This window comes from Alosa alosa, chromosome 22 (genome assembly GCF_017589495.1).
Source record: "Alosa alosa isolate M-15738 ecotype Scorff River chromosome 22, AALO_Geno_1.1, whole genome shotgun sequence".
Taxonomy (NCBI): Eukaryota; Metazoa; Chordata; class Actinopteri; order Clupeiformes; family Clupeidae; genus Alosa; species Alosa alosa.
This window is the reverse complement of record NC_063210.1, coordinates 16,426,172-16,570,350: the sequence shown is the minus strand read 5'-3', so window position 1 is coordinate 16,570,350 and position 144,179 is coordinate 16,426,172. Positions and strand designations below refer to the sequence as shown.

General features: G+C 41.8%; 7 protein-coding genes across 12 annotated transcripts in view; 3 read left to right on the top strand and 4 right to left on the bottom strand.

The window, feature by feature from the left end:
- The window catches only part of hectd2 (HECT domain containing 2), a gene marked incomplete in the record, with an annotated part of 48,617 nt that extends 31,507 nt beyond the window's left edge, over positions 1-17,110 (bottom strand). The window contains 10 exon segments of the mRNA XM_048233708.1: positions 1-60; positions 1,880-2,028; positions 6,552-6,661; positions 9,573-9,618; positions 9,859-9,923; positions 10,056-10,145; positions 11,738-11,840; positions 12,157-12,295; positions 15,819-15,945; positions 16,644-17,110. The exon segment at positions 1-60 is cut by the window's left edge and continues 64 nt beyond it. Of these exon segments, the coding sequence (XP_048089665.1) occupies positions 1-60; positions 1,880-2,028; positions 6,552-6,661; positions 9,573-9,618; positions 9,859-9,923; positions 10,056-10,145; positions 11,738-11,840; positions 12,157-12,295; positions 15,819-15,945; positions 16,644-16,721 (967 nt within the window).
- A 20,099-nt stretch (positions 17,111-37,209) lies between these two features.
- Positions 37,210-64,095, bottom strand: pcgf5b (polycomb group ring finger 5b). 3 transcript variants are annotated; one of them, XM_048233842.1, is made up of 9 exons: positions 63,940-64,095; positions 61,854-62,189; positions 58,930-59,026; positions 56,800-56,855; positions 56,403-56,462; positions 50,235-50,386; positions 46,142-46,240; positions 43,743-43,832; positions 37,210-39,447 (listed from the first exon to the last, which is right to left on the bottom strand). In XM_048233842.1, the coding sequence occupies exons 2-9, from the start codon at positions 61,966-61,968 to the stop codon at positions 39,400-39,402; spliced, it is 717 nt and encodes a 238-aa protein (XP_048089799.1). In that variant the 5' UTR covers positions 61,969-62,189; positions 63,940-64,095; the 3' UTR covers positions 37,210-39,399. The 3 variants fall into 3 exon arrangements, with proteins under 3 accessions (XP_048089799.1, XP_048089800.1, XP_048089797.1); XM_048233843.1 differs by having other exon boundaries at positions 43,743-43,828; XM_048233840.1 differs by lacking the exon at positions 37,210-39,447 and having other exon boundaries at positions 43,361-43,832.
- A 3,285-nt stretch (positions 64,096-67,380) lies between these two features.
- ankrd1b (ankyrin repeat domain 1b (cardiac muscle)) lies at positions 67,381-82,841 on the top strand. Of its 3 annotated transcripts, XM_048233534.1 has the most exons (10): positions 67,381-67,499; positions 69,465-69,546; positions 78,841-78,981; positions 79,147-79,272; positions 79,391-79,498; positions 79,604-79,702; positions 80,077-80,175; positions 80,468-80,566; positions 80,705-80,803; positions 82,149-82,841. In XM_048233534.1, the coding sequence occupies exons 1-10, from the start codon at positions 67,486-67,488 to the stop codon at positions 82,245-82,247; spliced, it is 966 nt and encodes a 321-aa protein (XP_048089491.1). In that variant the 5' UTR covers positions 67,381-67,485; the 3' UTR covers positions 82,248-82,841. The 3 variants fall into 3 exon arrangements, with proteins under 3 accessions (XP_048089491.1, XP_048089494.1, XP_048089493.1); XM_048233537.1 differs by lacking the exons at positions 67,381-67,499; positions 69,465-69,546 and adding an exon at positions 75,965-76,036; XM_048233536.1 differs by lacking the exons at positions 67,381-67,499; positions 69,465-69,546 and adding an exon at positions 78,208-78,334.
- On the bottom strand, positions 82,763-86,413 carry rpp30 (ribonuclease P/MRP 30 subunit). The gene is made up of 11 exons (XM_048233538.1): positions 86,285-86,413; positions 85,895-85,950; positions 85,753-85,809; positions 85,581-85,646; positions 85,383-85,451; positions 85,105-85,194; positions 84,824-84,940; positions 84,695-84,724; positions 84,260-84,297; positions 83,879-83,958; positions 82,763-83,301 (listed from the first exon to the last, which is right to left on the bottom strand). Exons 1-11 carry the CDS (start codon positions 86,376-86,378, stop codon positions 83,174-83,176), a joined length of 825 nt encoding a protein of 274 aa, XP_048089495.1. The 5' UTR covers positions 86,379-86,413; the 3' UTR covers positions 82,763-83,173.
- A 32-nt stretch (positions 86,414-86,445) lies between these two features.
- On the top strand, positions 86,446-113,406 carry kif20bb (kinesin family member 20Bb). The gene is made up of 33 exons (XM_048234042.1): positions 86,446-86,606; positions 86,977-87,099; positions 87,254-87,340; positions 87,466-87,582; positions 87,808-87,946; positions 88,272-88,456; positions 88,653-88,695; positions 88,838-89,047; positions 89,226-89,337; positions 89,542-89,613; positions 89,881-90,030; positions 90,498-90,660; positions 91,005-91,289; positions 92,233-92,372; positions 92,486-92,612; positions 92,948-93,140; positions 93,956-94,017; positions 94,535-94,654; positions 94,982-95,147; positions 97,586-97,885; positions 97,925-98,750; positions 99,236-99,374; positions 99,476-99,598; positions 99,717-99,777; positions 100,022-100,144; positions 100,519-100,646; positions 101,974-102,114; positions 102,943-103,122; positions 106,535-106,741; positions 107,258-107,347; positions 112,190-112,334; positions 112,536-112,663; positions 113,196-113,406. The coding sequence occupies exons 2-33, from the start codon at positions 86,989-86,991 to the stop codon at positions 113,277-113,279; spliced, it is 5,157 nt and encodes a 1,718-aa protein (XP_048089999.1). The 5' UTR covers positions 86,446-86,606; positions 86,977-86,988; the 3' UTR covers positions 113,280-113,406.
- A 26,740-nt stretch (positions 113,407-140,146) lies between these two features.
- LOC125287956 (5-hydroxytryptamine receptor 7) lies at positions 140,147-141,977 on the bottom strand. Its single transcript, XM_048234041.1, has 2 exons — positions 141,538-141,977; positions 140,147-141,035 (listed from the first exon to the last, which is right to left on the bottom strand). The coding sequence occupies exons 1-2, from the start codon at positions 141,975-141,977 to the stop codon at positions 140,147-140,149; spliced, it is 1,329 nt and encodes a 442-aa protein (XP_048089998.1).
- A 1,263-nt stretch (positions 141,978-143,240) lies between these two features.
- The window catches only part of pank1b (pantothenate kinase 1b), a 13,615-nt gene continuing 12,676 nt past the window's right edge, over positions 143,241-144,179 (top strand). The window contains exons 1-2 of one of the 2 annotated variants that reach the window (XM_048233318.1): positions 143,702-143,792; positions 144,177-144,179. The exon at positions 144,177-144,179 is cut by the window's right edge and continues 634 nt beyond it. Coding sequence is in view for 1 of the 2 variants with exons in the window: in XM_048233317.1 (XP_048089274.1) it covers positions 143,519-143,792 (274 nt within the window). In the remaining variant the exon portion in view is untranslated. Of the gene's footprint in view, positions 143,793-144,176 lie in introns of both variants that reach the window. The other variant, XM_048233317.1, reaches the window with a different exon arrangement.

Below are 144,179 nucleotides of genomic sequence, written 5' to 3'. Positions count from 1 at the left end.
TGAGGTTGTAAAAGTCGGTAAAAGGGAGGATGGGGGGAGTGGCGATGCTGTTGGCAGCGTCTAATAACAGGAAGAGAAAGGGGTCAAAGGTCAGTCAGGCAGGAGGATTATATGATGCTTGTTGTGATTTAGATAACATATTTTTCTGAGGTTGTCTCCTTTTTAGATAGTCGTTATTTATAGTTTCCCGCACGATTTAACTAAAAAAGTTAGTTGTTGTTTGGGACGTATTTCTGTGGTGGAATTGAAATATGAACAGATGACAGCATAATGCCTTCAATGTCAGTCTGAAGAAAGAACTGGGATACATTTGTCTCAAATGTCTGGCTAGTCCCTCTCTGGTTTTGAATCGCACTGAAACAGAGAGACTCCTGACGAGCCAAAGGATCTTCATCATTTGATGGATCTTTTGTGCTATAAAGTTTCGTCTCCGTTTAGTCAGATCTGTCACAGACATTAAATATCTCTGCAGAACCAAACCAGACAAAAGGAGACACAGAGGTAGAAGGAAAAACTTCAAGGTAACAGAAGCTTCCGAGAAAAGAGAACTACAGGACTACTGTTCACAGAACTACAGGACTACTGTTCACAGAACTACAGGACTACTGTTGGACTACTTTTTGCACCTTCACTATGACACTCACTCTCTTGAGCACCTCACCATGCACACAGAACTACAGGCTGTCCCGGCGGTCACTGCAAGCGTCTCATACTTGATCACCCTCAAGCACACTGTGGATTTTTTTATTTAATTCATATAGTATATTTAGTATTTAGTTTTGTTATTTTTCTTATCTTCTACTCTCTCTATTGTTCAGTAGAGTTTGGTTATATGTTTATACTTATACTTATATTATATATCTATCGAATCTAACTATGAGCCTACAATGAGTATTTTGGGTGGGTTGCACCAACAAGGATTAAATTAATCTTAGTTTTGGCCTAATCAAGGATCTACATGTAGGTTTAAATTTAATTTGTGATTAAAACCTTGACTGGTGGGTTATACAAATAATGATTAAGTTTCAACCTGGATTATATCAAGGTTTATCCATTATAAACCTAGCCTAAAGATAATCAGGTCACTTCCATGTTTAATTGTGTACATTATCTTAATCAGATTCCTTGTTGAATCGGTACCTCCATCAAAATTCCTCATCATCATAAAACTCCACAGGGTTGAGATTGTCTGGGGCTCGATTTTCTTCAATCCATCTAATATATGCAGCCATTTCAGAAATTTAAACCACCTCAGCAGGTTTAAAATGAATCCCTAACTGAAATTTAAATCTAAGTTTAAAGCAGTTGAGCAACAGGATTAAAATTAATCCAGATTTATTATTACCTAATCCTTGTTGGTGCAACCCACCCAATAACTTGTTCTTTAAAACACCTGCAATTCTACACCAAGAACTTAAAGGAAAGACTCAACAGTACTAAGCATTTCTAAAATGATGGCAACTCATCATTAAATGGCAAAGTACAATGAAGAATAGTTTTTCTGTTCCATAATTTCATAATAAAAATAACAGTGATGAATAGCGATAATAAATGATTCATGAAAAAAACATACAACATACATTCTATAGACCCTTTCAACAATAAAAACAAAAACAATGCTTGAACGTTCTATTTGGGCCCCAATCTACTTCCTCTGCATTAAGATAACATATGGAATGTTAAAACGGAAGTCTTGTGGGGCCAACTATGATGCTGATAATGGAACTCTCTTGAAAGGGTCCATAACATCTATATAACCTAGTCTTCTACAATAATACATAAATATATAAAATAACCACAGGTTTCTAAAAACTGGACTTCTGCTGGCAGAGAGGAAACAGGTCTGTTGCTGAGAGGCAATCCATGAGGGGAGACTCACTGAGCAGGGAGAGGACCTTGGTGGCGGCGGGGATCCACCACGAGCACTTGGTCATGGGCGGCAGCTCCTCGGGCCGGGCGGGGAAGAGCCGCGTGCTGATGAAGAGCTGCAGCCGCTCCACCAGCTGCTTGAAGCGCTTCGGAGAGAGCCTGAGGAAGAGGAGGAGCATGGACAGTCCACTTTACATATTATCTACAGCCCTCTGTCCACTAGTGCTCCGGAGAGAGCCTGAGGAAGGAGGGGGACCAACGACAGTCCACTTTATGTACATGTCTAAAGTGCTTACGGCAAGGATCATTTCTGTGCCTGAAGTTATCAGAAATATTTGAATCTGTTATATAAAATACTATCTTATTTTCAAATATGAATAGTCCCAGCCTATGCTTAAGCTCTGGCACAGTGTCTGAGAACTTATAGCCCTGCATCTAATAGTCCACTATCCACATAACATACATGTATAGCCCACTATACACTACACATCGATAGATAGTTACGCAAGGTTTAGATACAGTAGACACAATGTAGCCCTCTGTGGCTACTGCATGTTAAGTTTAACCCTTAACCCTTAAAGGAGTACCATCACACTGGTGTGTTGAGAAATGAACGTTCTAAAGAATATCTGGGTTCATTGAATTTAAAGGTGCGATTTGTAGGATTGTTACCGAACGTTCTGCAGGCCAATATCAAAACACTGGTGAACGTTCTCAAGACTACCAGACGCCCTCTTCTGGGTTGCCAGATGTAATGAAGACTTAGCTAACGTTAGTTGACCTGCAGCTGCTTTAACGTTTCTCCAACCATGACCCAGCTACACATTACGGAAACAGTGAAAACAAAAAATACCTCTCTAACCAACGTAACATATTTAGCTGAAGTTAGCGATGCAGATGAAGTTTAGCCTAGGCTAGGCCTACCTGTTGTGGAGAAATATGGCCAGCTCCTCCCCATGTCCACACTTGATATTCTTCGTTTGATCTAAGACGCCACCATCTCAGGAAGCTCCTCCCATGTCCACTTAATTTGTTTATTGTTTTAATTTTGGAAATTTGCCTGCCTCTCGTGAGGATGCTCATGACTACAACTGACAGCTGTTGACAGTTGGCCTTTGCTAATTTGGCAACCCAAATAGGAGGACGCTAGCCCATTATTAATACGCTTATTCTAGAATTAATCGCTCAAAACATAAACGAAAATTTAAGACATTCCTACCAGAACTCATTTTTTCCATGGGTTTTACGGGGTTTTACAGGTTAGAGTAATGTTGTCAAATAAGCCATTACTTCAATTCATCGTGTTTCCTTACTCTCTGACAACATATGGTGATCATTTTTGGAATGGTTACAGTTTATTTTCCATTATTTCCTACATACTGGACCTTTAATTAACATAGAATTTTAGAACCTTCAATTGTTGCGGAACTTAGAATGTTCAAAAATCTACACCTTTAAGGGTTAAGCCCAATTCACACCAAAGGTTTGGGACTAGACATGGTGAATGCTTTGCGACGGTTTGCAACGGCGTGCAACATCTAATTCACACCGCTACAACTCCTTTCTGCAACGGTTTTGTCTCGTTGTGAATCTTTGGTGTGAATTGGGCTTTAAAGGCGTGGGTTTTTGAACATTCTAACTTAAGATTCCGTTCCGCAACAAATCAAGGTTCTAAAATTCTATGTTGAATTCAATGAACATATAGTAGCCTAGATATTCTTTGGAACGTTCATTTTCCAACATTCCTGTACACCTTTAAGGGTTGGTACAGGTGCATCGCTGTTCTATGTACGGATATCTGAAAATCTGTAAAGGAAAAAAAACAACAACTCTGGCTTAACCTATGTGACAGCATTGTGCATGTGCAAAGGGAATAATAGTTAGCTTCGGATGCAGGACAAACACACGCATACACACACACACACACACAGCTGCTTTCAATGGTGCTGAGTGCTCCTGTGGGAATGACAGTCTCCCCAGACACACCAGTAAAGACAACACAAACACACACACACACACACACACACACACACACACACCTTATACTCTCTTCTCTCTCTCTCTTTTCTCTCTCACATCTTTTTTCATGCTTTCCATCCAGTTTCCCTCTCTTTCTATCCCTCTCTCTCTCTCCCTCTCACACACAAACACATCAGACATATTTGTCATAGACACAAACACAGAAAGACAGCCACACAAACACAGATAGATAAGGACAAACACTCACACTCCCCCTCCAACCACACACACACACACACACACACACACACACACACACACACACACACACACACACACACACACACACACACAGAGAAACGCCAGCTGGGCCTGCTCTGTCTAGCCCGCCTGACAGCCATCCATTTACAGTGTGGGCTATTCAAGTATTTCTTTGAGTGTGTGTGTGTGTGTGTGTGTGTGTGTGTGTGTGTGTGTGTGTGCATGTGTGTGTCTAAGCTATGTTCTTCACACAGCGAGACAGACATAGCTTTGCACAGATGTAATGGAGATGTTTAAACAATGCGTGTGTAGTGTCGAGATCACGTCATCCTAAGCCTCAGCCCAACCTCATACAAAACACACACACACACACACACACACACACACACACACATACACACACACACACACAACCGCGCCCCACCATCCACCCGTCCCACCCATCCATCCATCTCTGTCCACACAGTCACACTCACACCAATACACATATACACTCTCTCACACACACACACTACACACAAACACTACACACACACACCACATACATACTCACCACATACCACACACACACACACACACACACACACACACACACTCGTTGTTGGTTTGGCTGGAAAGCATGCAGAGGGCGGCTTGTGTCGTGACGGCGACGCCTCCCATGAAACCCTCCACCACGTCCAGGCTCTCTGGGGGACAATCAGGAACGGAGTCATCCGTTCGGGCTTAAGTGTCATCGGGACCGTATGTTTGGGAGGAAGGCGCTCCACTCCCGAGTGGCTGTCCCGGGTTTGAAGTGGGATTAACAGGGCTCCAGACTCTTCCTTTTCCTCTAAGAGTGTGTGTGTGTGTGTGTGTGTGTGTGTGTGTGTGTGTGTGTGTGTGTGTGTGTGCGTGCGGAAATCGACATAGAGCGAGAGAGCACACTGGCCTTTGCTGTGACAACAAGACGATCTCTTGTGTTCCATCATGTCACACGTGCCAAAGGAGACACTCAGAGCCACCATAACGTCACTTTACATCTCCAGACACAACTGGTCCACTTCAACAAACAGAGCCAATGACAGAACCAGAAGGAATCAAAAAAAACCAAGTGAACAGTGACAGGCACAATAAAGAACGAATACAAAAACCAAGTGAACGAATGACAGCGCCAATAAGGAACAAATACAACAACCATTTATAAGTGAACAGGAGTGAGGGAGAGACAATGTTGAGGTTACAGAATAACTTAGAACGTAAATCTGTGAAAAGGATGTACATGTAACAACAAGTGAGACACGGAGGTTAGAGTAGCCCTTATTGTGAGCCCTATTTAAACTGCAAGAGACAAGCAATGAGAGACCATGGAATGTAAATATAATTCAATGATTACACACAAGATGTCACCTGAAAACGCTGAGGCGACAAGTCATGGGCGAATCACCAGCTATGTGTATGTTGCTTTAGAACAGATAATATATGAGTAATATATGAGTGAGCAGGGCATTAGAATGTGAGAATGAGCGAACAAGATAGTGAGTGAGTGAATGGGTAGGTGAATGAATGAATGAATGAATGAATGAATGAATGAATGAATGGACAAACAAGTGGGTGAGTAAATCAGTGAGTGAGTGAGTGAGTGTCTGAGTGAGTCGATAAACTTAATTTTATGGTGACCCTCATGGCTGTAGAGGGTAGGGGATGATACAGTGTTGCACTTTGGAATGCCCGACAGAAAAAAGAACTTAACGTCAGAGTCGTTTTCAAAAATAACAAACAAAATAAATACTTAAAACAAATAGAGAATGTTGTCCCCCTTTCCTCCTTTCATTATTAGGTGTGTGGAGCTGCATGTCATGTTTTTATATATGGTAGGTTTTAAATACGCTATAATATGTCGACCAACCCATGTTTACATTACAAAGGTCTACTTCTTTCCAATCTTCCATGTTCTGTTTCAGTCTTCATGTCTTTGAGGTATGATGTTTTAATTACATCATAAGCTGAAGAGGGTAGGGAGAGGGAGCAGGTAGTTTCAAAAAGACCCTGTGAGTTAGTGCCTGCATGAATGAGTGAGAGTGAGTAAGTGGGTGAGTGAGTGAATGAGTGAGTGAGTGAATGAGTGATTGGATAAGTGGGTGAGTGAGTGAGTGAGTGAGTGAGTGAGTGATTGAGTGAGGAGGAGTGAGGAGCGAGTGAGTGAGCGAGTGAGCGAATGAGTGAGTGAGTGAGTGATTGTTGGGAGTGAGTGAGCGATGAGGTAAGTGAGTGAGTGAGTGGAGTGGAGTGAGTGAGTGAGTGAATGAGCAAGTGAAGCGAGCGTGGAGTGAGTGAGGAGTGAGCAAGGAGGAGTGGGAGTGATTGAGTGAGTGAGTGAGTGAGTGGGTGAGTGGAGGTTTCAAAATGAGAGGAGAGTCACATTTAACACAGAGGAGGAGAGGGAATAAGGGAGGCAGGGAGGAGCGTAGCCCTGCCAGACTTACTTCTTAAACCAGTGCAGAAGGAAATGGTGGTCGGCTTCTGCAAGGCTGCTGATCTTTCTCAGTAAGTGTGCGAAGATGACGTACGTAGCTGTGCTGGTGTACTGTGGGTTCTGTGGAAAAAGAACCGACCGAGAGAGAGACAGACTTGTGTCATTAAACACAACTGGCCAAAACAAATGTAAGAAAAAAAAGATGAAAGCAATCATTATTCTGTTGTGCCTCAGTAAGTGTGCAGCGTTAACAAGTTTGATGTGGCTGTCTGGATATCCTGTGGGTTCTGCCACAAAAATCAGAAGCCAGGTCATCTTTACATGCGCTACGGGACAGATGAAATAGAGTTTCTGTGATTGCCTTTGATCTGCTTTAAAAATAATGTGTGGCACTGCCATAATGATATAGTATATCGTGCTCTAACAAAGACAGAAGTAAAATTGTATTTATATATATATATACCACAGCACCATACCATATCATATACCATTAAGAGAGAAAAAGTAGGTTGAAATGAGGAAATAATATTAGCCTACTTCTAGGGCTTTTCTGCCCTGCCTGTCTAAGTGTGTGAGTGTGCAGAGATGACATGTATGGCTGTGCTGGTACTGAGACACAGGCCATTACAAACACATCACTGAGACGAGGGAAGAAAAACAGACGAGGAGAGGAAAAGAGAGAAAAAGAGGGAGAGGGGGGGAGGAGAGAGAGGGATGAGAGTGAGAGGAAAAGGGAAGGATTGAGAGGGAGCAAGAGAGAGAGAGAGAGAAAGAGAGGGATTGAGAGGAGCAAGAGAGAGAGAGCGAGAAAGAGAGGGATTGAGAGAGAGGGAAAAGGAAATATAATGTTTGGTCAGGAGAGCGAGAGCACACGACGTCTGACTTCTAATAAAGGCTGGCATCACCACGGAAACCAGCGTTACCACTCCAGCATGACCTCATCCATTCCCGCTGCTGCCTTGTGTGTATCTGTGTGTAGCTGTGTTTTAGTGAGTGTGTGTGTGTGTTTTAGTGAGTGTGTGTGTGTGTGTGTTTTAGTGAGTGTGTATGTGTATGTGTATGTGTGTCTATGTCTGTGTATACGTGTGTGCATGTGTGTGTGTGTGTGTGTGTGTGTGTGTATGCGTAGACACGCTAGTGCAGTGGCGCAGGTTTGTGTGTGTGTGTGTGTGTGTGTATGTGTATGTGTCAGTGTTTGTCCTGCGAGTGTGTACGTCTGTGAATGTGTGTGTGTTTTAAAAGGCAAACAACCCAAGGCTCTAGGGCTGACTGACACTGTCGGGGCAGCAGATAATTGCCCCTGGACTCTCTCATCGGCTGCGTCTGTCTGTCGCTCCAGAAAAATGTAGGTCACAAAACCCACCAGCAGGAGCCTGGGGATGGAGGCGGTCTGAACGTGAACCCCAACAGTGAAAACACACAGGCCAAAACCACAGCGCTTGGAGTGTCTAAGCCACTTAAGCACCTTAAGCCTCCTTCACAGACAGACAAGAGGAGCACCAATATGACTGGGGAGGAGAGAGAGGGGGATAGAGAGGGAGAGAAGGAGGACAGAGAGAGAGGGGGAAGAGAGGGAGAGAAGGAGGGATGAATCTGGTGCTGGCCATGATCTGAGAGTGAGATAAGAGAGAGAGAGAATATTCAGAAATTCACAACCAATAGAAGAAAGTCACATGCAAGAGAAGACAGACAGACATGGTGAGGGTAGATGAAAAAGTAAAAGAAAGAGAAAAAGAAAGCTCTCTTTCACCCTCCATCTCTCCTTCCCTCTCTCTCCTTCTCCACATCTCTCCCTCTCTCTCCTCCTCCTCCAACTCTCTCTCCCTCTCTCATTCTCCACATCTCTCTCTCCTCCCCTCCTCCAACTCTCTCTCCACCTCTCCTTCTCCAACTCTCTCTCTCTCTCTTTTCTCTCTCTCTCTCTCTCTCTCTCTCTCTCTCTCTCTCTCTCTCTCTCTCTTTTCAGGCCCTCCCAGACTCCAGCATGGTGGCCCGTCCATATTTGGCCGGCGGTGTTGCCAGGTCTTTGGTTGGTCATGTATGAAGTAAACAGAGGGGTGGTGTTACATCGGCCTCAACGACAGAGCGCTGCCGCCGGCAACCACCCAGACGGGAGTCAATGGGCCATGTGTGAATAAGGGGAGGGTGTGTGTGTGTGTGTTGGGGGGGGATTTGGGGGTAAAAAAATCTTCTACTCATTTGGATTGGATTACTTCTACTTTTTCAGTCTCAAATTTAAAGTTGCTTCATTAGCATGACTGTATGAGAACAGAGTTGCCAAAGTCTCTCTCTCTTAGTCCCTCTCTCTCTCTCTCTCTCTCTCTCTGTCTCTCTCTCATATTTCTCTTTCACACACTGAGCACACATCTGCCTTTCTACATTCACTCCCAACTCCCACAAACATAACAGGAACATCTTCTTCTTATTCTCTTCTCCCTCTCTCTCTCTCTCTCTCTCTCTCTCTCTCTCTCTCTATCTCTCTGTATTTCACTGCCTGTCCACTTCCCTCCTCTTCACCTCTACTCCAACCCCCCACCCCCATCTTCGTCCACAAAGGGGACCTTTCTGGGGCAGATTAGTAAGACTGTTTCACATGTACTGCTGTTTACTCCACGGCACCACCCCTGAGCCCTTGCATAATGATAAGCAACCCCACCTCCACCACCTCTATTCTGACCTCTCCTCTCCTCTCCTCCCTTCCCCTTCTTCTCCTCTCCTCCCCTTCTCCTCTCCTCCCCTTCTCTTCTCACAGAGGAAATTGCCGCCTATTACTGAAACGTTCCATATGTTGGCATGGTTACGCAACAGGGTTATTTGGAGCATTAAGGTGGCTATCTGGTGAAGTCAGGAGACTACTATACTTCTCAGGGGAAAGAGAAAAAGCAGGGGGGGGGGGGGGGGTTGTTAAGGAGGTTGCTTGTAGGAGTAATCACTGGGGTAAATAATGAAAGGGTAAACAAACAAACAAGACATTACGTGTCCTGAACACAAAGGTGGGCTTTGTATAAATGAATGAGATGCAGCTGCTTACCTGAATAAGTACAAAATAGGCCCGCAGGTCGTCTTTTGTCCGCGGCCTGGTGAGACAACAGTCAAACTTATGCAACTTTCACAAACAAAGAAACAACATTCAAGAAAAAATCCTACACAGTGGTGTTCCCTATATGCACAATGCCAGGGCCTGAAAGAGAGAGAGAGAGAGAGACCATTCTGGGCACTAATTGGTGTTCTCTTCCATTTTTGTTTAAACCAAGACAACACATTGATGAGGATCAAAACACGGACACGTGTCTCCAAAGTCAAAAAGAGTCACTCACCCTTTCCATTCCTTCAATAAGCTATTAATGATGCCTTTTAATACGGCCTTCTGCGTTTCTGGAGGCTGTAAAATAAAATAAAAAACAGAAACAACTTTATCGGGAAGTTGTGGCAATTACTGGCACTATAAAAGAAAACAAGTCGACTTGGAGCCATGAAATATGTCCGCGTGAGAGAAATTGCTTTGGGAACGTACTGTATGGAGTATGGCGTCGTAAACAGCGTTGACAAATTTGGTGTTAATTCCTGAGTCTTCGGTTGTGTTAAATGGAGCGTTCGCCTCTTTCTGAAAAACAGGAAAGAGAGAGAGAGAGAGAGAGAGAGAGAGAGAGTTTATGAGAGAAAGTGGGAGAAAGAGTGAATAAGAGAAAGTGGGAGAGAGAGAGAGAGAGAGAGAGAGAAAAGGGAGCATGTGTTTCAACCTTCTTTTTTACTGACAAGACTGTATAATGAGTCCAATTCATAACAATTCCCTATTGTGCTTCCTAGTATATGCTGGGCCACCAAAGAAACCACTGCAGGCGCTAGAGAGAGAGAGAGAGAAAGAAAGAGAGAGAGAAAGAGAGAGAGAGAGAGAGAGAGAGAGAGGGAGAGAGAGATGATTGAAACAGATGAGACGGATATTGGCCAAACGCTCAGCCAATCATCATTGCCTGGTAGAAAAGAAGCCATATTAATATCTGGACCAGGTAGCGGCAGCAGAGGCTCCAGTTTCTTTATTGTGCAATGGCAAAAACAGCCTTTGAAAATGACTCATTCCCCCCCCCCAAGCCCTTCTAAGCCCTTACACAGCAGTGACTGTGTGAGGTGAGTAAGTAACTTCTCTGAATGTCAAGTCAGAGAAAAGTGTTCATTACTTCACTGAAATGACACTCGCTACGATGTATGTGCAATGTGCTCTCTGTCTACTCCAGCTACAGCTAAGGAGGGGGGGTGGAAGGAGTGAGGAGGGGAGGGGAGAGTGGGAAAGAAAAATCAACCAACCAGACCCCGAAAGGTCTGCTGCCCCTGTGTCTTCTGAATAGCACCTTCTATAGGGCATGGTCGGGCACAGGTGCTCTTATTTGCAGCATACTGAAAGAGGCCATTCATTCATTTGGGAACTTGCAAGTGCCCGTCGGTTTCCCCCTCTCTCCAGCTCCACAAACCATGGCTCTCTTTTCTTTTCTTTTTGTATTTTTTTCCCTCAGGTATAAAAAGGTAAACACACGAACACAGCAGCCCAAGTCCACTGCTTCTGAATGACCATTGTTGTGACTTCTGTGTGTGTGTGTGTGTGTGTGTGTGTGTGTGTGTGTGTGTGTGTGTGTGTGAACATACTATGTGTGTCTCTCTATACTATATTTTCTGTGTGTGTGATCATAAATCATAGTTATTGGCATTTTTTAAAAATATACTTTTTGCCTTTTATTATACTGTATAGTGAAGAGGCTGACAGGAAGCGAGTGGGAGAGAGAGATGGGGTGGGTTGATGACCCGTGAGGAAATGACCCATGGTTGGACTCGAACCTGGATACAACATACAGAGACACACACACACACACACACACACACACACACACACATACTGAATGTTCATTCATACACACACACACACACACACACACACACACATACTGAATGTTCGTTCATACATTACACACACACACACACACACACACACACACACACACACACACACACACACACACACACACACACACACTGAATGTTCATACATTACACAGACATACACACACACACACACACACACACACACACACACACACACACACACACACACACACACACACACACACACACACACACTTGGTGCTGGTGTTGGCTCTGCCCTATCAGGTGAATCTGCAGAATGGAAACACAGATGTGATGCCAAACCTTAAAGGCTGCGTTGAGTTCCAAAAAGGAGTCGAACGTGGTCAAGTAAAAATCATGGATGTGCCTCCAGTCACCTGAGAGGGTGGCCTTCTCTATGTCTTCCCTGCAACGACAGCAGAAAAAGGACATGAGCATCGCTGAGTCTTCAGGGACTCTTAATGTGACAAAGAGTGTCACCGAACACACTGAAAAGTAAATGAATCAATTAAAAAAGAAATCCGATATGGGTGCAATATCAATTTCAACACAATCCTACTCTTACAGAAAGGCAGAAACAAAACATTTGTGAAGTTTAAGTTCAAAACTTCTACACTTCTACACGTAGAAATGTTGACCATGAAGCAGGCTACACATGACATGAACAGTATATCTACAGGCTGCTCAATAGCAACAACAGATCATCGATGGTCATCACTCACTGAAAGTCTTTGGTAGTTTTGGTGCGCAGGGGGATGATGGGGTCGCAGGCGAAGCGGGCTTTAACTTCAGGGGGCAGAATGTCCAGGGAGATGCGGTGCTTCTGTTTGACGCCCGTACAGATCGGAGGGAGTTCTCTCACTGTCCCCCCGTAACAAGACAAAAAACACACACACACACACACACACACACACACACACACAAACACACACACACAAACAGAAAATGTGTCAATATATTACAGCGCTGGGCAATCAGTGGCCATATCAATATCTATGGTGAGTCATCATATATGGTGAGTCAGCAGACACCTTTGGCCAAAGTGACTCACATATGCGCTTTAATAAGCACGTGTGCTCCGGTGGGAACTGAACCCATGACGTTGGTGTAGAGCAAGGATAGTAAAACAACAATGGAAAGCCTGGGCCCATGCACTTACGTCCTGCAGAAACGAAGCCAAAATAGGTCTGCTCTACTGGCAAGGTTGCAGCCAGAGTCTGCCCAGTGAGGTTTTTTGTGGTATGTGTGGTAAACAGAAAGTCAGACCAGCCATAATTGACCAAAATTGGTTAAATCTTGGTGAAATTGGTTTAAAATTGGCCCCACTTTTGACTGAGTGTACACCATCCATCATCTATTCCAGGCACCGGTGTTAGCACCTTGCTCTGTCAGGTGAGCTACAGGAACATATGGAGATGTACAGTAGATGCTGTTGTACACATTGAAAATGCATTCAGAACTTTCCTTTAATTTCACAGAACGCCAGTTCCAACATCACCAATTCCAACATCATTTACCACTGTTATGCAAACCCACTGTGGCAGCCGTGGCCTACTGGTTAGCGCTTCGGACTTGTAACCGGAGGGTTGCCGGTTCGAACCCCGACCAGTAGGCACGGCTGAAGTGCCCTTGAGCAAGGCACCTAACCCCTCCCCGAGCGCCGCTGTTGTTGCAGGCAGCTCACTGCGCCGGGTTTAGTGTGTTCTTCACCTCACTGTGTGCTGAGTGTGTTTCACTAATTCATGGATTGGGATAAATGCAGAGACCAAATTTCCCTCACGGGATCAAAAGAGTATATACACTTGGGCCTCCTTTTAAACAGGCATAATGAAAGTTTCACTAGAAATTAACTATGACCGGCATGATGTCATATGGCCCATGACAACAAAAGAGAACAACTTCAAAGCAACATCAAAAGCTTTTTAGAGGTCAATCTGAAAACTTGTGTTTACATGGCGTAATCCAAGGGGAAGGGGGCGTATTTAGGTAAGCCCAGACGAAACCGTACATTAACTACACATAATTGGGAGGAAAATCTTTCAAGTGACCTTGTGTCTGGGCACAATTGGGGACAATTATCATCATCCCAATAACAACTTTGCTTCTTTAAAAAAAAGAAAAAATGTCACGAGGCCCACCAATGATTCTTGTAATCTGCGAACAACTGCTAGTACCCAGTAATCACCAGTAACTGCCAATCAGGCTGACTGTGTGTGGGGGCAGAGTTCAGGGAGAGAACAATATTCATCACTGCTAGGCAAGTTAAGAAACCACTTTTTTAGCTTGCAACTTCATCAACTGAGAATTATTGTAACAAGGTCCACTTGTACATTTGAGAAAAACGTGGTTGAAAATTACGAATCAAATAACTATAACAAATATAATATTATTTTTGCACCAAATCATATTAAATTATATTATTTGATGCAGTAATTCACGTTGACGTTGAGCTGCGCCAAGGGTTATAAAACAGTTCTGGGTCTTCTCTGGTGCGGCAGTCAACAAAAACAGTCCAGTGGAGCAAGAATAACCAGTCCCGCATGCAGGAGAAAACAACAAAACAGAATTCAAGCCATTTGCGTATTAATTGGATTCACCTGTAAAATCTGCACATGAAGGGTGACCCAGTGTGCTTTACAAGTTGCACTAAGGAAAGTCAAACGTGGACTGAAATGACAATCAACACAACCAGAAGTGTGGAATTTAAGAAACCTAAACCATAAAATAAATAGACCACACAACAAACCATTTAAGAACATTTCTGATTGACTACTGGTTGGATACAATGAAAGCAGCTGGATGTCCTTGGACAAGGTGGTGATCTGGTGGTTCTATTGTTGTTCCTCAGATTTGGCCCAGATCTGGCATCACACCAGGACCACATCCGTTCCAGTCAGCTGTCATAATAGCATGCATGACTTCGAGCTCTGTTGTTCGGTTACTGCTTAATTTCTAATGTATTTATTGATCCAAGTTGTATCTGTTTGTATTTATTGATCCAAGGCACTGAAGTTCTGCAGCAGCATAATCTTTGAGATTAGAGGCAAGCTGATTTTTGAAAGTAATTAAAAATAATTTGTTTCGCTTATGAGGCATTGATATTTTAGCCATGAGGCAATGGAAACCACACTAGTTAGGATGTGTTTGAATCCCAGCTGGATCGCACACAACCTATTCAGCTTCTAATCCTTTCAGTGACATCGTGACAGCAGGAACAATGTCCTTTGCTTGAGGAGAGGCTGGTACTGATCAGCACTCTGTTCTACAACACATCTGTAGAAGCCATTGCTGCTTAAGTGTCTGACTACATCTTTTGATGTCGACGCACCCGAAAAGGCAGAGCACATCTTGAAGTGTTCATTAATTCAAAGCAGAGTGTAAGGCCTTCCTTTGAAATTCAATGACATTCAGCAATACATAATTTCTAGAGGAAAAGGTCGGTGCCTACGTCTATTTTGTATTTAAGGATTATACAAGCATGACTGATTTTTTTTCACTAATTTCCAAACATTGATAGAGATTATACGCTGTCCTAGAAATGTATACTCTTCTAGCCTATCAAGATATCAGCATCACTGAGCATTTATTCATCAAAGCAAACTGAGTTCAACATCCCAATCTCCATCTAATTGACTTTTCTTAAAAAGTCTTCCAGGGTTTGAATTGAGGATTCCACAAAGCACACTAAACGGAGCGATGAATTTGCGTTCTGAATGCATTTCCCCCCAAAGAGAAATATTTAACAGTGAAAATAAGAAAACAAATCAATAGGTTACATATTGATTGTGCTTAATATAAGTGTCACTAATTCAAAGAGGCACCTTAGCAAACGTGCATATTCGAAGGTTAAACGAAAACTCTGACATCATTATTCTAATGTATTTTTTATTGTTGTTGCTGGTCTGTCATTATGTTATAGCAGAGTTATGAACATTGACAGTTTAATTTCATGATTACAACTTGAAGCTGAAATGTGGACTGACCAGGCCATACAACCCCAAAGAATGTAGTTTAGTCTAAAAATACCAACCTGAGTCATCAGTATGATCTCATTTCAGAATGTGTCATTTTATATAAATCACTAGGTCTGGATGCAATAATGAACCCGTTAATTTGTCTGCTCTCTCTCTTTCTCTCTCTCCCTCTCTCTCTCTCTCTGTTTGTGTGTGTGTGTGGGGGGGATAATATGGTGGTCTGTGTGTTTGCTCAAATGTGATTTTGTCATTACAGCTAATAACACAGAGGCTACAACACCCAAACCCCTTTTGAGAACAGTTTGAGAACTCAGTCCAGGCCGACTCTTCCAACAACATCAGAGCAATATCAGTGTATGCCCAGACTACCTTCCAAAGAGTGGACTGAAGATCTTTGCACTGGAGCTTACCGTGTCTAATGGCAGGTAGGATGATCGGCAGAGACAGCCCGTGGCCGGCTGCTTCTCTCCTTTGACTCACGGAGGAGAAGAAGTTTCCATAAGAGGCACACGGCTGCTTGGATCCACGCTCCAAACCCTGTCATTGAAAACACAAATCACTACGATGGCAAGCCATAAGGATTTTCCACTTGGCTAGTTTCTCTCTTCTGCTATCAGTTTGCGCGATTCTGTGATGTTCTGAGGAGTTGCCTTAAGGTTGCAGGTAATAGGCTACAACACTCAGAGAACTGCTAAACCTCAAGCCAAGATTAACCACATCAGTAAGATGCAACTGACCAAAGAGACTGCATCAATGAGGATGCTCTGTCAACCCACTGGAAGTCATCTTCACATAATAGGCAACAGCTTTGGTAAAGCAAACTAATGAACGACACTGCTTGGCTTCAATACTGGCAGTGCAGTGCTACATGTCAACCTGTTTATGTTCCATTTCCATTTATTTTTGTAATCCTTTATTACCGTTACTAAAACTTTAAGTTTTTGTACTAAGTTAACAATAAATAAATTAAAATGTTAATGCATATAAAATTAAAAAAGAAAATTTGGTGACCCTAACCATTATGTTCAAATAGCCTAGCCTATATGATTATTTTTTAAACTTATGGAAATTACATGGAAATTAAGTAAGGTTTGACAGATGAAAAAAAAAATACTTTGATGTTTTGTTATACAGGGACAATATAATGAAGTAATAAAAACAACGTGTTGTCCATCTTTATGTACTGCGATTACGCACTGCATAAAACAAATAAGGCCTTCTATTTTTGTACTTACATGATTAAAAATAGGCGGAAGCCTGTCTCGTTCCCTGTCGTCCACTGGGGAGTTGTTCTCACTCATGTTTAGATGCATTTCGTCCTTTCAAATGTCTTATTCCGAAAGCAGTCACTTGGCATTTTCTTTCCTAAAAAGTATACGAGTACGCGTTACAGAGAACGAAATAGTCTCACTTCACTTGAACTTCACCAAGGCACTGCTTGGGTGATGCATAACGGTCCAAGAAACGCAAATTCAGAACGATGTGTTCTTTATAGAAGCTTAAGCAGGTGAGTCAAAGTAGCCCTTCTTGAAAGTTAATATGGATGCTGTGTGCTCAAAGGAGAAATCCGTCGTCGTTCAACAAGAAGGAAAAACGTTCGTGTAGTCTACGCGATGCTGCGTTACAATAGTTACTTGTCCGCTAATGTTCTATAGAAAAAAGTGCTCTGGCGTTCGTATGTGCAGGCCAGCTGCATGCTGGCGCCATGTTGTTTGATGAGGTTTGTAGTTACGGACTTGGATACGGAGACTTCGACTACGTAAGAGAGGGGTTGGTGCTCGCCTTCTCTGCGCTGAGTCAGATTTATAGTATCTTTCCTGGAATTCAACCTATCCCCAGCAAAAAAAAAGACCTGGCTACTTCACGCTTTATCCCAAGATGAATGTGAAATGTATTTAGTAGAAAGAAAATGTACACAAAGTGGGTTTTGAACTATAGGATCGATTACAATAAGATTTAATATTTGAGTGAGTCTGAGCCCGTAATTCAAAGTTAATCAAAGGCTGTCAAAAAGCCTACTGGAAAATCTACAATGAGTTCACTGGTGCATCCAACCCCCACATTATGTAACTGTCTTCTCTTCTGTTCTGTATGTTCATGATATTCCAAGAAAAGAAGTCACCCCTGGCGGGGTCAGGTCATCTAATGAACCATAAAATGTAAGGCCAGACCAGTCTTCTTTTCTTCACTGTGTTTACAATTGATGTTGGTGAGAGTGAACTGCTCTCTCTCTCTCTCCCACTCACTCACTCAGTTACTCACTCTCTCTCTCACACACATACACACACACACACATGTAAATCATACATTTGCAAACATCACTAGACAGTATAAATGTAGGCTTTAACTACATAACAAATATGTCATCCTTACATAACAAAAAATAACAACAACAAGATTTGCACATAATAAACAGGGAAATACAGATAGAGTCCAGAAATAATATTTGTTTAGCATTCAAAAAACAGAAATACCCAGTTTTTTTGAGACTTACAAAAAGGCATTATCATCAGAAGTGCCTTTTTACAGTAAAGCAAGGACATTATATCCCCACCTAATTCCCTAACATAAATAAATGTCTCTTCTGTTGCATAACCCCTGTTGCATGAGCCAACTTTAAAACTGATTTGAAAAGTCTATGTGTGAAGAATATTCTGAGGTTAGCTATTATTTAGTAAAAAGGGATTGTCATAGTTCATGGTCCATTTGACGCTATGAGATTATTATACTGTGGATTGGCAAACTGCAAAAACAATATTATATTTATTAGGGCTGTCAATCGATTAAAAAAATTAATCGAATTAATTACATACTCTGTGATTAATTAATCTAAATTAATCACATATATAATTTTTGCTGTGAAAGTATTTTAAATATTTAAATTTAAATGAATCATTGAATAATCAGCATTAGTGACATTAAAGTTCAAAAACTCTTTTAATATTACTTTCACGGTTCATATAATGGCCATAATATGCTGAGGAAATCAATTCAAAAGTGCTTCCGGAAGAAGCTTTTTTTTCACATGTAAGGCATTTCAGGCCACAGATATAACCTAAGGGACACAATGAAACTAAATTAACACTCCCCTCAATGTCAACACTATTTCTTTGCATTGATGTGGAACTTTAGAGTTGACAAACTCCAGTGATATGCTAATTCCTTGTTGCAGACATTGCAGAGGACTTTATTTTAATCAACATTTTATTTTTATCAACACCATCAGGCCGTTTTTTAAAAGTAAATGTTCCAATCAATGATCTAGGCAGCACATTTTCTTCTCTCTCCTTCATTTAACAGTCTAATGGTTACTGACTAGAACAGCTCGAGGTCAAAGATCATACGGAATCGATTAATCTGCACTATTTTTTTTAATCAGTTATTTTTTCTCAAATTAATTAATCGAAATTAATCAGTTATTTTGACAGCCCTAATATTTATGAACTTAAACATCTTGGAGTTGAAACCTTTTGTTAGTGTAGGCCTACATTCTTCCAGAAGAGGGCGTAAGAGACCTGTTATAGTAAAGTGAGCAATGAACAGATAATAGATGGAATTCTCTCACATCAAACGTTTGGGGATCTTAACACATTTGATTCCTGCCATTACAAGGGGAGTTTCAGTGATATGTTCTTTAAGGTGATCACAGTCAACAGTAACTGGGTATCTCTGCGGAGTCATTCACTAACATATATCAATTGTGCTGCAGGATCCTCCTGCAATGGTAATCTTCTCAAAATTTCCTGAAAAAAACCCTGCATTGAGTAGGCTGTCCCTATTGAGAGTGAAGAGAGAGAGAGAGAGAGAGAGAGAGAGGGAGAAAAATAGGGCTGTGGTAGACAGTGTGGCAGACAGTGTTATATGACCAAAATCTCATGCCATGATATTGGTAATCTCATATTGTGATAGCGATACATATCACAATGCAGGATATTTTCTGCAAACGCAGTGAAAAAAAAGTTAACATAGCCTTACTAAGCAAAATGCTGTGTCCTATTACATTCTGATTACACTTGACACCTAAAATGAAAAGTAAAGTAACCTATCAATGAAACTTGACCTCATTTATTTTATTTATTAAAATAGATTTCTCTCACATTTGTTGAGTGCAGGATACTTTTGGAACTTATATTCAAAAACTTCATCATGCATCTATATCATCAATATAACACACACAATGAACATTATAGTTCAAATTCGTACCATACAGACAGTACAATGGTGCACAACCTTGAAAATGAGTCTCTATCATTTAATAATGGTAGTTATTTAATCCACGTTTTTGGCTCTCAGCATTAAAATGCTGTTAGTTCTCTAAAACAGGCATGTTCTGCTTATCGAGAGTGTTAGTGATGAGAATCGAACCTGTGAGATGGAGAACACATGGATGATATAAAAGAAGGTCTGAAGCACAGTGTACAGGTTCTTTTAAAATGTTGCCCAAATTTAGGAGAGCTATTACTATGAAACAATGGTCAGTTTGATTCAATTCCATTTATTTCAATAGCATAGTTAAAATTGGACATGGTCTCAAAGCGTTCTGTAGAGTCCACAGATGAAGCGCCTGAGATCAAGTGCATGACCAACAGTGGCAGTAGGTAAGGTGAACAAATAGACTACACACAAAGGCTGAATCTTTAAAAGTTAGTGTATTGGACTGTATTGAATTTCTGTCCAATACACCTTCTTTTTTTAGCGTCAGCCATTGTGTGCGGAGTCCGTTCTTTCACTTTATCTGCTGATTTGGATTTTAAGCACCAGCTGAAACATCTAGCAACATACACAGTCTTAACTACAAGGTGCACTGGCAATGGGCAGTGTGAGCAATTAAGAAGAGACTTAACTCAGGGAGGAAACGGCAGGAGAGAAGGGGAGGAAGAGAGTTATTTTGAAAAACGACAAAGTGACATTGCACAATAGAACGCCAATGTAATTATTTCTCAATGAGATTTCAAATTTGTTAAAAGGTCTGACAGAATGAACGTTAGCCAGGCTAATAATAGTATATTGATAAGAAAAAAACAATCCAATTTCAGTTCAATATATTGTTATTCTTCTCCTTATTTATGAATGACAAACAATGATGACAATATTGTTGGGATTACTTTCAGAACAATTCTGAGAACGAAGACAGCAACAGGTGAGATCTCAACCGCGAGGAGAGACTTCCTTATATAGTTACAATTATCTTTATAGTTATCTTTCCTGGTGGATTTATTTTCCTTAGGCTTCTGTGAATCAAAGAAAAGACATTTTTGATACAAGAAATTTTCCTTTGGGTAGTCACTCCTCTGACTGGAGCACACATGAGTTCCTGGCTCTTGTCTGGACCCTTAACCATATTGGGCTGCCTGTCTCAATCCAGTCAGGGCAACTAAAATTCCCTGCCGAAACCTGAGTGTCCATGGACGAGAGCAGTAGCAGGAGCCAAGTCCTGGACCGGGAGCCCACGGCTCAGATAACGCTGGCACTTTCTGCCTAGGGAGGGATCTGATCCTTGCCAAATGACTCACACTGTCACCATTGGTATTAAGGTGTTGGAACGGAGGCTAATGCTATCGTACTTTACAGTTTGATATGTTTATGAGCCGGGATTAGCAGTGAAGCGTTGTGCGTTCGCTAGCACTCCTGGTTCTGAAACCAGAGCGCAAACGGTCTGAACATTTTAATTAACAAGCCTGTCTTTAACACGATTTCCACGAAGACGCTTAAATGAGATATGGTGACCGCAGCCATGTTTGGGACTGGACGTGTTTATGTTTTTTTTTAAATATAGGTCCAATTTTAACAGGAGGGCTAAAAGCACATGCCAGTATTGACTCAAGACCAAGTCAGCATGTCTTGGACTTTTACAAGCTGGGAAGAGGTTTGAATGTTCCTGCCCCGAGTTTCAAATAATTTCTTAGAACTATCCCCGATTGACCCTTGGGTCAAAGGGTTGGGATTGCATGTGTTCTAGGGTCCTAAACATCAGCTCCTGAGGTCCTAAAATCACCCAAGCCACACTTTTGCCCAACTTAATTAAATATGACCTGGCCTGAAAGTGACTGGGTGAGTAACCACATCCACTGCCAGACTCAGTCACTTAAATCAAAGGGAAAGTCCCACACTACTAATGTAGTATTCCATATCTTCTGTGACTCTTTGTACTTCTGAGAACTAATGTTATACAGAATTATTGATAGCATATCAGATTTGTTTGGAGGAGCAAATGCACACTGTGTACTTCTCAATGAGGAGCTAGAGAATTGATTAAGTAAAAAAGGGTCTCTGTTTCTAGATGCAGTGGACGTTTTTAATTTGGCAACGCTTCAACTGTGCCGCCTTTTTCAAGCATATCAGATTTAACACATTCAGTGGGCCATTCTGAGAATGCCCTTGGCCTGTTATTCTGTAACTCTTTTAAGGGGAAAAGTTAGATACACCGTTTTATGTTGCTGTATGCAAGCAAGAATCAGGTCACGATGAGATGAAATCCCTAAATAATAGCCAAGCCATTGTTATGTCCCCTCACTGTTTAAGCATGAGTAAAGACTATAATATTGGGATATTAGAAACTAAAATGATGAATCGAACATAATGTGACCATAGTTGGGAAGCAAACATCTGAACGTAATTGGTCCTTGAAGATCTGCTTTGTAAGGAAAACATCAAAAACAATTGTTGACTAAGAAGCAAGTCAGTGGTACATCCAAAAATCGAACAAGTGCTTTCTGACATTTACTCATCACCTTGGCTGAGACTGAGCCTACCTCAGCGTCTGTGCACTTGAGTGGGTGGCGGTGAACTTGCCTGGAGGATGTGTGATGTCACATGATCTATTTAGCGGTTATCTGGAATTAGAGAGAGAGCGAGAGAGAGAGCTGGAGTTTTACTGCAGGATAGTGCTGCGGTGGAGTTGAACAGGGGAAGGGATATTACCCTCACAGGTCTGGTCCAAACCAGCTCTCCCATGTCTAAACATACTCCCTGTTTGATCCAAAGCTACTCTTTGTGGTTTTGATGATAAAGCCCATTTGGCAGTCAATAGATGCTAAGCTGAAATTTCTTTTGAATACTTACAGAGGATCTTTATAAGTAAATTTATCTGAAGGTTAGATAGATGTAGAAACGGAGGATGGCCAAACTACCATGCTGTATGCCAGCTAGGAAACAAACACATGCAAAGAGAGCCTCTTTCAGGGTAAATACAGCTAGCCTGGAAAAATCCAAACTCATTCACGAAGTGAATAGAGTCTGGTGACTCTGCACTAACTTCAACTTTAATCATTGGTCCAGTCTTACTAATCACATTGATCAGAGATTCCTGACATTACTTCCTACTTTGCCTAAACTTTACAAACTGACAATAAACAGCATCAACAGTCAGTATGTATATGGGTCTACTTTTGATGTAAATAAGTTTCTGCATTTTTTGATGTTTACAGGTTTTGCTTCTGTTTATCACAATAGGTTTCGGTTTCGTCTTCCCCTCTCGTCGCTGATTGGCCTGATATTTTTCTTGTCTGAGGGAAACGGTTATGAACTATGGTGTTCCAGACTAGATCTCCCTGAAAGAAGATCTAGTTGGGTGAGGCCAGGCTTAAATACAGAAGCAAACGTTGTTGAGTGTATGTGTTTATGTCTTTAATCTGTTTTACCTTAAGTCAAACACAGTGGATTGTGACTACAATGCACTACCAATTTCAGCAATTTTAGCGACTGTAGTGAAATGTGTTCTTAAATTATCTGGATGTATCATTGTTAAGACTTACAAGTGGCAAATAGAAATTAATTGAGTATTTTTCGGGTCCAGTGTGCCTTTGTGCTTGAAACTTTTTCCACACCTGGCATAGGGTGCTGGTCCCTATCTTTGATGGTGGACCCCTCAGATCATTGGCTCCACAGGAATGTGCCACAACTGCAGAAAAAAAAAGAATAGAGCTGAAAAAAGAGAAAATTCTGTTCCGATTCCAAATTCTGTGACAATGGGCGCACCATCAGCGCCCAAGCCAAAGAGAGGAACGCCTTGAGGCTTTCCATTGTTCCTCACATACCAGATAAGCACTCTCAGCCTGGCCTGTCAAAAAGCCTTTCAGTACAGCCTCTGCCCCGTCCACCCCTGTCATTATTTCAGCCACTATAAATAACTCAACAGTGCCAAAAAAGTCAAAATGTACCGCCAATCTGCCATAGCTGGAGTAAGCTCTCAATAACTAAAACTAACTTTTAATAGTAATGTGGTTTATTATGAATTAATTCAGTTCAAATTTGCTTCATTAGCATGACTGTAGGTACAGTGTTTTCAGCCAAAGCACAAACACAAAACAGCATAACAATTTCTATAATAACATTGCAACATTCAGAGCATTAAGGGAGAAAAAATAATAAGTCATACTGTAGGATGAATAGTAACATCTTTAGCATCTTTTTAGTCTTTCCTGTGACTTATTGTTATTCTGTGGTCTTGTGTTTATTGCAGGTGTCAGTGTCAGAAGGCAGTGTGCTTCAGTGTGATGATTTAATAACAGCAGTAGAGAATAATGACCTTTATAAAGGGGCTTAAGTACCAAAGTGCTTTACAAACTCCCCCACACACACACACACACACACACACACACACACACACACACACACACACACACACACACACACATACACACACTCACACAGCCACCTAGAATACAAAGACTAAAAATAATAAAAGTGTCTATCATGGTATTTTCCACATTTCAAGTCTACGCTTGGAGATGGTGGTGGAGAAGGTCAGACTGTTTTGCCTTCTCTGTCATTCTACAGTCTGACTGCAGTGTGTAGGAAGGACTGCTGGTGGTGCTTGGTCCTGGCAGGGGATATGGAGAGAGTAGCACTGTTTCTCATTTGCCGACTGGTGCAGTGTAGTCTGGTTGGTGGGGGAAGGTCATGTAGTGAATGTGATGGGCTCATCATCTCTTTGAGCAAGGAGATTGCTGCTTCCTTTCTTCGTTCTTTCAGAGATGGGAGGTAGACCTAAGGGACCTTGATGGATTGTATGGACGCAACATATCAACGGCATATGTGGGAGCAAACCATTAAAGGCTTTAAAAACAAGCAGTGTCTCTTTTTACTAGATTCTGTGATGCACAGGGAGCCAGCACACAACTCCTAACACCTCTTTTCAGTCCCAGTCAGTAGTCTGGCTGCAGCATTTTGGATTAATTGTAAACGAGCAAAAGATGATTCTTTAACTCCAGTGTACAGTGCAGTAGTTCATGTAAGCATGTATGACCTTCTGGAATTAAAAATGACTTTAGTCTGGTGATTGTTGTGAGATGGAAAAAATCTGAGTCTAAGGTTATTCCCAGATGTTTAATCTGGGGTGAGAAAGCCCAGGTTATCCTTCAAACTCTTAGGTAGAGTGGGAGGGCCAAACAAAACTTCTATCATCTAGCGGAAGGAAACTATGGGACATCCAATTGTTTGTGATGTGACACTCATTGAGCCTTTGATTCCCATGATTAAAGCTGCAGTTGGCAAGATTTTATTGATCATATTCACTGAAACCGACACTATGCTCCGACAGAACAACATAAATCAGCTGGTTTTAGGGGAAAAAAAACACTTCTACCTCCACCTAGAGCCTGTTATTTGTTTGGCAAAAATCCACAGCTCCCGGTTCTTCTGGTCCAATCAGAGCAGGGCTGTGTGAGATCTGACTGTCAGTCACAGTCTGGTGCGCACTGACGAGCACAAACTCGATGAGAGGGTGTTCGGTGGTAGTAGGGAAAAGGGATGAGAGTTGTAAACATTCAAAATTTTGGCTAAATCCCCTCAATCTGTCAGACTTGCCAACTGCAGCTCTGAAAGGTAAATACAGTAGTAGATCATCTGCATAACAATGAAATGAGGTGATGGTCACCTAACTTTTTTTTTTCTAGGAGGGGGGTCACCCATCTTTTGTATTAATGAAAACAGCAAAAAATCAAAGTGGCTTGTTTGATTGTTGATTTCTGTCGCCATATAACGTTCTCTTTCGTTCCATAGCTCTGTCAACATTGAACAATGAAAATAAGAGAGATTTCCCGGGTTTCTCACGCAAAATACGGAAAATGTCAACATCCGTCCCCACGTTAGAAGGGTTTGAGCAACAAAGTAGCCTACTTTATTCACGCCTAACAGCCTATATCCATTTGGTCAACTTTATCCAGCCCTAAAAACAGCTAAATTTAACTTTGGTTTACTTATTTACCGTGTAGCCTAGCCTAACTTTAAACAGTGTGCATGCTTATAAAGCATACTTGTGCTTCATTCATCCACACATCCAGCTCCTAACGTTTTGACAAGCATTTCTACCAATTGACCTTGTTCCTGCCCATCTCTAGCTTTGCTGTCTCCATCCTTTCTGTTTTGTTGTTTGCAAAAAATATATAGTAGGCCCTATTTATTGGTAACCAGCAACAAGTGCAATTTGTTAATCGCTGTCATTCTCTCTCGTGCCAAAAAAAATGTGTTACGTTCCAAGTAGTGCGTAATTCTGCTTCATACAGTTGAACAAATACATTGGTCATATAAATAACCAGTTTATGGTCTACAGTGTAGAGTTGGTAAGTTATGGTAGGCCAACTTGGAGTGAATATACAGGGGATTTCTTTGGCTCTTGCCTGGCAGGTGCGACATAGACATAGCCTCACGGCCGAACACTGCAAGCGCCAATGAATCGTGCTCTCCACGACAAACCACGTCGTTAACTTAAATAGGCCTACTGTAGGTTAACATCACTCTGAGTTCAGATTTAAGCAAGCAAAACGATGATTTGAATACATCTGTTTCTCTGGAAGGGCAAGGGGTAACAACAGGACAACACACAGGCCAGAATGCAGGACTAATGTTATGAGAGTATTACAGTAATATGGGATATTCTAACGGGAAAATATTAAAACGGCAAGACAGCGGGGAAAAGTTAAAATGATAGGCCTAAACCCGAAAAATTTGGCATGTTAGGTATTTTTCGGTCCCTGTGATTATTTTATGAAAATTGTGCAAACGGCCTTTTCAAGACATTTGAGAAAGAAGGAGTGTAGTCAAGCTCCCAAATTGACGCCGTCTGAGAAATTGAGTTTTGGACAATGTTCAGCTTTGGCAGCTTTACAATGACTGAGGAAGCCTAGAGACGAGTCCATAGCAACAAGTTCATGTGTTGAATTTGTTATTACCCAGTGTGCTTTGTTGAATGGTCTCAATGTTTTATTGTTTTATTTCATGTGAATACTTACTAGAGGAGTAACTTATTTCAAGTAGGTATGCAGTTGCAGGAAGTGTGCATTTAGTTTCCATGCTTATTGTGTTTCCACAACAATGTTAGTGAGTAAATCTACTATCTTAGTGAAGTGTGATGTATAAGATCAGAAAGCAGAGGGTAAGTTTAGAAAGATTGCTTAAGTCGATGTCTTTTCATAGTGCTTTACAGCGTGGGCGGAAGATATCGACAATTGGCCGGGGAGGGTCATGTCTTTTTTAAAAAGACTGCTGGAGGGTCGTTGAAAATTTTCTTGCAGGCTGGGGAGGGTCATGCAACTTTTGATTGAAGCACTCAAAATCCCTCCGGTGACCCCGTTTATAAATAACGAACGGTCCCTAATTAGGCTAGGTCATGAAAATGTGGAGGAATCAGTACAACCGATAGGCCTGTGCCACCATTTCATCAACACTCAGCAATATTTCATCATTAAATCATTACCATCATTAAATTAACTCTATGCAGAATTAGACTACGAAATCCACGCACAAATGTATGGGCGTACAAATAGCAGTCGCTTTCAAAATAAAAACAACGATATTGATTTGCATGCATTATCTCTATGCTAGGCTCTTGACTATTGTTCTTTCACGGACCTTACGCGGGCCGGTCAGGGAAAGCCCACAGGCCGGATGTGGCCCGCGGGCCGTATGTTGCCCATGTATGTTCTAGAGGTAGCATACATAAAGACAAAAATACAGGTCCCGAAATATACCCTTGTGGAAGATGTCATAATGGCATAAAAGAGTGATGTATTTCATGTGTCTGTGGGAAAGGTTAGAGCTATCAAAACTGTGAGTGTGCGTGCGTGCGTCATAGACTGAGAACTTACCGCATACCACTGTGGCGGCACCACGGATCTGAACTGCTGACCAAATGACACAACGTGACCTCTTTAGGGCCAGAGGTGTCACGTGAGAATTCCCTCCGCATGTCTGGCTCCATTGACCACACATGTCGCTCTCCTTAGCAGTGAAGCTGAGGCCTGGCAGGCAGGCCGACTGTGGAATGAGTCCTGTACGGATGAGGCTCCAGTGTTCCTTAGAACAGTGATGTCATTGCCTCTGCACATTTGGTGGCATGGTGACCTTGCAAGTCTAGAGAGTGAGGGCAAAAGAACACACGCCCATACACACACACACACATTTTAAAAGCTTTTATTTGGATGTTAACACTAGGAAAGAATCACAGATCCAAACATTGATGTTACAAGTTTAGACAGGTCTGAACCTGAATGCTTTGTACTAGGCTTGCTATTTTAAGCTTGCCCTTTCTGCACTAGTGATTATGGGTAGACATGGCATTGCCATCTCCAAAAGCTACAACTTTTACTTGTTTTACTTTTTCTCTGTGTTTTTGCCAGCAGTTCCGACAGATGTGGATGCGTCTTAGATTGGCGTTTGCTCCTTCCACCATAGACACACACACACACACACACACAGAGAAACATGCAGGCACACACATACACACACACACACACACACACACACACACATGTCCTGCTATCAAAGACAGTTGCACATACAGAGAAAGACAAACCGATTTGCTATGTTCACATTGCTTCCCATCAGTGTTGCAGAGCAAGCCAACTGTGGAACGTCCCGGCACATACTGTCTTCCAAGCCCTTCCCAATCCCCTTACCTAATGACATCCCAATGCCCTGCACCAGCCTCACACACTCAGAAACACATGACACTGACTGGATCTACTCTTCATTCTGAATTTACTGTATCCTGTCAGAGCGTACGTAACGGGATCTATTCGGCTAAATGCTTTTGGCTGAACGCTCAGATTTACGTTTGGTTAGAAAGGTGAGATGTCACGCGCGTCACCAAATACTCCATATCATGACGGGAACTCATAAGCATTTTCATCTGCGCTGTGAGACGGCGATGAGAGATGGCAGTTGTCGATCGAGCAAGTGACAGGTACTTTGATTTATGGGAGAGGCGGTTGCCTTTACAGAAACATGGGAAGTCAGTGCCAACACAGATCAAATGTATGGGCATGGCATAAAATATAGTGTAATTACTTCAATAAGGTCATTTGGTTGTAATGGATGTCAAGATAGAATACGTGGAAGTATGAATAAATGTCTGAGGATGAGAAAGAGAATGCACTGACACTTTTATCACCAGTACATACGCAAAGATTAACACATATAGATGCTTGAAAGTTCTAAATATCAGAGGGCTGGATCAGATTTAAGTTCAAATTCCAATATCACCTCACATCAAAAGTGTTTACTAACGATGAGGAACATCTCACTCAAGCTAATTTTGAAACCAGAAAAAGACTTCTGGATTACATCTTGCAGATACAAATTGTAAGTCTTGTAAACAATATCTTTGACTAAGTGTGTTTTTAGATGCCCACCTTTTCATCCCATTCATACTGTATATGTAAACGTGGAACACAAACACAAGATCCAATATTCTGAAATGCGTCTGTGAGGTATCTGCAATAAAGCATATACTGCTCCCCCTCCAGCAGAGTTTGCTTAAGGATCTTAATCTAATCTTGAATACACACAGTTCTGACCTCTGCATCATTACTGATTGTGTGTGTGTGTGTGTCTGTGTGACAATATAAATGGCCCTTTGACTCACTTCCTCACACAAGAGCAAACTTGCGTCTGCATGTGTGTGTCTGTGTTTGTGTGTGAATGTGAGAGAGATATGTGTGTATGTTTACATGTGAAATAAAAGTGTGTGTGACACTGAGCGTATAATGTGAGAGTGTGGGCAGATGAGGGGTGCATGTGTGTGTGTGCTTCTGGGCATGTGATAATGTGTCAGAATGCAAGAAATGTGTGTGTGTGTGTGTGTGTGTTTGTGCAGTGCAGTGCAGTGTACACAGGCACGTGTTTCTGTTTCTGTATGTGTTTCTCTAACACTCTGTCTCTCTCTCTTCTCTCTCTCTTTCTCTGTGAGTGTGTGTGTGTGTGTGTGTGTGCTTGAGCATGCAGTGCAGTGTACACAGGCACGTGTTTCTGTTTCAAATCTTTTGTGTTTGTTTGCATGTGTCTCTTTCTTTGGGCATGAAAAAGCAACCGAGAAGCCTGCAGAGAGGAACTCTGGGAAATGAAAGAGAGAAAATGAATGACAAGGAAAAGAGCACAAAAACTGAGAGAAGGAAGAAAAGGCAGGAAACGAAGAAAAAGAGAGGAATGAAAACTGCAGAAAGTAATGGAAGGCACAGAGGAGAGGGAATGAAGGAGAGGAGTGAGAGAACTTCAGAGTGCAAGAGGGAGAAAAGGGCAAAATCCCAGAGCTTTACTTAGGCACAGTATGTCCTTTACCCGTTGGTGTGTGTGTGTGTGTGTGTGAGAGAGAGTGTTACCTTCTGTGTATTCTCTTTCATCTCTATAACTATCTATCTGTGTGTGTGTGTGTGTATGTCTGTCTCCTGCACATACACAGAGAGAGAGAGAGAGAGAGGGAATAGAGAATATCTCTCTCTGGACTAGAGCTGTGTAATGCTTGGGTTGACAGGGTGTGCAATAATGATGTTTTTCTTTAAAGGGACACCAGGCAAGCCTGATGCTTTTTCTCTACGAAACTCCCCCTCGCTCGGTCTGAAGCTCTTTTCCTTTTCTTTGCGTCTTCTGTCAAGGGTTTTCGCTGCTTCTTCGCCGGCTCTGCTATTACAGTATACCCACGTTTGCAACAATCTCTAGCGTTTCGTTAGCCTGCCTGCTTCGGTCGGCGGGTAGGATACACTGAACTTGCAAGCTATTCTTCCTACAGGCAGTAGGGGCGGGCGGGCGAGGTCTTCATTCGCCCTGTAACAAGTCATTTAACCATATACTGACTTACGAAGATGAGTAATTAACACGAAAACGTTGCCTGGTGTCCCTTTAATGCCATTTGGTATGGTACGTTTTTAGATAAAGGATGTGTATGCTATCTTTTGTACAGTATATGCAGTTATCGCTGCAACAATGAGGCCAAGCAAAATTCAGCCTACAGTAACAATACAGTAAAACTTATCTTATCTTACCAGAGTCGAGAACAGTTACAATAGTCTTGCATTGCTCTGTCACATTCATATATTTCTGTTGGCTACAATGAGCTGAAAACGTTATTACTTAATGTGAGCACATAAGTATCGACTCTTTATTTTCTCAATGAAATTCAGTCTGGGCCAACTAAGCAGGTCCACTCAATTAAGCTGAGGAAATAAACAAAAATATAACTAGACTGAGGCAGCGACACACACAGAAAAAAGAGGAACTTGCTCTTAATAACTGTATGGTATGTGTAAAACTCATTAGTTCTGTTCTCGAGAACATTTTCATATACTTCAAGAAATGTTATCTCTGAAATATTCCAAGGGTATTTCTAAGTGCATTTGCTGTCAGACTGGTTCTACTATGGATCTGCAGGGGTATCACAAGGTGGGGGAAAGTTAGGACAATTCCGCGGACCACATATGAGAAAGGGCCACCCTCATAGAACATAACTACCAATATTATCATTATTATTATTATTATAATTATGGCAATATTGTATCCCTTCATTGGGCCCAAAATTCAATTGAGTGGGACTGCTACCAATTTGGTTGTATCCTGTGCAATGACAATTAAAGGAATTCTGATTCTGATATCACTGCTTCCTCCACAAGGAAGCGCGCACATACTGTAGTAATTAATGCAGTACCATGACCCCTGTAGTAAGACGGCCATAACCATGTCATAAACATGTCATAGCAGATATCGTACCACTACTGGCATGTACCATAGACGCTCATGGCGTCAAACTCACCATAAGATTGATAATGGATAAAGACACTGTGATATTGTCAAAATAGTTGTGAATATGTGTTGTAGAGTTCTTACACACTGAATAATATATTACATGGTACTTAACCCTTAAAGGTGTAGGTTTTTGAACGTTCTAAGTTCCGCAACAATTGAAGGTTCTAAAATTCTATGTTGAATTCAATGAACCCAGATATTCTTTAGAATGTTAATTTCCCAACATTACTCCTTTAAGGGTTAATGGTGACAATACAATGAAAGAAAAGCTCTGAACCACTCATGATTTCTAATTGATTTTTCATCATTAATATTTAAATTACTTGAGATTTAGCTGCTTGTCATTCTACCCAATTGTGCTGCTTGAAAGTGGATCACATGTGTAAAGGACTTGAAAACACATGTAACAAACTCACCAACTGGGACAAAAAGTCAAAAATCAAATGTGACTTAATTTCTTAATTTGAAAAGAAACGAGAAAAGCATTTCCTGAAGGAAATACAGTGCATGAAAATGCTAAAATATGATGTAAAATATCATACAGAGTAAAAACAATTGGTTGCTACTAGATGATTGACTGAACAGTTAAATAGGTGGATATTTATATGGTTAAATTATTTGCTATAGATGAGGTTTAATGACTTGGAATGACTGAACAGTTAAATTGGTGGATAGTTTAAATGGTTAAATTATTTAGGTAGATAGTTGACGATAACTGACTGTTGGAATGGCTCTAATGTTTGCTAGCAGTATGTTAACTATGTTAACAAAGATAATAATGCTAACCAAGTTACTTAACTTAGTTAACTTAGCTAATGTTTTCTAGCAGGTTTAAAAAAATGCTAATAATGTTAATGCTGTTAACTATGCTAACAATGCTAACCATGTGACTTAGTTAACTTAGCTAATAATTTATAGCAGTTATGCTATAATGTTAAGAATGTTAACATGCTACCTATGCTAACCATGTGACTTAGTTAACTTAGCTATTTATTTTTAGCATTTATTCTAACTATGCTAACATGCTAACTATGCTAACCAAGTTACTTAGCTAACTCAGCTAATGTTTTCTAGTAGTTTTGTCAAAAATGATAACTATGCTAACAATGCTAACTAACATGCTAACGATGCTAACCATGGGACTTAGCTGGGCTAACTTAGCTTATAATTTTTAATAGTTATGCTAACTATGCTAATTAGCATGCTAACAATATTAAAATGCTAACAATGCTTACCATGTTACTTAGCTAACTTAGCCAACCCTTTTTAGTAGTTATACTAACTATGCTAACTAACATGCTAACAATGCTAAATGCTAACTATGCTAACCATGTTACTTAGCTAACTTAGCTAATAATTTTTAGCAGTTTTGCTAAAAATGCTAATAATGTTAGCAATGCTAACATGCTAACTATGCTAACCATACTAACTAGCTACAGTGGGTAGGAGTCATAGTTGATGATAAGTAACAGTTACAATGGCTGAACAGTTAAAAAATCCAGTAGTTTAAATGGTTAAATTGTTTAACAGTGAAATATTGTAGTGAGGACTTTTATTTTGAAACAGTTTTTGGCAGAGGAAGCAATTGAACAGGATGTGTAGTCTTAATAGCAGCCAGTTTGTATGCTTAAAGCCTGAGACTGGCAGTTGATCCAGGTGGCCTGACCACCTGGCATAGGATTCTAATTGCTTAACGGCTCTATTGTGATGTCGTCAGCCCATGTTAAGTCTATGGGGAAATTTGGAGTAGTTTTTAATTAATAGTTTAAAAAGTATAAAAAGTTACAAAGTTGAAAAAAATACATTGCCGAAGTGTCCTAAGATCTACGTGACAAAGTTTGAATGAAGTTTCTACGTTAAACGGTTGAAGCTGCATTAACTGCGTTAGAAGGAAGAAGAAGAAGCCTAGGAAGAACAGTACAGTGCATTTTAATGCACTGTAATAAACAAAACAACAACAAACTTACACTTGAGAGAGTCTTCTCACCTCGGGGTCTGTGTGGTACTTGGGTTGCATGTGGGAACGTGGCCTTGCAGTAAATCGTGCAGTGGACAGGGAGTGATAACTGACCGCAGCAGCCAGTGGAAATATCAGGAGATGGCCTGTGAACGACCTGTTCCCTCTTGCTCTCTCTCGCTTTTCTCTCTCTCTCTCTCTCCCATTCTTTTTACTCTTGGGTCTTACACTTTCGAGATCAGAGAGTTATTTCAACTGGTGACATTTCTGTTGGGCAACCCGTGGGACGCTATGATAAATGCCTTGGACACTTGGTCTCAGTTGGTGTAATACTGGTGCAATTTGTGGGCAACAAATAAACACAAAATGGTCACACAGACTTTGTGATCAAAACGCATGTATTCCCCAGACCCAAAAATGTAAAAGCCTATCGAATATAAAACAGGTTGGAAAGAGCTGAATGAAGCTGTTTACACCCATGTTGCAGACCCAGCTACACACCTCTGCATGCAGGAAGATACTCTGGCCGTGAGGTATGAGGTATTTCAACGTCTTTATGTATCGCAGACAGCACAATGAAATAAAACACAACACTGTCAAATGTGCTTTATTAACTGAAGAACATTAATACAATTTTATCCTCAACTGGAGCTTTTAAAACCCAAGTTGCTGTGTGGTTCATTTAGTTCACTTTGACGCACGAAACTCGTCATTGTCCCCGTTCAGTATGGTCAGAATGGAGTGAATGGGTTCGAAATGTCAACAGGTTAAAGGAGCCTGAACTGCAGGAGCACATGGCATTTGGGCCTGGCGATGTTGGGACTGAAGACATACAGCCACGATGACAGTCTCACGACAGGCCACCATGACTGAGTGAGATACCGAGGAAGATGGATTCATGTGGTCCCAGCGGTAGTCGCATTCTTCACCTCCATTTCAAAGCCGCTCTGACTGAGTCACACTCAAGCGGAAAAAAAACAACCTCTTCCAGAGCACTGCCCTCGCTTACATGATCTTGAGAGCATTTTTTTTTTTGGCCTCGACGCCATATTTTATCTGGACGCAAGACATGTGAAACATTCAGCAGGCGAACGTCATGCCGCATCGGCTTAGGTATGTGCGAGGCTTGACCACGAACACTAATGAGGCACACTGAAGCTCACAGCAGGCCTAGAATGACTGATTACACAGCAACTACATTCAAGAGACAAGGCCTTACATAACAAGCCTGAAGCAGATCTATGTGGATTTGTTTTGTCTCTTGTCTTCAATTCTTGATGTTGATTTTCTGCGATAGCTTCAAAATAAACATGTACATCTATCATGTACATGGGTATGACAGAAGATCGATTGTGTAATGCCTTGAAAGGCTCACCAAACTGAGCTGACGAGGCCATGAGGTCTAAGCTCGTACAGTACTGGGTTGCATAACTACTCTAATTAAAGTAAATGAATAAAAAAGGGAACATGCCATGGATCAGAGCATCTTACTCAAAGACTTTGAGTGATTTATATTTTGTTTTGTCTGGACACTGCACGCTCCCCAGAACTATAAATCCCCTAACTCGTCCCAGAGAAGTGGAATGGAGAAATGCGTTCAGGGGAAAGTTGGGATGCAGACACTTTGCAGTGTCCAGAATGAGAATGGATTTGGCAGACTGAATCAGCAGACTCTTTTTTTCTCTCTCTGTCTCTCTCTCTCTCTCCACTTATCCCTCTCTCTGTCTCGCTCTCTCTCTCTCTCTCTCTCTCTCTCTTTCTCCACTCCTCTCTTCTGCCCAGACAGAGGGGGAAAAAATGACTATCGGCGTACTGCTCAGTAAAGAGAAGCCAGATGCATTCTCCTTCCTTTTTTTTGAACGCAAATCAGTTTTCCCCCACTCCGAGTGCTACTGAGTTATAGGCTGCTGTGGGACACAGGATAAAAGTCTTATAGGCCTCTTTGTGGTACTGGTGAGTGCAGGATTCTGATAGCAAATAAGCAATTTTGAGTCAGAAGTTAGTTTTGCACTGCTGAGGCAGATGACAAAAAACTGTTAAAACTTCAAACATCAACACAGTTGAAAACCAAGATACAAGTGTGACAAAGAAACATGTATAGACACAACACACACACACACACTCTCTCTGTCTTTCTGTTTTTCGAGTTGATTTTGTCTCCTGACCAAAGTGTGGTCAAAGCATTTGAAATTTAGATGAATGCTTAGTGCAGAGGAAACCCAATCCTTGGCAGATGGATCGCTCCAGTGAAATCACAGAGAAAATATGACTCTGTTGTGTCGGGCCCAAACTTCTAACTCTCTCTCTCCAGTTCTGCAATTCAGCAAGATTTCCTTCCCCCGCGCAAAAGCGGATGATTTAGGTGTGACTGTCATCCAAGAGATGCTATCTCATTTCTGGGAGATGGTGCACTGAAGTGCCATCCGCTCAGATCATTGTCTATGCCGGTGCTCTATTCCTACCTATGTTTGTATGTTCTCAGACAAATCTGATGAATCTCTTACTATTACTCAAGATGAAAGGAACTAAATTAATTTCAACCCATTAAGAAATATACACAAAGACAATTCTGTGGACTTCACAGAAAATACATACATACAAACAGTATATACTTACATAAATTATTATACATACATACATACATACATACTGTACATACACAGATAGACAGACACACACACACAGACACAATACAGTATACATGATTTTTTTGTCATGGCTTCTTTCACAAAGCCAATGAGAAAGAATTACAAGAACCCGACAAAAGAACTGCAATTTCTTGAGTCTGCAAGATACGGTAGACTTCAAACACAACTGTGTTTATTCTTAATATTCTGTAACATAAAGAACACCTCTTGTGTGTAAATACAGGTCTAACCTCTATAGGACTCATTTCAGGCACAGTTACATTGAAAAATAGAATACATGATCTCTAAGCAGCATTTTATATGTTAAACATACCACATTTTTAGATAAAATATCTACAAGTGTTTTTGTTACAAAAATACATATAGGTCATTGCAACACAAGGACTATTCAAAGATTAAGGACTCTACACACATGTTCAAATGTTGTACCATGTCAGACAATTGATGATGGTCTTGTTCAAAATACTTTTTTTCTGGTCTGAGAGTACTAGAGACACAGAGTAAATGCAATATTGAGAGTATTCAGGCTGTTTCGACATTTTTTTTCCATATATTTTCATTTACTGGTTGCTTTAAGACACTAAGAAAACATAAAACTGTGTAAATGTCTTAAGTGTACATCTGAATGTCTAAATAGAAGTGCTCTGTTGTTTTGGTTTGTGTGTATATATATGGGAACGGAATGAACTTTAGGTGACTTCAAGTATTATTAGGCATTATATTTTTTGCCCAGGCTTTTTTCATTTACAACCTTTTTGTCATTCAAATCAGTGCAAAAAATAAATAAACAATACCAGCAGTCCAATTATGCATCTTTGGTGTTGTTTTTGGGGAGGGGGTAGTGGTGGGGGTTACACTGTACTTTAGATTAAATTAGCCTTAAAAAAAGTAATATGTTGTAATTATCTAACCACATTATGAGCCATTTTTGTAGCTATTTGGCACAAACAACTAACAGCATTTCAACCATGGTACATCTTAAGGCCTATTCACACCAAGAATGATAACGATAACTATAACTTTAACCATAACGATAAAAGTGTTCACACTCAACAACAATAAACAAAGTCTCTCCTTGTGTTAATGAATGTGACGGCTAAAATTCGATAGGTTCTGATTGGCTATTAGCCTTTTATCGTTCTCAAAATCGCTCTGAAAGTGATCCCCAACGATATTGTTCTTCATATCGTTATCGTTATAGTTTATGTGTGAACATCGTCATTCATATTAACAATATTTATCGTTATCGTTATTGTTCTTGGTGTGAATGGGCCTTTAGAATGTACATATAAATCCTGTTCGGAAAGTGATAATGAATTTCAGAAGAATCATCTGGATCTTTCCATAATTCCTTTAGACATGATTAGTACTTCTAAGATGACATGAACTTGACATGACATGCATGACACTGGTTATCAAAGCTTAACAAGGTGGAAATGTCAGTCATGCCACACGTGAATGAAGTATTACTGAAACTGATGTTGAATCCTGTTTGTCTTTGAGTACCTTGAGCACTTCTCAACAAAGTCAAATAAATCCTATTTCAGCAATGTATTGCTAAGAACTTCAGTATCTGGGAGACCTATAGGCATTAAATCAAGGTAGGACAGTTCTTCACACCTCTTGAATACTAACGAGGCATTTCAAGTTAATTTGACCAAAATGCCCATTACAGTGAAAACAGAAATAAAATGGAAAAAAAAAAAAAAAGTCTTCAGAAGCTAAACAGTAGAAACATAGGCGCTTGGGGGTAAAGACAAACATTTCAAACCACTACTACAGCATTTTCAACAAAAAACATCTTCTGCAGTAGTGTAACACAACGGTATCAACCACTAGGACATCAGAGCATGCCTCTTTGTAGATCACCTATATATACAAACAGTACAAATCCAAGGTCATAGTGCAGACGGAGTGTCAGACATCCCAGTATTTTACAAACAAACTCAAAACGGCTTCCATTTGCCACATAGTATTGGTTCCTATCAAGTCCTCTATGTGTTACTGATTTAATGGTGGAATGGAGTGCTATGGAATAGGCAATTACATGTAGCAAGGGTTTGGTGTTGGGTGTTTTTTCTGCTTAACCCACGGGCAGATGTTGCCCAGCATTCAAGCAATTGTTCTACTGTATGTAGAGAAGAGATTATTGACATTTTGTGAGTTAATGTCTTTGTTGGAAGTCATGAATGCTGTAGTTATAATTAAGGCCAAAGATGGTGGCAACTGACTCCTCTGGGTCTGACAACAATGCAAAAGATCGACAAGAGGCAACACAAACACAAAATAGATCATGGGTTGTTGGACCGAAAAGGGGTAACCCTTTGAACACCTAGAAGCATTTTCAGCATCTCAAATGATGCAAAATAGGCACAAAAGCAGTACTTCATAACATACATAAACATGGATTTCAGGCTTACACATGCTGTCAGGCATGTGTTTAAAATTAACACACAATGCTTTTTACTGCATTCTTCCCTGTATAGTACTGCTTACCATAACATTATGCTGCCTGTATATAGCTATTACTACTTGAAAGGATTAACCTTTGGATACAGTATGCACCTTTCTATGAAGTGTTACACTGATAGAATATGGCACTTGTAATGGTAAGGTCATGAGACATATGGTGTCATTGCACTTTGTCTGAGTGCACTTGAGATAATGCAGATGTGGGTGAATACACACTGGATATATGTACTGTAGTAGGCTATATACCATAACACAGTCATTGTGACTAACAAGCTGGGAATTACTTGAGATACATTGAAGGTATCCATAGGAAAAGTTACCAGAAGAGAAAGGCACTGTGATCACAGACAGAACGCTGAGCAGACGCATCTGGACATGATACTTGAGCGCTATGCTAGCGGCATCGATGCTAATCTCAGACCAAACACATAACCTGCCACCACTGGCTCTGGTTGGTGATGAACAACTCTGGCCATGTAATGATAACATTATCTTGTGAGGCCATTCCATCTCTCTTTCTCTCGTGTTGTGTGCTGCATGGAGCAAAAAGATAAACAAATGTAAAAAAATAAAACAGTGAAAAATTAAAAACAAAATCAAACCATTCCATTGTGATGTGAGATGGGTTTCTTCTCCCAAATTCCATTATCAGTTCTTCTGTTCCCTCTGTCCAACTGAGATGGATTTTAAAAAAAAAAACTGCTGGAATTCGACATACTGGAAATCCAAAAATATACATAAAAAAACATTAAAGAGAAAAGTCTCAGGTCAAGGCCTCAGGAAGTAAAACATGTGTGAGAATATGTTCTGATTCCACTTGGTGGGTGTGTCCATTCATTGTGCTGTCGACCAATGGGCTGAAGTTAGTGCAGAAGTGGCCTCCAGGCTTATTTTCATTGGCTAACCGAAGTCGATCCGTGGCCTGTACTCCAGTACCATGGGGTAGGCCTATGGAAAGAGATAGATAAATGGCATTGAAAACAATCAATCTTATAAATCTGCATTACCATAAATAATATAATAACAGGCAATGGCATCACAATAACGTCAATAACGATACCTATAACGCTAACAACAAAGAAGTATCGTTCTAGCCAATATGAATGATGACGTCCACACATTAACTATAATGATAATGATATGAAGAACGATATCTTTGCGGATCATTTTTAGAGCAATTTTGAGAACAACAAAAAGCTGAGAGCCAATCAGAATCCATCAAATAACATCAGCCAATTCTGTTCAAAGAAGTAGCAAAACAGATCACACATTCAGACATTGACCCTGAAGTAGCCAGGAGAGTATCACTAATTTTACTGTGTCTTAATCACTAAAAGATACATACTCTGCCACAGTCATGGGGTTAAGAACTAGAACACTGATAGAGCAGTTCCAGATAAAAATGTCACTAAATACTGAAATGTATATTACTGGTGTTTAAATTATATATAACCACAACATAAAATGATGCCCATACACCATGTTTAATGTTTAAAAATGATTTGATATTGGTCAATAAATCACTACTAATAAAGCCCCAGGGGTTAAGTTTGAGGTTGCTCTCTGCTGACTCCTGTTTCGCCTATTTTTAGACCTACGGAGAACACGTGTCACCTGTAAATCGAAGCGCAAGCGGAGCGGAGTAACCGGAGGAGTCCGTCAGGACATCAGAAATATGTATATATATATAAGTATATATACTTTTTTGATCCCGTGAGGGAAATTTTGTCTCTGCATTTAACCCAATCGGTGAATTAGTGAAACACAAACAGCACACAGTGAACATAAGCACACACTAATCCCGGCGCAGTGAGCTGCCTGCTACAACGGCAGCGATCGGGGAGCAGTGAGGGGTTAGGTGCCTTGCTCAAGGGCACTTCAGCCACGCCCAGTAGTTGGGCTCGAACCGACAACCCTCCGGTTACAAGACCAGAGTGCTAACCAGTGGGCCACAGCTGCCCACAATATGCAACAAGCTAATCCCCACACCTTCATCCGGTCCCGAGAAAAACTCAAAATGCGTCTTCTCCCTTGACCGATGCGCACGAGATCGGGTCATGCAAAGAAGAGCTATACCCTGTCAACAAAAGTTCTGTGTTCATGTTTGTGTGTGTGTGTGTGTGTGTGTGAGAGAGAGAGAGAGAGAGAGAGAGAGAGAGAGAGAGAGAGAGAGAGAGAGAGACCATGTGTGACCGTGTGAGAAAATGTCAGTAAGTCTATCGCACAAGAGTTTGCGAGTGTGTTAGTGTGTGTATGTGGTCTGTTTTTTAGTTTATATGTTTTGTGCACATGAATGAGAGAGAGAGAGAGTTAAGGCAAGGCAAAGCAAGGCAATGCTTCCAAGTGTGCCGAGGAGATCAGGCAGGTATGTGTGTGTTCAGAAATGTAATAGAGGGGGAACATGTGTACCTGTGTGTTCAGATTTGAGAGAGTGGGAACGATATGTGTATGTGGGAGAAGTATGTGTCAGTGTGTGTGTGTGTGTGTGTGTGTGTGTGTGTGTGTGTGTGTGTGTGTGTGTGTGTGTGTGTGTGTGTGTGAGCGAATGTGTGTGTGTGTGCAGGTGAGTCACACCAAGCCCAGACTGGGCCCTATTTTTAGAGTTCTAGAGGAAGGACATTTCAGCACTTCACCTGAAGAGAGAGGAAATGAGGTGGCGACAATGAACGATACTGGCCCACTTTCCTGTGCCGTTTCGCCCCGAAAGGGAATTCATTACCAACCTCAGATAGCCTTCATTCCTTTTTCAGCTTTATTTGTACCAAGAAAAGAAAGAGACAGAGAGAAAAAGAGAAAGAGAGAAAAAGAGAAACCTTCCCCCTCTTTGCAGGTCTTTCTTTTCTCGCTGGACACTAAAGCCATAGGGATCTCTCCACTTAGGGAGCTAAGTGTCTAACACAGAGCCTCCTGCCTTCACCTTTTTAAATAGCATGGTGGATCTGTCACACTGATGTGAATATTTCATTTACTTGCCTCAGCAGGAATGTAGACCAATATCCACATTAATTTATGACAAGATACGGATGTTAAAATAACGCCATAGTAGAGTTTTGCACTGAAAACACAAAGAGATGTGCAGGGGATGTGGGAATAGATGAAGTCCTCGAGAGGTTCTAAGAAACATGCTAGAAGTTAATATCAGTTGTTTAACACTAGTTTTGCTTCAGCGTTTCTCAGTATACAGTGGAAAATCAAATCTTTAATACATTCTCATCTTTTTTGAAATTATATTGTCCTTGCCTGTATTTACACAATAAACATGTCTCGCTTCACGGTGTAGACATAACATATATGTTGTGTTTTGAGGAGAAAAAAAAAACACGAAAATCAGGTCAGTGTTCCGTCGTGCTGGTCAAACTAGGACACACCAGCCTGGGCGCTAACAAACTGGATCTGTTACCACCACGATAAGCATGCGATGAGATACTTTACACAGTCTTTTCATCAACACACATCGCTGTAAGCGAGTGTGAGATTCTCAGGGCAGAGAGGCAGCAGCACCTCGTGAGAGAGATACCCCCTGTGGGGTCAGCTGTTTGGCCTCCTCACGGCCCTCTCGACGGCTGTTTCTATAGCATCGATACAGTCGTTACCCCCCTTTGTGACCTTTCACAACAACATTCCCCCATCGGCTTGTCTAAAAGTGACCGTCACCAGCACTGCAATTAATTCCCTCGGCGCCAGGGCTGCAGCAAAACCCATCATAGTGTGTCGGCTTCTATGTTGTATTTATCATTGTCAGCAATTCTGCTGAAAAGTTGTTGATATTTGAACTCGACAGCCATGCAAATTACCCCCCCACACACACACACACACGCACAACCAACAAGCTGATTGGCTGGAACTGTTTATGACTTACGACTTGACTTTATGTGGTCCGAACCACTATGTGTGTTTGTTTCCATTTACCGAACCAGGACTGTGTTTAGTGCACATTCTGTCTGTCCATCTATCCATCTATCCATCAGTGTCATCCGCATTTATTAGTAAAGATGAGTAAATCATAAAATCATAAATGGAATCATCTTTTGGTGTTTATCTTAGTTTTAAAAATATATTTTCCCTTGGGGATCAATAAAGTATCTATCTATCTATCTATCTATCTATCTATATTTTTTTCTCAGAATAAATTTGTTTTACTTCAAGCTTCAAGATTTTTCCTTATTGTTTTCTTCGTAAACACAAGATAAAATACCAAAAGTAGATTTTTATAGCTGATTTTATTCATCTTTACCAGGGGTGCCAAAAATGTGGAGGGCGCTGGATCTAATAATTTATTACACAGCTCTTCACAAGACAAGTAGAACGCTCCATTGATCTAATAATGTAATTCATGACCTGGAGGGGTAAAGTGATGCTGAGGTCCATATTTAAAGCTAGCAGAACACTCTGTGACTGTGTGTTCTGAAAGCTAAACATTATCTGTATGCTCTCCACCCCTCTTCACCTTTAATGCAGTGAGCAGCTACAGATCACTGGCGGTTTGGAGGCTTGCCATGGCCTAAACCACTGCAGATATGGAAATATCAATATCCTCGAACGCTGTATATGACCTTTGACACTGTGGGCATGGGCGAACAGGAAGTAATCACTTCAGACCCAGAGTACAGTATGGTCTGCTGGTTTGTTTTCTTCCTTTTAGTGAAAGAAAACCACAGTATCTGTTCCCGTATAGTCTGCATAAACTGTACGCTTTCATATTGATAAATGTTCTTTGTAATGTCAATAGCTCTTTCCTACATTATTATTATTATTATTATTATTATTATTATGATTATTATTATTATTATTATAAGTAGTAGTAGTAGTAGTAGTATGAAGTGTAACTAGACAATTGAACTTATAATGCTGCAAATAAGAATTAAGCGCAAGCCAAATATTATAGACCAAAACTGCTGCGTGTTATTTGCTTTTGTTAACAGGTTTGTCTTGACATAAACAAATCTTAATTTCTATGTCCAGTGACAGCTTCAATGCCAGTGTCTCCAATCAGCACCAGTTTCGAACAGTTAAAAAGACATTTAGAAGCAAATGTTTCCTAACAGTCCCTAACCTCCTCGTACCGTAACAAATAAAAAGCAACAGTAAAGTCTAAGCTGATCGGCTTAAAATGATGTCACAGTTCTGGAGCAGTCGGGGGGCCAACCACCTCCCCACCCATGAGATGATGGCAGCAGGGATTAGACAGGCAAACAGGAGAGAAGGAGCAGAGAGCGTTCACTCCTTGTTGGCGGACAGCTTACATTCTCCCCGTGCAGTCGCCACCGAGTCATGTAGATGAACTCCATGGTGTGGTCCTTTCCCATGATCTCACCGTTGCATAGAACGTCTAGCTGTGGAGATGAGGAGATCATCGATGTATATTTGTCCAGCATACACAAGGATATATGGACAGGAGTAAACATGTAGATATTGGCATAACTATAGATATATTAATACATAGATTACATATCTTTCTAGAACAGATAGTTCCATTCCTCGATTATGATTGGTGAACCCTTCACATTGACTGAATTGCATTATATATTACTGCGCCACAAATTGATACAAATGTTAGGGTTACTGTGTCTCTGCGTTGCTTGGCAACCATTCTGTTAGAAGTAATATATTTCTTGGCGGAAGAATGAAGATCTATGAATAAATCATAAAATGTCTTGTTGCTGTGCCTTTATTTTATGAAATCTTGCCAGGAATATTAGTAACCGTTTTAGAAAAGCAATAAGAACCGCGAGGCCATAGGTTCTAGTTTGTGTCTGGCTTAACAACGCCCCTTAGCTGTCCTAAAATCATTAGAACCTACAGCCTCTCGGGGCTTGTTGCTTAAATAATTTTGGATATCATCACAACCACAGATTATGCTCATTACTGGGCAACGAATGCAGAAGTGCAGTGCATATCCTAAGGCCTCTGTGCTTTTTATAACACTCTCATGCAGTAAAGTGAAGTAAGAGAGACAGGGCCACACACTCTTTCCCCTGGCCTGCCTGATGAGAGAGGAGAGCTTCAACTGCTATAACTGTATGTGTCTCAGCGGGAAGGGAAGTAGAGGAGGCTTTAACAGAGCCTTGGGCAAAACAATGCTATAGGAATTAGCACCTCTGCAGGAGAATAGCTCAACAAGACAGGATACCTCAACAGCAATAGCACTCTCTTGAGATTGATATCAGTTAGGAGGTTCTTGAAGCTTAACTGACACATGGTGATGCTTACACCAACTGGGTCAAAGGTTCAGTTTCCTATTTAGGAATAAGAAGATGTATTCACTGTTCAGAGGGATACTTATGATTCATAAAAAATCAGTGTTAGTATAAAGATTAACTTCAAACTTATAAGTATTAGTATATATACTCTTTTGATCCTGTGAGGGAAATTTGGTATTTATCCCAATTCGTGAATTAGTGAAACACAAACAGCACACAGTGAACACACAGTTAGGTGAAGCACACAAGATGTGGGCATGGGAGAGCGGTGCTCAACCACTTCACATTTTTCCCACTGGTCGGGGAACGAACCGGCAACCCTTTGGTTACAAGCCCGAAGCCCTAACCTGTAGGCCACGGCTGCCCCTCATACAGTACATGTAATATGCTACAATACTGAATGGCTGTAACCCTATTACCTCAACCTGTTCTTGCACTGACATAGTTTTTTTTATAGTTTTTTATATTACCTTGTCTACATTATACTTTACTCCCCTATTTGTCCATATTATTTATGCTGGCTACTTTTTGCACCTTCACCATGACACTCACTCTCTTGAGCACCTTACCATGCACACATAACTAAAGGACTACTGTTGGACTACTTTTTGCACCTTCACCATGACACTCACTCTCTTGAGCACCTTACCATACACACAGAACTAAAGGACTACTGTTGGACTACTTTTGCACCTTCACCATGACACTCACTCTCTTGAGTACTACTTTTTGCACCTTCACCATGACACTCACTCTCTTGAGCACCTTACCATACACACAGAACTACAGGACTACTGTTGGACTACTTTTGCACCTTCACCATGACACTCACTCTCTTGAGCACCTCACTATGCACACAGAACTACAGGCCCTGTCACTACAAGCGTCTCATGCTTGATCACCCTCAAGCACACTGGATTTTTTAGATTTAATTTATATAGTATATTTAGTATTTAGTTTTGTTAGTTTTTCTATCTATCTATCTATCTATCTATCTATCTATCTATCTATCTATCTATTGTGTACCAGTGAAATGGCTGTGTGAAGCATTTGGTCCTGTGATCTTTGTTGCTGTGGCTGTCTTAAGTGTAATTGGGAATTAGGTGTAATCGCGGCACAAAATTCATAATCCATAACTTGCAATCAGAACTGTTTTTTCTTTTTTGGGGGGGTGGGGGGTTGTTAAAGTGATATACCACAAAATCGCGGTCATTTCTTGCTTTTCAACCACATAAGAAAAAATCCCAGCCCCTCAGAATCTATGTAAATTCACTAAAAGTATCCATATCTGCACCTCCATCTTTATGACCACACTGTTTATCATTGCATACATTTTATATGTTATATCTATGTTGTACCAGTGAGGTACCAATGGCCGTGAGGTACAGTATCTGGAAAAGTGTAAGGGTAGCACGAGAGAGGAGAAAGCACTGCCATCTTACCTCGTACGAACTCGGAAGCTTCAGCTTCAGACTGAGAAACTTCTTAATTGTTCCGACAGTGACTCGCGTGGAACAGCGGATGAACTTCTTCATTAAGCCCTATGGAGTAAACAACAACAACATCAACAACATTAATAGACAACAGCAATAACCAGCAAAAGAAGATTCAAATGTACAATAGTTTTTTCAAAAACAGTAGCTGTGTTCAAAGTCTTCACTATTTCACTACATAGCCCACTATATAGTCAATAACCTTATAACATTAACTATAGTGCACTGGGTATTGAAATAGTGAAATTGTCGAATATAGCAAATGTTTTTCCTGTTGTACGTTAGTCTAGCTGTGTTCGAAGTCTTACTTACACTATAGTCAATAACCTCAATATGGTTCACTATAGTGCATTGTGTACTGAAATGTACCTTTGGTTATTCTGCCAAATACAATAACCTAACCATCTCCATCAGCCCAGTATGGTAGTGATCATACACGCTGGATAAGAACATGTTGTCCAATGTCACTGTTCTGCATAATGTCTCTACTGGAAAGCTCTATGCATACACACACACACCTACAAGACTTTTAGCACTTTTACATCCCTCACCCTATGCTACAGACCTTTTATTTATTTTCTTATTTCATCACACATCAAAACACACACACACACACACACACACACACACACACACACACACACACACACACATCTGACTTTCTCTAACTTTTGCACATCTCCATAGAACTTTTTATTTATTATTTTTGATTTCTCCTCCATCTACCCATGTCCTTGATTGCCTAGCCTTTCTGCCCCCCACCACCCCCCACCCCACCCCCCATCCCCAACACACACACAAAAAACACACACACTTACATCATCACTGTCATCACCTCACATACATACAGCACACTGCTTGCTACAGTAAGCCTCCTCTACTTGCTGCACACTGCCCCCCCCCTCCCTACATACACAGCACATTGTCTTCAGGATCTTCTCCAACACACATCCTCTACATACTTACAGCACACTGCCCCCACCTACCCACACACACACTACACACACACACACACAGTCACTGCTACACTCTCCTCCCACCCACACACACATCTTCATCACTCACATACATCATACATACAGTACTCTGCTTGCAATAGTAAGTCCCTTCACCATACTTGCAGTACACTGCCCCCCCCTCTCCCCTACATACACAGCACATTATTTCATCAGGAAGCTTCTCCAACACACATATTGCACACTGCCCTCTCCCCACATACACAGCACACTATCCCATCTCCCATGTCATCCCCCCAACACACACACCAAGACCCCTGGCAGTTGGGTTAGCCCCTTGAGCCGTTGATCTGCCCAAGGTTTCTTCCTTGGTAAGGGAGTTTTTCCTTGCCCCTGTTGCTCTTGGGTGCTCCTTGTTGGTGCCCCCAATTCCAATCCTCCCCCACCTTTCTTATGCAGCCCTTTGCCACTTAATCTACTAAACCCCTCTTCTACTGCACTTTTGCTACCCCCACTTTGCACAAATAGGCTGACACCAGACATAATTTCACTGCATTTCTTACTTCCAGTAACTATATGCATGTGACAATAAACTTCCTTGTATCCTTGTATCCTTGTATCCTCCTAATCCCTGCATTCCATTGGCCCTGTAAGTCATCTTGATGCTGTGCCATTGTGAAGAGGAATTATGATGGCAAAAATAACTTCATAACGACCACCTGGGCAAATGAATACCTGTAGATTACTGCTTCCATCAGTCTCTCTGACCTCTTTTCAAGGACAGAGAATAAATGAACATTTGAAAAAAAAAAAAAATAACAAAAAACAAAAAAAAAACAATGTCACCCACACACACACCTCACAATCTGAAGAGCGGGTGAGTTTACTACTCATTCATATCACCCCATATGATTCTGGGGCATGCTAAGAGGAAAGGGTTTCAAGGTCTATCGCTAAGCAAGATATCCTAGCAACCAGTTGAGCAGTGAACACCAATGGCATAATCATAAAGACAGAAGAGACGAGTGGATGGGGGAGTGTGATCCAAACATTTGTCTCCTCAAGGGTTTGTCTGATAATATGCCCATCTGGTCATCTCAACAATACCATTGTCTAAAAACTAAGCATTGCAATTGAAACTGAATTAGACCTGTTTGGAGGCTATGGTGGTCATAATTATGAATGAATAAGTCCATTGAAATACCAGTATGTATGTGTGTATTGTATTGTATTGCACAGTAATAGATAGATAGATAGATAGATAGATAGATAGATAGATAGATAGATAGATAGATAGATAGATAGATACTTTATTGATCAATCAACTTTATTGATTGAAGGGGAAATTCAAGATATGTCTGTATGTGAATCTCTGCATCTATCAATCACCATGTCATCATGACAAAAAATTGGTTTCTTCTACAGAAACAAAGCCAACCTCCCTATGGAATGTATGAGTTTTTATGTCAGTTTTAGACTATGGTGATGTGATTTATAGAAATGCTACTGCTTGCTCACTTAAAGCCCTGGAGTCTACCACTCTGCCCTGAGGATCATTACTGGTGATGGCTATAGCACTCATCATTGTGTCCTCTATGGTAAAGTGGGTTGGTCATCTTTGACTGAAAGGTGACATAATCATTGGTATCTCTTTATGTACAAAGGTATTGTTGAAAAATTACCAGGTTATATTTCAAACATGCTTGTTTGGAATTCTGGTCCCTATCAGACCAGATCAAATGACTGTTTGATGCTCAAGGTTCCTCGTATCCACACTGAGTTGGGAAAGTCAGCCTTTTGTTATGGTGCCCCTACTTCCTGGAATAATCTCCAATGTAACATAAAAATGAACTCTCTACTTTCCTATAATCAATTCAGATCTGTAATCACAAACCTTCCTATGTCAAATTGTACCTGTTTTATGTAAATGTTATTTTATTATTGTTATTATTTTATTATTAATATTTTCTGTATGTTTATTTCCCTTCCTCCTTTATAATGGTATGTAAGTTATCTTATTATTTGTTTTATTTTCCACAATTATTAAACTATATCTCTTGTATTCCATTCTTACTGTGTAATCTCGGCTTCACTGAAAATGAGGACTACCCTCAATGAACCTCCGAGAATAAATAAAGATTGAATGAATAAATGAATGAATTAATCATGTCTATCAATCTATTTGTCTATCTATAGTGGCCAGAAATAAATTATGTCACTCATTTCTCAAAGTTAATGGTAACACTAAAACAAGAGGCTACATAGAAATAAGAAATAATAACATATAAGATTGAGATGGAGGAAAAGATCAGTGTGCTGAGAGACCTGCCCCAATAGGCGGCATTTGACCATTAAACCACACAATGATCCAAAACATACAGCCAAATAAGGCAAGAAATGGTAAACAGAGAACAATATCAACATTTTACAGTGGCCCAGACCTAAATCTGTCAAAAAAGTGAGCACAAGGCCAAAGTGATGGCAAATAATTGTTCCTGCCTGGATTGCCTGCCTGAACCTGGATTGCTGCTAAAAAGGTGCGGTCTAGAATCATTGTGGAGACATGAAGAGGCTTGGTAGGTATTATATGAACCATTTTGAGAGCTGTGATGGCAAATAAAGATGTTTCCAGTGATTGTTTAAAAAGGGTATGAATAATTTTTGACACGCTATTTTTCATAAAAATATTAAAAAAAGATAAAAACGCTTCATTTTTTGATTTCATGTTTCTACCACATTGTCTTACAGCCTTTTAGCATGTGGCAATGCCATTTTCAGTCAGAACAAACAAAATATTGGTCAAGAGAAAACCAACATTAAATCAATATTATTCATAGGGGTATGAATAATTTTGTTCTTAACTGTATGTATATATATATATATGTATGTATGCATGTATGTATGTATGTATGTATGTATGTATGTATGTATGTATGTATGTATTGTGTATATGCATATATATTTGTATTTTTTAACTCTTTGTTTTTTATTGTGATATGGATCCCCCTGGATCTGAAATAAAGAATTATTATTATATCTATCTATAGACACAGCAGAGATGAGGGAAGATCTGCAGGTGGGCTGACCTTGACGGTGTTCTCTCCGACCTGGGCGTTATTACGCAGGCAGTCCAGACAGATGGCGATCTGTGGGTCACTACGGTGATAGTCCTTATCAGTACCATCATCTTCCTCTTCATCTTCGTCCAGACGAGCTCTCTTGGCCCTGGGGCAGCCGTCTAATAGTTGTGGGATCAGAGAAGTTTGGTGTAAACACATATAAAAATCAACAGCTAAGATATGAAGCCATTAACACTATTTTTAAAAAACAATCCCGCAAATGAAGGGCCTTTTAAAGTCAAGACAACACATGGACGACTTGTGGTGGTTGGGTGAGGTTATTTGTAAGTTCTTGAGTGAACAGTTCTTCTCTGTAAACAGCTTAAAGGAGAATTCCGGTGTGATATTGACCTAAAGTGTATTGAAACATGATACCGAGTGTGAACGTATGTCTCATAGCCCATCTCGGCTTGTCCCCTGCACTCCAAAATCTGGCTAGTTAGCCGATGCTACCAACAGCTTTTTCAATAGTGGTGCTTCGCATCGGCTAGCCATGCAAATAAATCACTGTTTTACACCCATTTACGAGGCTCAATGTATATTAAATCACTGTTTTACACCCATTTACGAGGCTCAATGTAAAATAATTCAGTGGAAATGCATGGATTCCAGTTGCTGCTTGCTGCTACTGGAAGAAACTGGAATTCCACTGAATTATTTTTGGAATCTGATCCCTTATATCATACCTGTTCATTCTTACTCATTGCTTTCGACTTTATCGCGGACTAAATTCAAGATGGCTGCAAACGCTAAACTTCATGAAGATACTGTCTGTATAAATCGCCTTGTAAGTAAACTACCAGTGCTTTTTCAAAGTTCTCAATGTCTCGCTTTTAAATGTCAGGGCCCCTCGAAGTCTACCAATGAAGTGTGGAGATACATTGAGCCTCGTAAATGGGTGTAAAACAGTGATTTATTTGCATGGCTAGCCCGATGCCGAAGCACCACTATTGAAAAAGCTGTTGGTAGCATCGGCTAACTAGCTTCAGATTTTGGAGTGCAGGGGACAAGCAGAGATGGGCTATGAGACATACGCTCACACTTTCGCATCATGTTTCAATACACTTTAGGTCAATATCACACCGGAATTCTCCTTTAAGTGACCATGTAAATGATATGCTTTTTTACAATTACAATTTGCTTGATTCAGCAAACTTTGCTGAGTTTGTATTTGAAATAGGCCTGTAAGGATACACCAAACTTTGTATCACGATTTTTGACCCATGGTTCGATACATACCTCGATATTTTATTTGTTTTTTTAAACAAAAAACACTTTTTATTAAATAACATTTCAATTGTCTACCTTGGAACACCAGAGGATTAAAATATATTATTGTATCTGTATTATACTATATCCTTAGCCTAGAAATCTAGACGCACCCTAGCGGCGGCAAATTAATTTGCTCAGCCTGTACGTCTAGTATCGAACCATAGGAATTTCTATTGGCTTAACACCGTGGATGTTCTCCAATCACAGCTCTATTTCGTTAGAGAGTCTTAAAGCGGGCTTAACAGGATAACGACATCCCGCGACGGTGAACAACAAGGAAGGTGGCTATGGCGAACTAAGAGCCGGCGGTTGTTTGAATCGGCGTTGGCGTCAACTTTGGAGGAGTTGGACTTGTGCTTTTCTTTGAAAGTAGATCAACACAATGCACTTAAGTCATTCCTTTCAAGAAGGATGTATTTGCCGTTTGCCGACCGGATAATGGATATGGTCGTAGCGCTGGCCTATTGCATGCCTAGGCAGTTTAAAAGACAATTCTCTGCCCGCCCCTTGGATTAAGCAGGTGAATGATTCGATTCCAGACTATACATTTTAATGATATAGGATGGCCCGCCAGGCTACTATATCCTGATATAAAAAGAGAAAATACTGAATTTCTGATTATAGCCTACTATTTCTATTACAACTCTATCTCTTTAATACAGCTGTCTGGTTGAAGCCTGGAAATATTGTAAACAAAGTAGCATAGTGGGCTATCTTGTCATAGTCTACTGGTTGAACTGTTCAGTTTCCCTACGTGTGTTTAAGTTTCAAGGTAATACTTTTCCTCTTTGGGACAGGCCCTTTTGAGTCTTGGAAAACATTGTTATTAGGGGTTTGCACAGACGTCATGTTCTGGGTGGTAACCCAGCTGCATGGTCATGTTGGAGGCACTTGGCATAAAGAACTGAATGAAGTACAGTGGAGTATTATGCACTTTGGATACCTTAAGTGATTATAACCATGTCTAAACAACAGAAAAGCTAATGTGTGTTGCTTGTGCGGCCCAGAGACAGTAAAAGAAAAGTGCGCCCCCGTAAACTGCAAAGCTGCAGGAAACACTGAAGGGGGTGTGTCACGATTCAGCCTTTGACACAGGTTTGTGGATGAGTGTCGCGATTTCGGTATCGATACGCATATCGTTACAGCCCTAATCTGAAATCAAGACCATCTATCAGTATGTGTGCAACCTTGGTACCCAAAACCCTAAGTGAGTATAACAAGATGCTTATTGAGAGAGTGAAATACCTCAGCCTCTACAAAGATCTTCCCCCAAAATAATTCCTTACAGTGGCTGCAAGACACGCCACAAATTAAAGACCCTGCATGCTGTTTGGAGAGGCAACATTTGAACTGGATTGAGCTCAACCACAAGCACTTTCACTCTCTTTTCACTTTCTCTTTCTCTCTACATCCTGCTTTTTCTTGCCTACACCGCCCCTCACTTCCCCAAATCATTACCCCCCCAACCACCTATTTCTCTCTATCCTTCCTCCGCCATCTTTACTCTCTCCCTCTTTCTTTCCTACCATTTTTTCTGCTTCCTTCTTTCTTTCTCTCAACTGCAATACCACCTCCAGCCCCCTCACCCCCAAAACGACCAGAAGAATTACTGGGGGGGAGGGGGGGTGCTATCGGAGAAAATTAATACTGAAGGTAATTATCCAATCACTAAAAATTAGTCACAGCTGCACACACTTAAGTCATCTCTCTTTGGTTTCCCCCAGTGTGTGTGTGTGTGTGTGTGTGTGTGTGTGTGAGTGAGTGAGTGAATGAGAGAGAGAGAGAGAGAGAGAGAGAGAGAGAGAGTTTGGATGGCACTGCTGGGGAAAAAAATGTATTTAACCCCCCACTAATGCAATGCGTTTAATAGCAGGCCACAGAGGAAATTCTCCCCAGATCTTTCAACGGGGGCGCATTTGCTGGTCTAATTTTGTCTGGCAAGGGTCGCAACGAGTGGCATTCTGCAGCTGGTGGTAGGATTCCGGAATGCTCTACACACAAGAGTCCCAGGCACTCTGAGGAGAAAAATGTCCTTGTATCGGGGCCCAGAGTTCTCCCAAAGAAAGAGAGGGACTGTTACGAGGTTCTATAGAATCTGTCTAGAGTAGGTTCTAGAGACACTCCAGAACATTCTACAATGTCCTTTTTTTTTTTTTTTTTTTTTACAAAACCACAGCTGTGAGGCGATGGTGGGTGAAGTCCAATAAAGCTTATGCCTTCAGAGACTTTCACGGATGGCTTCATTTAGACAATCCAAGGAACCATTAAGGGTTTACTTTCTACATCACCAAATACTAGTGACAGTCACAACTGAGCCCAAAATAACACACGGAATGATACAAATACAAATCTTATACAAATCTTCTGTGAAAATTCGTGTTCACACAAACATTATGAAGAGCACCAGGGGTTTGTCTTCATTCAACTAAGGCAAAGGCAATGATGAAAAATATTTTTTAAAAGTGAATTACTACTTTCAAGGTTACTTCTCAGGTGCAAAAGCACCAGGTTTTTGAGTAAAAATGCAGGCCAAAACAACCAGATAAAATAGTGCTCAGAGATTGTAAATGAATCACAGCGCAACAACAACAACAACATGTACTGTTAATGTATTCAAAACAATCGGGGGAGAAGTTAATGTCCTTGTTTTAGCAGGTTCTTTCTCAGACAGCGGTAATTAAATGTCTACCTGAACACAACAACAAACTGGACATGATTAAAAGCCTTCATTACAGGACAAAAACACACAAGAGACAGGAATGACATCTTAACTTTAAAGTTTAGCAGATAATTTAGCAGCATTTCTCAGTTAAAGAAAGCTCCTGCAGACTGAGATGTGAAACAGTGTAAAGTGTTATCAGTGCTGTTGTATTTCTACTGGCTATTCAGCACTTCATGTCCTCTCAGGACACAAAGTACATAAGAAAGTGGCATAACACATGTCACACACACACACACACACACACACACACACACACACACGCGTGTGTGTGCCATTTCTGCAGAAGTGTTTGACTCTCACAGTAGCAGCTACCCAGTGACTGCTTACTGTGGGTGACACACTCTCAGAATACTGGCAAACCAAACCAACATCATAACAAATCCTTGACACACAGAAACATGAAAGCACTTGAGCAATCTTCAAATACATCCATTCAGCCCTTTCACAGTAAAACAAACGGGGAAAGAACAAACCTGAATATATGATTATATGATCAGATTACTCTACATTACATTATTACTACATGAGTTATTGACAATATGATGGGTTGCCAATGTCAGTCAGATTGTGTAAACACAACTAATGGGTCACAATTACGTGCCTGACTAGCTCACAACTAAAACAGGCACGAGGCCTTACAAAATCTTTTAGTTCTGCTTCTCGCACAACATCACTGAGGTAGCTACAGCAGTTTTTTTTTATTGCTACTGATCGGTTGTTGAAGATTGTCAAGTAACAATGCTTTCAAAGAAATCCTCCTCTCTCTCTCTGTGAGTGTGAGTGTGCGTGTGCGTGCGCGGGTGTGTGTGTGTGTGCGTGTGTGAATGTGTGTGTGTGTATGTGTGCGTGCATGACTGTGTGTGTGTGTGTGTGTTTATGATGTCTGTTCAGCAGGCCACTAACAGGGCATGTAGCCTCTCTGGGGGGCGGTGAACCCAAACAATGGAAGAATGGAGGCCACACTTTTGCACTTCTGAACAACAGCCCCAAGCCCAGGGGGACTACATACAGTTAACCTCAATCAGGTGGGTCAGGAAACACACACACACACACACACACACACACACACACACACACACACACACACACACACACACACACACACACACACACACACACACACACACACACACACACTTTCCCTCTCTGTCTCTATCTCTCTCAAACACACACATACAAATAATGAAGTAATGTGTTCCCTCTTTCTTCCTCTACCACTCTCTGTCTGTCTGTCTGTGTGTGTGTGTGTGTGTGTGTGTGTGTGTGTGTGTGTGTGTGTGTGTGTGTGTGTGTGTGTGTGTGTGTGTGTGTGTGTGTGTGTGTCTGTGCATGTGTGTGACTCTGTCTCTTGTCATACACACTCACATGCACACACGGAAGGGCAAAGCAATGATTAGGTATTTTTTGTGACCTGTGATGGCAGACAGCCAATAAAGAGTCCCCCCCCCAACAGAACACACACACACACACACAAACACACCAAGAAACTCGCATGCAGTGGTTCATCATGGCTGCTCAACTCCAAACCAAACAGTGAAATTCAGATAAATAAAGAATCCATAAATATCTTTATCATGGGAGCAATGACTGAGACAGGCCCAGCAGACACAGACACAGCACACAGGTTATATTATATTCAGACTAAGACAAAAGGAGTCTGAGACTAATAGTCTAATAGACTGAGCTATATAGACATATATACTAGATCTATATATTATGTAAACAAGACACAGAAACAGATTCACAACAAAACAGAAACTAAGGGCTTCTACAGTAAAGGTAGCAATGATCACGGCTCATTGCAGGAATACCACTTATAGCTTTACAATCTGAAAAATTGTTCTCTACTTGGAATACAGGAAATATAACTTCTACCGTAGGGACAACAGTTTCCACCAAACACTTTCATTCTCAAAGAATGTGTCTGTGATATGGATATGGTGTGTGTGTGTGTGTGTGTGTAGGGTTAGAGTTAGAGAGAAAGAGAGAAACAGAAAGCAAGAGAGAGAGAGAGTGAGAAAGAGAGAGTGAGAAAGAGAGAGAGAGAGAGATGGGTCTGGTGGATTTATCAGTAGGTCCTGCCCTAACAGGAGTTCCATATTGGATGCTTCTAAAATGGACATCACATGGTTGGAGGTTACCTTCTCCATTTTCTCTCGACTTATTCCTTTTCCAGAATTCCATCTCCTGTTGCTGTTCACCTGGGTGGTAAACAAATGGGTTGGGAAAAGGTATCGATAATGTTGAGGCACAGATACAAATAAACAAACAACCAATAAACCAACAAACACATTCACACGCAAACACAAACAAACAGACATACATACACATAGAGACAGGGGTGCACACAAAGACAGACATACACACAAACAAACAAACAAAGACACACACACACACAAACACAACACACACACATCCCCTGCTCAAAAGCACCACTTCCTTCGGCACATACAGAATTGCACTGTTGATTTACGAAGCAATAAACACAATACATAATGCATGCACTACAAAAATAATATGCAGTGTATGCAGGCTTACTTTCTCTGAGTCCGGGGACAAGTTTGAATATGATTTCCTCCAGAGTGTTGTCTAGCCTGTGATAAAGCAGTTGGTAAAAGGAGAGAGAGAGAGAGAAAAACAGATGATAATGAAGGAATGCTAGCTGGGCAAGAGACAATGCCCAGACGCTCTGAGATACATTGTCTATCATATCAAGACAAGGCCAATTCCACTTCAGATTAGAAAACGTTGAACAACAACTTATAATTACTCTCTTGGCAAAATGAATAACATTTTCAAAAATAAAATTCTTTTGTTGTTTTATCATATAGCACAAAACTATGTGACTATGAACACTACATTATATGCACAATGTTATAATATTTAATATTTCTTGAATGGCACAATTTAACACACTTGATCACACAATGATACACTATTTACAACAATACCCATTATTACAAGTTGTTTACAAACAAGTCATTTACAACAATAATGTATGTGCAGATCAGTATAGTAATGCTGAGTCATGCCTCAGTACTGTTCGGGAACTCTAAACCATGAGATCAATACAAAAGATTAAGCGAAAAACAAACTCATTCGTTTATATGTGATGCAAAATTCAACAAAAACATCATATCAAAAAGATAGAACTTTAGGCTTCTTTATTTGTCATTAATAATGGCCTATATTAATTTAAAAAAATGAATGGTTTATGATAGTGAACTAGAATGAATTTGGAACCATGTAGATCGGAAAGCACCCAAGAAGGTCTAAAGGACTCTCCCTGCCCCTCTCTCTCACTCACAGTTGTCCTCTCTCTCTCTCTCTCTCTCTCTCTCTCTCTCTCTCTCTCTCTCTCTCTGTTCAGTTGTTCAGTACGCTCCCTACATACATATAGCAGCCGTCTCTGAATGTGATCCGGCCAGATCAGCATCGAGTCCAGCTGCTAGACGAGTCTGTTTCTCTTTTTCCCGCGCAATCTATTCCATCTCTATTCTCCTGTTCCCTTCTTTTCTCTCATCCCACTCTTCCCCACTCTTCTCTCTCCCCCTTTCTTTCTGTTTCTTTCTTTCCCTTCTCTCTCTCTTTCTCTCGGCACCTGTGCATCAAGTAACACAGTCTCTTTCTCTCCCTCTCTCTCACTTTCAGTTGTCCTCTCTCTCTCTCTATCTCTCTCTCTCTCTCTCTCTCTCTCTCTCTGACGGCGGAGGCTTTGGCTCCTGCCCTGCCCTCCAGCTGTTGTCTGGATCTAGGCCTAGCCCGGATCACATTTACACAACTGCCCCCCCCCCCTCCCCAAGTGCCCCCAGCCCCATCTCCAGCTCCTTGTCCCTGTGCTGCTGTAATCAGATGACTAAGAGGAGCAGTCAGGCATACTGGGGGCTGTAAATAAAGTGAGGGGTGTCTTTAGTGTGTGTCTGTCTATGTGTGTATGTGTGTGTGTGTTTGTGGGGGTGATGACAGATGCGTTTGGGCTCATTTGGTTTTTCGGGTACATTTGAAGACCATTGTCAAGGTTTGAAATTGCTTAATTCAAACCTGCTTGGAAATGGACAGAAGGGACCTTATTGATGCACTTTTCACCCACTGTTTCCCCCTCATAACATGATTAACATGATAATATGCAAAAAAAAGAGGACATTAGTCATCAACCACTGACATCTTCATCTCAAACTCACATGACTGTTCAATCATAAGCTTACACTCTTACACTTTCATACTTACTCTCTATACAATCAAACACGCAGTTTAGAAGTCTGTGCTGTGGACTAGGCCTGCAACGATTAATCAATTAATCGGTTGGTGTCATTCTTTAAGGAAAATACATAAAAATTCTCTGATTGAAGCTTCTTAAACTTGAATATTTTCACCTTTACTTACTCCTCCATGATAGTGAACTAAATATCTTTGGTGTGTGGACAAAATAAGGCATGTGAAGACATAATCTTGGGCTCTGGAAAATAATGATGCAAGATATTTTCACCATTTGCTAGCATTTTATTGATCAAACAACTAATCGATTAATCGAGAAAATAATAGTCAGATTAATCGACTATGAAAATAATCATTGGTTGCAGCCCTACTGTGCACTTAAAATACACATGGCTTTACTGTATTGTGTATTAATGACACTGGACAGCATCTGCAGTGAGCAACATCATTTACCTCAACATTTCCAGAGGGTTTGTTTCGTGCACCTGGATGCCACATTTGGGACACTCGTTGCTCTCTTCAAAGTGCTGGACAATGCAGCTCTTGCAGACTGTGGGGTGGAAAATGGAGGGGGGCAAGCGGCAAACAGGGAGAGAGAGAGAGAGAGAGAGAGAGAGAGAAAGAGACACAGACATCAGCTTCAAAAGGACACATCACAGGCATGCATACTAGGTCCTTTCATTAACATCCAAGACCATTTGGCAAGATGTGCGATGCTCCCGGACATTGACTGTGTCCACGCGAGACTGTGCAGTGTCCTTCAATAATCAACGTTCTTCCCCCAGCCGCCATGGCCTAACGTTAAAAACATTTGCTAAAAGCCATCTGTGTGTGCCGGCCAATATGGCAGCCACACTACAACTGTCCTTCCAACATGGCAAGCTGTCCAAAATGCCACATGTGTTAACTTAACACCATTCCCAGAAGCTGTAGCTGAATCAAGCAACAATAAAACTAATCATTGTTTATAACTGCTATGTATTTGGATGGTCTTTTCACTGACACTTGACCTGTACTAGAAAAACCCTACAATTGATTACAGCTTTGAGGTTTAAAACAGACCAGAACCACCATTCCCAAGCCTTTTTATTTATTACAAATACACTTTTTGTATCCCTGGGATGGTCTTTACAGTATTGCCACTTGACCTGTTCTTAAAAAACTGAACTCTTTTTTTGAGGTGATAAAGTTTTGAGTAGGAAAAGACAGGGATATTCAGGTTTGTGCATATTTCTGAATGTGATGTTGGCTGTGAGGTTTGCAGGTTTGCACAGAGCCATGGGGAATAAGGCCTTTTTTTGGGGGGTTGGAGTGAAGGCGTCTGATTGAGGAGCGAAATTGAAAACTGCGAGCTGGCAGGCTGATAAACAGTGAGTGGGCACCGGGCGGAACACAAACACACACACACACACACACACACACACACACACACACAGGGCTGGCCACCACAACAACAACTATCACATTCCTGCAGCCAACAGCAGCAGCCAACTCTCAACATCTCTCTCTATCTGTCACAGACACACACGCACACGCACACACACACACACACACACACACACACACACACACACACACACACACACATATCCCCTGCTTACTTTCTTTGGCACACTCACAAATGTACGCACACACATATACACACACACAAATACAAAGTCATATACAGAAGCACAGTCACATGTACATAACAACAAGAACAACAACAAACACATTGCAAGACAACTGCAAATACAAGAGAATGACACATCCAGACTCAGATACTAACAACAACCGACAGGTATTCCAAATAAGCATTTACCTTTGCACATTACACATACACAACACATACAGACACACACACACACACACACACACACACACACACACACACACACACACACACACACACACACACACACACACACACACACTTACTCTCTATACATTCCATCCTATCCTTAGCTCCTGTGATATGACAGACAATCACAAAGATGACACATTATAGCTCTACCCCCACTCTTCCCTTTGTAATCCAAGCAGCGCTCTCGTCACACAACCACAGACTTGGTGTTTACTACGTCAGAACCATGTCAGCAACAATCAGGTCAGCTTGGAGTGCGGTGCGGAAATATAGGGCAAGCCAAGCCCTACAGGACCTGGTATACATTCACTTGCCAGGCTGTGGAACGCCACTGGCAGACCTATGCAATAGCGTATATGCAGAGTAGCATAGCTGCCACATGTCGTTTAGATCAGGGGAACTTCAGGCCTCTGCTCCTGCTGGCTTAACAAAGGAGGTGGATAATGTAGACGACAGTAGATATGAACAAATAAATGCTCTTTACCTATCCATCCATCCATTCATCTATTTATTGTTCCAATAATCCAACCATCTATCCATCCATCAATCTATCCATCCATCAATTTATTGTTCCATCAATCCTTCCATCTATCCATCCATTCATCCATCCATCTATTTATCATTCCATCATTCCTTCCAACCATTTATCCATCCATCCATCTATTTATCGCTCCATCCTTCCAACCATTTATCCAGTGACTAGTGCTAGACTTTTACCCTTGGGGTGGCCAGAGGGTGGCCAAAGCTATTTCAGGGGGTCCACAGACTACGACAATGAATGTTTTATCCATCCATCCATCTATTTATCTATTTATCTTTCCATCCATCCATCCATCCAAGATGTTAGCATTCCCAATGCTGCCGCTATAGCCAGATTCCATCAGATGAGAAGGACATTTCAGGTCTTTACAGACCTTGATGGCGACAGACACAATGCAGAAAGCAGATAACAATGTATTAAATGCTCTTAGTCAGTCCATCCATCCACCCATCCAGCCATTCACTCATTCTGTTTTCCTAACGCTGGTGTTATAGCCAGACTCCATTAGAAGAAAAAAGGACAGATCGGTTGTTAACGGACCCTGACAGCCAAGAGGATAGACTACTTCTTGAAATTTCCCCTGATGCACCTCAGGGCCATTTAGACAAAGTCCTGAGTTACAGAACCATTTTTCTGGATTAGTGAGACAATTCACTGTGATGGCTCCCTGTCTAGATAACCCACAACAAACAGGGGGTTTGGATCCAATCACTCAGACCATCAATGCAGCAGAAAGAGGATATTTGTTGTCATGGTGACTGAACCTGAAGATGACTATGTTCACCCTCCTCCCTCCTGAGGTGTCAATTGTAAGATTGCTCACCCCCACATCTGCCAATTAACAGGCAATGGGAGAAAGGTGGGAAGACTCAAAGCAATTTTAATGGCAGATTATTGAAAGAAAAAACTGGCTTCAGTAAGCATTACAGAGGAAACATTTCTTTGTGTGTGTGTGTTTGTGTGTGTGTGTGTGTGTATGTGCTTACAACTTACAAGTGTGCAGACACTCTGTGACAGTCGTGGGTTTGATCAGATAACCTTTACACACGTAGCAGGTAATGAAGTGGTTGAAGTCCTTGACGAGATGCTTCCTATGGGCAGTGGCCATCTTGGGTGGTCACAGGGCGTGGGTGGGGATGAGGTGGGGGACCTCGCGACCCGCAGGATGGGATGTTGAGCTCAGTGCGTTGGGGTGGTGGTGGGTGGTGGTGTACTTCTCATGGGAGTGAGGTTACTTTGCCTCTCCGTTGGGATGCTTCATGGAGGGCCCTCATGTTAAGCACGGTCAGGGACATGGTACCAAGTAGAAAGCATATTCACCCTCTTGGTCTTGTGGTCAGCACAGAGATGATGCAGAGAAAATAAGAGTTGTATGATTAGTTCTAATACTTGTTCTTAATTTTTTTAAGCATTGTATAGCCTAGGATTCAGACAGGTGCCTTCAGATATTTTATGGAATTAACACAAATATATATATTTAACCATTGTGTTCGCGGTCAAATGTGACAATTCTCTCAAAAATATTGCTAACTTATTCTGACTACCATGAGGCTCCTTGACTTTGTTAACACAGGGCATCTGAACACACAAACCAAATTTTGATAATTTTATAACAATTTGAATGTTTTATTTAACTTTAGAACACCCATGTGTATTTCCGGTCAAAAATGACCGGCCATTAGAAATGAATGGGTGAGAAAATGGTCAGTGTATAAAATTGAGTCCAGGCACATAGTTATTGATGAAATGGACTGTATGTGCTTCTGTACATTAAAACACACACACACCCTCACAGCGCCTCTTTGCTTCTATGCCACTGGAACCTTTCCCCAATAGAATCTTCCCCTTTCTGACTTGCATGAGCTCAGGTCAGTGAGGCCTGCAGGCCATAAATAGCAAATGGAAGAACAAAACTGGTTATATTCAATAGAATAGGCCTAGACGTTGATACAAAGGTCTATCACAACATTAGATGATAATGTGTGTTACTATGGATTTATAACTAGTTATAATCCAGCGGTCATTTTTGACCGGGAACACCAAACTAGTAAACATAAAACGAACACAACAGGAGGGTTAAACATAGAACACTTTAAAACATACAGGGATAGGGAAAACACCTCATTAAAAAAAAAGTTCATATGCGCCTCTTCCAAGCATACAGGTGCATGGTACTGTTCTTGTAAGTCCCGCCTCCTGCGCTTTAAAACGAAAGTGATGGCCACTTTAAGACAGAGTTGAAGACGTCTCATTCAAATGACAAAACTCTCTTTCTGCCACTGGATCTAAAAATATTGGTTCGTTAGTTAGTGGAGTGTATTAGCAATGTGGCTAAACGTAGGCCACTGTTCTGTTGCGAAACTGAGTCAGCTTGTCATTCCCGCAACATCGTCTTAAAAAGTCTTGTTGTTTCTAACCAGTTGTTTTAATAGATTGCAGGCCTATTTTACGACAACATACATTGCTCAAAATGCTATAAAAGTTGTCAAAGACCATTTAGCGTAGGGTACAACAGCCACGACCTGTTTAGAATTGTAGCCTAAATGTAAGTTAGCCTCGGAGGTAACAGTCACTACATAATCACTTGCATAGGGAATCTTCCGTGTTGTCATCTGTGGTGATATTCTCATCAGAACTGTCTGTTAGCTACGCAGTGACAACACTGCTTCACGCCTCGTCGTGAACAGGAAATCAACCGCATGACACTTTATGTCATCTAATGTAACACTGAACTGCCCGGACTGCATATGGCGAGTAATCAGAAACACTGTAGCCAAACAGCAGTAACTGACTTGCAAACGAAGTTGCAGCCATTGGTTCGAGTGTCACTTTCCTCTCCGAAGGGCCACCCCTCACATTTTCCGATCACTATTGGCCTGACAAAATAACTAGCGCTGATGCTCACCATCAACTAGTCGCCCCTCTAGCTACCACACGCGCAGGAACTTGAGATGTGACACATGATCGCGTTCTTATCCCAGTCGAAACTTTACGATAGATATGCACCTTGTGAAAAACGATACGCAATGCCACCCGCCGGCTCAGCCCTCAGTCTCGTCGCTCAAAGCCCATCTCTTACCTTCCCAAATATCACGAGTCCATGTTGGTGACGGTACGTTCTGAACACATACAGTGTACGTGATGCGGGGTAACTGTACATGAAAAAAAGTACAGCAGCAGAATACGGAACTGCTCGGCGTTGAGATGACAGACGAAAAGGGGCGGAGGAGGCACTAGCGCTTGTTTACGCATTGCTGCTTGATCCACTCTGTGGCAGATACGCTCTGATTGGATACAAACTAGGGCGCAGCCTTTCAATTACCAACTCGTAACTGTAGGCTGTATGATAAACAGCAGTCAGGAGGGAAAGAGGTTATCAATAAGACAAGGAAACACTCAGAGATAAGTGTGGCCAGAAAGTATTCGTGACTCCTTTACGCACAATCAACACAACTGTTGTTTCCTCTGAATACGCCGCCCGGGGTCGGTTAGAATCGAGCACATGTTCCTGTAGAGAATCCCACGAATGTAAATCTGTCATTAGATCATAGGAAGAAACTACATTTTCTTTTAAAAATACCCTGCAAGTGTATGGACACAAAACCTTCTCAAAGTAATTATGAAAGAAAGAACTAGCATCTTGGAAACATGTAAGTGAGAGGAACAACTGTAATACTTGTGTGCACCTGTTGAGAGAGCAATATGCAGTATGGATGTGGTTCAAGCGAGATGAATTCAAAACATTAAACCTACCTAGTGGAAATGTGGACATTTGGAAGATTTATAGAACAGGAATGCATGATTTTCAATTAATCCTCAACATATCTGATTTGCCTCAGTAAATACTGTGATTGTGAGGTGATTACATTGGGCCCATGGCTATACAGTGAACAGGATAAACTATAATATCACACATTAACTTTAAAGTTACTGTGTGTGTAAGTTAATATGCGTTTAGGTAGACATACTGTAAATAGTTTTCTTGTAAGATCCTCAGAACCACATAATTGCTATATTCCTCACCTTCCCAAAGGTTTTGCAAGCACTGAATGAGTTCACTATTGGATAGGCCTATACATTTATGTGATTATTGTAGGAAAATCAAGGGTGTGGAGGCACTCTGAGAAGATTTGTATTTCCCTAACAGGTCTGAGCAGCCCAATTGGTCAATTATTTCATCATGTAACTCACACAAGTTCGAGTAATATAATTTCTTCACGAATGGCTTATCCAAACAAAAATTATTCCTTGTTTATAACATGAACAATGTTGATGACAATCTGAATATGAAAGGCCCTGCCAGTCAATTCAAAGCCAGGAAAAGCTGTATCAGGACAGATTTACTGGGTTACTGTGTTGTGGACAATTATGGATTCAATGAAACATCTGTAGAATGCTGTCAGAACGGATTGGTTGGTTGGAAGCTACATGTAACTTAAATGACAAGTCCAAAATAAAGTCTAAAATCCAACTAGGCCTAAAGCAAATTTAATAACTAAGCAAAATCTATTTTAAGTTAAAATCAGCCACAAAATACTTCATGCAAACAATGGAGGGTCATCTCAGCCTAATGCTCCCAAACACAATAGCTATAGTTCAAGCACGAGACACTTAACTTATTGCATGACATTGCAATTTACCATCATATAAATGTGGTGCCCTTAGGCGTCTTCTCTGCCCCTCCGTCCCCCACTCGCCGCCAAGGCCGTCAGCATCCCCAACTCAAGGATCTGTTTCTCCTGACTGGGTTGGGCACGGGTGGATGGGAACCACAAAAAAACACAGCTGAAACGGAGATATTATTACACTCTACAGCAGCTGCGATAAAAAACATCCTACCACCCATTTGTCTTCGCTCCAGTAACATTTGATATAGTTTGTTTCTGAAATAAGGAGCCATGGCAGCACATTTTGAGGATCCTCCCCTGCTGCAGCAGCTGAGAGTATCCTTGGTATCCTTCAGTCACACCGCTTCAGCTGTAGAGTGCTAGACACATATTGTAAGTGTATTTTTTTTAAATTGCCTGAAGAAAATACTAGTATGCATGCTTAATATAAGGTTGTAAGGGCAACTTTAGCAGAAATGTAAAAGTGTAAAAGGAAAAGTAACATTGAAATAAATGTGGAAAAAAACATTTTCATCATCTGTACATTATATTTTATATGTAGGCTCAATGCCTCCACCCTCTCCAATGACCAAATTTATTTAACCAAAGACATTTTTTGTTAATTCCAAGGATTTCCTATTTGAAAATGTGGCTTAAAACATTGGATGGGACCCCAGCTACAGTTTGGATACAAAAGTGTTTATTGGACTTTAACACGTCTGTGCAATAAACACTTTTGTATGCAAAGTGCGGCCTATTTCCTTCTTTCTTATCAGTTATAAGTTTGGCTTAGCATGCACTCTAAAAAACGAATAAGAGACTGAGTGAAGCCTGCTCCTTCCACACCATTCTCTGAACCCAGATACAGTGAATAAAATCCTGAATTAGACTAAAATGAATGAATGAATGAATGAATGAATGAATGAATGAATGAATGAATGGGTGAATAGATGGATGGATGGAGGAATGAATGAAGAGGGGAAGATGGAACTCTGGATATACTTCACATACCCATGACATTTTTGGGTATTGTATCTTGTATCTGACTAATTAGTTCTCCTACAGTCATGGCTTGTAGTGTTTATAGTTGTTGTTATTGTTTGCCATTGTTAGTGTTCTGTTAAATATAGTATATTATTATTAGTAGTAATTTTTATGTTGGTTATATGACCACTTGAACTGTTCATTTCTGATGATAATGTTTATTGTTATTGTTGTACGTCGCTTTGGACAGATGCATCTACCAAGAACCATATATCTTACCCTTAAGTTCTTCAAGGTGTTGGGGAGGCCCTTTTAGGATGTGTGGATGTCAAAATCATTAACACTCAGTATTGGCCTGTGACTAGCCAACCATTTCCCATACTGATACTATGTGTTATTTTTCAAAACTGTATTGACATTTAAAAAAACTTTGAATACCATAATTCATATTGTAAATATATACTGTATGTATTTATGTATAATGTGATAAGGAACATGGTTGAGAATAGATGCTGTACAATATTGAAAATGTGTGTATGTGTGTGGTGTGTGTGTGTGTGTGTGTGTGTATGTTTAGATACCAGGGTTTCTTAATGGTTGTAAACAGAACTGAACGGTCTTACCAATAAACTAAAACCCCATTCTCACCTAATTTGCATTAACATGTAATTCGACCTCACACTTCCAACTTATTCTTATCTTTGCACACCTAAACCAATCAAAGTCAGCGTCACTCTTGCCTGACAGGCGTTCTGACGAATGACAGCAGCAAGTTCAAGTCTCCAGTGCTGGTAGAACTGGTGTCAGCCAAAAAGAGGTTTTGACCTAAAGAATGGAAGGGGTGGGGGAAGAATCTGACACTCAAGGCGTTGGACATCACCCCTAGAATTCTTGCCTGGGGCCATTTAGAGTCTGCAAAGGCAACAGAAATCACAAGAGAGGAAGCATCTGGGGACTCAAGAGCACGTGAAGAAACGTTAGCCTTTTGGGAGGAGAAGCGCACATCTGACCTTTCATCAAAGACATCCAGAAGCATGGAAATCCAAATGTAAGCCTCTTTGAGAGGTTCTTTTCCTTTGTGTGGATCAGTATGTGGGCTCTTTAGTGCATGACCCTGCTGTGTGTCTGTGAGGATGGAGATGAGTGAAGATCACTGCTAGAAAGTTAGTCATAAGCTGGGTTTCATCCAACATCATATATTTTAAGTGCATTTTTAGAAAAATCGCCTGCAGAAAATACTAGTATGTGCATGCTTAACTTAATATAATAATATCATAATAAATGTGAGTAAATCCGGTTTCAACATCTGTAGCCTCATAATACCCTATTTATGAAGGTGTAAATCATCCACCACCTCCAATGACCAAATTTATCTAACCTAAAAGAGTTTTGTTTTGTTAATTTCAAGGATTTCCACTGAGTATTTCCTATTTGAAAATGGGCCTTAAAAGTTGATTGTGAACCCAGCTACAGTGAATAAAAAGCTGAATTACACTGAAAATTCTTATGAAGGAATGATTAAATTGAATGAATGAATGAATGAATCTGAAACTCTTGAAATACTTTACACACCTATGACATACTTGGTATTGTAGTCTTTTAGGTAACACTTTAGTTTCTGACACTGTCATATCATAACCCTAACACTAACCCTAACTTGTCATGACAAAAAACGAATGGCAGAAGCGTTGTCATAAACGTTTATGACTTGTTTATAATGTTTATGACATGTTCACTCTTACCTTCAAGTAAAGTGTAACCGTCTTTAATATGAACTGTAACTGTTTTGACAATAGCATCTCAGTTTATCATGTGAGGTTAGAACAGAAGCATTCTGTATACCAATACTGAGCTCAGTTCCATCAGTTCATCATACTCGCAGAATCACTCAAGCAACACAACAGAACTCAGCAAAAGACACCAGTATTGACACCATAGAGTCCAGTACAATCCGGCTTCCGCACTGCGGAAACCAGTGTCAACAAGCAGTGATACCAATATTTGCTAATATGTTGACATGTCACAGATCACAAACATAAATCTGTTGACTAACTAGGAACATGGTAGAGGTTGACAGTAAATGTCAGTTTGTCATCAATGTTTACTGAGAATTTTGTGCACTGATTGACCCATATGTACGTTTAAGATCATGCACATGGTATCAAACTAGCAAAATGATTTAGCCTGGTAATTAAATTAGTATTAGTACAAATTAGTGTTTGTGCAAGTAATAGCTGACATAATCAGAGCCCCAGGTCAGCTGTCACATATGAAGAAAGGTCCATCAACTGAATCACTAACAGCAAAACATTGCCGAAATGGGAGATGTTTTTTTACGTCAATATTTTATTAGAATAAATCCGAGTATGAAAGACACTAATATATATACTCAGTTGCTTAGCAGCAGTTCGTCATGAAAAGATACCATTAGGTGCCTTGTTTTTTCCCTCAATTAATGTACAAGTAATTAGACCTCAAGAAGAACATCTGATGAGGCAGACACACCACACAGGCTTACTGGCTTGAATCCGCCAATGGTGAATCACTCTAATGGAAAATGAGTACTCATGTTAATTTACACTAAAAGCAAATCAATGATTCATCCAGACACACAAATACAGCATGTGCTCTAATTGGAGTTGAAGATCACTGTTTAAACAGGTTTGAGTTTGAGACCTGAAAATAAGAACAAAAACAGACAACAGATATCACCTTACAAAGACATTCATATATATGTTTTGTCATTGAAGTACACTTGTGCAGTATGCATAGATGGGGTGTACTGTTGTTGTGTCTAGGACAGATAAATAATTCTTCTCGGGTGCTCTGTTGAATCCAAACTGATTTATTGTTGAATATTTCATAACTGCTTTAGCATACATATACCATTTCATCTCTAGTCAAGACAGGAAACCATAACCTATGTATTACTCTTCATTTCTGCAATAGAAAACATCATTGAGATGAATGAGTTGACTGATCCTGGATGACGCTGATGTTTGTTTGCGTTCAGGTCAAAGTTGGCAATCTCCTTCATGGAAGAGCCTGATGTCTGGGAGTACATCTCTGAGGAGGAGGAGGAGGAGTTTCTCCAGGTATGACAAGCCCAGGACTAACCACACTCACTGCTACGTGCACACCAAAGATTCTAGAACAGAGCTCCGCTCTAGAATGTTTGGTGCACACATTTTCCTATTTGGTAGGTGTAGTTTTCTTTTAACATACATTACACTTGACACTCGACTTCCCCTGTGACACTATAGTCTTAGCTCAATGTGTCTTTATTCAACTCTGCTGACAACCATTTCATTCCAATAATTAACTTACACTGCCCAATGACCTACTTTCAAGTGTCAAAACACTTCCTCCAGAAAAAGTCAAGTCTCTTTTAATAGATAGTGCTGCTCGATCAAAGTTCACCATGTGCAAACTGATACTGATATCTGCCTCTACCTCAGAGTATCAAGCAGAGTTCTGAAATGCAAGCCTGTTGGCATGACAACACATTCACATGTTTCGGGGGTCTCTCTGACGACTATAGGTGAACAGACACATTGAGAGCGAAAGATCACAGCACAAATGGCTATGCTATAGCTATAATCTCTACCACCCTAGGCCATCATCCACAAACCCATGGATCTAGCCGCAGACATCGATAGGGCATTTTCAGAGAGGGTTTTGTTGAAGCCCATTTTTCACAGTCAGGCTGTTAGACATCTCCAAAACAGAGATGCTGTAACATTTTTACTTTGGAGAGCCTGTTGATCAGGGCAATGTAATGGAATGAAAATACATGTGCCAGTGTCACTGCACCTGACTTGGTTGCCACGGTTGTTGGCTATACCAGTTATAAAGCAGGAGCAAGTACACGTAAAAATAAAACTGTCTGTTAACGGAGCATTATTTAAAACTGCTAGAGTTAAAAGAAGCATAGATGCATGAGCTGCATACACTGAAACACAAAACCCTGGCAAGAAGTTAGGCCATAAAAAAGAACTAAGAATCACGGCACTTTTTTGGTTAAAAGTATGTGATCTAAAATAAGCTTTAATATTCATTATCAGACAATGATCAGTGATAAGAATGACATATAATCCTTTAAAATGAAACACTATATGATGCCCATCCACTCAGTGCAACAACTGTTGATGGCCACACATACCTTACTGGTCTGCGACATTTGCCTCTAAAAAAACAACTTGGGGTCATAAATGTGTCCTAGGAGGGATGCGTTCGTCAGCTAAGCCCAAAACATTACAAGGAAACCACAGCTGTTCAGGTCATAAGCACCTAGCGTTGTGTGGTCATTTGCACAAGACAGGGAAGCATGTTCTCTCCTGGCATTCCAACCCCCCATGCACACATGCACACACACACACACGCCCACCCACCTCACACCCACGGCATCATCCTGGAACAGCTGTGAACCCAGTGACACAAAAATACATGCGTGGCTTGTGGTCACACCCGGAGTCATTGGCCATTGAACTCGCATGGCCATGTCCGACAGGCTCCACATGATAGATAGATAGATAGATAGATAGATAGATAGATAGATAGATAGATAGATAGATAGATAGATACTTTATTGATCCCCAAGGGGAAATTCATAGACATCACACACAACATGCACTTACAGCAGAAAAAGTAATATAAGTATATAAATATAAAAATACTCCGTTGCACAATAGAGACAGTAGAAGATCGTAGTGCACTGTTCCACCCTCCAACATGGTTTCCATATAAGATGCCTGGCCTGTGTTTCTGTGTAACATCATATCATTAAACTATAATTTCATCTCTCTCTCTCTCGCTCCTTTAGTTAAGTGCCTTACACATAGGATGCTACAATAGCACTACTGTGCTCTGAAACCGTTATTTACAATGGCTTGCACGGCGCAAGAACGGTTTGTGCAGCGCAAGTGGCAGCTCGCCGCGCAGCTAATCCTCATGCACACCGCACAGTGGCGAACCCTCATGCACAGAACCATGTGCTAAACCCAACAGGAAGTGCAGCTCACACCGCTTCCTGTCTGAAAGCTAAATTACACTGGCCATTTAATGTCATCATGTTGCCCTTAATAATGTATAGTAAGTTAACCCTTAAAGGTGTAGGTTTTTGAACGTTCTAAGTTCCGCAACAATTGAAGGTTCTAAAATTCTATGTTGAATTCAATGAACCCAGATATTCTTTAGAACGTTCATTTCTCAACATTCTCAATAAGGGTTAAAGGAGAATTCCGGTGTGATATTGACCTAAAGTGTGTTGAAACATGATACCGAGTGTGAACGTATGTCTCATAGCCCATCTCGGCTTGTCCCCTGCACTCCAAAATCTGGCGCTAGTTAGCCGATGCTACCAACAGCTTTTTCAAAGGTGATGCTTCGGCATCGGGCTAGCCATGCAAATAAATCATTGTTTTACACCATTTACGAGGCTCAATGTATCTCCACACTTCATTGGTAGACTTCCGAGGGCCCTGACATTTAAAACGAGACATTGAGAACTTTGAAAAAGCACTGGTAGTTTAGCCTGGGTGTTCCCATGCTGCCTTGCGCGCGATTTGATTCACGCTGCTAAGGCAGCCTGGAGACCATGGAGCAAATTTTCGCCTGAGATAGGGAACCAATCACAGAAAAGGGGGGAAAGCAAGACGATGATGAGCTATGCACAGACACATTTGATAGACATCCATGGCACCCAATAAACGGATCTGGGCATTTTTTTCAAATACGAGAAAATTAACGTTTGGTTCCCAGACCACGTCTCATTGAGTGGTGGCGCTAGCCAGGCTACTGGTAGTTTACTTACAAGACGATTTATGCAGACAGTATCTTCACAAAGTTTAGCACTTGCAGCCATCTTGAAGCCATCTTTAGTCACGATAAGTCGAGCGACGAGTAAGAATGAACCAGTATGATAAGGGATCAGATTCCAAAAATACTTCTGTGGAAATGCATGGATTCCAGTTGCTGCTACTGGAAGAAAGCATTTTCTATTTTTCCCCGATAGTGGGTTTCAGCTGCTCAACAGCCCAGAGTCTTCTTTGTAGTATTTTTTTGCTGATGATGCACCAAATGTTAAGGCCTAAGTATACTTCTACAGATGTGGTCTATACACTGAACAGATGGCGTAAAATTAGTTATACATCCAGTCAGTATGGCTTCTCCATGCTGCAGCCAAATTTTGTGTCCATACAGATCTTGCGTTTGGTACTATTGTATTGACCTTGCATATTGTATCTATTTTAAACCATTTCCGGTGGCTGTCTGACTTTCAAGCAAAATTGAAAGTAAGTAAGTGAGATGAAATCACATTTGCATTTTGCCAGCAGACAAGCTCTGAAAAAGGAGTATACTTTGACACTCAGATACCCACGACCATATGACTATACAGTGTAGCTGTATTCACAGAAGTATACTCACTGCTGTACAGGTATGGAAGGAAGGAAGGGCATTTTAGCACCCAGACTCTTCTACTATGGATCCATGCTGTTGATAAGATGTGCAAAAGGCAGTTTGGCATTGTCCTCCTAATATATTCAGGGCCTGTCCTGAAAAAAAACATGTCATTGTCATCGAAAGGACATTGTCTGGATGGCAATATATGTTGCTCTAAAATCTTTATATATCATTCAGCATTAATAGTGCCTTTCCAGATGTGTAAGCCATGCAACAGGCACTAATGCACCCCGATACTATCACGGATGGGATGCTGGCTTTTGAAATGTTGACTCATAACCAGTGTTGGGAGTAATGCATTAAGAAAGTAATGTAATTACAGTAATGCATTGCTTTTTGCTGTAATGCAGTAATGTAAGGCATTACCAATACAATTTCAGTAATATTTTACTTGGTACAATTCTCAGTAACTTTAGTTACTTTGCTTTTTAATCCAAAATTGAGAAATGCTCAATTGGCACCAGAGAAGATTATCCAAGAATTAAAAAAGTAATCTATGCTGGTCCTGGAATTGGATTGCCTTGTTTAGATGACCGTAGAAAGGGAATTTGAGTTATCTGCCATTCATGCAACAGATTTAACATGGTTAGGCTATACTACTCATTTCAAGCAGTGAGAATAACTAAAATGTTGCTTTTACAGACAAAGATCATAGCTAAGATTATTCTCAAACTATTTGCATTAAGTCTACACCACTGTAAGTGAAAGGAAAGGCAACCAACAATGATGAGAACCATTTAAAGTCAACATACAATTTCACTATGGCTATATTTTACTATATTAACTTGTGAGTGACCTTTGGCCTTTGGGCCCTACATTGTTCCTTGAGCCATAACTGCAACCATTATATTGTTCTTTTGTTAGCCTTAAGCCTCGCTCAGTCATTATGCCATACCACATCACCTCTTGCCGTGTAATGAGCTGCATTGAACACATGAAGAATTCCATATTTCCTGTTATTTTGGTGAAAGTAATGTAAACGTAGTGTAATGCCTTACAATTCAAAGACAGTAATATTGTAATGTAACAAATTACTTTGAGATGACAGTAACAAGTAATAAATAATGCATTACGCTTTTGAAGTAACTTGCCCAACACTGCTCATAACAGTCTGGTCCAATCTAACTGCTTCTTACTTCTTACTTCACACAGGAGATAAACTGAAACACTGTATTACAGTCATGCCAGTTTTTTTTTTATCTCAAATCTGACCTTTCCATGACTCTCAACTGGGTACCCAGGGGTGGGAGAGTCATTTGATTATGAGCATTGTGACAGTGACCTCTGACCCCGGGTAATAGCCATTTATAGATTAACAAGGGTTAGAGAAATCTGAGCGAGGGGGGTACGTAAAGGTGGGTGAAAAACAGCCCTGGGGGTTGTTCAGAGGCACCACAGGTCACTGGCCGTAAAGTCAGAAGCCAACGGGTTTCGTTACAGATTCAGTTTTACAAGCCACCTCATCATGGCACCCTGAAGTAGATTCTGGATGGTTGACCTCTGCTCTGGAAAAAAGTACCAGAGTACGAGTAGTAGACCTGCACCACATGCACATCTGACACACAAAGCAGCGTTCCCTCACATTTGCAGAACCGTGAGAAGAGACAGCAGATGTGTAAGTAAGTATAAGTATAAGTATATATACTTTTTTTAACCCCTTGAGGGAAATTTGGTCTCTGCATTTATCCCAATCCGTGAATTAGTGAAACACACACAGCACACAGTGTACACACAGTGAGGTGAAGCACACACTAATCCCGGCGCAGTGAGCTGCCTGCATCAACAGCGGCTCGGGAGCAGTGAGGGGTTAGGTGCCTTGCTCAAGGGCACTTCAGCTGTGCCTACTGGTCGGGGTTCGAACCGGCAACCCTCCGGTTACAGGTCCGAAGTGCTAACCAGAAGGCCACGGCCTGCCTCTCTGTATGGCAGGGGCTCCCAATGTATACATCTGCGGGTAAAATTGGCGCACTTGGAATTTGTCGGGGTATGACCCTATCTGCAGGTCAATGGAATGGTCATTTGCACAGTTGAGATTGTGAGAAAATCAGTCATAAGAGGTTAAGGTTCATCCATGACACCACTTACGACAAAACTGAATGTGGAAAATTCCTGAGTGAAATGTGTGAAAGTGGTGATGAAATTATTTCCTTGTTGTTAAACAATTTTGCATAAATGAATAGCATAAAAATAGAATATTTTTGTGTCCAACGTTATTTGGAAAAGAGCTTACTAATTTGACAATTTGATAGCATTTTCTTTCAGCAGAAAAAAAAACATTTAAAAGACTTCAAAAAACTGCAAACTATACAATATGAACAGACCTACTACATAATACCAAAAAAGTCAAGTGGATTACGGAATACCGACATGTTCTGTCCCGCTAGGCTTTCCCCCTCCTACAAACATACAATACAAACAACCTATGTATAAGACACGTCTGTCTACTTGACATTCTCTCTGTGATATCCAGTCTATAACATACTTTAACATCGAAGAGACGATGTCTGCTATTCCACCAATGCAAGTAGTCGTGTCTCACACCCTTTACTGCTTGTCAACATGAAAATATGTTGTCCTCTTATGCCAGTACAAGTTCCCATTCCAGACGTAAATATACACCTGATGCTTGATGGGCAAAGATAGTTCACTCGTCCCTCGCTCTTAAATGCCTTCAGTGTTTTTACCACTGAAAAGTTCTTCTGCCAGGTACCAGACACTTTTGGGTGGAGAACCTTTTCAATTTCATATACAAACCCCACACAAAAAAGTTTAGTGAAAGATTCACGAAGATTCATACTTTCAGTAGGCACGATATTGTGAGACAACCTTTTCAATGAGACGTAATGAAAATGTTAAATCCTAACTACTAACCAAGTGTATCTATCCAAGTGTAACAAGGGATTAAGATGGGCTGACAGGTCTGGCAGGACAAGCAACATGTGGGATAACTAAAAAAGGACACACTTGATTGGGTGTAACTTTTGCGCAAGGCTTGACTGGAATGTTTATCTAGCGCCTCAACGATTAAGTTCCATCACTCCGTTGTAGGCACCACATAGTGTGCAACAGCCAACAGAGCAACAGAACTCTTCTGACTGTATGGATCTTGAAACTGCAGAAACTGTAAATATAAGCAATTTGTAAATATGAATCAATTAAGTGAATCATTTTTAAATGATGTTACATGATGTCTGCTCCATTGTCAGGGTAAAAAGCTCAAATGCATGCTTATGGCTTATGCATGCTTAAGCTAGATTTCACTTCATGCAGCATTACGACAGCTTTTTTTGAAAAACACACTTAAACATGTAAAAAGATGTTCCATTTTTACTTGAACCCTCGCAGGATCAAAAGAGTATATATACTTATACTTTTTGTCCTTTTTGGTCAAAAACACATCCCAAAAAATTTAGTCCAGATTGTTTTGCATGCAAGTTATGACTGGCTTCTGAGTTGAGTGTGTACATATCAGAACATGAGCATGCTGAATTGAGATGTTATCTACGACACTTTAATGTCTCTATTAGAATACACTGCGCTGTTTATGCTCTGCATTAAAATCTTATCACCTCACTCCATTTATGTTGTTCAGATGATCTGGTCAAGACAGGCTTTGATATTCCATAATAAATGGGACAGCATCTAGCTGTGGGGAAATCTACTTTTATCACAATATTTTAAACAGCAGCTGCCAGCACAGTACCTTGACAGCAGAACGATACAATTAGGCTGAACTTGATAAAAATACATTTTGTATCACACATTAATCTCAGTTTGTGGGTTTTTTTTTGTGGTAGTCTAATACTTTTTGAGCAGCACGCCATCAAACATAGGCTTTCAAGGGGAAGATCAGGTGAAATTATGTTTTTGAATTTTTCTGTTTATTTTTCTGTTGTTTCTTCTTTCTTTATGTTGATTAGTCACAGTTTTCTGGGAAGTTCAAACAACATCTATGATAGCAATCTTCATGTTAGAATAGAAGCACCAGATAATCAGGACTGCTGAAAAGTGGGTTTCCAACAATTTTGCAAATTTTCCATTAACCGGTCAATTTTGATGTTCCAGCCTGCTAAGGAAGAGCTCTGTTGCATGTTTGAGAACCTTGTTTCAGACTCATTTAGTGTTGCGTCCACTGGTTATGGTTACATCTTCATATCTCGATGCCACTGAGATATTTCTCTCGTAGTAAACTCCTATCTGGCTATGCCACCCACCTCAACCAGCTAAAGATAGCGTGGCTGACGTTTTGAAATGAATGAAATTGATTTGACATTTAAAACACAGGGTCCATGACAGTAAATCCTCAAGAGGTCTCGACATTAACGAGAGTATCATTCATATTTTGACTTCATTTGGTGTTTTACAAGGCCAGGTACAGCGTGTACTTGTAAAAATGGCAGCTGTCAAACGTCCTGACTCCTCCAAAACACTCATTAGTGTCTGTGATTTATCGGCTCGCGGGATTAAAATAGTCTCAGGTAGTAATGCTTTAATCGGGGACACTTGAAGTGATGCGATAGCAGAAACCCAAGAAGAAGAAAACAAACTAGTAAAAATATCCATTAGCATGCCGCAGAGGAAAAAACAGGAAGTATGAGACATAACTGAGAGTTCTCAATCTAGATCTCTTTTTCTTTTTTCTCTGTGTCCAGTCTATTTCCTCATATGTACCTTAGGCATCAAGTGAATCTGTGCTTATTTACCTATTTTAAAGGACCTTTAATCATAAAAACCTTGCAGCACAATCCCCAGTCAGATACAAACATTAGTCATAGACCCTGTCAGACAAGTTGCTCCACTGAGAAATCTATAAGCCATGTCTTCCTCTTTCATTCGTCTGGCAGTCTGTATCTGTGTAACGTATCGGTGTCAGGGAGCCAGCTGTTGGTGGCAAGCGTGACAGGAGTAGCATCAGAGTTTAAGGTGGAGAGAACAGAAAGAAGAAAGAAGAGAGAGAGAGAGAGAAAAGAGAAGAAAGGAAAGGAGAGAAGAGAGGGACCGAACGGTGTAGCCATTGCATTGCCATGCTCTTTGGTCACTCAGAGTAACTGGGGTGGGGGGGTTACACTCATGTTTCACACCCAATCCTGTCACTGAGAGCAGGTCACATCCTCTACATACTCCTGCCTTCCCAAACGCTCTGTTGACATTAGGTCATGCTCAGCCCTGTACTCGATATGACTGACTATGTCCTTTATCTGTGATGATGTTTGTTGGGGAGGGGGATGGTTTGGTTAGCACATGACTTCATACCTCTGTACTCACACTTAGGTATATAAGACATTGAGAGAGGCGGAGACTCTACAGAAATATTTGACACTCTTCTGGGGAGTTGAGCGAGGTCTCTGGATTAACACTTAGTAGTGGACAAGAGAGCGCAACACAATCTTTATCATGGGGATGCTTGGCTTTGAAGAGCTGGTAATGGGCTTTATTTGTGTGCAGCATAACTTGTATGTTTTACATTTGTGTGTTTTCAAAATGTTTTACACGTTTCGATTTAAATTTAGATTGAATGTGATTTTGTATGCTTTATTTTTAAACATTGCTCATTACAGTATCACTTTTTTTGCAATCACGACATTTTTGGTTAGGGGGTTATTTCTTGTTCTTAATCCGTTGATTTCTCTGTTCTAATGGCAGTAGCTAAAGCTAATGTGAAAAAGTAAGAATGGTGATCTTTTTCTCTACTCAACAGTAACTTCAAATCACAGTTACAATGAGGAAACAAAAAACATCTGTCCGAAGCTGCAGGGCAGGGAGAAAAAAAATCAGACTGAAATATGGAGATGTTTTATCTCAAACATTTGCGGCTTCGTTAGGGAGACAAGAGCTGTCTTCCTTTCTCTCTGATGCACACTGTTCCCCTTTGGTAAAAAGCCTAGCTAATAGACTCTGCCTAATGAAGTCCTTTATCTGGTCATTAGGTTACCGGCAAGACATGTGGGATCAAAGAGCCAGAGGAGGCTGACAACCAGCAGTTTGCTACTGGAGAGTACGAGACATCTGTTAGCCAAGAGAAGCAGGATGACCTGAGGTCCAACAGAGACCTTTCAGATGGCCATGAGGTAAGCAGCATTTAGCTGACTGTGTGGGGCTACTCATTTAAGAAACAGTTAAATAAATAAATAAATAAATACATTCACCAAATATTCATATTTATATGAGTAAATACATTCACCAAGAATGTATCATTAAAGAGATTAACCTATTTGGGCATTTGCATTTAACAGAATGACAAGGTTGGCCACCTAAAAGCCGACTACCTAGACGACCTGCAGAAGATTCTAGAACTTAAGAAGAGGAGGAGAACCAGGAGAGTTCCAGTCAGAAAGCACAAGCCTGCACCTGAGATTGTTGTGAGGCTCGCAAGCACACCTATAATCATCTACAAGGCTCAATATATTGCTGTCATTTTTGAAAACAAATTTACAGTAAAGGAGTTGACAGCCAATTTTTCCCACTATCACCTCACAGCCATATTATGTGGATGAAGATGATTTCCTGAAAGCTGCTGAGGAAAACAAAATGGCCATCATCGACAAGTACCTCGAGAAGCTTGGTGACCCAAACACCTGCGATAATGTGAGTCATTTAACACAGAGTTGGCAGAGAATAGGCACCCCTGTCTCCATTCTCAGCGAATGATGCATCCTCAGCATCAATCTTTTTTCTCTTTCCACTTCACAGTTCAATCGCACTGCACTGCACAAGGCCAGCTATAAAGGCCACGTGGACATTGTCAAAAGACTTCTTGAAGCTGGGGCAAGGGTCGAGCAGAAAGACAAGGTAATGTTAAAACAGATATATGCTACTGCCATACTGGGGTAGTATTGAATTTCTTTTGTTTCTAGCACTGTTGTTGATGTTGACGATAATATTGATGATGATAATGATTAATAATGATTATTAATGATGATTAATGCTGCTAAATAATTTAAATGTGATAGGCCTACATTTATTTTCTCTTTTTTACTTATTTCTCTTCTTTTCCTGATTTTGTATTTATTGGTTTGTAATTTGCTTGGGATAAGCTGCTATTAAATACAGCAAGTATACCATCCAATGTCAGACATCTATGCTGATCATTTGCCACACTGTCTTTTGTGTTACTACCGGTATCTTTCATATTGGCTTGTGCGATCTTTTTTTTTTCTGGCCAGCTGGAGTCCACTGCTCTGCACTGTGCCTGTCGAGGAGGAAGCCTTCCTGTGCTGGGGCTCCTGCTCAACCATAATGCCAAAATCACTGCCCGAGATAAGGTACGAGAGACACGCCCAATGCTAGAGCTCCAGTTGTTCTTTCTGAGTTTCTTTTCTTTAACAGTTGTGGTTCTTAACAGTTACTAGGTTTTACCAGTTATTAGACTTCTGCTATTATAAGGAAAACAAGCACTTTGAATTGAATTGAATCTATATCAAATATAGCTCACTATCCATTTTTGCTAAAAATTATTGATGCTGTCCTATGTTACTCCAAGCATCATGTCTGGCCCTGTGAGGCTGCCACTGTTCTAGATTTCTTTTTTATTCCCCCTCTCTCTCTGTCTTTCAGCTGAACAGCACGCCCCTACACGTCGCTGTAAGAACCGGACACTACGAGTGTGCTGAACACCTCATTCACTGTGGTGCAGACATCAATGCCAAAGACAGGGTAAATAAGGGGGGGGCGGTCACAGAACATAGGGTGCAACCTTTATGGGCTGTGATTAAAATAGACTTCGGGGAATAGTGAGATCATTGATGATGTGGATGATTGTGGTCAAACACGTGGTCGTGTTTTTTGACACAGGATGGAGACACACCAATGCATGACGCGGTCAGGCTCAACAGGTTTAAAATCATCCAGCTGCTTCTGCTGCATGGAGCTAACATGAAAATGAAAAACTCGGTGAGTATTCTGTAAACACACTATATTACTTGTTTTAATGCAATTCACCACTACTCCACAACGGTACTGGCTGACTGACTTCTTTTAGAATCACAGAAACAGTCTGAACAGAATGTACAGTCTGAACAGTCAGCATAAATGACTTCTACATGATTTTTCTAAACATGTGGCGAGAAGTATGCCCAAGGATTTCCATCAACTCTGTGTCAGTGGTTTTGACAACAGTGACACCTAGTGGATTCATCAGTCCAGGAACACTGACACATGTTTACTAAAATTATGTTATTTAAAAATGCAGATTAGCCATAATCTATACTCATATATCCATTTTCAAAAATATTGGGACACCGCTGTGTAAAATGCAAAACAAAAGAAAAACATGCATGTTATATGTAAACCATATAACCATTTACGGTAATTGAGAATAGTGAGAATAATAAAAACAGTCTCTTAACATTTGGGAGCAAAAGAGACCAGTTGCTAGATTTGAAATGAGAATGAAATGTGTCCCATTCTTGCCCGATTTAGGATTTCAACTGCACAACAGTGGGATTTCTTTATTGTGTTTTGTTCCATGATGCATCAAATGTGACAGGTCTGGACTGCAGACAGGCCATTTTAATGCCTTGACTCTTTTACTAAGGAGCTATACTGTTGTAATATGTGCAGAGTGCAGCAAGGCATTGCTTTTCCGAAATGTTCAAGGCTTACCCTGACATTTTTTTATCTGGATGGCACCTTATGCTACTCAAAATGTATATCACTCTGCATTTAATGTGCCTTTCCAGATATGCAAACTGCCGATGCCATGCACTAATGCCCCCCCCCTCCCCATACCATTATAGAGGCCAGTTTTTGAACTGAACAGTACTAATAAGTTGTCCATCTTGTCTTTAGCCTGAAGGATGTAGAGTCCATGATTTCCAAAAACAATTCAACATCTTAATTGTTCTAACCATGAGACAGTTATCCACTTCACCTCGGCCTATCTTACATTAGCTGGGGGGCCCAGATAAGACGGTGGTATTTATGATCATGTCTAAATATGGTTTCTTCTTTGCATGGTAGAGTTTCAGCCAGCACTTATGTATAGATCGTCAAACTGTGTTCATAGACAATTTTTATTGAATGTTTTCCTAAGCCAACAGGAACAAATGGACATTTTTTTTTGACATTTCTTCACTTTTAAGAACCCCAAGCATCAGGATATAACAGTGTCTGACTCATTGTCCCACTACAGAGAGCAGAAAACAATAGTTTGACATGGGCATCAACTACCACAGCATCAGTCCTTTGTTTCTTTTAACAATTTTGAGTTTAAACCGTTTCGTTTCTCCATCTCCAGGAGGGGAAGTCACCAATGGACAGTGTCCATGAGTGGCAGAGCGGGGCGAAAAATCTGCTGGACAAGTTCAATGAAGAGAAAGGCTCCTCTCCAAAGTGATTTGTGGAAGATTCCAGAAGCTATTTGCAAGACCTGCGATGGCTATTCAGATATAAGTGTGATGTTTGTGTGAGTGAAATCGACAAGGGCAAAGTCGTTCTTGTGCTCGCAGTTGGCATCTACTGCTAGCATTTTGATTCATGTCAGCTGCAGTAGGCTTGAGTTAGACTTTGAGTTTTGAACCAGGATTGCTGCTTCGTGAAATTGTTTGAGTTTCATAATATCATTAATGGATAAGATGGCAAGAGTGATACGTGATTCTGAAAGATTGGGGGTTTGTTACAGATAATGGTGGGACTTCAAGGTTGGTTCTGAAGGAATTTTTGAAGGTTGTATACTCACATGGATTCTACAGCATGTCTCCTATTGTTAGGCAGATTGTTTACTTTTTAATAATTTGCTAACATATGTTAAAGTAGCATTTAGACTTTTTGGTAATGTTTGGGAATTTACTGAGGTCAAGGAATTAAAACTGTTTTGAAATACGATGATCTTAAAGGACAATGTATAGCATATTTCTTTGTACAATATTTGATTTATTTTGTAAATTTTGCGCTTTGTGCTACATGAATAAACAGAAAATATCATGGATAAGCATCTTTTTTTTTCTATTTTTACAAAAACATCATCATAAATAACATACATACAAACCACTTCCTCATGTTGTGTGATGGGTCTAATGAGAGAATTAAAGACGTCAATAAAAACAAAAAGTCACCAGTGATAGGTCCACACTGGCACTCTTTTGGGGTTATACTATAACTCAAAACTACTAAACAGATAATCATCTCATGTGTGGACATCTGTTCAATACATAGCTGTTATACAGTACAAATTCATACATTTATCATACAGATCTGACATTATGGTCATCTATCTTGAGGACATTGTAGTCTAACGGAAGAAAAGACAAGAATGTGGGTTTACTAATGCTCCATCTTGACTCTCTTTGAGGCAGGGATCTCACGCCCATCCTCCTTCTCCTCTGATGATGTGGGCGCAGGCTGTGGTTTCTTCATGGTGCGAATGATCCCGAAAGCAGTTGTTCTTGTCTCTGTTCATACAACAACACTGAGTCAGTATTGCTATTTAAAATACCTTTGAAACACCAGCTGTGATGTCCTGCATCATAGTCAGCAGTGTAATCGTTTAAGAATGCGAGCACTTTCCACATACGGTGTGGTTTACAATGTACATTTAAAGCAACACCAAAGAACTTTTCCTCTGTCGCACGCACACTATTTGTTTATCCAGAGCGGGTTTGCAAATAACGATGTCCACAGACAAGGTAGAATATGTTGCATGATTTTATGAAAGTACGATGTATTGCGACGTCAGATGCAAGTCAAATTTGTAGTTTCTTATGTCTCATTCCATCGAACTACAGATCCGATAGATGGCCGCAAAGCGAATGCAGAAGTGCCGTTCACCTGGTTACGAGTTGATGAACCACTGAAACGATTTTGAAAACATTATATTAAGGTACAAAAACTCTTTGGTGTTGCTTTAACTCAATGTACAATGTAAACCACAATGATAAAATCCTATTATGATACTTTATGCACCCCATTTCCTTTTTTAATGTGGACATAAACCATGTCAATGCAGATCAGTACTTTTATGACTCTCACCTCCGTTTATCACCACAGAACGACAGTTTGTAGAAACAGCTGCTTTGGCATCTCCTTCAGATAACCCAAACACAATCCCTCTGATCATCTAAGCTCAGGTAACAACAAATGTATGTCTGAACACTTCCTCAGTCACACATAAATACACAAACACACAGGTATGCATAGACACACACAAGCACACGCTGCTGAATTCTTCATTAAGAAAATAAAGTAATTCATTAGCAATGATTTTTAGACAATAAACAATAGCTCTTATCATGAAACTAATAACTCATAAATAAAACTTTCTAACTTCAAAAACTGATGCAATGATGTTTGTTAAACTGGTGTTGCTGCATTTGGGGGTACACACACACACACACACCAAAAAAAGGATACAAATTGGCAATATCATATGGCCCTCGCAATTCCAGAGGCTAAGTTGTAGGGAAAGAAATTCAAGATTACACTTGAAGATTACACATGCAAATACCCATTCAAACTTGAGACCTCATCTGCAAATTGCAATTTTGTGTCTGGCTACTGTACTGTTGGGTTTGAAAATTACCCAATTTTCTCCCTATCTTACCTTGTTCCTGTCAATTGAGTAATTCTTTGAGTGGCACAATACACAAACAATGTACATAATCAAAATGATTCTACATGTGATACTACAAGAAAAACTATAACAGTATACTCTAAAAACGAATGTGTTGGAAACAACACAAACCGTGTTGTCCCTATCTGGACACAGATGTGTTAAAAACAACGCAAGTACGTTTTAATAGTGTATGCATGCTCTGAGGAATAGAAAACACAAAAAAGAGATCATACCCTTTCTGCACCACTTGACAAAATGACGCCCTGTTAAAAGTGAATACAGACCCATGTTAAGACTACAGTCTGCTAATTTAATCTGATTTACCCTTGTTTGTGTGTGTGTGTGTGTGTGTGTGTACATACTTTTCCTTTGCATGTCTCCATGAGGCCCAGGGAATTTCCAATGGTGTATCTTCTCATGGTAGAATCTCTGATGGCTGGTGTGTATACGATCTCAAAGAACACTCCCCGATCAATAGCCTAGCAACAAGGTGACACTCGCATAAAAACACAATTTTATTTTATGCCCAATACAATCATGAAAATAACACAGAGGGACAAAACCATTAAGTGTGATAAATTATTGCTCATAAATCACAATAAATGTTCAAGAGACTGGGGTTACCACGATAATGAACACTTACACCATTGACAGGGGCTCTTTTGAAATGGAATGGCTGCTTTTCAGTCACGGTCACACAAATGATGTCAACCTCGAAAGTCATACAGGCCGCCTGGGTCAAAGGAAGGAAGTTCAAGGTCATGAGAAATGTGAAAATAGCACGTAAACACAGCTAGCAACAACACAACCATCTCCATATAAACTCTGGATGACAGACTGTATGCTTGCAACATTGTGAAAGTAACATCGGCGTCACTATACATAACAACACACATAAAGGTACTCTCTGGAAGAACATACGTGGAATAACTTCTCAGTCTTCGGCAACACAGCCACCAAGTCAAACGCTTTGTATTCTGTGGTTGGCCTCTACAGGGGAAAAAAAAGAGGAGTAAGTTGGCTTGGTCAATCTCAGTGCCACACTTGCAACAATTAAGCTGTAATTTGTTGGCGGTGTAAAATAAAATAAAGTAGAAACAACACTGTACACTGACTTACAAAATGGCTTGGATCTGTTGCAACCACTGTTAAACGGTTTAACACCCTAATAGGTCTGGACCTCCCCTAGAAATTATTAATAATAAAAAGTAACATTCAGTAACATTTCTCTACCACTACACAATGGCTTAAGGTTTCATGTAAGTGTTAAGTAAAAAAGCACCACAATCACCTGTACAACAGGCAACTTGTCGAAAAGATCTGAGATGCTGGTTGGCTTTGGAATTTCCTAAATGATGACAGAATGGAATTGAATGTGGCACCAGCACTGACATTCATTGCGTATTGCGTTATTAAGTTAAGTATTGTCTTACCGGTTTCTTCTGCTGACTCTCTAACGTGTAATTTATAGCTACTGTGGAGTATCCAACTGTAAAACAAACAATGCATAGTTGTAGAACCTACAAAGTTGCAGCTGAAGTTTTGATGGCACTCCAATTAAAACTCGAACTTCACTACTGCATGCAACTAATCATGCAATATATTAGGTTAAACGATAATGACATTAAAAGATCAACATGACAGTGTATGAGTTTACAGGTAACACCCATCAATTTGCAGGTAAATTAGAAAGAAATCCATCTTAGCCTTCATCTAAGCTAACATTACCTCCTCTACAGTTAGCAGTAACGTTTTCAACCAGCACGTAGGACGTAAGGCATGTTATACTGTGTTCATTTCTACTGAAACTAGGTCACACTTACGATGAGCAGCAGTTTCGATTATGTTTTGGAGCGTTTTCTTATCTTTTGTAAAATTGATGTTCAAATCCATGAACGTAGCCATTCTGCAAACCATGTGTGTTGAAGTTACGACAGGAACTATGGGAGGTGTAGTTTTGCGTGCCAGATGAGACTACAACATCCGCTCCCATAAGTCTTTGCGACTATTCTGCGTCTTTCTGATTGGTTGAGTTTAAAATACAAAACCGCGGTGGATAATCAAATGTTCGGAGTACTGCGATCGGCATAACTTGTTTCAATGGACATTATTGTACACATTCTGTCAAGAACCCGAATATAAAAGGTGTGTTTTTATCCGTTGTAATGCATTAAAAACAAACTTAGACTAAACTCGAAAAAGAAATGTAACGTTACTACTAGGTAGCACAAAACAAGCCGTCGTCGACAACGCATGCGAGTCAGTGGTGTGGTGGTGGTGGTTGTTGTTATTTTTGTAGCCAGTTAGCTAAGTGTGAACTCTAGTAGCTGAATTAAGTTATGCATTACGTTAACTGGTAGAGTACAATATATATAGTGAAACCTGTTATTACGGATCGTAACCGGCGTTTCTTTCTTTTGTAAATAAATTAACACGCAGATGGTACCAGGAAAGAGACATAATGTGCCTTTTTGTGATGTTGGCTAACGTTAACGTGATTTTCTGTCTTCTGTAGCCAGTGAGGAAAATGATGGAATCATGTTTAAATTATAAACCCGAAAGGGTGACTGCTATAACTGTTGAAGATCTCAAGAAGGATTTGCTGGACGACTTTTCCAATATTTCAACATTATCTCAGGTACCGTGGTTGATTTTCCTGTTCAGTTGTTTCTAGATGAGTGATGATGATGCACTGCACTGATTGATAACAAACGTCAACTGTAAACACAAAGGCGTGAAAAGTGTCAAATGCTATCAGCTTGCTAAGCCAACTTTTGTAATGTTTTCCTTAGGAGTCACTATCAGACAAAGAACACTTGCAGGTGTACCTTCGCGTAAGGCCATTTACTAACGCTGAACAAGAAGCTGGAGAATCTCAGGTAATTTTGTTGTACTTTGATGATTTTATGTTTTTGTATTGTACGTTTGACAGTTACGATGCCATGTTATGAATTTGCTCTGTTGACCGGAAGTCAGCAAGCTAATTGTCTTATGGAAATTTTAGCAATGTGTAGAAGTTGAGGGTCCAGACACAGTGGTGCTGAAGGCACCCAGAACATCTCTGTCGGCCAGGCTCAGCGAGAAGCCGGTGCAGACGGCTCAGAGGTTTCGTTTCTCTCAGGTGAGAACGGTCATCTGAGACTTACAATCAAAACAATTCCAACTTTTTGTTTTAACTGTGATGGTTATTTCTTTCACATCTGTCTCATGGTAAACATATTGTAAGGCTTTTCATTGTGTTGAAGTGAACCGAGATTCACTCCATTTTTTGTTGCTATCTTTTGTTGCATCGTTTGTTGCTATCTTTTTGAGTCATTAGTATGATTCCTCTCCAACTGTTGTACAGGTGTACGGGCCGGACACCACCCAGCGACAGATGTTTGATGGAACTGCCAAAGGCCTGGTGAAAGATGTTCTAGAGGGTGGAAACTCCCTCATCTTTACTTATGGAGTGACCAATGCTGGGAAGACATTTACATTTCTAGGTAAGAATCCGTCATTCAGCATGATGGGTAGAAGTTCTTGGATAAGTGATGAAATGGTAGTTGAATATTTTCATGTCACGATTAAAGACTTCTCTTGTCTGAGCGCTTAATTGCCATTTACATTTTGGGTTTTTCAAGTATGGAGGCAGTGCTTCCTCTTGTGCTAAAAGAGTCCTTTTGTATTCATGATGTCAAGCTGAGCCCTTTCTCCGTCACCACAGTGTCCTCGCTAGTTTAGTCTCATCCATCCGGGGTAAGGAACCTTTATTCAGTGAAACCCACAGAAATAACATCCAAGGCTTCTTTTCTTATCGTCTCATGATAGGGCCTGAGGCTGATGGTGGGATAGTGCCACGGTCCCTGAGGGTGATTTTCCAAAGCATTGAAGGTCGCATCTACACACAGAACAACATCAAGCCCCACAGGTGTATGGACTTCACCAGACTCACCAAAGATCAGCAGGACGAGGAGTTCACCAGCAAGAAAAACCTACTGAGACGCCTGAAAGAGGTGAATCACATCATCCCTCTACATCTCTCTCTCTCTCTCTCTCTCTCTCTCTCTCTCTCTCTATCTCTCTTCCTTTCTCCCTTTTTGTTTTCTGTATCTCTGACTATCTGTATCCTCGTTCTGCACCCCCCCCAACTAGATCTTCATTCACTTCGCTCACAGTGTTAATTTGCCATCTTCCTTTTTTCATTATTAGACTGACGCTCAGAAGAGCCTCACGTGTAAAACCTTTTTGGAAGGTAAGTGTACTCACCTGTACAAAATAAAAATAGTATAAGTGTCTCTGAAAAAACATCACTGGGATACTTTTAGAACTACACTAACTGTGTAAGTATATACTGTGTGTGTGTGTGTAATTTTACTATTTTACATTCTAAACAGGTTCAACCTCTAGTGATATTGACATGCAGGGGGAGGAAGAGTGTGTCAGTTTGGAGGGCGACTCAAACACAAAGTACTCAGTGTGGGTGTCCTTCTGTGAGATCTACAACGAGACCATTCATGACTTGTTAGAGGTCCTGCCAAATGGCCCAGTGAGGAGAACAACCCTCCGTCTCTCACAAGACGTGAAGGGAAACACTTTTGTCAAAGGTGAGTTTAATAGTCCACAGACTTATTACACCATGTCTTATGTGAGCAAAAAACAACAACAACAACAACAAAAAATCTCTTTACTCATTTTCTAAAATTACAATGCATTATTGCTGTTTCATTGGTGGCGTTTTGCATATGTGTTAACACTGATGTTTTATGTTTGTTTTTTTTACAGATCTCAAATGGATTCAAGTAAACAATGCGGAGGAGGCTTACAGAGTGTTAAAAATCGGACGGAAGAACCAGAGTTTCTCCTCCACAAAGCTCAACAATGTCTCCAGCCGAAGGTGCTGCTTATTTCAAATATTAATGATGATACTACTTGTACTGTAATGGCAACTTTTTTAAACTTGTTTTTTTTTCCTTTTTAAATTAAGAACTGGCTTACTTTTGGAATAAGATTTGTGTCGTTTTTTTGTAATACACTTGGCCAGTTGCCTAGGTGCACATTATAATGCCTATATCAAAAATCTCCTTTTTTCCCTTTATAGCCATAGCATATTCTCCATCCGCATTCTGAGAATCGAAGATATTGGTGTGCCTCGAGTCCTGACCATTAGCGAGTAAGTGAAATTTCTATTATAAAGCAACTTGAAGGGATGAAATTGGCCCCGATGGAGACCGCATTTTTATCCGCAAGCCCTAGGCTGTGTGTGTGTGTGTGTGTGTGTGTGTGTGTGTGAAAGCCACAAAGAGAGGGGAGAAATGCTTATATTTGTTGTTTTTTATTTAACCTGCTGGCTATGAAACCTAAGTACACTGTTAGCTCTGTTTGCAATACCCCTAAACACTAGATTGTCAGTTTCCTAAGTCCGTCTTATCTCTGTCAGGTTGTCCTTATGTGACCTGGCTGGCTCGGAGAGGTGTGCAAAAACCCAGAACAAAGGTGAGCGTCTGAAAGAGGCGGGGAACATCAACACATCGCTGCTGACTCTGGGGAAATGCATCACTGCACTCAGGCTCAACCAGACACAGCCAAAGTGAGTGAACAGTTTTTTCATAGCACAAATTCATTAAGGCCTTTTGATGATGTAAACTAGCGAAACACACACCATGAATAGGGTGAGTTGGAAATATTTCATAATGAATATAGATGGGTGGTAATTTGTTCATATCCTTTTGGGTCCAAATCACCCATTACTATATTCATTACTATACTCATATTATACCCATTTCATTAGATGATTACATCCAGCAGGTAATACATGTACCCATACCAGTGATGGCTTAAAAAAAAAGCGCTTGTACAATGACTGAAAAATAATGCAGTCCTGCTAGTTGAATAGAGTTTAAAATCTAAGGGTCAAGATGGGCGCTTACGGCAGTTCTTCTGCAGTATTTATGAAGTTATGGCACTTCTAGTGTTAAGCACGAAAACATACTATCCACAGGACTCAAAATGCAGGTGTCCTCCTAATGCGTGATGTATGTATTGTATGCACCTTAGATACCAGCCACACATCCCCTTCCGGGAAAGCAAGCTCACTCACTACCTTCAGGGCTTCTTCTGTGGGCGGGGCAAAGCCTGCATGATCGTCAACATCAACCAGTGCGCCTCCATGTACGACGAGACACTCAACGTCCTCAAATTCTCCGCTGTTGCACAGAAGGTTTGTTTCTAGACACATCCGTTGTCTCTGCCACTTGTGTGGAAAATGGTTAAGATGGTACTTCTCTTAAGAGGAAATGCAAATCTTCAGCATTATTCTGTAATGCTCTACTAAATACCAAATGAATAACAAAATAATAACTAAATAACAATCCTTCTCTTTTACCTGTTGTAAAAAATAGTAAATGACAAAAGCAGTGGAAAAAAACACACAATAAATGCAATTTGTTCCCTTTTCTGGAAAGAATTAAAATTCGTATCTAATGTTATTTTACTTCTTAAAATGACTATCTTTTTAAAATGTTGCTGGTCATTAATGGCTAAATGTCGTTTCTCATTCTGCAGGTGGTGGTTCTGACCACACGGCCCGCTGTACCTAAGCGGGAGAAGTCTGGCAGGGAGGTGTCGTTCATAATCAACGATGCCGATCGGCGCCACCTGTGGGCCAAGCGGAGGAGCACACTCATGGCCTGGGAGACCACGCTGGAGGATGTGCAGGAGGACGAGGACGACGAAGAGGAGATGGAGGACGAGGAAGAGGAGGAGGATGAGGAAGAAGAAGAAGATAGTGCTGATGAGACGGTGGCTGAGGGCACCGTCCTGGAGGCTGGAGATGAAGATGTGTGTGAGGTAGATATAGAGATGGAGTCTTTATTGTGTGAGGTAGATATATAGAGATGGGGTCTTTATTGTGTGAGGTAGATATAGAGATGGGGTCTTTATTGTGTGAGGTAGATATATAGAGATGGGGTCTTTATTGTGTGAGGTAGATATAGAGATGGAGTCTTTATTGTGTGAGGCAGATGGATAGATGGGGTCTTTATTGTGTGAGGTAGATATATAGAGATGGAGTCTTTATTGTGTGAGGTAGATGAATAGAGATGGAGTCTTTATTGTGTGAGGCAGATGGATAGATGGGGTCTTTATTGTGTGAGGTAGATGAATAGAGATGGAGCCTTTATTGTGTGATAGAAATGGAGTCTTTATTGTGTGAGGTAGATATATAGAGATGGAGTCTTTATTGTGTGAGGTAGATGAATAGAGATGGAGCCTTTATTGTGTGATAGAAATGGAGTCTTTATTGTGTGAGGTAGATGGATAGAGATGGAGTCTTCATTGTGTGAGGTAGATGAATGGCCTCGATCAAGCTGTCCATGAACTCCCCCTACACACACACAAATACACACAAAATAATCCCCCCAACACACACAAATACACCCCCCTACACACACACAAATAACAGCCCCTTCATGCACACAAATAGGCCGGTCTTTGGCTGAACAACTGTTTTTTGTTCATTTTTTATCTTAAATTTCCAAGAAACTTGACCAATGACCAGTGCACATATGTCAATAGTTAGTTCTATTTCTAGAGACATATCTGGCTCGCCAGTGTCGCTTGGCCTAACACTTCAGTCAACCACACGCTATAATTAAATCAGTTCCTGCTATGGGGTCAGAAGTTGGGACGGATTTGTGCCGTGTGTGCTGGGACCGACTTTGTGCCTCATCCTGTGCGGTGAGTGCCCAGGTGTGTTCACACATCCTCATGTGAGTGATGTGTTTCATTTTAGGCCCAGCGTGCCGTGATCCAGCAGCTGAAGGCCAAGCTGACCCAACAGCAGGAAGAGAACCTGGCTCTGGAGTCTCGCATCCGGGAGGAAGTGACCTCCGAGTTCATGGAGCTCTTCTCCAAAATGGAGAGTGACTACAAGTAAGAAAAACATCTCCAAGATGTATTCCAGTAAAGAAAGTAGAAGTTTATTTGACTTATCTGATTTTATCTCTCTAACAAATATGCATTTTGACCCCTTTCTCTCGCCGTAGTGAGCGTCTTCAGAAGGAGAAGGAAATCATCGAGGAGCGGGCAGAACGGCGGCTGGAGATCCTGAAGGACCTGGTCAAGAAGAACGCCAGCGAGTTTGCCGCAGCGTCCACAGAGGATGCAACAAAGGTAATAACAAACTGCTTTGGGCTATAACTTCCAATTCCCAAAGAAACACAAAATTCAACAGGAAGATTTATGTTGAAATAGAAAACAAGGTTACCTACACAGATAGACCACCCATTTTACAATTTCAATTAATACTAGGCATAGGATGGTTAATCAATGGTAAATTAATACAGAATGGGTCTGTTGACTCTGGTTTGGTTTTGGTTTGATTTTGTTTTTCATGTTACTATATCAAGTTCTGTTTTTGCCATTTTTGGTGTGTTTTTTTTATTATTATTTATTTATATATATATATCTGTTGTTACATTGTCATGTGATATTCTGTGTTGGGTCAGGAGGAGTTCATGGACAGCTTGATCGAGGCCATGCGTAGTGACCTGGCTAAGATCAAGCGTGATGCCGCCGAGGTGCAGACCTGCCTGGTGACGGCCGAGTCACCGGCAGCCACAGCCGGCCTCCGCAAGCAGGTGGACGAACTGGCCGAGGAGCTCCTTACTAGCCAGCAGCTTCTAGGCCTCAAGACCAGCGGTAGGTCAGCTTGTTCCTAAAGCTTCACTGCTAGGCCGAGGAATTAACAACTCCCCAAGGTCAAACAACAACGTCATGAGCAACATATTCATGTGGGAGCACACCCATAGTGATACTTACGCTTCTCTCTTTCACAAATTTACCTCAGTGACCATAGATTTTTCTATATGAAAGCATTTGTCCCAAATGTCTCTGTTTTTGTGTTCTTCTTGATTCTAACATGAAACCTCAGTGACCATAGATTAATAACATTTTTTTCTATATGAAAGCATTTGTTTCCAAATGCCTCTTTTTTTGTGTGTTCTTGATTATAACATAAAACTAAATAATAGTTTTTGTCAGTGAGGCGTTCAAAATTAATTGAAATGGCCACCTCACTGCCCACCACGACTCTTACAAGGAGGCTACAGCGGGTCTACAACTGAACTGTTCGCTTGGGGTACAAATAGTTTTAGAAGACTGGTCTAATTTTTTTTAAATGTACACGCCGCTATCGCGTGGAAGCTAATTGTTGCAGCAGACGCTCCACGAAAAGAACACTTCAGTCACGTGTCCGGTGTAGCCTGCCTGTTACTTAACCCAGACTCACCCCAAACGTTCTGGTTGACTTACCAGAAAGTTCATTACTGAGTTCAGTTCCTAAAAGACCACTTAAAGCCCAAATTTCATGCATCCCCACCCAGTGCTAAAGCTTTCTTGCAGGCTGCTTCGCTGAAAGTGCACGGTCTCAGCGGAGCAATTTCCTTAAAGCCTATGCATGTGAATAGATGGCTGTGTGTTGCAAGTGATTGAATGTGCTCTGGCCAATCTCCCAGAACTGGAGAGCGTCAAAGCCCAGGCAGAGAGGACCAATGAGAAGCTACAGGCGGTTCAAGAGGTACTTGCGCACTTCAACTTTCTCTTTCACATTCTCACCTCAGCAATGTCTTGCTGTCAAATAGGGCTGCAAGAGCTCGGGGGGGTGGGATGGGGGTTGATTGTGAATTTGACAGATATTGCGATTTGATTTGCGATATAGTTTTTGAAAGTCAAGCTTCAGTTCAGTATTCCAAGTTGGGCCACCTCTGATTGGGCAGCATGCCCTTGTGCATGAGAAGCGCAGCGCTCCTGTTAGGGGAGTAGCCCTGTCTGTCACACAACGAGAATGACATGAAAATAAAAAGACATAGATGTGGAAAGATTTTAACCATTGGGACAGAGTTGCGAACTGCACGGTTAATTGCAGCTTTTGCGATTATCACCTAATTGTATTAGTTCAAATTGTGATTTTAGAATAAAAAATCGATTCATTGTGCAGCCCTACTCAAAGCTATTCTATGGCTCTTTTACAAACTTCTTTCTCTCTCTCTCTCTCTCTCCTCCCTCATCTCTTTCTTATTCTTCCTCTTTTCTAGAGTTACGAGGGTCAGACATTGAAAGTTCAGGAGCTCATGGGCATGTGTCATGAGAAAGACGCCATGATCGCCAAACTGCAAGAGACTCTGGACCACAGCATAGAGACCACTACCAACGATGTGAGTGCAGTGAGGACTACAAACACACACACACACACACACACACATCATAATCACAAACAAGCCTGATAAACATACACATGCATAGACATAACTGCACAAATGTACAGAGTTTACACTCGACGCAGACACATGTGTGCTCACACACCACACATATAGTACACACAAACACACCCATTATGAATGCAAGTCCAGTGCAATGAATAGCTGGTAATCAGTTGTATTAGTATTGGTAATCCTGAGCGTAGGTGAAAGTCTGACTCCCCTCCACCACTGTATTTTCTTCTCCTCGCTTCTCCACCCCCCCTCCTCCCCTCTTCTCCACAGAGATATTTGATTAACGCGATCAGAGAGGAAATCTTACACTTCAAGCAGAATTGTCGGTGCAGCCCGGCCGAGGGCGGTGCGGATGCCTGTGACCGGAACAAAGACGCCCGCTGGGGTCCAGACAGCACCCCCAGGGGGGTTGACTGTCAGGCAGCAGACGACAGCGGTACGTGCCCAAGAGACCCCACACACACACACACTCACCTCAGAATCTACTTTTTTACACTACTGAGGAAAAGCGTTTGAGCACACAATGCAGCTAAATGATAGCAGTAGAAGTAATGCACTTTTAGCCCCATGCGTGCTGATAGCCTTTTGAAGGCCTCTTTACTTCCATTCTGTGCTGCTGATTTGAAGATATCCGCTGGCACTGACCCATACTGGGCTTAGGCCAAGGCCACAGAGAAATGCTACACAGGGTGCAAAAATTATACACCCTGTTATCGGTTGGAATAGGACTGTGAAAGCCATAATTTGTGTTGCTCTTTGTCAGGGGCGCAGGAGATATTTTGAAAGTGAGGAGGACCAAATTGTGAACACAAACCCATAGTGAGATCAGATATCCAGATATTGGATCGCCACCTCTGGCCCACTTTCGACCATCATATTTTAAACTTGCCAGAATATTAAGATAATACCATTGATTGTTTTCAAAATATTTTTTTATAAAAATGGTGAAAACTGTGAGATGAGCGCAACGCCAGATCTGCCCTCAGACCAGCTTCTTGCTATGTGCAATTCTACTTTTATTTAATTTTTTTAGATTTATTTTACACTACTTGGGCCAATGGTAGAAAAATCAACATGTTGATATTTTATGAAGCCTTGAATGAATCATCATGCCTATGATCCAAACATAGACTACATGATCAAATAGCGTAGTTAGGCCTACTTAAATTGTCTGGTATAAACCAAATCAACTCTCCACTGTGTGTTTGCAGTTAAAGGGGAACTTGGCAACTATTTCAACGTAATAAACATTGATGACCTGTTCCGGTAAAAATGGTGATTTCCACATTTCATTAAGATGGGGCGGAAAACCAACCTTGCAACATTGAGACTTGGTCTACCTAGAAAGAGAAGTGAGAAACAAGAAACTCGTTTTTAAATGGCGTGTTTCTTACCTTGTAAAATCGTAACTGGTTATGCTAACCGTTCGCTAGCTTGTAAACAAATCCATGTGCTTTATCGTTACTTTTTTCCACAGTCTGAAATAGCATAATGCACAATTTCTCCAGCAGAGGGGGAAATCCTGCCAAGTTTCCCTTTAATATTTATGCAACGTTAGAACTTAACAAGTGTTGGCTTAACAAGTTACCAGTCCAGAACACACAGAAAATTGCAACAGAAAGTTGCCTTTACAATCAACTATTTGTTCCAACAGCATTTAAACAAAGCATTTATAAAATTGAAAACATTTACATAAGAAGTAAAATAAAATACTGTTACTGTAGTAACTGTATCACATTATCCCAAGCTTCAAAGAGCTCCCCACGTCTGTGACAGGCAGACGTGACACCGCTAAATTCTCAGCTTGTTTATACCCCACACTGAACGCATAAGAACGCTAGGCCCATCACTCTGGGGTGTGGTAGCTTACTCTCTGGGATTTATGCACCAAGGTAACTGAAGTATCCAATTTGTGTCTTGAAATAAATGTCTTAGAACAAAATCGTTGATGTATTTTATAGTTAGGCTAGTGAAAACGAGTTAATAAGTAGGCTAGTTGAGTTTGTTATCATAAACATAACAGCTGTTTTTGATGTCATGTTGAGCAGGAGGAGTTGAGCACTTGGCTACCATAAATCCTCAAATTATGCCCGGGATTGATTCTATTTATAGCAGGACAAATAAAGGCAGGTTCCCATATACAAGACGGGGTAACAATTGCCTACCATACCAACAATTGCCATCAGTCCACTAGAAGACATTGTTTCGATTTAAGTTAATAAAATAAAACCTCTTCTTAATATTTTATTATATGTTGTATTGTATTGTATTATGTTGGTTGGATTAATAGCCTACGGTTGGCAAAGAAAAGTCGTTTTCCTACCATGGGTCTCCAACGTATGTTCTCAAGATCATTCTCTTGCCGCCCCTTTCGAGCTAATTGCCAGAGGCTGAAGCCTACTACATTTAAACACAATTGTTGCGACTCAAGGCATTCCAGCCTACAAATTTTATAAAAAAAGTACTAAATCATGCATAATTAAACAATAACTCAATTTAGGCTACTTGGCTACGCAACAAGGTTTCCATTGCAGTACAACCCCTATTCAATGAAGGGCTGCCTTGTCTCGCAATAAACAGCAGTGGAAATCCCGACACTTTTTCAACTGCATGAAACTTAACAGTGAACCATCAAATATCTCCCAGATTTCAGTGCCCAACAGTCAGTGCCCAACAGTCAACATACAGTTAGCGCAAATCCTATATGTTATTATTTATTTAGCGTACCTATAAGGATTTTTTTCCTTATCGAAAGTGAGGGGGACGACGGCTGTCTATTCAGCACTGCGGGGGACATATCCCCCACGTCCCCCGTGCCTCCTGCGCCCCTGCTCTTTGTAATCTGACTCACTTTTTGTGTGTGTGTGTGTTCAGAAAAGCTACGCGCTGAAGTGGAGCAGCTGCTGGCGGAGGCCAAGGCCAAAGACGAGCGCCTGGACGAGCTCGGGCGGAAGCTTTTCTCGCTGGAGCAGAGCGTCCAGGAGCAGACCGCCGCGCTGGCCGACGAGGTGCAGCTCCACGAGGCCGCCCTGGCCTCGCTCGACAGGGAGCGGCTGGAGATGGCCTCGCTAGAGGCCGAGAGGAACGCGCTGGCCGAGGAGCGCAAAAGGCTGCGGGTGGAGACCGGCGAGCTGACCTCCAAGGTCGTCGCTGGAGGAGACCGGCAGGCCGAAGGCTAAGACGGGCAGAGGAAGAAATGGCCAAGCTCGGCAGAGGAAGAAGCCAAGGAGGAGCACGAAGAGGAGGCCCTGAAGAAGTCCAAGGCGGCCGCCACGTTGGAGCAGGAGGTCGAGAGGCTCAAGGAGAAAGCCAAACTGGACGCGAGCAAGACAAAAGAAGAGGTGGCACGACTCCGAGAGGAGCTTCAAGTGGTCCGTGCGCAGGCCAAGGAGCACGAAGAGGAGGCCCTGGAGAAGTCCAAGGCGGCCGCCGCGTTGGAGCAGGAGGTCAAGAGGCTCAAGGAGAAAGCCAAACTGGACAAATCCCAGGACGGTGGTCAGACATTCAGCGAAGCCCTGCACGGCCTCAAGGAGGAGTGTGAGAACCTTGCCAGGACATCGCTGACCAAGAACGAGCGCATCAAGGAGCTGGAGCGCGAGCTGAAAGAGGCCCACTCGCAGCTCCAGCAAATGGAGGAGGTCTGCGGGGAGCTGGAGCAACTCTGCGACCAACAGCAGGGCGAAGCCGGGACCCGCCAGGCCCAGCTGGATATCGCGCTACTGGACCTGGAAGACGGCACAAAGCGTCACGCTGAGCTCCAGAAGGAGGCCCAGGGGCTCAGGGAGCAGCTAGCCCACGTGGAGGAGGAGCGGCTCGTTGCTGCCAGAGAGGCAGGGGAGAGGGTGGCCGAGCTGGAGAGGCAGCTGCAGGAGGCCGAGACCCTGAGGCATGGCCTGGAGGAGAAACTGAAGGGCCTGCAGAGCCAGAATGGAGATGAGCAGAGCCAACAGGACCGCAGCGGAGTGGCCACAGCGGAGTTGGAGGAAGCTCTTGCTCAGCAGAAAGCCAACATGGAGACCGTAACAAGAGAACTCTCAGAGCAAGTTATCCCATTCTTTCCACTTCAAATTAGTTATTATTTGTAGGAATTTGTCAAGGTGGTAGTAGTAGGAGTAGTAGCAAAAAGATATTTGAAACCAGTAGTACTATAGTGGGAGTTGTAGTAAATCATTATTAGTGATGGTGGTAGTTGTGATTTTAGCAAGTTTTGCTAAAGGTGTCTACAGGAAGAAAAAAAAATGATATTCTTGTATGTGATATGTGACAGAATAAGACCAAATGTAATGTGACCTTTAAAGCAACATTATGTAATAATTGCACCTTAAAATAATGGCCTCCTACTTATAACATTAAGAGAGGTTTTACGGGGGGGGGTTGTACAGAATAGATTGAAATGCAATACTGAAATGAACAACCCTGTATGTTCTACACACTAGTGAGCGTGTTCAAAGGGGAACTTTGTATCTTACCATGATGAAGGATTAGACAGTGTTTCTAATTTGGGCATGTTCTCCCTCCTAACAGCCGCAAAGAACAGGTGAAGGAGAACTTGAAAGTCATCAAAAGCCTTGGCCAAGATCTGAAGCTGAAGGATCGAGACATCTCATGGCTGAGAGAACAACTGCGAGATCGTGAATCGGAGATCGAGCAACTGCTATACAAAGTAAAGCCCTCAACTGTGCCTTCGCTTGCCTGTAATGCCTGCTTTCGAGGTTATTCCGTGAGTTGACATATCATTTATTTTAATCCCCCACCCGCCCGCAGATAAGCCGGATCAATGACGAGAACAGTACCTTGCAACGTCGACTCAGCGACACAGAGAGAATCAAGAATGAGACCCTGAGCGACCTGAGGCTGAAAGATCAGACGATTCTCCAGCTTAAGACTGTGAGTGGTCTTTCCCACAATCACTTTCCGAGCCCACTGCACCAGCGATCATTATTGTGCGTTTGATTAATGTTGGGTCTTGTCTCTTACAATTCCACTCTGATGTCTCGCTTTTCAGGATCAGCCTAGCTACGTCCAATTGGCAGAAGGTCCCCATCAATCCCCGAAAGTCGATCGAGGTAAGGACTCAAGGAACTCCAAGCTCTGATTTTTCTGTTTTCATTTTCTTTTTACTCAAGGACATTTGTAAATCCTGCTGTCATCTTAATTGTGTGCTTTTCAGTTATTTGTTTGTTTTGCTTTGTTTGAGTGATTCTTTCTATCTGGTTTTGCTTTGTCTGTTTATTATTTCTGTTTTATTTTATTGTTGTGTTTGTTTATGTTTCATGGTATGTTTTGTTTTGTCTTGTCTTGTATTGATAGATCTTCCAGCTAAGGAGCGGTTCATCCAGGACTTGCGGTCGGCATTGTCAGACCAGAGGGTGCCGGCTGAGCAGGAGCAGCTGTTGGAGGCCAAGCTGAGGGAGATCGAGTCTCTCACGTCAGGTAGCACTCAGGCCTCTGCAATCCCCCCCCCCCCACCACCACCATTTCAAGCACCTGTTGCCATGAGTGCTGTTTGGTTGCCATGTTGTTGTTTTGACTCTTCTCTGGTTCTTTCTTTCTTTCTCACCTCCCCTCCCTCCCTCTCTCTTCTCTTTGTCTTTCTCTCTCTCTCTGTCTGTCTTTCTTTCTCTCTCCTCTGTCCTATCTCCTTTCTCTTTCCCTCTACTCTACTCTACTCTTTTCTCTCTCTCTCTCTCTCTCTCTCCTCTACTCTACTCTACTCTACTCTACTCTTTTCTCTTTTTTTTTTCTCTCTCTCTCTCTACTCTACTCTACTCTACTCTACTCTTTTTTTTTTTTTCTCTCTCTCACAGAGCTGCTGAATCTGAAGGAGCGTTGTCCACAGGAAGGCCCCTCACCGAGCTTGAGGGTTGGGAGTGGAGAGCTCTCAGACATGAGGCCAGACGAGACTAGCCGAGTTAATATGGAGAACATCATGAGGGTAAAGTTCTAATTTATTGCTGATAATCGACCAACTTCTGCTTTTATTGTCGTGTTGTGCTAGTTTACTTTATTGATGAATGAGTCTGGCTACGAGTCAGGACTATGCAAGAACTATAGGCCCAGTTCTGGAAAGATGAAACATGGGCTAAATTGGAACCTATTTCCATTTCTCCACGTTAAGTTTCACTTTTGGCAACATTGTGTGTTACGGCTTGCAACATTTGTCCTCTACAGACTAAGGGTGTAACCCTACACAAAAATTACGGTCGGTGTGTACCTTGGTGTTGAAGTCACGGTTTGGTTATTTTTCGGTACAGTAGGCCTAAAATTCACTGACAATATTTTTAATATGCTATGGGGATAGTTTTTTGTAAATGAATTTTGACATTCATTTACTAAACTGACATGTAATAACACAAATAAGTTTGTGTGGGAACTCAACATTTGAAACATGATCCCCAAGCTGAGAAAAGTCTACTGTTGATTACTGTACAGATCGCATCTCTATTGAACCTAACGTCTTTTACCTAAACGGTTCAGTACGAATACATGTACCTTTACACCCATACTTCAGGCATTGCAGTTGCAGTTGTTTTTATTTTATTTGTTGTTTGATCTTCCCCCTTCCTCTATAGACCCTTTCAACAAGAAAAACAAAAACAATGCTTGAACGTTCTATTTTGTTCCCAATCTACTTCCTCTTCATTAAAATAACATATGGAATGTTAAAACGGAAGCCTTGTGGGAACAACTATGATGCTGGAACTCTCTTGAAACGGTCTATAGAACCCTTTAACGAGGATCCCATTCTGACATAACTAGTCCACGCCAGTCCTGAGGGGCCAGACATTTTAACTGTGAGACCCCTGGGAAAATTGGCCATGAATGTGGATAGAAGCTTTTTGCAATGTTTCTACACCATCTATATATCTTTAGATGTAAAAACTGAAATCGGAGAGTGGCTTTTCCTGCCTCCTGCTCCACAAATGCTCAGATGGCCCAATCAGATGTTCGGAATGCGCTTAAAAGACTCACCTTTAACTGCCAGTACTACTTTAAACCAATTAATGTTGTGAGACCCTGTTGCATCTCTTCAAAAGCCAGGGAAGGGGTACAGATTCTAGTGAACGCAACATGCTCCGCCTTATCAGCCTTTGATCACATACACTGGTGACATCAAACACGCATATGCAGCCACCCACACATGCAAGCCACGCAAGCCATCCTCACAGTTTGGCCATCATTTGTTTCTGTGAGAAAGTGTGTGAAAGAAAGAGGATGTGAGGGGGAGGGAGACGGAGAGAATAATTAATGTGGTGTTTTAGGTCCCTAATGAGAAGGGTGAATCTACGCTGGAGGAAGCACCCGGACGTTGGTCGGCCCTCTCCACAGATCCATCCAGGGGGGAGGAGGGGCAACAGAACCCTCTGGAGGACCCCCAGCAAGAGAAGCTTCTCACTGATGTGGTAAGTTGGACTTGCTGGTGTGGCCATGTGATATGACCAAAACCTCACCACAATATAGGTAATATCATATCCCATTAATAAAATACATTTTACAATATATAGCACCTTTTTAGTGAATTCCGTGAAAATATAGTTAATGTACCTAACCACATGGAAAGGCATATTTCCTTTTTGAATTATAGAAACATCCGCGTTTAAAAACTTCTGTCTACAAGAAAGCTTTCTTCAATTCTTCAATTCAGTACTCCATTGGTAGTGTTCAACTGATAACTAAGTTAGCAACACTACCAGCAACATAGTTGCTGACTAAGTTAGCAACTTTGTTGGTTGCAATGCAATTTCCCATTGCCATTCAACTAAGTTGCTTACAGGTTAGCAACTATGGTTTTGGGAAACGCACCCCTGCTTGTCATCATATGAAGCGGTTGATTGGCTCCTTTGTTTTAAGCCATGATCTAATTGGAACAAGATGTTTAAAAAAAAAAAAATATGAGTGTTTGGGTGCACATTGCACGAAGAAACATTTTGGACCTCTTAGAGTCTTCAGACTCAGCCTGGCACTCCATTCCTATCCAGGAGGCTAGAATTTCAGACGTTAGAGTTTACCAAAGTCTCTACAAATTGGTACAGCTCATTTGCCCATTATTTGCTTGCATCGGCCGATGCAGTGTGTGTGAATGGAAATTTATTTGAGAAATTTGCATCTCGTCTCCATTGGGCAGGTCTCAAAAGGAGACTTGTTTTCTACCCATTTTAGTGCACCAAAGTGTGTGTGTGTGTTCACTCTTGAGTGGATGTGGTGAATTCACATGCCTGTGTGTTCTACAGTGTATCCCTGCAACCCCTGTGTCAGTGGCAGAAGAAGAGGGGTCAAGGTCCGAGGAAAAACATGAGGGCACGGCGGCAACCACCCCCAAATCAGAGAGCGAGAACACCAAGGAGGTCAGCACTGAGCTCCACTCCAGACTCGCAGAGCCCCTGGGAGATACCACCTCCCTGACACAAGAGGTCAGTGTGGAGCAGAGATTGACCCCAAACTTTCCCCTCTGTGCATCCCATTTGCACACATGCTTGAAAAGTGCTGGGCTCCGTAATGAGTTTTAGACCCTTGCTTAATTAGACGTATGGATAGGAATTCTAATTTAGTTGAAACCTGTGAAAAATATAAAATGTATAAAAATAAACATTTAATTAACGCTCACATTTCCATTCAACCTATCAGCATAGAGGCCCAGTGGATGTTTCTGAGTCTGAGGGTGTTTATTCATCCTCAGCATCCTTGGCCCAGTGAGGCAGTCTGCATGCTTCTCACACATCCAGCGAGCAGTAGTCCACAACCAGCTCACGAAAACACAAGTCAATATGATATGCATTTAGAAAGAAAATTGAGATTTCTGATTTCATTCAGAAGGCCTGCGGCAAAAAAATGCTATTATAGCATACCTTTTTTTCTGCACATGTTGTAGATTGAATTTGCCCTTTTTGTCTTTAACCCTTCAAAAAACTACATATTGCCCCTTGTGAGTTTGAACCAAAAGAGGCGTGAGAATCTCCGTCAGCAGGACTAGCCTCGCGGACCGCTGCCCCTGCGGTGGAGCTGAAACTGCCCCATTGAGTTGAACTGAACCTTGCCTGTTCTGATGGAGACGCCATTGTCTCAAGGCCAGAGACACTGGTTGCAGACCAAGCAGTGTTTAGTGCTGCTTACCCGGAGACACACTGAACAGGCAAAAACCATAATCAAATTTTGATGAGTTTGAACAGTTGGAGAAACACCACCGCATCAATACAACGGTGGAGTGGGGATTCTGAAATAAATTGCTAGTCATGCATTATGCATGTTGTTGGGTTTCTTTCATGCGTGCATTGTACTCCGTTATTAGGGTTCATTCAGTTTCAATTTATCAGGGTTACCACTTGGAGTTCTGGGCGGGTTATGGAAAATTCAATCTTGTTTTGTTTAGAAGAATAGCAACGTATCAGTTCTAATCATGGAGTTTTTTTGTTAACTGACCCAAAAAGAACATTGTGTCAAACTACTAGAAGGCTGACTGAAGGATGAAAAGATGAAAAGTCATTGAAAGGTTGTAGTAGATTTTAATGAATTGAGTTGATCGAAATGAGTGGGGACGTCTGTCTGCTTTTGTTTTTCTCTGTGGTGTCCATCAGCTTGCTGCTCAGCTTAGAAGCTAAATCCCATTTCACTTTCAATTTAGTGTCCCCTGCATGCCCTCAGCAGCAGCCACAGCAGCAGAGACGGAAGTAACTGGAGCTGTAAACCCTTTCAGTCGGTTCCTGGAGGGTCTTGGTTGAGACGTTCAAAACCAGCTCGGATACTTTGAAATTAAAATGAATCGGACTTTAGCGTAATGCTCTACAAAATGTTGACTTTTACTTTTTGTTTGCCCCCAAGTTATCATTAGCTCAATGTTGTTTTCTGTGCCACCGGCAATGTGTTTGGGACACTCATGTTTGTAGTTGAAAGTGTCTATTTGAAGTGCTATCACATCTCAGGGCTGGATCTGACACTTGATCTATAGCATTTGCCTAATTGTTTTCAGAGTTTTGGATTGTGTTTGGAAATGAGTGGGAGAGAGATTTTTTATTTATATATATATATATATATATATATATATATATATATATATATATATATATATATATATATATATATATATATATATATATATATATACACATATATATATATACCCACATATATATATACAAGACACACACACACACACACACACACACACACACACACACACATATATATATATATATATATATATACACACATATATATATATACACCCACTCAAGAGTGAAGACACACACACACACACACACACACACACACATATATATATATATATATATATATATATATATATATATATATATATATATATATATATATATATATATATATATATATATACACCCCCACTCAAGAGTGAAGACACACACACACACACACACACACACACACATATATATATATATATATATATATATATATATATATATATATATATATATATATATATATATACATATATACAGGGGTAAATTTCACGTTGGCCTCCCTGGGTCATTGATGCCCCTTTGAAAATCAGAGGTTTACAGGCCACGATGGCCTTGGTGCCCCTTCTTTCAATATTCTGCTTTTAAGTCCTACTCATAGCGATTTTTATTTAGCCTGTGGGCTGTCAAAATAATCTTAGCATTCACAGCAAAATTAATTTAGTCTTTTACGCAGTGGAGAAAGTGACAGAGCAAAAAGAAAGTCGTCCAAATTCACCCATTCTTCTCAGTTGAACTACTTGCGAAGTAGCCTACTCATCATCACACAGACATCACAAGTATCACATGAAAGAGCTTTTTCTCAGCTTTTAAACGATGTTAGCCAATAATTGCTGTGTTTAACGGTTCGCGAGAAAAGTAAATAATATAATTCAATTTAATCATACATTCTACTGAAGGTTTTTTTGTCCATGATCTCCTACCCATTCATCTACTCTTATTCTTCACGAACCCTTCTTTTAACACATGACAAACCATATATCAGAATAAACAGCAGACCTTACCGAACACAAAGGTGTAAAGCAGTCCCCTGTACAGTTAGCCGTTCCAGAGTAATCCAGTTTTGAATTTGCAGTATATTTCGACATGCATGGATGTCTCCAAATTTGGGCTTTAAGTTATACAATGTGATTAAATTGTTCCACATGATTTCATAACGGGCCAAATACAAAATATATGTTACAAATATCTCCTAGATATTGGTAAATCAGAGGACAGCTGACTAAGAGTTTGTGAGTTTGTTTGTAAGTAGCCTTAATGATCACAAAATGCTAAGCATGCATCTAGGCTATTTGAGTTTTTTTAGTTTTTTTTTTAGCTGTGCTTAAATTGTTCAATATACATGATTTCATAGCAGGCCAAATATAAAATAAATGTTATATATAGCCTAGATATCTGTAATTATTAGATGATCAGATGATTTACAGTTCTATGTAATATGTCATGTTTCATGTTTTTGTAATGTTTCATACAGTGATGCAGGTCTACTGCAGTGAATAGGCTAAATACAACTTTGATCATTTTTATATGCTACTACTGTATAGTTAACTTTGGCCTTGGTGCCCTGACATGTGGCCTTTGTGCCCCCCACCAATATGCCCAACTGAAGGCCAAGTGGCCTTGCCCCCAGAATGGTGAAATTCCAAGCCTCTAATATATATATGTGTCCACTGTGTGTGTTGAGTGTGTACAATGTGTAAATTTATATATTTTTCTGTCATTGATGTTGAACAGTTGTTTCCTGCCTAGTTCACTTGAAAGTATGAGGCTGGTAAATTTGCTCCAGTCTGCTTGAAATCTCTGACCAGTGTTTGAACTCTGTCACCTCCAGGCCTCGGTTCTGGACTCGTCCGAGGGGATCTGGGGCAGCTCCGTGGCCCGGCGGCTCCACAACCAGTCGGACCTGGACATCAGCTTCACCCCGCCGACGGAACGCATCAACAGGTGGGTCCAGTGGGGCAGCGAGGAGCGGCCCAAGCCCTCGCCCAAACAGAACCGGCCGCGGCGCACTTCCCGTAAGAGGAGGAAACCAGCGGAGGTAAGTGACCACATTGTACACACTCAACACACACAGTGGACACACTCAACGGCTCATGGCTGTTCAATCAGATTCTAAAAGGAATACACAACCCCTTTTCAATCCAATTGAAATTCCAATTGAATCGGTCAGTTTTATCTCAATCAAGGTCTTTTGTATTAGTACTATTATCCCGATTGAGGCATGAATACTCAAATTGGAATATAATTGTTCAGTTGCAAAACTGTTTTCCGCTGCCAAATGTATGGCAAAGTATTAGAATGAGCACCATTGATTTTTTTTTTTTTTTTTTTTTTTTTTTTTAGCCCAATTTTAATCAAGTAAAAAAAAAATACCCAGGTGTAATCAGGACAGAAATCAATGTCGGGAACTAATGCAGAGTAGAGAAACCTATTATGAAAAGTTGTTTTGGATTGTTTATAAATCATTAACAAACTGTATGTGTAATATTTACCAGGATGCTAACTGTTTATGGTGCTGTCATTTCATGTGTATGCATGTTTATGTTTTGCACAGGGGCAAGTACAGTCTGAGAATAGAAGTGAGGAGGACCAAACCAAAAAGACCACGCCACTGAAAAGACTTTCCCAGATGAATCATCAAGAGGTAACTGTGTGATGCCCTACATTTCACTCTGACAAGACAGTCTAAGTGGTTTAAAAGTCTACTCCCTGTCACTGAGTAATGACCAAGATGAGTTCTCAAAAGGTGTGGAATAATACCCTACATTTCTTCCTGGCTAGACAGACTGAGTGGTCTAACACCATTATTACTGAGCAGACACACAGTGTGGATAATGTCCACTCAGTCCACTCAGTCCACTCACTGCTTGGCTTTCTTGTAGTGGCATGTGATTCTTTTGGTGACACAGCAACGGTCGCATAGCAACAAGTTCCTTAAAGCTGGGAACAGACCTCCCGATTGTGTTTCAATTGCACACGATAACAACAAGATTAAGTAGAACCACTGACTCTCTTTGATTTCCCATGATTGTCACTTAATTACATGCCATCCTTTCCAAATTAGGACAATTATTGTGCAGCAAGAAAAAGAAGGTAGTTGTTGACAAATAACTGAAGAAAGTGTGTATTTATTTTACATAGTTAAACTCTTTTTATGTGTTGCATAACAAATATCCCCTGTTACGTCCTAAACTGTTTTTTTCAAGGCCTCATGGAGATTTTGTATAGCAGCACTTGATTAAGATTTCATCATACAAACAAATCACATCACATCACACAGTGCAACCTTTATATATAAAAAGGTTTTCAGACCTTTTCAAGTTTTCCACATTTTGTTATGTTTCAGACTTATCTTAAAATTGAGTTTTTTTTTCTCATCAATCTACACAATACTCCAACACTCCACAAAAAAGCAGGAGTGTTTTGTAAATGTATACAAATATATATGAGGGTTGTGTGAAGACACAGATCTGGGGAAGGATAAAAGAAAAGTTCTTCATCATTGAAACTGCCCAAGAGCATGGTAGCGTTCATTGATTCTGAAACTTCAAAGGGTCTGAAAACTCTTCGGTTGTCCTGTACATACACTCCTGTTCTCTGCCACAGTGAAGAACACATTGTCGAAGTAAAGTGTATAGTATAAGTATATATACTCTTTTGATCCCGTGAGGGAAATTTAGTCTCTGCATTTATCCCAATCCGTGAATTAGTGAAGTACACATGGCACACAGTGTCCACACAGTGAGGTGAAGCACACACTAATCCCGGCGCAGTGAGCTGCCTGCATCAACAGCGGCGCTCGGGGAGCAGAGCGGTTACAGGTCCGAAGTGCTAACCAGTAGGCCACGGCTGCCCACTAATATAGTAATAATAAAGCACAATAATAATAAATAATAATACATTTATTTTATATAGGGCCTTTCTCAAACCCAAGTTCGCTTTACATAGAAGGAAACACAACAACATGTAGATGTATATGAGGAAAACAGACAGACAAACAATAACAATACAACAATACATACTGTATTTTCCGGACTATAAGTCGCTCCTGAGTAAGTCGCATCAGTCAAAAAATGCGTCATGAACAGGAAAAAAACATATATAAGTCGCACCGGACTATAAGTCCCATTTATTTAGAAAAGTATTTCACAAAATCCAAAACCAAAAACAGAGACTATGTGATTTATTGAGGCCAAAAAGATTAATGTTAATGAAGACGAAGGAGTGAAGGCAGCCAAGAGGAGGGCAGGAAGGTAATTATAAACCAAAATATTCACTGAAAGAAAATGCCATGTGGTACACCAAAATGTATTTAAAATACGGAGAATACAATGCAATCAAGCATTTTGGGCGATGTGGAGTCACAAGCTGGCAGCAGATTAAATGCTCACGAGAGAGAAAAAGATGCAGTTTTAGACATGACTAGCAAGCATAGGCCTATAGGCGCAACGGTAATTGTAAAGCAATTTCCAAAAGATTCACTGAACAAAAATGCTGATATGATGCATGACATTAAGCTAAAAATGTGGAGAATGCAATGCAATCAAGCATTTTGGGCGATGTGGAGTCACAACCTGGCAGCAGATTAAATACTCATGATGGAGAAAAAGACGGTTTTAAAAGGACGTGACCGAAGCTGAGGCAAGCCAGGCAATAGGCCTATAGGCCCGACGGTAATTGTAAAGCAATTTACAAAAGATTCACTGAACAAAAATGCTGATGTGGTAGCCTACATGAAAATTTAGCTAAAAATGTGGAGAATGCAATGCAATCAAGCATTTTGGACGATGTGGAGATACAAGCCGGCAGCAGATTAAATGCTTGAGAGAGAAAAAGATGCGGTTTTAAAAGGACGTGCAGACCGAAGCTGCATGCAAGCAGGTGATATTTAGAAATTTATTTAACAAAATCTAAGACTAAGAACAGACAGACTATGTAACTGGACACATTGAGGCCAAAAATATTGAGAATTCTACAGGGAATGTTGAAGATGAAGGATTGAATAGTGGCAAGAGGCAAGCCGAAGGCTGCTGACAAGGGCCCGACGCTATTGTAAAGCTGTTTACAATGAAAATGAACAATACATGAACATTAGCTAAAAATGTGGAGAATGCAATGCAATCAAGCATTTTGGACGATATTTTGGCACAAGCTGGCAAGTGGCAACAGAACAAATGCTCGCTGGCCACCTCCGAGGGAGCGAGAGAAAAAAAAGATGCGCATTTATCAGGGCTTAAATTTCAGCGCGGGATTGCGGGTATCGCGCATAAATTATTACTAAGTATTGAGCATACTAATAAAAGTCCGCAACTCTAGCCATCATAGTGCAAGAAATTCCCACACATTTTACAGCGCTGTCTGACATTAATCTAATAATGGAGCGGCCTGAATGCGGGACTATTTGACGGACCAACTCTGACTTCAATTGAACCCCATGCAGAGACGCGCGCGCAGGACCTCTCTCTCTCTCTCTCTCTCTCTCTCTCTCTCTCTTTCTCTTTCTCTCTCTTTCTCTCTGTAGGTGCTTCTACATCAACCGCTAAAACAAACGTTTAGCGGTCAGGAATTTTGCAAACACAGAAGCATGACCGCCTATAATATAACGCGAGAGAACATGGGATGTGTTCTCCATTTGAGGAACGTTATAATCGATTGCGGACGTGAACAGACAGATACAGACATGGAGCGTAGTAGGCCTACTTTCACTTTCTGTGCATATTCACGTGAAAGATAATTAGTAGCAAAACAGCGATCAAATATTACATGGCAGTGAGTTTTGTTTTCATGCATGCCTAGATAACGGGTGAGGAATGTTTAGGGGACAGACTATCGTAAATCCTCAAATTATGGCTGGGCAAAGCAGCACCTTTATTTGGACCATGGCTTGTAGGCTATTCGAGTCAGCTATAGGCCTTTATTTCTTGCGTTTTACTGTGAGACATAGGTCTATACTTTTCGTTATAGGAGCGGCATACCGGTAGGCTATCAATGGCAACGGTTCATTAAGTTTCATGTATGAAGGAGTGTCGGGATTTCTTGCATGCATTGAGCTCAATGAGCATCAAACCAGCTAATAGGCTAACTGAAATAACACCATGCCAATCTCTAGGTATGGTGAAGGGTATGTGATGATGTGGGGCTATTTTAATTCCAAAGGCCAAGGTAACTGTATCAGGATGCACAGTATTCTGGATCCATGAAATAACTGGCCTTTAAAAATAAAAATCTGCCTGTCTCAATGGGAATTTAACATAGGGGTGGGAATACTTATGACCCCTGTATTTTAAGGAAGAACATTTATTTATTTATGATACATTATTCATTCACTAAGAAAATTGGTGTCCTTAAAGGTTAGATATTTCCTCATTTTTCACTTAAGGCATTAAGATCAATTTCCAAAAGATTTTTTATTCCTCTTTTCAGTCAACTTTAGCATGGGTGCCAATACTTTTGGCCATCACTGTATGTTCGATTAACTATCTGCTTGCTTGTGAATGAAGTTGTAGCCTACTTCCTTTGTTCAACTGTTGAACGATGCTGGCAAGCGTGTCCCTGTTTCCCTGTCATCATGTCATTGCTCTTGTCCCGTTGACTCTCTTGTTGTAATTTCACTCAAAGTTGCTGCACCTTCCAATGAGCGTTGTCTGAGCTTAGATTTATAGAACATCTACTTCCTTGTAATAAAATGGGCTGATACTATAGGCCAGTCATTCCTTTTATAATCATGGGGCAACGCTTTGGGCAAATTCGCGATGTAATTCACTAGCGAAACCGGCATGAGAGGGGAGATTTTATGACGTTTCAACAACGAAACAGTTTGCCATTTTTGTGAGAAGATTTTTTTCATGCTTGGAGCTGCTGCTGCAGTCAGCCTGGGCAAACAGAAGGATAACGCAAAGAGAAAACAAAAGTCGCCAGATACACGAAAAAGTCGCCGGATTTGTTGTCAGTCGCTAGATACACTTTTCAGTCGCCAGAGACGGCCAAAAGTCGCTAAATCTAGCGACAAAGTCTGACTTGGATGTGAGCTGGGCTTGATGTCAAGCCCCGCCTTCCCGCAGGCTGCAGCGAGATGCTCCTCGAAAGTGCACAGGACTTGTGCATTTGAGAGCGCTCTCTCGAGGCTGTAGACGGTAATGTTTCATGTAGGGTTCATGTCAGTTAATATAAAGTAACATTTAAAAACATGTTCAATTATATAATTTTTTTCATATATAAGTCGCACCTGAGTATAAGTCGCAGCACCGAACAGAAAAAAAGTGCGTCCGGAAAATACGGTACCTAACTCTATGCTGTAGTCTTGGACCTTTTTATCAGAATATGCTGCTGCTTGTAAAATTAACCACAACACGCCACAAAATATATGAAATGGCTGCTGTGATGAACTATGAAATTGCACTTGATTTGTGTGGTGGCGGTGGATGTAATAAAAAAAAATGGCCTCTCTTCATCCTGACTGACACCTGTAGTGTGTTTTGGTCAATAGTCCCCCACTGTTCTGGGCAAGGCGGCCAGTGAAATCAGGCAGCAGGGGTCTCCGGCCTGCCAGAAGAACAAAGGCCCTCATGGACGCGACTTTCAGACGGGCGGCCACTCTACTCAGCCCTCCTCGGCTGTCCTACGCAGCAAAGGTTGGTGACTGCTGTTTTCTTGAGCGACTCACTGCAGGAGTGGGTTTGTGTGTGTGTGTGTGCGCGCACCTAGGTTGGAGAGAGTGAGCACTTAAAGAAAATCAATCTCTTGATGCCCCTTCGTATAGTTCTGTTGCATTATTTGACCTTTTCTTTCTTTATTCTACACACACACACACACACTCCTGTTTTCTGCCACAGTGAAGAGCACATCGTCCAGCAAGTCTCCAGAGCCTCCGAGTGCAACCCAGGCCGGCAGGCCCCGCCGGACCAAGCGCAAGCTCTACAAGGCCGACACCTCCACGCCCCTGGACTTCGGCAGCCCTCCCGTAAGTGCCTCTGCCCGCCACGCGCCGAACGGAGACGGAGAGAGATGATATTTATGAAGCTTGGGGGTTAGACTGAGATAACTGGCTGAGCCTGATGCTGCCGCAGCACTCTGCACATTCTGACTGACATGGAGCATGAATAATGCATACGGGCTCCACATCCATACATGGCACAGGCATTCATTTCAGATCATGAGTGCTGAGAGTGTGTGTGTGACAAATTTATGGTCATGTTTGGACAGCTGTGATAAATTTGTGAGTATGCCAGAGTCAGGGCATGCATGCTGTGTGCGTGCGTGCTTGTGTGTATGTGTGTTAGGTATAAAGCTTGTGTGTGGGGGTGTGAGTGTGTGTGTCCATACTAATAGATTTGTATTGTTAAATTTTGTTTTTTTGTGTTGGCTTGCTTTTTTGTTTTTCTTCTTTTTCAATGTCTCTGGGAAAGATGAGGAGTCAGAGTTGTGTGATGAGACAACGGAACGATCTCGATCCTCAGTTTGGTTTGATTTGGACTCTTTCCCTCTATGCACAGGTGGTGGTCGCTGATCGAGACGACAAGGAGAGCGATCACTTGATCATCAAGCGGAAACTCAGGACGAGAACGGCAAAGATCTGAGTCTGGTCAGAGTTTTAACAGTGTACAGTACAGGCTTCTGTGTTTGTGTTTTTATGTAAAAAAAAAAAAAAATCCAAAACGTTCAACATTTTGGTGTTTTCTTTTCAGTAAACTCAAAAACAAACCACCACAAATGTGTCATTATTTTATAACTTTGCTGTTGGTTTGAGGTGGAAGCTAGACCTCCCGAGGCTAGATCACCACGCAAGACCCAGCTTGGTTGTCTCCAGCCATGTTAGAGTGTGTGTGTGTGTGTGTGTGTGTGTTTTGTGTTTGTTTGTTCCCTCTAGTCTAAGATTAGTGCAAAGAAGGGAACTCATTCCATACAAAGGTTTTAAATAAGTATATATACTCTTTTGATCCCGTAAGGGAAATTTGGTCGCTGCATTTATCCCAATATTATTACAATATTAGCATTACCAAAGAAACATTTTAGTGCTGCTGTTTCCTAGGAAGGATATTCATTTTATCTCTACTATATCCCAGAAAGAATATTAACTTCACACTCTTTAATATTGGTAAGGTTAAAAGTGAACCGTGTCTGTGGGTTGTGAACATATATTTATATATGTGTGTGTGTGCGTGACATTTTGGCTTTTCCATCTGAAGTAGACCAGCAGGACAGACAGCTGACCAGAGCTACAACAACTACAGAAAGTGATGATGAGCATAATGACCGCTTCAAAAGAAAGATGGCAATGTAGAGTGACCTCGAAAGTATACTCACAGGTCACTTGATAATTTAAATGACAAACAAAATACATGAGCTGTAGCTAGATGGGCACATTGAGCTGACTCTTCAACGTTTGCAGTTAAAGGAGAAATCCGGAGAGTTTTCACATAGATTATCGAGATTCTCAATTCTCCATTTCTCGAGGTCACTGAGCACTGTCGGTAGGCCTATATAAAATAAAAAAAAAACGAAAACAATCGGTTTTACCGATAGCTCGAGTTGCTACAACCAGCAGCTAACGCAGCCAGGGAGGCATGTCTGTGAGCTCCCATTTACACGCCCCCAGAGTGTAGCGCTGTAGCTGCGTGGCTGAGAAATGGAGATCTGTGTGAAAACGTGCTGGAGTTCTCCTTTAGGGCCTCACCCATATTGTCAAATTAGCAAACTGATTTACTGTAGTGTAATTATTAAATTAGCTTTGGTAAGACGTACAGTAAGTCTTTGCACTTTGCCACATACTCAAATTAAGAGCGAAAAGTGATCCACTTTTATTATTAAGTTCAGCCCAGGCAAGTAATATACTATCAGACGCTTGGCCTGGTGTCTTTTACTTTGAATTGCACTGGCACAAATCATAGCCCAAGGCCTGTGCCTTTTATTACCCAGGTCATAGCCTAAACGCCTATTCAAGTGCAGTAAAGATAGACAGATGCAGAATGGCTGTAAAATTACAATATAAATTCTTTTTTTTTTTTTTTTTAAGTCTCGAGTTGCCTTCATTTTCTCACAATAGAAATAAGCCATGAATCACATACATATTCTGCCCTTGAACACAAACGCAGGGCGCTGGGAGGTCAAGTCCTGACCTGGTGTCTGACATCTGTTCATTATCTGTCAATGGAGTGAGAGGGACTGTCACTCTAGCAGAGAGAATGATTCATTCTGTGTCCATCCCCCCTTGATCTCTGTGAGGCTCACGCAGAGGTACTTCACAGTCTGTTGCCGTTGTCCTCTATTGTGACAAAGAAGATGGAGCCTGCACATTGAAGGGGACATCGCCACTTCATATCTTTCTCTTTGACAAGTTACAGAGGAACTGAATTTTGCAGTCGTAGTCTGTTTACACTCTTGTTAGAAACAAGATGCTAGTTTGTTCTAGTGTATGTTTATGTGTTCTGGTCAGGACTGTATGCTTAAATCCCTTCACCCATACATTATTTTGTTACCCCTTTTGTGTTTTTTATTTTTTATTTTTTTCCTCAAGAGGAAATGGACAAATAGTTGGGTCATCTATAGCAGTTCCGTGACCGTGGAGAGCGAAGGTTCGTTTCTCACTAGATTTGTCATCTATAAGGTTAAAGAAAGAAATTAGCCGGGGTGCCCCTCACAAAAATGTGGGGACATTTTGTGAAAGCCCTATATCCAAAATGGCTGCCATAAGTCAAGCTGGATATTAACTTTTTAATGGTTTTGCCCACAGTGCTGCATTACACATGGTTTCTGAGACTATTTGGGTCAAGAAATTCATGAATGATTTAGATTTATTGATTTGACCTATTTTTGACCTTCAAATTCAAGATGGCCACCAATTTTTGGCTCTTTAAATGTTCGTCATAGAGCTGTAATATTAGGCTCAAATGGAAGCTCTGCTCACACTGAGTTCAGCTATGGGCAGTAAAATTACAGTATACACATAGGTCATCAGATGTCTGTCATTTTTTATTATTTATTTATTATGATTTATTTATTTAATTAACTAAAACACTCGGAATCTGTTGAATTTCCACACTAACTCCTCTCATCATCACTGCTACTCTCATCTGAGCTTTCATGAGGTGTGAGCTGCTGGGGCAAGGGGGTGTGACGCACTGGTCGACACTTTCCGTTCTCAAGATGCTCTTGCAGGTTGTAATGGAGCTGGAAATATGAAAGGTAGTTTGTCCTTTCCATATGAAGATTCAAAGAGTCATCATCAGGTGGGACATGGATTGTACACTTATTCAGCAGGCGGTTGGTTAAAAGCCATGTGTAATGCAGCACTGTGGGCAAAACCATTAAAAAGTTAATATCCAGCTTGGCTTAAGACAGCCATATTAGATATAGGGCTCTCACAAAATTTCCCCACATTTTTGTGAGGGGCACCCCAGCTAATTTCTTTCTTTAACCTTATAGATGACAAATCTAGTGAGAAACGAACCTTCGCTCTCCACGGTCACGGAACTGCTATAGATGACCCAACTAAAAGCTGAATTAACCTTGAGAGAGGTTGAAAATATGTGCCTTTTTAAAGACCTTTTAAAGGTTGAGATTTTTATTACGGTCCCATGTTGTCTAATTGATGTTAGCTTAGTTGAAAATGTCCTCACAAATTTACACTTGTATTATTGACAGTGTGTTATAAATTCTGCCTCTATAGAGTACGCCAACACATTAAGGATTTCTTGGATCAATGAATAGAGTGTGTGGTCATGGGTAAGAGTCTGTTAGGACACATCATGAGACCTCTCTCCATCTGGACCTGACGGAGGAGAAAGGGGGAAGTAAAGTAGACAATCAGAACCAAAATCTGTGACCATGAGAGGCTGGCATTTAAAATGTCAGAAGCAACCACCTCCCTCAAGCTCATAAGCCAGCACGTGTAGGACGGACCTTCCACCCTCGGTCACAATGACATCATCCGGATGGCTCACATCTTTTCTGTGAAGGCAGAGTAAGACAGCAGCTCCGGAAAATAAATATCTTTTGATATTGTGTGTGTGTGTCTATCTGTACTAGTAAGTCAAAAGTGACTCATGAGAAGCAAAAGCATGCTTGTTGAAGGTACGGTCCTCTGTCACTTCTGTCTCTTCATTCGTGCCTTAGCAGTGGGAAGGAAACTATTCAATTACCAGAAAACAGAACTCAGCCAGGGGTGAAAAATAATCTTGCATCTCATGTGTCATCGCCTTAAAAATACCTCCGAAGAGGAACAAAGGACCATTTTTGGCCTGGGGTGGTGACAACATTAGCTGACCTCGGGTCAGATTTGGTCTTTGCCAGCACTTCATCTGAATTACCAGCCAGTGCTGTCTTTACACATCAGTAATCAACATGCACGACCCTCAAGGACACTTGTATAATAAAATAATAATAAGCTATGTGGTATATGTGTCATAATATTGTGCATATAGAAACAGATGTAAGGCTCTGGTGGTGATGGAAGCAGTGACGCATGTCAAAGCCCCAAGATTGCTGTTGTCCAAGTCACATCTCGAAATTGTCTGATGAGGTCGTGTCCTCAGTTGTTTTGCAAACAGCAGAGATGGTTGGACAAGGGGAATACACACACACACACATCTGTCCCCATTTGGCCGAGCGGGGCGGAGGTGAGTGGGGGGACGCAGGCGGGCACAAAGGCTGGACCTGACTGCCAACCGCTTCATTTGGCTGGTTAGGAAACACAGATGGATGGCACTGTGTGGGCATGTGCAGCTATATTTCACTGTTGCTCATTCAGCGCCCGTTCACTCAGTCAACCTCCGGTTCCATTTGAAGCTCCCGTCGCCGCAGGAACCACCACCTCTTAAGTGAACAAGACAGCCACAATTCCACAGGAGGTAGACATACGCTGGTCTTCACGGTGAAAGGGCAAGGTGGTCACGCATGCCTCTATATTCAGTAGCACAGGGCATCTTAAAGTGTCAGGTTGGCTCATGATCTGAGTAAGAATGTAGTATAGTATTCTATTGTGTGTCGTATAATATGAAGTAGTGACCTATTGTCTTGTGGTCAAAATTTACTGGTATGTGCATAGTGTCCAAGGTTAATGCCCTTTTTATCCTGGACAGTGTAAGTGACAGAGGTAAAGGAGTATTTTCTTTAAGGTCTGAGCATTCTCATACAGAGCCTGGACAAGAGTAATGTTCAGTTGCTAACCCTAACATATCTACTGACATATCTAATTCCACACCTATCACACCTCTTAGCGTTGATTAAATTCCATTAAAGCCTGTCATATTACAGAGCGAACAGACAATCACAAGGATATAGTCATGTGGATCCACACTTGACCTGTCATGACCAGGTATACGTTATGATGATGATGCTAGGACAACTTTACACCATTCACATAAGAGGGTTTTGAATGTCATCTCAGATAAACACAACTCAAGTGAGGATACTGATGTGAGTGCACATACTATAAGCTTGTCTGACCATCTCATAAAACATGAAGAGAACGCGGGAACCAGGCAGTCTACTTCTCCCTCTCTCTCCCTCCCTCTGTTTCTCTCTGACCCTATTTCTCTCTCTCTCCCTCTCTCTCCCTCTATTTCTCTCTCTCCCTGTCTCTCTCCCTCTTTCTCGCTCTCTCTCTCTCTTCTCTCTCTCTCCCTCTCTCCTTTAAGATGGCCCTGCTCTGTAGAGGTAGCGAGATGGGTGATGAAAAGTGGCATTAAATATTGAGGTCCAGCACTGTCTTGTCAGCTCTCATTTTCCCCCTCATTTCTTCCCCCACCTGAAAAAAAAAATACACCTGTCATCGTCCTCCACAGCACAGCCTATACCTTGGTCTCTAGTTGGGCTGAATAACCCAGGGGGGAACAGAGGTCACGACCTTCCTTGGCCTGGCTCAGATGCAACACGGACCCTTTACTTCATACAATCGCGCTTCATAAAGAGAAACAAGTCAGCCGCGTGCAGAATTGGTTCTCCATCTTCCACTGCATGCATAATGAATGCCCGGCTCACCAAAGTGATCATTCCTATTCCTCTGATGGTAATTGCAACTATGTGAACATACACACACACACACAAAAGACACATTTACACACATATTTGCACTCTGCATATGTGTATTCTATATATGTATAGTAAATAAGTATAGGTGCACAAAAACACAGAGTTATGTGAATGTGTCTACGTACAGGTATAAATACTAAATACATGTATTTAATGCAGTACGGGGGGTTACATGTTAGTGCACTTACATTATGCATGAATATACTAAACGCCCTCTATGTGTACTGCCTGCACACTGCCCGATAACCTGGGGTTCCGCATGCTCAAGTGTGTTGTTCCTGGTATCCAGACGGTATGTGCCGAGGTCAGGCTACCTTATATTCATCTTCATTTGCAAATCTGCAGTGGTCGACCCTTCTGCTCAGATATATGATTTATAATCACTACTTGCATAGAATCCCTGATCAGGCCTTTCAAGCATGTGTTTGTTGCTTCAATATATTGTAGATATGGCAGCCTGTAATATAATGTTTTGTACTATACATAATAAATTGTAATTTGTTGTAAAACTAGCAATCTTTCAAAGAGTAGTTATTCAGTATATTGGTATAAGTTACTCAGTATTCTTCCATTGTCTTCTGGAGCTTTTTTTTTTCACTTAAAGAAATTAATAATGACTAAATATAATTGCATGTTTTTGCATGATGCTTAATAGTGCTAACATAAACTGTTCATTGTTGGGTCCACTGGTGAGTATGCACTTTTTGAATTGACAGGAGCCTGTGTTCTCATTCCAGGCTGAAATTGAATTTGTTTGTAAGTTCTGTGTGTGTGTGTGTGTGTGTGTGTGTGTGTGTGTGCGCGCGCATTTGTCTCTGTGTGTGTCAGTGTATCTGGTAATTGAAAATATGTCTAGGTATTAATTCAGCAAGCCAGAAAGTGCATGAGAGAAAACATTTGGATTGCTTTTGAGGTTTGAAAAAAAAAAAAAAAGCATGCTGATTTGAATAAAATAGCCCCATTAAATAGCCATACCTTCACAGAAAGCCCTCAGCGAGATTGTCCATCATGAGTTGTGCTGTTGAAAAACTCTAATCAAGAACATTTGGAGGAGGCTATTCGTAGGTCCTGCCAACGGATATATCAGGTAATTGTGGACAAAATTGTGTGTGTGTGTGTGTAGTGAATCTGTATCATCAACGCTCGACTTCACAGTTGGGAAAATGCTGACCATCATTAAGCTAATGTTCTGCTGATTTGATTTACTGTTAGCTTTAACAGCTCTTCTTTTCAAAAGTTTCTTGCCAGCAGTGGCGGTTCTAGACTCAATTACTCCCCGGGCGAGATCCCCCCGAGCCCCCCCCACAACAAAAACATCTTCTTTTTTTTTCAAACAGTCATTTTTTTATTGAGACATTTTAAATGTCATTTTTAAAGCAACAACAGGCAATTCTGCACAAACAAGCAGATGGCAAACAATGAGATGGCAAAATACTGCTTACAGCATTGCCAAATGACAATGAGGCAATTCTGCACAAAACCGTATTAGAACTTAAATAAATACACAATAGGCCTATATACATAAAAGTGGCAAATATAACTTACAATCATCTGTCCATCGTGTTTGGCACTCGACAGTCGACAACAATCCACAAATTCCCATGATCCACTCGCGACCACAGTCAAGACCAAACCAATTCACCTGGGTGACCTCTTAATCGTTTTGTCACCTATTTTTATTAGCCATTTCACATGGTTAATTAAATGTGCAGGAATCATAGGTCTGCATTCATAACATTATGAGATGTGCGTTGTTTGGAAGAAAGTCAAGGTGTGACTGATTTTAGCCCACTAATAGACTGTTAGGCTACTATACAGTGGATCCCCATTCATCCCCTTTCCCGTTTCATTAAGGAGACCCAGAGGTGAACTGTCCCCGCAAACCCTCCCTTAGCCCCTTCCTCTGCACAGTGCAGTGCAGTAGGCCTACCTTCTGAGCAACAGGGCGCCAATTCCTAATTCCTCACACAAGTGATGGATAATAGAAAATCGTTTTTTCGCGGCGTTTATTATTATTATTTTTTTTTTTTTTTTTTTTTTAGCTCGTCGTGCCCCTACAAGATGCCGCCCCGGGCGACCGCCCGGTTCGCCCGTAACTAAAACCGCCACTGCTTGCCAGCATAATTTAATTTCTTCATTCCAGCATAATTTCTTCATGTTCTATATCAGTTAATATTTATGATTATTGGGATGTTGTATAGGCTGGTTTTGATTATGAGCTTGACTAGAGGTGTGTCAAAGTCTGTATTCAGAAAGTAAAAGTCATATATTTATTGATTCTACATGTGCACTTAACACAGGGGATTTACTACAGTTGGATCTCACCACATAATCTGATTTGTTAAAGAACATTCTTACAGAGATTAGAAACGGTTCAAAGAACTCAAATGAAAACTGGACAAAGATGCATTTTTTGAGGATGAACACTATCTAAGCGCCTTTTACAAATATGTAAATTACTGAGTGTGTGAAATAATCTACCAGAGACATGATAAAATATCTATGTTAATGTTTGCGACACTATTTTTCCTGGGCTTAAAGGAAGGAAAATGTCTGTGCCTGAAGTAATCAAACATTTTTGAGCATATCTGATGAAACAAACCTTAGGTTATCGTGCCACCTGCCATAAATCAATTTGAAAGCAATGCCATTTTAAAAGAGGGCTATCAACAGTTCTACCAGAAAGACTCAGTAGACAGAATAGAATCAGTTAACGATTTAATTAGTAAAGGAACGGCTTGGATGCAAGCATGATAGAGTCCTGAATAGGTAACAGTCTTTGGCGTAGGCCCGTCTCGGATCCGTCCAGCGATGGCGGATCTCGTCTCCTGCCGATGGATGAAGGCAGGGCGGGGAGCCCTACCCCCCCGAAGGCGAGGGGGACCAACTGGTGGCGGTGGCTGAAGGAAGATGTGGTAGGCAGACCGTGCCCGATGGGCGTGGACTGCTGGCAGAGGTGGCTGGAGGGGAGGTGGAGGGGCGTCAAAGTCAGCGTGCTGAGAAGCAGAAGCAGTGTTAGGTGGTACATATTTAAAGAGCCCACTGAATTCCTATAGGCTAGCTGATTGAATGAGTGAATGATCAGATTGCAGGGCTTTCCGAAAGTAGGCAAAGCTAAGATTGGCTCCGTGTAAGCATGGGAGGAGTAAGCTACACTCTGAGTCTTCCTAGTAGAACTTTAAGCTGAAGCTATCATTTCTACCAGAAAGACTCAGTAGACAGAATAGAATCAGTTAACGATTTAATTAGTAAAGGAACGGCTTGGATGCAAGCATGATAGAGTCCTGAATAGGTAACAGTCTTTGGCGTGAGGCCCGTCTGGGATCCGTCCAGCGATGGCCGGATCTCGTCTCCTGCCGATGGATGAAGGCAGGGGCGGGGAGCCTACCCCCAAAAGGATGAGTGATGCCCGCCAGGGCGGTGACTCAGTAATCTGGTTCTGAGAGGAGCAGAGACATTAGTATACATACAAGATGAATTAAACAGCATGACTGGGCGGGGTGAAGACGTTGTGCCAGGGCGCCCGACAGAATTTTAAAGTAGCTAGGTGTTAACCATAACCTAGGGTTGTAGTGGGGCCCGCAGCATGCTTTTCGCTTTAGTGGGATTTAGAAGCTTGACGAGCTGGGCAACCAGCGTCTGGGGCAACCAACCAATGCGGCGTCGGGCAACCCGGCGTCCAGGGCAACCTGGACCATAAGCACTTCACGATCTGGGCCCCAGTGACTAGCGAGCTAGTACATGCGTGGACGAGCCAGGCCACCCGGCATCCAGAGCAACCTGGACTTTAGTGCTTATGCGAGCTGGGCAACCAGCGTCTGGGGCAACCTAGACCCGCGAGGCGTGCCGGGCTACCGGCGTCAAGGCAACCTGGACCATTAGCTGGGCAACCAGCGTCTAGGGCAACCCTAGACCAGCGTGGCGGGCGGGCGACCGGCATCCAGGGCAACCTGGACGAACTGGGCAACCAGCGTCTAGGGCAACCTAGACGAGCGTCCTGAGCGGGCAAACCCGGCGTCTGGCGACCTGAACCATGAGCTGGGCAACCAGCGTCTAGGGCAACCTAGACAGACATGACGGCGGGCAACCGGCATCCAGAACCACCTGGACCAAACTGGGCAACCAGCGTCTGGGGCAACCTAGGCGGCGTCATGAACCGGGCAACCGGCGTCCCAAGGCAACCTGGACAGTGAGCTGGGCAACCAGCGTCTAGGGCAACCCTAGACCAGCGTGGCGGCCGGGCGACCGGCATCCAGGGCAACCTGGACCGAACTGGGCAACCAGCCGTCTAGGGCAACCTAGGCGAGCATCCGCGAGCCGGGCAAACGGCGTCACGGTGACCTGAACCATGAGCTGGTCAACCAGCGTATATGGCAACCCTAGACCGATGTGATGGCGGGCGACCGGCATCAGGGCAACCTGGACCAAACTGGGCAACCAGTGTCTAGGGCAACCTAGGCGTGCATCCGCGAGCGGGCGACCCGGCGGAAGTGACCCTGAACCATAAGCGTCCGAGCGAGCTGGGCAATCAGTGAAAGGGCAACATGCCCATGGGTGAGACTAAATCACCACAAGCTACCGGCATGCTGGGGCCCAATATGTTTCAGCAATTAGTGCAAAGGCGAATGCCAGAATTTAACCACCGCCACCAGGATTTGTGAAGGTAAAATGAGGGTACCTGAGTTAACATGGGAGAGCAACTTCTGAGCATCGAAAATGTCAAGAGGAGTTAGTTTGATGCATCCTGATGGATGGCGTGGATAGCCCTTTTTGGCGGCAGTCTTGGCTGCGCCCGATCTGCGGAATAGTGAGAAGTGAACCTCTTTGAAGAGGGTTACATTTAAGCAGCACGTTAGCTAGATGGCTGCTGAAAATCGGGTAAAGTGTGAGCCGTAGTTTAAGGTAGTGAGCGGGGACCAGGAAGCAAAACATGGTTAGGGTTAAAAGGTTAAACATGATGTCGATCAATGCAGGGGAATAGAGCTTGTGGTTGCAGATGCTTGGGACGAACAATGAGTTAGTTGATATGGGTGCTTGAGTATATTAGCATCGAAGTCATGTGGTTTAATATTTAGGATAGATAAGCATTATGACTAGTTTTGTAGAAGACTAGTGCTTGTGAAGCCAGATGTGTGTTCTGGTTCGATAAGCTCACCTGCAGTGGCTAGAGTGAGATGAATGCATGAGCTGCAGACCCAAGGCCAAGATGGATGCGTGTGAGCTACACCTTAGCACCTGCTCTTGGAAAGCCCCCAAAATAAGATGAGCAGCATCAGTAATCACGAGGGAAGCATGACCTTGTGACGTAGACAAAGGACTTCAGGACAATTCATGCCTGTATGTGACAGGAGGAAGAAACATATGTTACTGAAATATGACGAGACCACGAACAGATCAGTGCTGGGGTACCACCATGGCACTTATGCATCTCAGAGTGCAGAGGAGCTCTGAGAATGACTTAACGCGAGCTTGCTATACCAGCTGCACCACTGTGGCAGGATAGTACAGTTTAGAACTGGCTGCTGGAGAGACAATGAGTAAAAGGTAGCAATGAGGAGAGAATAAGCAATACATATCGCCCAACTGGATGCAGAAATTATATTAGTCATGCGCCAAGCACTGGCCCCTGAGTGAGTGGAGGGGTGTGCATTCACGCGACATTCCATGTGGCCAGGACATTTTTACTCAAAGCGACTGACAATGTACCCTGGGAATCCAGAGTTCTCACGGAAGCATTTGCTCAGGGAGAGACTTGAGTCTGGCAAGGAGTATGATGCACGTAACTTTTGCCCCTTGCATCGCGGGGAACCAATATATGTGTAGCTGATATAGCGGGCCATAGGCGATCTAAACAGATGACAGACGTAGTGTCATCCAATTGCGTCGAAGTCCGGAATCAGGCAGTTAACATTGACCGTATAGCGGTATCCTGAACCATGAGCTGGGCAACCAGCGTCCAGAACAACAGACAGACATGACGGCCGGGCAACCGGCATCCAGGGCCACCTGGACCAAACTGGGCAACCAGCGTCTAGGGCAACCTAGACGAGCGTCATGAGCCGGACAATCAGCGTCCAAGGCAACCTGGACAGTGAGCTGGGCAACCAGCGTCTAGGGCAACCTAGACCAACGTGACGGCAAACAGGTTAAAGCCAAAACAATTCTCCCACAATGCCAGTGCAATTAAAAACAATTTACAAGGTAGAGCACAATAACGAAAGTGCATCAGTGAGTGCCGGTTTTACACAGTCAAGAGTCAGTTCTAGACAGGTGATAAGTGCTGGGATTAGGAAGGCTAGTTTTAAGCCGTGCTACAAGAGGAGATATCCTCGAAGGCGCTGGCCTTCGGGAGATTTGTGAAGACTGAGGGATGACCCCCCTCCAGTATGAACTGGAAACATGATCCACACGATTGCGTGATTCTGTGAACCGGCACTGCCATCCCTGTAAGAAAGTAGATGTTAGTGTGATATGTGGAACTGCTTCTCCATTGACGAACTGCATCCCCTCAACGGAAGAGGGGAGGCATGATGCACCTGCAGGGGTTAGCAAATTAAAGATTGGGAGGAGAATGTAAAAAACTTGCACGCCCCTCCCTGGCGATCACTTGGGGTGAGCATATCTGCCAAAAACAAAACAGCCAAGGCAAAATGGAGAATGGAAATTAGAGTACACATTATTTGCAGAGGATCCTGCTAAAACAGCAATTCGAGTCAGCAATCAATGTGACTGATGGCGTGACTAGATGGGCTGAAATCACACGGACACGCAGAGACCCGTTGTCTAAAGAGAGTGCATGAAGGGCGCGGCGTTGGCCTGAAGGAGACTTGAGTCTGCCAGTGATGATGGACCGCTCCGTTTGACCTGCGAGAAGGAAGGAGTGGTTAGACAGGTGACATGTAGCATCGTCATCGGTAAAACCAGCCAACGGCTACGTTGGTAGTCGTGATCAACGAACTTCCAGCATAGGCCACCACTTAAACCACAACTAGCAAAATGTAAAATTGCCGACATAATCATGGACAGCCGGTAACCATTAAAACCAATATATGGAGTGCTGAAGCGACCCACTGGTGGGCAGTGAGCAAAGTGAGGCCTGCCATAGAATTCCTAGGAACCCAATACCGCGATCTACGGAATCAGAAAAGACATTTTAACCATCTGAAAAGACACTAGAAGGATATGTTACATACACAAATGACACAGCTTCTTAATTAAAAGCTCAACCATGTGGGCATGAGCCCACACTGTGGTGTCAGCTCATGAACACTGACATATCACGGGCATTGAAAGAAAACACCTATTATTGCCTAGATAATAGCTTGTGTGACATACTGGCAATTGATGACCATGGGCCGGCGTGCCGTCATTTTGGTTCGAGCTTTGGTGTAAGACCCCCCAAAATTGAGAACCCAGATAGCTGAGAACGTCGGGGACGTCACGGCATACCTGGGACATCACAGATCAGCGGTAGCTGAGAGTAGTTTGAGCAACGGCAAGTGCATGCAGAGAATCACCCGAGGAAGGCCGTGTAGACTTCCTACCAGAAGGTATGGGATGCAATCCCAGATGATTAAACGTATGCAACGATGAACTGGCTTCCCGCAGCCATGCACAAGGAGTGATACCTGAACCGAAGGTCCAGCAGACGAGTAGCCTAGCCTAAAGCCTATGCAGCCCAACGAGCAGCGAGGCAAATTAAGAGGCTGCACAAAAATACAACTGGTTTGACGACGCTCAACCAAGGTAGACATCGAGATAACCACAGTGAGTGTAGAACATCAATTAAACAGGTCTTAATACAGGGTTGGGTTCAACGGCAGCGTGGTGCAGGCCAGCAATTTACAGCACGAATCGCAAGGATTATAAAATCAGGCCATCCTTAAAAATATTTTTGTTTGCAGTAACAGCCAAAAAAAAAAAAAAATGGGTCGGTAGGTAGGTGAATATTTTTTTTTTTCAAGATTCAAAGTAAAAAAAAAAGTACAATTTTGGTCATGGTGATTACGTAGGAATGAATTTACACAAATGTGCATATCGTGACGTAACTGACTGGGTCTTCAACCCGTGCCTTCAGGCGCAACATTGCAAACCTCATTCTGATGCAGGTTATATAGACCAGCCTTTCTCAAACTTCTTTGACCTGAGGCCCGGTCATGGCAGACTTTTGGGTCATAAGGCTCATCTACATGTACCCAGAAAGAAGGCTACAATAGCTCTTGGCCACGTTATATTAAAATTTGATTATACAATACTCAATGCTATACAGTGTATTATACAGTCTCTGCTCTGTTTCTAAGGAAGTTCCAAAAACAACGTCGTTCTATTAAGTTTCGTTAAATAAATAAATAGCCTTCCAACAGATTGAAGCGGAGCTTTGATACCAACGTTATCGATTAGTTGCAGTTTCTCTCGCGCAGCCCAAGCATTGAATGAATGCTCATACCACCACTTAATTGTAGGGCTCCATGTTTAATGACATCGATAGCAGAAACGTTTGTTTTCTTTTTTAAAATCCGATCCAGCGGTTTCTTGATCAACTGCGCAGCAAATTATCAGATGAAGCACCGGGCCTAATTTCCTCCACGACTCCAGCGGACCAGCAGTCTCCATGTTGCGGACCCATATTTTGAGAAATGCTGAATAGACCACAACCAATTTCAATACTCCGACCACGGTCACCGTTAGACTAGGGGAGAAGGGATGAGAAAAGATCTGGCCACAGTTCTTCCAGAACTTCGTGCCAAGTAAAAGCGTTATCAGTTTGTGTGAATGAAACGAAAAGCGTAGGCCATAGTGTGACATCGTAAAACCAATGGTGTAGAGATGACGCCACAGGTTTTTTTAAGTGAGCCACGTTTGCATGTAGGCAATTTATATTCACAATACTTGGGCCTACTAAAATAAATATTATTTTATTGCATTTGTATTGGTTGTTTAGAGTAAAAAAACAATCGGTCGGTATTAACGCAAGTTTACAACCGCAAGTCGGTCGGACTAAAAAGGGGAAAAAAATAAATGTTTGTGTCGGTTCTAAATTGACAGGGTCGGTCGGGTTACGGCAAACGAAAATATTTTTAAGGATGGCCTCAGCAGGAATTATGTAAGGAGGCTTAAGTGAAAGTTAAACCGTGTCAGACAAGTCAGTTTGCTGCCCGCCGAATATCGTTGGCAAGCAGGTTGCATGACTGTGGGTAGAGTGTAGCCCAGCTCGAGGAGCTTGGGAAGAGAGCACGATAACCTTACCAACCAGACGCTGAAGCTTGAGAAATTGTTGCCGAACACGACATGGGCCTGCAACAGAGTTGCGCAAGGACGGCGACCCGGCAGTAGGCTATCGTGAATTGAAGGCTGCAACAGCGTGAGCGTGACTGGCTCCGATAGGCAGAGATTAGCGATGAAGCGACATGCAGTGGCCCTGACTGAAGGACGCACAGGTCTGAACAGCGCAGCAAACGAGCGCGGTAGGATTGTAACAAGTAACGCCACTGAGGGCAGAAGGGGCGAATGTAAAAATGCAGAGAGCCCAGGTCCACGCGGAAGCCTGAGCTAGGACGTCAAAGTCAGCGTACTGAGAAGCAGAAGCAGTGTTAGGTGGTACATATTTAAAGAGCCCACTGAATTCCTATAGGCTAGCGCTGATTGAATGAGTGAATGATCAGATTGCAGGGCTTTCCCGAAAGTAGGCAAAGCTAAGATTGGCTCCGTGTAAGCATGGGAGGAGTAAGCTACACTACGAGTCTTCCTAGTAGAACTTTCGCTGAAGCTATCATTTCTTCTATGATATTCTAACCGTTTACCATTTAAAGGAGAGGTCTTTGAACACTGGAGCGGAAGCATAAAGATAACATTTCTACTCAATATGACCTGAAATGGAAATTGTACAATATAATCCTTGCATTATAATCATGATGTTAGATGATAACATCACAATATCAACAGTTGGTGCGCTGTATTTCTGCTGATTAACTCTTACGTGACTTCCCACATGGTGATTGCGTAATTCTGCTCTTTCCTACTCTTCTGATTCTGTGGTCCGTGGTTCGTCCGATTGTTATTGCTGTGTCCTTTGCGATGCAAATGAGCAGCTCTGGAAGATAGACAATATAATCAAGGCTTTCACATCAAGACTGAGCTGGAGGCTAAGGAAGTGATGTCCAGCAAATCTCAGCTGACCTTAAAAAAATGACATGTGGCAGCACACCATGTTTTCCTCTTCCAAGTTGTTGGGTAACCCTGCTGAGAGGGGAAAGGGCTTAAAAAGGGAACGTTGTGTATGTGTGTGTGTGTGTGTGTGTGTGTGTGTGTGTGCGTGCGTGCGTGTGTGCATGCGTGTGTGTGTCTGTGTGTGTGTGTGTGTGTGGAGGTGGGGGTTGATCATGATTTATGATGCCCCTAGCAGATACATCCCTTTGATACCCCTCAATTAAGAGAGGGACCATAAAACAATGCCCTTCATTTGCTACCCCCCTCCCTCCCCTCCTTGCCAGCCACATTACATAACACCACCACCATCTCTCCACCGTCAACTAGCCACATGAACAAGTGGATACAAGGGCCGACCTCTACACACAGTGCAGAACAATTCTTCAAGTGCATCTAACAGAGAGGCTACACCAGGCACATAAGTAAAGCATTTTGTTCGCGACACGTAAAAACAATTAGTAGACTGGACCGTTATTGCGTCTGGTGTAGCCAGCTCCACTGATCAGAGTGGAAGCTAATTGTTGCAGCAGACAAAGCGGACGGAACGTTTTAGTTACGCGACCAGTGTAGCCCCCCCTGTACGAACATCGGTTTACTTCCCCACAGTAGTTTCTCTTCCTTGTGGCGTTGACAGACAGTTTGGATAAAAAAATAATGAATCCAATGTATTTCCTGAAGACTTCATTTGACTGATATTGCCTTTGATACATTTTTTGTGGAGTACAGAGTTTGGGGGGGAAAAAATTGCAATCTGTCCTATTCTGCAGGGGCCTTGAAGGAATGAAATTATGATCAGACTAAATAAGAGGCTATTAAAAATCCATTTTAATTATTGCAAATGTGAGAGCTAATTAAAGGACTAGCCCCAGTGGGCTGCAAAATCTAACCAAGCAAGCGAACTGATCCATCATATGAGTTTAGACACAGTGCAGAGAAAAGGCCAGGGCTGCTTGGACTACATTTCAAACGGAGCAACGACCTGCTTTGTGTGTGTGTGTACTTATGTGTGTGTGTGTACTTATGTGTGTGTGTGTGTGTGTGTGTGTGTGTGTGTGTGTGTGCACTTATGTGTGTGTGTGTGTGTGTGTGTGTGTGTGTGTGTGTGTGTGTGTGTGTGTGTGTGTGTGCTTGTGTGTGTCTGCTTCATAACCACCGCCACGCCAATATTGCTCTACATTTCTGTCTCCTCGCTGTGGGCATATATTTCGAGTCCAATTCAATGTGGCTGGAAATTCAACCAATATTCAAACTCATTTTTGTCTCAGATTGCTGGGTTTATTTTTACCCTAAGCCTGATGGCGTGTGTGACCACAATATGTGACTGGGAGCTGGGAGTGTTATTGGCAGTGTAGGCGAGCGTGTACTGATAACTGGACATAGTTAAATTGAATTGAACCTGTGATCACAGGTAGGTCACTGCTCTCGCACTTTCTTGTTTAAAAGTCTCTGATAGCCTATTTAGTATTCAGCCATTTCGGGGGTCAGAAATGCACACAGCCCTGTTAGCAGTGGCCCCGTTACTCTCAGACCTAAATAATGGCCTTCAGTTGGAAAAAAACAACTCTCGATGGCTCATTCCCAAAAATCCTTCTCCCCCGAAAAAGTTATGAGGCAGCAAAAGGGGTGCGATCCATCAGGGCAGAGGTTGTAACGAGATCTTTTAAATACTATTTACGGCCTCCGAAGACAAAAAGAGACACACACGATTGTAGTCAACAATTACCTCCTAACTGTTAGGGAATTACTTTTGCTTTGGTTTATTTGGCTATATTGACAAACCATTTACTCGAATGTAAAGTGTTGGGCACCAAGGGAACTACATTCAGCTGCATCCAAAAACATTTTTTTTTTCTCCTAGATCAGGGATTTTCAACCTGCGATCTGGTGTGCAACCTAATGGTTATCCGTAAAGCCATTGCAGATCCCCTTACCATGCATTCAGTAATGTAGTTTCACTGCGAAAATCACTTTATTTGACCTCTCGCCCCACAACGCTTCTTGGTCAGATTAATAGTCTCTGGGTCACCACCAGTCAAAAAAAACCCTGTCCTATACTGTAGATCATTACTGACGCAGGCCAGTACCATGACAGACCAGCTGTGATTACCTGTCCACTCTGCTGCTAGGCAGTTGTGTCCCTTTTAGTAAAAAAGGTAGTGCTCATTATCTCTGTAGCTAGACATTCACCTTCTTCTTCATCTTCTTTCAATCCCATGCTTGTTGACTTGGAGAAATTTGATTTTCTGTTCCATCTCACCCAAGCGTGTATATTTCTCTGAAGTCACAGCCAGCGCATAGCCTGGTGTCCTTCCGCGTGATGCTCTTGGTTTCAGCTCTTTTCACAGCGTCAACACTGCCACTTTACCGTGGACTATTGGGGTCAGTCGGAAACTATCAACAAGGTAATAGTGGCAATTAACATGCGAAGTCACAAGTCAATCCCATAGCATCCATCTAAACTTCCTCATTATGAACTCCAAAATAGAACAATGACACGTCTTCTGATTGCTTGTTTAAAAGATAAAAGATAACTTTCTACAGAGGGACACACATTCAGCCTCTTATTTTTTATGGAAGCCAATTTTGTGAACATCCCTGGAGAAACCCTGAATGGACATTCAGAGGACGGTGACAGCGACCATTTGTAAAATGTTTGGCTCTTTTTGTCCCTGATGCATCTGAGGATCAATCTGTCTAATTTTGGATAAGAGCGCCATAAGAAGGACACCGGGGGCGAGAGGGTTGTCTGACACACTACAAGTATCTTGTGTCGTGTTTTTAGATAAATATATTTCAGAGCGGAGCATTACTCCGAGAGGTGTCTGCTTTAATGAGCTTAGCGTAGGCCTAGAGGAACAAGGGAATTTCTATTTTCTTTTGTCTTTCCATTCATTCATAAATAAAAGCACACAGGGCTGCTGGTGGAAAATAAATGGGCTAGCCCACCAGAGATGAATACGTTGACTCTGCTCTTGCCCCACATCTTCTCACCACCTTATGGTACCTTATCATGCCCTCAACGGCTAGTAATAGCTGTCAGCCATTTATCCCTGTCTTTGTGGCTCCGTTAATGAAGTTCGCTGTCACAAGCCCACTTCGCCGGCCTGTCAACCTCCACTGCTTGGACGAGGGTGACAAATCACGCGGGAGGGACGAGGTCGACGAACACCACTGGAGGGACGAGGTCTCGGTCAGGCCGGACAGTAGTCCAATTAGTCGACCCTACGAGCTCTGGTGTGGAGGGGAGCGGACAGAGTGATGCTGTTGCCCTGCCAACCAGGCACCTCGCCCGCACGGGGACAATAGGAGAACAAGAACAAAACAACAAACACTAACAAGTTTTTGTAGAAGAGAGAATTGAAGAGCAGAACTGAATGAACATGACAAAATGCATTAAAGGGAGAGGATGCTCTGGCTTTGAGGTGGTTTCTAAATTACCATGCTGCAGCAGTAAGGGGAAAAAAGAACCTCCCCTCCAGGATCTCCTTGACAGAGAAGGTATGTCAGGACTCTTCTGGCATCAGTGCTATTAATACCGTCATCTCTCGTTGTCCTGGGGCTTGTGGGAATACTCAAACACACACCACACACACACAAATGCTTTCTCTCTCTCTCTCTCTCTCTCTCTCACACACACACACACACACACACACACACACACACAATGATTTATGGGGCTGGAGAGGAGATGGCTGGGGTGCAGATGGCAGAGTTGGGGTCCATGGAACACGTGCTATATGCGGAGAATTGGAGTGAGCCCTCAGGTCGGGAACATCTGTTGGCACTGGACGTGCATGGAGTCCAACACATCAAACATCTCCAGAGAGGTGGTATTTTTTGGGAGGTCTGTGGTGGAGAGTGTGTGTGCATGTGTGTGCTTGTATCTCTGTGTGTGTGTGTGTGTGTGTGTCTGTGTGTGCGCGTGTGTGTGGTCATATGTGAATGAATGTATGCATGCACCATAGGGGATGGCTTGCACTAACCCCCAAAAGAGGGTAGTTTTTTATATTTTTATACTATTTTGATTGGTGTGTGTGAGTCTACGTGTGTGTGTGTGTGTGTGTGTGCGTGTCTGAGTGTGTGTCTACGCACATGCATCCTAAACCCAAATCTTGTGCCCGTGAAATGTAGAGACAAGATTATTATGAGGTCAATTCGACTGAAAATTGGAAGCAATAAATGTGATGAACAGCCGGTGAACGGCAGTAGAGGATAGAAAACATCACTCTTCTTTCCCTTCTCCCAATTACCATGTCATTTCTGTATGTGTGTGTCTCTCTCTCTCTCTCACTCACACACATACACACACACACACTCACACATTGGGTAGACACCAGTACCCCATTGAAGTGGCTTGATGTCTGCACAGACAAAGAAGTCATAATGCATAACAATTGCTCATTAGCAGGGATGCAGTGTGTGTGGGCCTCGTGAAAATCCATAAATTGACCACATCCATAAATAAATAAATAAATAAATAAATGAATAAATAAATGAGCCAACAAAACCGCAGAGGACTTAAAAGGCCCCTGTCAGATTTAGCATAAATGCTAAACATTGGACGCCAGGATTGCTTTTTGAATACACAGATGCAATTTATGATCACAGTGGTGAGAGGTGATGAGTATCTCAAGATAAACAGCCAAGCACAGGGAACCCCTGAATAACATCATACCAGCATCGCACTTCAAATACTCCCAAGAACTCTTAGTCAAGGTCAGTTTAGGCAGTGATGCTTTCGTTGTTAATGTTTATTGCAATTATTTCCATTTAAGTGGAAATAAAGGTGAAGTTGCTTTGTTTACTTCAATACATCCTGCACAAATAGTACTCAATAATGACAATGACATTTGAAGCATCACACAAAACCTGTGAAAACAAATTGTCTCTCTAAAAGAAAATGCTTTAGTGTGAGATGTGAGGAAAACTTTTACGGTATTTGGCAAATAGCCACATATGGAATGTTAAAAAGGAAGTCTTGTGGGGCCAACTATGATGCTGATAATGGAACTCTCTTGAAAGGGTCCATAGACATAATTTGCAGTGAGTTCTAAAATGTGCCATTTTTTAAATCGTACAGATGATGTGGAAAGAAAATCAGTATCCGCACAGTAGTTTGAAGCACTTGAAACACAACAAACAAACATTCATTTTGAAGTATTTTTTAATACAAAAATACAATGGCTCTCCCAGCTTTTTACATGACTTGGTATTATACAATCATCACCTCACAACTGGGTCCATTTTAAACAGCATTGGCCTGTACATAAACACTTTAAGCAAGTGTGTCTGTGTTGTTTTTTTTTTTTGGCCCTGAACAAGAAAAAGTCTTATGTTATCACTGTCTTTTCTCTTAAGTGACTGCCTAGCTTGATGGACTAATTGGTGCATCACCCATGCTTTGGGGTAGACAGGGGCGCAGGAGGCACGGGGGACGTGGGGGATATATCCCACGCAGTGCTGAAGAGACGGCCGTCGTCCCCCTCACTTTTGATAAGGACAAAAAGCCTTATATACGCTAAATAAATAATAACCTATAGGGTTTGCGCTAACTATGTAAAACTCCCCATTAACAGCATCACATCACTAACCACAGCCATCTACAGTACTGTAAGACTGCACAATCTCATATTCACTCTGTTGGATATCTGAAGCCAGTTTGTCTACTAACAACCATCATTAGAGATGCTTTTCGTTTGGAGAGGCATACTGATAGGCCATCAAAAGCATAACATTTTCGGTTTGGTTTGGGATCTAATTTACTTTCGGACTGTTTGATTATATTGCTAAATGTTGGGACTGATGGGCACTTAACTCTGGGAGATATTTGATGGTTCACTGTTATGTTTCATGCAGTTGAAAAAGTGTCAGGATTTCCACCGCTGTTTATTGCGAGACAAGGAAGCCATTAATTGAATAGGGGTTGTGCTGTAATAGAAACCTTTTTGCGTAGTCAAGTAGCCTAAATAGAGTTATTGTTTAATTATGCATGATTTAGTAGGCTACTTTTTTTTAAATTCGTAGGCTGGAATGCCTTGAGTCACGCAACAATTGCGTTAAATGTAGTAGGCTTCAGCCTCTGGCAATGCTCGAAAGGGGCGGTAAGACAATGAGCTTGAGAACATGTGTTAGAGACCCATGGTAGGAAAACGACTTTATTAATCCAACCAACAATATAATAAAATATTAAGAAGAGGTGTTATTTCATTGACTTAAATCGAAGCAATGTCTTCTAGTGCTGGTGGACTGATGGCAATTGTTGGTATGGTATAGGCAAATATGGGAACCTGCCTTTATTTGTCTGGCTATAAACAGAATCAATCCCGCATAATTTGAGGATTTATGGTAGCCTATCTCCTGCTCAACATGACATTAGCTGTTATGTTTATTGATAACAAACTCAACTAGCCTACTGATCAACTCGTTTTCACTAGCCTTACTATAAAATACAAAAAAAAGTTTTTGTTCTAAGACATTTATTTCAAACATAATTTCAAGACACAAATTGGATACTTTTTACCTTGGTGCATAAATCCCAGAGAGTAGGCTACCACACCCCAGAGTGATGGGCCTTTCTTACGCGTTCAGTGTGGGGTATAAACAAGCTGAGAATTTAGCGGTGTCACGTCTGGCTGTCACAGACATGGGGAGCTCTTTGAAGCTTGGGGTAATGTGGTACAGTTACTACAGTAACAGTATTTTATTTTACTTCTTATGTAATATTTTTTTTTTTTCAATTTTATAAATGCTTTGTTTAAATGCTGTTGGAACAAATAGTAGTTGATTATAAAGGCAACTTTCTGTTGCAATTTTCTGTGTGTTCTGGACTGGTAACTTGTTAAGCCAACATGTTCTAACATTGCATAAATATTAACTGCACACACATAGTGGAGAGTTGATTTGGTTTATACCAGACAATTTAGGTACTGTAGGCCCAACTAGGCTATTTGATCATGTAGTCTATGTTTGGATCATAGGCATGATGATTCATGATGGCTTCATAAAATATCAACATCATGTTGCTTTTAGAGTATTCTACCATTGGCCCAAGTAGTGTAAAATAAATCTAAAAAAATTAAATAAAAGTAGAATTGCACATAGTAAGAAGCTGGTCTGAGGGCAGATCTGGCGTTGTGCTCATCTCACAGTTTTGACAATTTTAATCAAAAAATATTTTGAAAACAATCAATGGTATTATCTTAATATTCTGGCAAGTTTAAAACATGATGGTCGAAAGTGGGCCAGAGGTGGCAATCCGATATCTGGAAATCTGATCTCACTATGGGTTTGTGTTCACAATTTGGTCCCCCTCACTTTCAAAATATCTCCTGCGCCCCTGGGGGTAGACATTTGCTTTTGGCCTCAAGAGAAGCCAACTGATGTTACTATGTGCTCTGGGTGAGTCAATGACTGAGTCACTTTTGAAGACATGACAAACACCCACACAAATAGTTACTCAGCAAAAAGCTAATACAAATGGGCAGAACGTTTTCAGACAGCTGATGCATTTGCTCATTCTGAATTGATGTCCACTGCACATTTAAAGCTAAATTGGGCATGGTTGATTTTTAAATGTTTTTATATAATGTGAACGGTTTCACTGAGAAGAGTACTTGGAAACACATTTTTGCTCATCATGAATCTCCGATGACAACTAATTACCAGCTACTTTACATAGATAACCAATCTCTGTACAAACAAATGTGAACACCAAGCTAATTACAGTTCAAGCTGATGTGGAGACTTTGCTCTGGGATGCACACTTCGGATTTCACAACGGAGACAGCCAAGTGAAAGGAATGTTCCTCCGGGACTGAGTGGCCCTCGTGTGTCCTGCTGAGTCGGCGGCAAGGGAACCGTTTGTGACAGCGCCCATTTGTTTCTCTTGCAGAAGCTACACAGCTGCTCCAATGAGTCCGAGTGTTCTCCCAAGGGTGTCCATTTTAAACCACCGCCTTATAGCAATTAGGCCACTCCTTTCCCCTCATCTCCCCACACCACTGCCCTCTGTCCCTTTGATGCCATTCAAAATGGAGGTTGGTTTGTTTTTTCACCTAACAGAGAAAACAGTGCAAAAAACCTTAGTAAATAAATACATAAATATGCAACAAATAAATACATAAATAAATAAATAAATTGGTAGTAGTAAATAGGACAGTAAAACCCAAGTAGAGGGAAGAAGATGTAATGCTGTCTCTCAGGATGGGAGAAAAGAAAAAGAAGAGAGCTCAAGGTCACTGTATGTGTTCCGCGCGATTGTTCCGTTATCTCTGCTGTCACCATGGAGACAATGCAAGTGAGCCAGGGCAACATTCCATTTACTCAGAGGCCACTTTCCCATAATTCCCTCTGATCTATAAATCCATGAGATACCCCCACTGAGGGGCTTCTCTTTTCACAGTATCTATTTCTTTTTTTCTCACTCTCCATTTTTTTCCTTCTTTCTTGTTCTCTCACAGACACACACACACACACACACACACACACACAGTAGCCGCGTCTTAATCACAGTTCCCACTGTTGTTCACCCCATTTCACATTCTGTCAGTTCTCTCGTTGCCTGAGTGGGTAACACCAATGGCTCATTGCCACTGATGCTCCATCTGTCTGGAGCACAAGGATGCAGCGCTTAATGATTAATGCAGTGGACTGCACTTGGTGTATCATGGCACCTATAGAGATTCTCAGTTACATCTACTGTACACATGCCTATATTCCGCGGTCCGTCAATTTTCTTGACAGTCATCATTTGAAAGTGTTCTGGCTCTCTCTGGTTGATTTCATCTCCTTGAAACATGGTGTTTTTTTTCTCTTCCACACATCTTTTCTCATCTATTCTTTCTTTGCTGAGTGTAACAGAAGGAACTACCATCAACCCAACAGTATGTGTTTCTGTCAGCAGTGGGGAAAAAGAAAGAAAGCAAAGAGGGAAAAAAATGAATGAAACTTTAAAAAATAGCGTAGCGCACTGCCAAGTTCTGGCGTCGATGCTGCTGATGAAAGGGGAATTATCCTGGTAGCACAAGTGCTCAGGAGAGTCATGAGTCATCACCTTCTCCATTCTGTGTAGCAGGTGGTTAGCCATAACTGTAAATCATCGAAATACAATTTAGGAGACAAGGGGGAAAAATGAACATTAAAAAACATCCTTTTCTGAATTCAAGTGGCTGTGCTGCTCGGAGAAGAGCATTCTCCTCACTGTGCTGCGCTCGCTGACACCTCCACATCTGGACGGGGAGGGGGTTTTTTTTGGGGGGGGGGGGGCGTGACCAAGATGATTTAAGGGATGCCATCTGCCATTGTCGCCGTGACAACAGCAGTGAAAGCACCTGCGAAAGTCTTTGCTCTCTTTCGTCTTCTATCCAGCCAACAGATAATTAATACCTGGCAGCTAATAATGAGACTCGCGTCCTGCTGTCTTGCCCACAGAGCTTGTTATCAAACCTACATCTGAAGCCGACCAGCGAGCTGCCATATTAGAATGAGGGACGGGGAGGGGGAGAGTCTGGTGCAGGACTTGTTGAGGAACGGCTGGAGTTCACATCAAACATTAAACGTTCAAGCAGGTTTGAATCAATGTCGTGTGTCTTTTGCTGGTCAATCATTTAAACGAAATAAGTGTGTGTTTGTGGAATGCTAGTGGAGCATGAACAAAGTTAGCGAGTGACTATTAAGTTTTGTGTGACTAAAGTATGCATGTAGGCACACTAATCTATTTCCTCTTTGCTGCACTAGAACACCTGCTCTGTTTCTCTTGATGATTTGCATTTGTGAAGTAGGTTTTCTTGGGCTCAAACAGGGGCAGCCGTCGCCTCTTGAGGGGCAGCCGTGGCCTACTGGTTAGGGGTTCAGGCTTGTAAACGAAGGGTTGCCGGTTCGATGCCTGACCAGTAGGAAAAATGTGGACAGGGGAAGTGGTTGACCATTTCTCTTCCATGCCCACATTCACAGCTGAAGTGCCCTTGAGCAAGGCACCTAACCCCCACTGCTCCCCGAGCGCCGCTATAGCAGGCAGCTCACTGCGTCGGGATTAGTGTGTGCTTCACCTCCCTGTGTGTTCACTGTGTGCTGAGTGTGTTTCACTAATTCACGGATTGGGATAAATGCAGAGACCAAATTTCCCTCACAGGATCAAAAGAGTATATATACTTATACTTAAAAAGCCTATTTTAGTTTACATCTGTCTGAATTATCTCAGTAACGTAGGCTTTAAACATTCTGAGAAAGACGTTTGTGGTATCGCGCTCACCATGTCAATATAACTCTACATGCACTCCATCTGTAAAAACACAAACATGGCACCACTACAGCCAGTATGGGCTATTAGAACTTTTTCTTAAAGTAATGGGACTAAAACTGTTCCAGCCAGACAAAAACAAATTCAGTGAGGACATGTGTGTGGCTCTACATTGCGGTCAGCGTTAATAACACTCTTCTGCAGTTACTGATAGCAAGGACATATTTCTGTGCGTTGGCTACATCTGACCTGGTTAAGCCAAACTAAAAAACGAATCCACTCATAAATCATAGGCACCACTGAGACCAAGGTGTACAACGAGCTCATTCTAGAACATTATACCGGACATTATGCTCCTCGCAGCAGGAGAGGCAGGCCAGTGACAGCCTCCCGAGCAGGGAAAAGACTTAGGAGAAGTAATAGGGCCCTTTGAGAGGACTCCTCATCCTTCATACCGCCCCTGGGGGCTGGGACTCTCTGCCAGGCTGGCAGGTATTGCCCAGTCACGTGCCTCTGCCTCATAAATGCAGCACAAATAACGATTTGGAGCTTCGTCGCTGGTCGCAAAAAATGTCACTCTTTTTCCTCTGTTTACTCCATACAGTCTATATGGACTAAAGTTTGAGGTAAGAACCGAGAGTTTGGTTTGTTCCTCCAAGTGTAAGAAAGGAGGGAGGTGGGTGAGGTTAAATTGATGCCCTATACACTTTACACTTCATTTCCTCCTGATGGGCAAATCCATAAGCATAGATCAGGAGTTGCAGGGGTGAATGTGGCACCTCGGGAGTGAGTGGAAGATGGATTGTTACCCCCTTAAGGTCCACGGCACAAACATGCGCTTTACTCAAGATCTACGACTCCTTCACTCTGCCATTTTCTTCTTTTTTTTTTTGCAAATCTGACTCTCTCTTCAAGAGTGTGTGATATGAAACCCAGTGCCCCGCTCCCAGTGAGCTAAATTCCCCACGTCCTTTACAGCAGGGTCCTGCCAGCCTGACCTGACCCAGCGACTAATGCACCATGTTGGGGCTTCTCCGTCAGCTTGAGGGCCTCGTGCATGCTGGCGGCGGACAGCTTGCGGTTGATGTTGCGGTAGCGGCAGCGGATGAGGTTGTTGTAGGTGGTGCGCAGGTCACGGTTGAAGAAGGCGTAGATGAAGGGGTTGACCAGCGAGTTGGTGTAGCCCAGCCACAGAAACGTCCGCTCCAGCCACAGCGGCACGCAGCTGCACTCCACGCCGCAGACGAACGGCCGCGCTGTGGACAGCAGGAAGAAGGGCAGCCAGCAGACGCTGAAGGCGCCCACCACCACGCCCAGCGTGGCCGCCGCCTTCTGCTCGCGCCGGAAGATGGACAGCGTCTTGCGGTCGCTGCGGAGCAGGCGCGAGAAGCTGGCGCACTCCTCCGCCTCGCGCTGGAGCTTGAGGGCGGCCGCCGCGCACTCCGCGCCCATCATCCCCGAGCGCCGGCCGCCGCCGCCCGTGCCGTCCCTCCCCCCCTCCTCCTCGTCCTCCTCCTTGTCCTCGCCCGCCCTGGGCCTGGCCGCTGCCGCAGACGCCGCGCGCGGGAACCCGGCGATGGTGTGCTTGGCGGCGCTGACCTTGGCCGCGCGGTAGATGCGGTAGTACATGTAGAGCATCACGGACATGGGGATGTAGAAGGCCACAGCCGTGGAGTAGACGGTGTAGCCCAGGTCCTGGCTGATCAGGCACACGTGGCCGTCGTTGACGTTCTGGGCCCAGCCGAACAGAGGGGGGAGAGTGATTGACGCGGAGAGGAGCCATACAGAAAACACCATCTTGGCCATGCACCTTCCATTTTGACGAACGGGATACGTTAATGGCTTGGTTATACCCATGTATCTGGGGTGAGGAAATAGGTGAGCAAAAAAGACAAACATCTCAGATCTAAGAGAATTTGGATGCAATTGGTATTCCATGCAAATAAGCTATAGGCTTTCTTAGAGCACATTTCCTTTTGGCATTTCACTTAATTGACCAATAATTCACAGCAGACAGAAAACGCTCTGCTTAATGCAAGTGGCTTAGCCAAAAGATAAGTAATCAATCATTATTTTGTTTTGTTTTGTTTGTGAGTTCACTGCTGGATGCTGTTGAAACCCCCCTCATATGCTGTATTGCTGTTGTTTATTAAATAGCACCTCCAACCTCACAAACAGTATATCATCTACTACAGTATGCCAAGGTACAGTTTAGCATAAACAGCATACAGTCATTTCTATTTATCATCCACTGAATTATTGGCCACAATCTTTCCTTCTATCCCATTACATGGAACTTTTAAAAATCAAAATAGTTTTTCCCCTGAGTAAAGTGAAAATCACACAAACATACTCCTACTCACCGATCAATGCTGATCACACAGAGCGTCATGATTGATGCGGTGCAACACATCACGTCCATGGCTATAAACACATTGCAGAAGACCCGGCCAAAAATCCACTGACCACCAATTAGGTCGGTAATGCTGACAAACGGCATCACAGCCACGGCAACTGACAGGTCCGCGATGGCCAGAGACACGATAAGGTAATTAGAGGGCTGTTTAAGCTTCTTTACGAAACACACAGACATGACCACCAGTAAATTCCCACATATGGTTAGAAAAGTGAGCAACGTCAAAATTAAACCAATCACCATCTTTTCCACGCGCCCGTAGTTCAGGATGTACTCGCCGCAACTCGTCTCATTATCCATCGGGCTTGAACTTGTCAAAGTTGCCACGGTCGTCTCTTGCGCATGCTGCAGGCGCAAGTCCATCACCTCCGAGGTCAATCCGGCCATTACGAGTTCCTTTATAGGGTCTTTGGTAAAAGACGGTTTCATGGTAATGTTGGTGACCTATCCCTGGTCCTGAAAACCACTCACTTTACGTATCCCAATAGGTGATCAGTGATTATCACCATCTTCAAACCCTGCCAGCCTTTGTTGCGCGTTAAATATTTAGTACACATGAGTCAAATTTCAAGTAAGGTAAAATGTGCCTTACACATAAGATTCGTTTGACTTGCAGTGTGTCGTAGCAGCACGCAGGGTCTACTTTCACACTCAAAGTCCCACTGAACTGCTCCACCAGCAGATCGTGCATATATCAAGGTGACGTCAGAGAGACGCGGTGAAGCCAAAAAGACGCACCTGAATCTTTTTAAGTGTGATATCACTGTTTGGACAAATATTTCTAAAATTCCGAGTTTTATGATGTTAGGTGACATTTTTTTGTTGTTCTTTTTTGTCATAGGTGGGTGGAAAACTGAAGAGAAAAAACATGTCAACTTGGCACTATCTAAGGTCCAAAAAAGATGTTGTAGGCCTAACGCAACAACCCAATACTCGTCTGCCATCATGTGGCTGTAGGTAGTAGTACGAGGCGGAAACACATACAGTCCTGAATATACTCAGAAAATTTAATTCGTGAAACTTCCGGTATGTCTACTGTTTAAGTAGTTTAATTTATGCTTTCTTGCTTGTTTGTTTAAGCTTACTTGTTCATTGTTCAGACAAATAGCCTATTTTTGCGCATCCCCTGATAAGAATATCGGTTAACTTGTTGGAAAAAAAATAATCACTTGCTTTGAATGAATTAAGTTGAATTTCTGTGTTGAGCAATGATCTAGGTTACATGGTTTGTTTCAACGTCTCCATCATCATCTCCTTGCCTTGGAATATTATAGGGCCAACAATAGAAATAAGAATAAGAAAGAAAAAAAGGTATAGGCTACATGATTATGCAAAATAGGTTTTATTCAACAGCATTGAAATGAAGAGGTAGACTTAACAATATAGGCCTACAGTTTCTTCACAAACTTTGTTGTGTGGGCGAGTGGGCCCACAACCAGACTGACGGGTGAACAAACCAATTTTAAGCATCATTCATAGTCCAGCGAACGTTGGCTAGGTTAAATACTGGACAATAGGTTTGAGGTACTTTGCTGAATTAGTTCTTGTGTCTGCAAGCTTTAAGAACAAATTGTGGTGATGTGACGTCCTTGAAGGGGGTGTGGATATTTGTTCTGTATGATGACGTAACATACCGGCCCTTACACTCGGAAGCTGAGGAAGACAGGAGAGTAAAAGAAGTATGACCGACAGTGACCCCGACCGAGTGTTTTAACTGGAACAGTCGTTGCCATCGATCAGTTTTTGACTGTTTCCGTTTTTTACAGGGGGCACATAAAAACGACACTGTCTTTACATCGTCTCATAGGCCTGTCCTAAAGGATTTTTAGGTCGTCGGCGTAGTCAGATAGATCGAGGCGAATAAGAATCGTGTGGGCAAGAATCGTGTGGGCATTCGGGTTTCCTATTTTCGCTCGTTTTGAGTAAATATGGAAAATGACCAAGATAATGGTCCGAACGGAACAAGTTCTCAATACCTGAATGGCACAGTGAATGGATTTCATCCATCACAACAAAGCAACGGAGGAGGCATAGGGCACAATTCGTCTAAAGGCAGTGGGGGTGAGAACAGTCACAGCAGTAGCCATAGCGGCATCGAAAATATCCACCATCTTCACCACCCGGACGTACACAATAATGGATCGCCAGCAAAACGATGCAGGCGTCGAAGGAGAATGGACTCGGGCAAAAAGAACAGACCTCGTAAGTTGAATGTGATTTTACGCCACTGTTGATGCAAACACCACATCATATATTATTTGTGGAACCTTGTTATTAAACAATAATGGGTGATGTGTTTGGATTTCATCCAGCTGTTCATTTTCTTTAATGACCTAAAAGCCGATGAAATGTCAAGGCACATTAAATAGGCAACGCATAGGCGACGGTTAGGCCTTTTAACATGACATTAGTCTACATTAATCGTGGCGGCAACTACCACTGTTATTTATTTGCTGTCCTTGAAAATGAAGACGGTTGGTAGTTATAAAGACCGTTGATAATGTTTTATCTCTGTTTCACTTATACAAAAATAGCCTAGATAACATCACACTATAGGCCTAATATTATTTTGCACTGTTTTCTCAGGCA

Coding starts and splice junctions, on each gene's coding strand:
- kif20bb (XM_048234042.1), top strand. CDS start 86,989: ATGATGGAATCATGTTTAAATTATAAACCCGAAAGGGTGACTGCTATA. Junction 87,341..87,465: donor AAGAAGCTGGAGAATCTCAG/GTAATTTTGTTG, acceptor TGGAAATTTTAG/CAATGTGTAGAAGTTGAGGG. Junction 98,751..99,235: donor GTAACAAGAGAACTCTCAGA/GCAAGTTATCCC, acceptor CCCTCCTAACAG/CCGCAAAGAACAGGTGAAGG.
- pcgf5b (XM_048233840.1), bottom strand. CDS start 61,968: ATGGCCACTGCCCATAGGAAGCATCTCGTCAAGGACTTCAACCACTTC. Junction 59,027..61,853: donor CACAGAGTGTCTGCACACTT/GTAAGTTGTAAG, acceptor TCCACCCCACAG/TCTGCAAGAGCTGCATTGTC. Junction 50,387..56,402: donor GTCGAGAGAAAATGGAGAAG/GTAACCTCCAAC, acceptor CACAACTATTAG/ACGGCTGCCCCAGGGCCAAG.
- rpp30 (XM_048233538.1), bottom strand. CDS start 86,378: ATGGTTTGCAGAATGGCTACGTTCATGGATTTGAACATCAATTTTACA. Junction 84,941..85,104: donor AAAGAGCCCCTGTCAATGGT/GTAAGTGTTCAT, acceptor CCTTGTTGCTAG/GCTATTGATCGGGGAGTGTT. Junction 84,725..84,823: donor TGGAGACATGCAAAGGAAAA/GTATGTACACAC, acceptor CACTTTTAACAG/GGCGTCATTTTGTCAAGTGG.
- ankrd1b (XM_048233534.1), top strand. Junction 79,273..79,390: donor AGCCTGCACCTGAGATTGTT/GTGAGGCTCGCA, acceptor ATCACCTCACAG/CCATATTATGTGGATGAAGA. Junction 80,176..80,467: donor AAATCACTGCCCGAGATAAG/GTACGAGAGACA, acceptor TCTGTCTTTCAG/CTGAACAGCACGCCCCTACA.
- LOC125287956 (XM_048234041.1), bottom strand. CDS start 141,977: ATGGCCGGATTGACCTCGGAGGTGATGGACTTGCGCCTGCAGCATGCG. Junction 141,036..141,537: donor TGTGTGATCAGCATTGATCG/GTGAGTAGGAGT, acceptor TCCTCACCCCAG/ATACATGGGTATAACCAAGC.